The sequence below is a fragment of the Crinia signifera genome, chromosome 1 (genome assembly GCF_055691185.1).
Source record: "Crinia signifera chromosome 1, ASM5569118v1, whole genome shotgun sequence".
Taxonomy (NCBI): Eukaryota; Metazoa; Chordata; class Amphibia; order Anura; family Myobatrachidae; genus Crinia; species Crinia signifera.
The window spans coordinates 290,655,892-290,800,070 of NC_139217.1; the positions used below are offsets into that span (position 1 = coordinate 290,655,892).

The following is a 144,179-nucleotide window of genomic DNA, read 5'->3' on the forward strand; positions in this document are numbered from 1 at the left end:
GAACCAATGGTGACTGCAATGGGACCATAGTGCTGACCATGCTTGATCTGGAGTGATGACACTGTAGTACTGGCCAATTTTGATTCCAGAATTATGACACTGGGGTGCTGACCCAGTTGAATGCCCAATGATGACACTGGAGTGCTCACCCAGTGGGATCCTGAATGATGACATTGGAGTGCTGACCAGGATGGATCCTGAATTATGTCACTGGAAGATCCCTAGGGAATGCAAAGAGTATTGTGGGGAGCAAATAGAGAAACTCAGAGAACACAAATACTGTGCAGTAACTGATTACCTAGAGGAGCGCAGTACCAAAGCTCATACACAAAGCTTTGTGACTTATCGCATTGGCAACCTGACTCTTGAAGTAGGTTGCCAATGCAGTAGATATTATACCCCTGGGGGACACAGGGGTGGCCGGAAGCATCATCAGACACTCAGTCTGCATGAAATTGGTCAGAGACTGGTCAGCTGACCCTAAGCTAGATCCTAACATCCAAAAGTTCTTCAATATGATACTGGTCTCATGTAAATGGGTCAGTTGGTTCCGAAGATATAGCCGGTTAAATGATATAGCTGGTTTAACTCACACCATTAAATGCAGGGACTAGGCTGATGTAAAAGGGGCCAACCCGGGAATGTCCCTGCATGATTGTGGGACCATATTCCCGGGTAAGTCACAGCATTTTCTGGTGTGAAAGGGGTATTATTTCAAATAGCCGGGACCTGCAGTGCTCTGAATACAGCCGAGCAGAAATTCCCCCCCCCCCCCCTCCCATGTTCTCTTGCCGGCTGTCAATGGCTGTGACATCTGCCTGGGATGGCTGTCCCCCAGGTACCGCAAGCATGTATTCCCACTTGGCAGTGAACATGTAATCCCACATGGCAATGAGCATGGAACCCCTGGCAATGATCATGGAACCCTTGGCAATGAGCATGTAGGTAAGCAGCACTTATGTAGCATAATTTTAAATAGGCAAAATAGTGTTTGGCATAATATGTATTGGACATTATGATGTGTGGCTTAACATGTAATGGGCATTATGGTGTAAAATTTTAATGCAAGCCTTTGGCTAGCAATGTCCCTGTTTATGAACCATATTGTGAATTTTGGCTCTATCCGTGTAGCATTATGTACATTTTTGCTCAATCTGTGTGGCATTATATGAATTTTGGCTCAATCCGTGTGGCATTATGTGAATTTTGACTCAATCTATTTGGCATCATGTTTAAGGGGCAAGTATAATGGGGTCTAGTATTTTGATGCATAATGTGTAGAAGTTGTATATGGTGTGGTACACTAAACTCAAGGACACGCCCCTTTTGAGTGGCCACACCCCCTTTTCTGGAGCGTGCCTTCAGCGCTTGCACAACTACATCCTTCACTGTTTTCGCCAAGGTGGGCCCCTGTGTACTTTAAACACCAGGGCCTATTTTGCTCTCTCTGCTCTCCTCACTCTCGCTGCCCTCTTAACATGTTCACTGGCACCACTAACACCCCCCCCCCCCTCCTATCCCCTCTCCTATCATGGTGCCCCCCACTCCTTGTCATTTTCTCCTCGATCCGCCCCTGGTGTATGGTGATTTGGAATAGTTTTGAAATCCAGTAACTTTTGCAGCCTGAATAAAAGAATATTTGATCACAATATAGCTGCAGTATTTTACAAAATCTCTTGTGAATCCATTGATAGGAACCTCAAATAATTCAAATTCTTATATATTATATTAGTTATTTAATTTTACATCAATTGGTCTCTCCTGCTCTTTACTACATGTTTGCTTTATAGTCACTCTGCACTTACTCCATGGAGACACCTTATCCCAGGGGATCTCCAGCTTGATTTTAACTTCATGTCCAAATAGCTTTTCCTTTGCCCTCACACCTTATGCCTCACATGTTCTCATATTCTCTAGATTGGAGACTTGTGTGAACAGAGACTGCTATATCTCTAATGTCAGTGTATATTATTGCTGTGCCATTGGCTTTTACTGCAAATAACAAAACGATAAAGGCACTTTCCTATCTTATAATATACAGTATTATGTTATCTACAAATTGGGTTATGTGACTTCAGTATTTGCTACTAATCCTGTCATCCTACAGCTTTAAGATTGTTACTCCTGACCGGGCCATCTTAACATACTTTATAGGCCTACTAGGCAGCTGCCATGGGGCCCTATGATTTTAGGGGCATTTCAGAAGGGTGGACTGGTGCCTTCAGAGCTTCTTTTGTGAGGCAGTTAGAAAGTGCTGTTCTGCTGCTTTGATTGTGAATGACAGTTAAACCAGGTGGCAGGTGGCATTCCCTACCTACTTCCCAGCCTGCAACCAATAAGTAAATGGTTGTCAGCATACTGATTGGTGGATGGCTGAAGATATAACAGTGATGACAGGCATTCACTATATAGAGCAGGCATTCCCAACCACGGTCCTCAAGGCACACCAACAGTGCAGGTTTTAGTGATATCCAGGTTTCAGCACGGATAATTTAATCAGAATCACCCAGGTACTAATTAAGTCACCTGTGCTCAAGCCTGGATATCACTAAAATCTGCACTGCTGGTGTGCCTTGAGGACCATGGTTGGGAATGCCTGCTAGAGAGGCATGTGGACAGATGACCCTGACTGATAAACAAGCAGTTAAACTCTTTGCTACTTGGTTGCCTTACGTGCGAACTCTACCCCCGTCAACAATGGATACACTCCATAAAGCAGTACAACTAACTGCTTGGTATAACTTGGAAGTTAAAATAAGTAAAAAAATAAAATAAAAAATTGTCACGTTAAAACGTTGGACTCCCGAGAGAAGTCCAATGTTTTAATGTGACAATTTTTGGGGTTTTATTTTTTTAGTTATTTTTTGTGTCACCATATATTTTTTCTACTTCTGTATGGTTCCCTGCTTTGTTTGTTTTTATCATTTACTTATCTCAGGGTTAATATGCAGATGTCTCATTCCACTTTATTGATTTTCACACCACTTTAATTGAAACTTCTCATGTTTGATTATATGTAATGTTTATTTGTATTACGTACGTTTTCTTTTTCTTTTTGTATCTACATTATAAATTCTACAATAAAATATATATTTAAAAAAAGATGGCCCTGACTCCTGGTGTAAACCTGTTATGTTACCATTATAGAGCTGACATTTACAAATTAATCAGCATACAAATTTAATATTTTCACAAGGAGAAGTTAATGAAAATGTTGCAGACAGTTTTAGAGTTATGAGGTGATGGCATAGATATTATAAATAGAATTGTGCAAACAAACTGCCCAGTCTTGGTGTTCTACATACAAAAGCAATTTGTAATCCCTGCATGCAGCACAAATAAACCTTTTGCATTAGTTTCATTGTAACAGAAGGCAACATTTCTATGTGTTTTGTTTCTGACTTTAAATGATTAATTACTAATGTAGTAGTAGCAGCAGTAGTAGTAGTTTTAGCAGTTACTTATATACAGTTAGCACCAGCATAATCAGCTGTACGTTATAACTTGGAACAAAACAGTAACAAAACAAGATTGGGTAATGCTGCTTTCCCATTGCCTAAACGTTTGTGACCCGGTATTTTGAAACGGTATTTAAAACGGTATATTACAGTTTTAAACCCCTTTCACACTGCACATAAATATCGGGTCTCAAGCAGGTTTGCAGTGGGAAAGCAGGACAAACGGTAGTTATAAGACAGTGTAGTGCATATGTAATGAGCTGCTCAATACATATGCACATATGTAATGAGCACAGTGCATACGAATGAGACGCTCATTACATATGCACATATGTAATGATTGGCTCATTATATGCACTGCGCTAATTACATATGCACATATGTAATGAGCGGCTCATTACATATGATCTGTGCTCTCATAGCTACTGTCTGAGTCCTAAATACCAGTTCAGAGCCGTTCACACTGCATAAAAAAAGTCTCTGAACCGTGTTGGACCCGTTTGCAAATACTGGTTATTTGTAACCGGTAATTGCAGACTGGTGCTTTCACACTGCAGCTCTAACCGTTTTAAAAGGCTATATACCGGTTAAGAGCTGCAGTGTGAAAGGGTTATAATTAATAACAGACAGACAGAGAGGTAAGAGGAAATAAAAAACAGGGAGAAAAGGGGTGTACACCGCGCTGGTCTGGTTCTCAAAGTAAATCTCTGAAGTAGATTGCGGCAGGGTACTGGGCGACAGGCTCCCTCTCATTCACCTTTCTCATTCACAGAGGGAGCCTGTCGCCCAGTACCCTGCCGCAATCTACTTCAGAGAGTTACTTTGAGAACCGGACCAGCCTCTTTACCACATTTACTACCAAACACTGTCACAGCTCCCACCCAGCCCTACAGGGTAGGCTTGCAGTTCAACCAAGAGGAACTTATTTCTCACACCTGCTGGGGATTGCTATCCCATATGTGAATTTCCACCTAAGAAAGAGAAGTAATATGTGGTCTTATTGCACTTTCCATTCTATTGGATCCATTTCAAGACCCTCATAAGAGGCATCATAGGAAAGGAGCTCATCATCCTACGAAGGCAGCTACGGTACCGTACGGACCGGCCCTCAATCCCGTTTCCCTCTCAGGCTATGGGGAAAATTTACTAATATGAAATCGTGAAAAATAGGTGTATTCGTAGGCAGAAATACACCTATTTTTTACACATTTGTATTCCTAAAGATGGGACATTCGTATTTGTTTTTACAAATACGAATGTCTACACCATCAATAGAATACGACAGGAATCACCATTTAAAAGAATGGTGGTTCCTGATTTACTAAGCAGCCGTACTGATAATACGGCTGCTAATTGGTGTAAAACAGGCATGAAAATACGACAGGAAAATACACCTTGATTGTCCTGTCGTATTTGCCTTTAGCCTTCACGGATCAGTCAGATCCGTGCAGGCTTTAGTGTAAAAAATATTTTTTTAAAAATCAGCGTGGGGTCCCCCCCACAGCTGTAACCAGCACCAGGCTGAAGGAGCCGGGGCCGGTAATTAAAAATCAGGGAACCCGACAAATAGGGGTTCCCCGATTTTTAACAGCCAGCCCCAGGCTCCAGGTCCGGGGCTGGTTCCCAAAATACGGGAGACAAAATGACTAGGGGTCCCCCGTATTTTAAGAACCAGCCCCAGGCACAACCAGCCAGCAGGGTAATGTCACAGCCGGGGGACACTTATTATATAAGGTCCCGAGGCCAAAACATTAACCCCCTGACCGGTCAGCCTGGCCAGGGGCCCTGGGGGAGTGGGGACCCCCCCAATAAAGGGGTCCCCCCTCCAGGACTTACCTGACCAGGCTGAAGCCTGGTGCTGTCCCCGGTGGCCCTGTGCGGTGGCCACCGGGCTGATTCTGTGTAAAAGAATAGATGAAAACTATAATTTAAAACTGTGGAACTATGAGTCCCAGCAAGCCTCCCCCTTCAAGCTGCTGGCGCTCCCCGCACTCTCCGCATCGCACTGAGGAGAGATGCTGAGATATTTCATACTCTGCGCCTCTTCTCAGAATGATTCTATTGGCCGCCTAGCGGCCAATCAGGAGCCAAGAAAGTCGGCTCCTGATTGGCCGCTAGGCGGCCAATAGAATCATTCTGAGAAGAGGCGCAGATTATGAAATATCTCTGCATCTCTCCTCAGTGCGATGCAGAGAGTGCGGGGAGTGCCGGCAGCTTGAAGATTACCTGGACTATGGCGGACCAAGAGAAGACATCTTCACCACAGGGCCAGGTGAGTAGGATTTCCTTCCACAGCTCCACCATGGATTACTTCTGACCCGGACACCGACATGGACCTGGAGGACGACACGGACCGCCGACATGGACCTGGAGGACGACACAGGACACCGGAAACCAGGACAGAGGGCTACCTACGGGATCAAGATAGGTAAATATCAGTATGTGTGTGTAATGGATGTATTAAAGTTTTATTTTCATTGTGTCAGTGTGTATTTATTTTACTATTTTTATTACTGTGGAACTACAAGTGCCAGCGCTCCCTTTAATGCCCCGCAGGCTGGGACTTGTAGTTCTCCAAGTCCCAGCTTGCGGGGGAGGCTTACTGGGACTCATAGTTCCACAGTTTTAAACAATAGTTTTTCATCTATTGTTTTACACAGAATCAGCCCGGTGGCCACCGCACAGGGCCACCGGGGACAGCACCAGGCTTCAGCCTGGTCAGGTAAGTCCTGGAGGGGGGACCCCTTTATTGGGGGGGGTCCCCACTCCCCCAGGGCCCCTGGCCAGGCTGACCAGTCAGGGGGTTAATGTTATATAATAAGTGTCCCCCGGCTGTGACATTACCCTGCTGGCTGTGCCTGGTTCTTAAAATACGGGGGACCCCTAGTCATTTTGTCCCCCGTATTTTGGGAACCAGCCCCGGACCTGGAGCCTGGGGCTGGTTGTTAAAAATCGGGGAACCCCTATTTGTCGGGTTCCCTGATTTTTAATTACCGGCCCGGCTCCTTCAGCCTGGTGCTGGTTATGGCTGTGGGGGGGACCCCACGCCGTTTTTTTTTATTTATTTTTTCTATTTTTTTTTTACACCTTGCAGCCTGCACGGATCTGATTGATCCGTGCAGACTGCCTGTAGGAATTCGTATTAGCGACCGTATATATGGCCAGCTAATACAAATTACTACAACATCGGAGGGTTACAAAGCAGTCGTATATGACTGCTTTGTAAATCCCCCTCCGGAACATGACTGTGCATACGACTGAAACAGTCGTATGCAGTCGTAGGGAAAATACTAATACGAAAAACTAGGTTTTTCATATTAGTAAATTTCCCCCTATATATCTAGCAGCATCCATTTTTTATTTGTAAATTCATTTTAATTATTGTTATTAATAAATGTGTTTTTATTAATAAACGTTATTGGCACCTCGGTATTATGAGCATATAATTAGTTGAGGTGTACACCCCTTTTCTCCCTGGTTTTTGTTTCTTGTATGGGTGTGACAACCCTTTTAAAGTAAACTGCAGCTTGGCAAAGCAACCTATTTGTCTGCGCCTCTGTTGATAACTTATTATCATCATCTTCTTCATCTTCTCTTGGTGGGTTGTATGATACAGTCACATATCAATGTTGTCCTAGGGACAGGAGGAAAGTGAAGAAAGAAAAATATTTAAAGTTATTACGTGGACTGTATAGAAAGGATGTGATTGGGTAGGAATGCTTATGTAGGTTATGTGGTGGTGCTAGAAAATACTAAATTTTATACAATTTTACATTGTTTATATAGTTTGTGAGGTTGAAAAAAGACAGCTGTCCATTGAGTTCAACCTATATTCAATTTATCACTGACCCATCCCCTTAATGTACATTACCCTGAGGGGTATAACCCTGTGTGGTTTTATAGACAAGAAATTTGTCTAGCCCTCTCTTAAATGTATGTATAGGGGAAAATTTACTAAAGGAAATTTGTAAAAAATAGGTGTATTTGTATCCAGAAATACCCTTATTTTTGACATTTACTATCCCGAAAATACGGCAATTCGTATTCGTATTGATAGCACATCAATACGAATATGAAATGCCGTATTTTCGGGATAGTAAATGTAAAAAATAAGTGTATTTCTGGATACAAATACACCTATAATTTTTACAAATTTCCTTTAGTAAATTTCCCCCATTGAGTCTATCGACACTACTTCTTTTGGCAGAAAATTCCAAACTTTAACTGCCCAGACTGCAAAGATTCCCTTCCATCAAAGGGTACAAAATATCATCTCCTCTAATCTCAACGGGTGCCCGCATGTCCTCTGCATAGTCCAAAATAAACAGAGCTCCTCACAGTTCCCATGATAAATTTCCCCTGATATATTTCTAGTTATTTATCATGTGCCCTCTTAAATGCTTTTCTCCAGCATAAACATACCCAACCTGGCTAACCTTTCCTTGTAGCTCAAGGACTCTACACCCCTGATCAGTTTAGTTACCTTTCTCTGTACCTTTTCCAATTCAATAATATCCTTTTTATGGTGTGGTGCCCAGAATTACACCCTGCATTATAGGGGGGCGGGGGGGGGGGGGGGCTCCCCAATGATTTATATAATAGTAACATTACTGTGTCATCCCTTGCCTCTTTACCTCTTTTTATACAAGCTACAGTATTATCCTATTTGCCTTGCCTGCTGATCCTTGATACTGAGCACAACAGCCATGTCTGCCCAATCCTCAAGTTTGTTTAAGTCCCTCTGTTAGATGGAGGCATTATAATTTGATTTGACAAACCCTGCACAATTTAGTGTCATCCAAAAAAACCCCACTTTACTTAGTAGGCCATCTTCTATATCAAAAGAGCTGAGTTTCACAGAATGCTAGAAGGTTTAGAGACTAGAGGAGAGTGTTATTTTACATTGGAGTGCATTCCACAGAGTTGGTGCAGCCCAATATACGTTGTGTAATTGTGGGAGCATATATGTTGTGTAGATCAGAGACACTGATCTTATACAAAGTGGAGAGATAGAGGTGGAAGCTCTTTTAAGATAAGTGAAGAGATATTGGACCGTATTCTAGTCCACACGTAGCGCTGCAAATTTTGCATCACTGCATGCAGATTTAACGCTGCTTGTACATCCGCCACCTGCCTCGCGCGCCGAGTTCCCCACAGTGCTGCAAATGGATGTTTTGGATGGAATGGATGCATTTGAAATGAATGCATAAACATCTATTCACAGCCTTGGGTGCGGGGTCCAAATCATTTGATGGTCGGTGACCATTGAATGATTTGGAACACCAGAGTGTCTTAGTTTTGCGTGTACGTTCCTGTACGTGAACAGGGCGGGCAGCTGTCATCCGGTGGTGTCCGCTTCCTTCCCCCGGCAGCCACATCACTGCCTAATTTCCATGGGAACGATGCGTTTTCATGAGAAAACCCATGAAAACACTGGGCGTTCCCATGGGCATGTCCCCTCACCGTCGCTGGTGGGTGCGAACGGGGTGACAAACTAGCAGTTCGCCGGTCTAGCTCACACCTAGCATATGTGCATGGGCATTAGCAAAACATCACAAACGCGCGGGGGAGCAAATGAACCAGAATCAGGTCCATACTTTGGTGTAGTTTGGCCTTACGTGTAATCAAAAGGATTCAGAGAATACAGGTAACCCATGCAGGAACTGACAGAGCGGAGCAGCAGTAATAGATGAGGGTCTTATTGCACTATTTATCCAGTATGCCTTTATTTCATGTTCTTGTGCTTGAATAAATGAAATACTTAATTCATTTACTACAACCTTCCAATGGTTGAAGCTCCAGGCAACAATTTGCAATGATGAGATGAAAGGTGAAAGCACATCTAGTACAACATTAACCAAACATGTTTATCTGAAGAAAATTGTATGCTGAATAAAATAAATGTTGATCTGCATAAATCAATAAACTATTTGTGATATAACTATTTACTAGACTAGAGGATTCTGGGATTCTTTGCATTAGTTTTAGGAATATTTAATTTTTATTGTGTATTTCTAAACCAGTAACATAGCAATCACATACACTGAAAAAGTCTATGCCCACACAAGCTTGCAATCTTTTGAAATTGTGAGACATAAGGTGTGACCGCAAAAGATATTTAGGAAAGAGATGTAACAAACTTTCAAGTGAGATAAAGCGAGAAACAATCAAATTCTAGTTCCCCCTGCTCCCCAGGGATAAAATGTATTCACTGAGCAAGAGTAGCAAGAATATAAAAGGAAAACAAGTAAAAAAACAGGTAAAAAAAATAGGTGTATTTGTATCCAGAAATACACTTATTTTTGACATTTACTATCCCGAAAATACGGCAATTCGTATTGATGTGCTATCAATACGAATACGAATTGCCGTATTTTCGGGTTAGTAAATGTCAAAAATAAGTGTATTTCTGGACACAAATACACCTATTTTTTACAAATTTCCTTTAGTAAATTTCCCCCAACGTGTCTGGTTTTTATCACCGGCCAATCAGCTCCTACCTGTTATTTTTCAAACCAAGCTTGTAACTTCAGAGTTATGATCTGGCCGGTGATAAAAACCGGACACTTTATCACTTCACCGAGCTTAATAAATCTTCCCCTAAGAGACTAGCCTGGCTTGTAATTGCTAAAGCTATAGTGTATTGGTGTGTATATTTACACTGAAGAGCATTTGCCTCTTTACTACACTGTTTACACGAGTAATCACACAGGGGGAGATTCTCTAAACTAAAAATGCAGTAAAAACCCTGTTATCTGGGTTTTCACCGCATTTTGGGATGCTCTAAGCATCCCCCGCCTCGTTACCGCGGAGGGGGGCATCACCAGAACAATCTGGTGATGCCCCATAGAAGCCTATGGGCTTCTAATGCAACCCCTCGCCACCCCGCACCGCTCCACCGCCGCCCGCCCCCCCCCCCCCCCCCCTCACCTGTGTCCGGGCAGCACAGAGCTGTGCTGCCCAGACCTGTGACCTCCTCCTCCCTGCACTATGATCCTCTTCCAGGTGCAGGGAGGAGGAGAGCCTGGCACAGCAGCAGCAGCGCCGGGTAAGGGAGGGGTGAGCCGCCGGGTTCCCATGGGACCCGCTGACTCTCACCGCAAAGGACAGCTCTTAACGAAAGAGCTGTCCTTTGCCATAATTATTGCATATGTAAGTGCATATGCAATAATTATGAATGCGGTAGCTGGCGATAGGGGACGGTAGGGGGGCGCGGATGTTAGAGCAGCCACCCCACAATCTGTGTCCTCACAAGCAGTAACAGCTCTGACACCACTGGATCAATCTCTGAATCACCTCCAGTGTCATACAGCAATCAAATACAAAAGCCACAGATGAATCATCTATATATATATATATATATATATATATATATATATATATATATATATGTCTAGTGTCCATGAGTCTCCGAAACACAGCCATCTGCTGACAGAGAGTGAAACTATGGGTGACATTTAATATGATGTGCTTGTTGAATTTGTGCGATTTTTAGGCAACAGAATGGCGTTTTCGCACTTTTTGCCAAAATCGCTTACTTAATAGGGCGCGCTAAGTCACGTAATTTCCACATTTTGTGCGATAACTCGTACTTTCTCACTTGCCGGTTTCAATGTGCATTTTTATCGCATCCAGATGTTTTTGCATAGAAAAGTATACAAATCGCTTATTTAATGGAATGGGCAAAAGGAATTCGCATTTCAAAGGTGTCTAAAAATCACCAATGATGCAGACCAGGTTCTGATCGGCGAATTGACCCAAAAGCAACTTTGGTCAAATGCAGAAATGGTTAATTTTCACACAGGTGTCCTCATTTTTATTCATAAACTCCCCTACATATACCCAAACATCATTAAGGACACCTGTGAGGGTTTGAGAGATGGAGATTGTGCAGAGTGGTGTGGAGCTGGCTGTTTGTGACTGATCGTTTAGAGGAGCTGCGCAGGAGGAGGGAGCAAGCTGCGGGCCAGATCCAGATACCCGGATTACTGCGTGCTTCACGTAGGTATTGTGCTAGGCTGTACCTGGACTTCCTCTCTAAACAACAGGTTGTGGGGATGTTTCGGCTGAACCGCAATAACCTTTTGAACTTACAGATGTAGCGGGATTCATCTTTGCAGGGGATGGCGATGGCGTCGCCATCCCCTGCCCCGCCGCCATATGTATGCCGGAAGGGGACGCGCGCGCACAAGGTGCGCGCGCGTCCCCTTTCGGCGGTGCTGCCCTTGGTCGCCCGGTGCCCATACCGGGCGACCGCACCCCCCCCCCGTAGCCTCCTCGGGTCCTCCCCCGCCCCTCGAGCGGGAGGCGGACAGTAATGCGTCCGCCTCGCCGCCCCGTCGCCCGGATACTGTGACGCGCGTGCGTGGGGGACGCACGCGCTTCACAGTCAGATAGCAGCGCCGTGTTGCTGACGATCCGCCAGCAGCATGCTGCTGGCGGATCACCAGCAAAGACAAGGCATGATTCATCTGTATATGAGCAGGTGAGAGATGATTTGGACCCTTATGGGGTGCCAAATATGCAGTGTCTGGGCTGCAGAAATTAACGTGTGCCCTCTACTTATTGGTCACAGGCTCCACTCAGTCTGTGATCTCATGGTCGTTGGGGCTCACAAGCCACTTTCTCTAAGCATTTCACTCATGTGTTACTTGCTTTCAAGAAGTTGTGGCGCACATATATCAGATTCCCATGTTGTGAGTCCGAGTGGCAGGACCTTAAGGAGGCTTTCTATTGGCCCTCTGCATTACCAAATGTGCTGGGAGCCATAGATTGCAGCCACATTGGGCTTTGGACACCGCACTTGAGGGGACATGTCTACGTCAATTGGCATGGGCGTCACTCTCTGAACGTGCAGGTGGTATGTGATGCCAACCTAAAAATACTCAGTGTGGTTGCAGACTACCCAGGGAACTGCCATGATGCCTATATTCTGTGTCACTCAGCCCTCTGGGACCGATTCCAGGACCACCAAATGCCAGAGGGCTGGCTACTTGGTAAGTACATTTTAATATATAAATGTTTGCCCACTATGTTTCTACAATGTGTACATTTACATACTAAACAATTATTACACTCCCAATAGTGTGTAAACTATACCCTTAAATGTATCTAACCCACAATCACTACAATATGGGTATGCTTGTTTGTAAAACCACTAATTACCAACAGTAACTGTACCTTGTACTATAGTGCATGTTTTTTAAACTCTAAAGTGGCACTTTAGTGTGTAGTCTCTTCAGATATGTCCAATATATAGATGGAATCAGTGCCTCCCCTTGTGATTTAGGGGATTTGGTAAAAAGCACTAAATAAAAAAGAATAAATAATGATATAAAACGTAGTTATTGCGGTGGACTGAATGTACTTGTGTGGTACCTGTAAAAAAAATTGTAGCATTAGTAATGTTTATACCCTTTTGGGGAATAAGTATGTTTAGAAAGAGGCCGGTATCTTTCCCCGTACTAACCCTATTCCGGGAGGTGGTCACTCCGTTGCAGTCGGTGTTGGTTTCGGGCTGCAGTGTCAAAGCTGCCACTCGATGTTATTGTGGCCGTGTTGCCGGAAGTTCAGAGGTTTTCACCGGAAGTAAGCGGCGGCCGTCGGCCGCTGTTTGGGGCAGTAGTTTGGGATGAAGTGCCGGTGTCCTCTGCATGTGGGGGTCCTGTTGTGATGCTTGTCCAGCAGCCTATCAAATACAGGGACTATGGCTCGGACAAGGGCTGCATTCTAGTTGTAGGAAAAATGCACTTTGGGTGCGGCCACTTTCTGCCTCCTCCTCCACCTCCTCTGCGACCATGTCCCCCACCTTAGGCCAGTCGACGTCAGACCTATGGGCCTCCTGCAGCTCCTCCTAGGACTGTGTGCTGAACAGGTCCTCCTGTGTGAGTGGATGAGATGGGGAGGCAAGAGGGTCCTCCACCTCCTCCTGCTGTGCCTGCTTCTCTGGGGTTCTGGCCTGGCCTAGGCCTTGATGTGGCCATGCTTGCTGACAAACTGTTGCCTCTCCCTCTCACACTTCTGGCTCTTAGTGTGCCTCTGTTGCCTCTCCCCCTGGCTCCTCTGGCGCTGCTGCCTGTGACTGGCCCACTGCTTCCTCTGCCACCTACGCTCAGTGCCACTCCTCTCCGAGACATTCCTCCTCTCCTCTACATGCTCCTTACTACTTTTCAAAGGTCAAAATGGCGCCTCTGCCCCTTTATGTAGGGGGTGTGATGCATATTGTAGGGGACTTAGGTGGGCCAATAGGTTAGGGGGTTATTTGGCATACAGAGGCAGTGTTGTAATTCGCATTCCGGTTGGTCAGAAAATCCCACTTGACCAGCGCTAGAAATCGCACATTACATCGCATCTCTTCGCACTTAACTGTACCTTTTGGGCGCATCCCATTAAATAATCGGTTTTGGAGGAAAAAATGTGAATTGAAAAAGTGCGATACAGTGCTGTAAGGTGTGAATTCGAAATGTTACAAAAAATCGCATTCTATTAAATGTCACCCTACATCTCTATCTCACACATGCACAAACACAGAAGGTAGCAGACTAGACTTTCAAAGCTTTTGCTTCGAGCAAAATATATAACCCTTTATCTATATTTATTTTAAGTAGTTATAACTTTGTCATGCAACTGAGGGTTAAATGTACCAACTGAAATGAAACTGCAAAGAAATGTTGCCCTTTGTGCTTCTTCTTGCACATACTGTACACATCAATTTATGTTATATTGCAAACAAAAGCGTTTGCATAATTCCCCCATTGTTTAAATGTAAGTCAGTAAGATTCCCATCTTGTCAAAGTGTCATCAGCTTACAGTATACTGTAGTATGGGAAGCTCCATCATGAGTGCTATGCTCTCTGAGGCATAAGAAACTATTACATGCCCATGCTGGATAGAGAGATAGTCAGCAAGACCAATGCATCTGTTAATTGGAGAAGAGTTACAGCAGCGAGCTGCTTCTGGCTAGACATTGATCATGATATGACATTTAGGCCAAAGGGAATTCTCTGCTGCTGTTGACAATCCAAAGCACCAAAAATGTGATGTCAGTTAATTGGTAATGGAGGATAAGGATTCAAATAAGAAACTAAAATGTGTCTGGCTGATCTTCTTAAGTTTTATCATCTAAGTGTATATTTATACAGTAGCTACAACAAGATTTACAAATATCAGGAGAAATCTTGTATCTATAGTCATGAGAGCTAATTAAGTAACCTTCCAAGAACACACATGAAGTACACTGGATCAGGGCTACAGAATACCTTGCACCACTGCACCGAAATGGTCTGGCCAGCACCATCGTGGGCACTTATAGTATCTACTGCTGACAAATGGATTCATAAACCAGACGTGCGTGACTGAGTTTGGCAGAAAGGGAACAATCTAAGCAGCCCAGTGGGTACCAGTGTAAGTACAGCATCAAATTATAACTACTAACACTTTAAAACAAACCCTAAAGTAAACATTTCTATGTTACTGCTGATCTGAAATAATTGTGCTCTGCTCTGCACATCTACGGATAGTGGTGCACATCTTCCCTAATGATCAAGGATTGCCCTTCCTCCCATCAACCTGTGAAAAAGGAAACACCACATCTCATACCTTTTTGAACATTATACTAATAGCAGCACTATTAGTAGAAGATATGTTGTTCCTGTATGCCTCAGGTTGTAAGATCAAAATTATAAAACCATTTCCAGCAACACCCAGTTATAAACCATGCAGTGCTGTCTAGTTAGTCTTTTGGTGCACTGGGCGAGTTAAGAGAGAAGGCCCATGTGCAGCCTCCTCTGTCCGAACCTTCCCCTCTCTACCAGTAGTGTGGTAAATTATGAGTTCTAGAGAGCACAGACTATAAAACATTGCATGGCAGCCATTTTTCCCAATGATTTATCTAATGTGCCTTCACACTATTTTCCCAGTGCTTTCTGCAGCACTGCTGCCATCACAGCGGGACTCCAGAGGGGTAATAATTCAAGAAATGGGTGTAACTTTTGCTGTATGTGCCCCCCCCCCCCCCCTGGACTTACTCATACTGCACTCTTTATCTCTTTATAAATAGGCCAGTGTGCATATAATACTTATCATAGGGCCTGGTTTAAATGTGTTACCACTGCTAACCAATTGTTATTTAATATTGAAATATAACACATGAGCCATAGGGCGGGCCACAGGGGGGTCAAACCCCCCACCCCACCTAAACACACGCACAGATGATTAAATATTCATTCTGCAATGTAAATGTAATATCAAATCTCTGTTACCCACTCCATCGCTACTCTCTCATCATGCCTAGCCTTACATTTTACAATTACCTCACTGCTATAGCAACCCAGATAATATCATCCACATCTCTCCACAAGATTATCTCCCTGTCTCCTGTGCCATCTGGAATGCCAGATCAGTCTTTAACAAATTGGTCCCCACCAATGACCTCTTCATGTCCAACTCCCTGAATCTCCTAGCCATTACAGAAACCTGGATTTCCCCCACTGACACCACTTCTCCCTCTACTCTCTCTGCTGCCTCCTGGCCTGGGACTCAACAAGGTGATGGTGTTGAGGTTTTTCTGTCCACTGATTACACCTACCAACCAATCGGGCCAGAATCACCCCTTGCAATCTCTACATTTGAGGTCCATGCCATATGCTTGTCCGAACCTGTTCACCTTTAAGTAGCTGTCATTTACCATCCCTCAGGCATTCCCACCAAATTCTTCACTTTGTTTCCTGGCTCACTCACTTCCTTTCTTTAGACATTCCCTACATCATCTTATGTGATTTTAACATCCCAATTGATATCCCCAAAGAATCATCTGGCCACTAAACTCACATCATCACTTGGTCTCTTCCAGTGTACCTTTTCACCATGCCATGTTAGTGGGAACTCACTTGATCTAGTTTTCACTAAACGCTTTGCTATTTCTGACTTCTGTAACTCTCCTTTCCCCCTCTTTGACCATCACCTACTTTCCTTTCACTTATTCCTCTCTGCTTCAACATCTCTACCTCCAAAGACTACAATCACTAAGTGTAACATTGAGGTAATTAACACAGCTTCCTTATCCCCTCTGCTTGACACACTTCTGTGTCCTCTTCTCTCTTCTGTCCAGAACAAGCCATCTATAATACTTCTCTATATAATACCTTCCTTACTTCTGCTCTTTACTCGGTAGCTCCATTGACCACCATTCACTGTCGCAGAGGAACATCGCAACCCTGGTACACCAAATTCGCAGATATTTGCAAAAATGTTCAAATACCAATGAGCGGTAGTGGAGGATATCACGCACTAAAGCAGACTTCCTCCATTTCAAATGTATGCTCTCATCATTTAGTGCTGCCCTTTCCATCTCTAAACAGTCATACTTCAAGAACCACATCCCCGGTGTCTCTTGGCCACCATCAAATCTCTCCTCTGCCCACCCCCACCTCATCTCCCTTCTTCAATATATGCCCTCAGAAACATGTCCCCTCTTTTACCTAACCACCTTTTCCCACCCATTTCACCAACTCTGACCTATTTTCCCCCTGTATCTGGAGATGAAGTAATGGCCCTCATCCAGACCCCCACCACTACCACCACCACCTCCCCATTAGACCCTATCTCCTCCCAACTCATCCACTACCTCTCTCCTGCTATCTGTTCCCACCGTGCACGCCTAATCAATCTCTCCCTCTCACCTGGCACTGTTCCCTCTGCCTTCAAGCATGCCCTTGTCTCCCCTAAAAAAACCTACCCTCAATCCTAAAACTCTCTCCGGCTACCAATTTATCTCTCTCCTATATTTTGCGTCCAAACTGCTTGAGCGCATTGTCTATAACCACCTCATTGCATTTATTTCCTCCCCGCTTGAGCCATTCCAGTCTGGATTCCATCCTCTCCACGCCACTAAAACTGCCCTTACTAAGAAAAAATATATTCTCTATGCTCTTAATTCTCAAATCTACCTCTCCTCTCCTGATCTTTCCCCTCTCTCCTCACTTATATTTCCAACAGTTTCTCCACTATTCTTGTATGTTTCAGCGGTTTCTTAAATTGAACATGTCTGAGACTGAGCTGATCATCTTCTCACCATAACCTCCCCTCCCACAAATTCATTATCAGTTTATGGTACCACGATCTCCTGTAGCTCCCAAGCATGCTGCCTTGGAGTTATTCTTGACTTCTCCCTGTCCTTTAAACAACACATTCAACAAGTATCACAGTCCTGTCACTTTCACCTGAAAGATATTTCCAAGATCAGACCCTTTCTCACCCAGGATGCTACAAAGACCCTCATTTACTCACTAGTCATCTCGAGCTTGGACTACTGTAATCTCCTTTCTGGCCTTCCCAGAGAGATGTCTTAGATCTGCGAGCGCTTGCCAAAGCATTCGATGGTCGCCGACCATCGAATGATTTAGTCTCTGCACACAAGGCGGTGAATGGATGTTTATGCTAAACACCATTTGCATAAGTGCAGAGATATTCGGTGTGCGAGCGGGGGCGGGCGTTCATGCAGGTGGCGGGTGGCGCATTTATGATAAGCATAGCTGCAAATTTCGCAGCTTTGCATGTCAACCATAATCCCCCCTAAGCGCTTACAGGCAGGGACCTCTCTCCATATGTGCTTCTCTTACAATATCTCTGCCACACTAATAATTACTGATGTACTGTAACTATGTTTATTTACCATGTACTAAATTGCCTTGTACTGTAAGTCATTATTTTCTTGTTTTTGCTCATTTATATATTGTTAGGCACTGTGGGCACTTATGGTACAATATAAACAAACAATTATAATAGTTATGGCCCACTATACTCAGCAGTAGTGCAGCACATGTTTATTATATTGCATAGTGGTTATTTTTAAATAATAAAAATTGTTCAATATGCAATGTGATATAAAAAAATCCGCTTCTCATTGCGAACACAGTATACACTGGATCATTGTATAACTGTTGGACATCTCAATTACTATTGATTTACAGCCTCCAAAGCTGTACTTCCAAAGCACTGTCTATAGGTAGGTTTACAGTAACTTCAGGCGTTTCTGTCTTTAACAAATCAAGTAAAGCAAATATTTAAAAAAAAATGACACATATTTGCACAGATAGAAGAGAATAGTCACCTCTGACACACAGTACAAACTACCATTACCATTGTAATACACTCTGACAATATATACGTATATAATATACCGTATATATTGTCAGAGCGTATTACAATATCTGGCTTTCTAATCAGTGGGAGAGATCGGTGCTGGATGGTATATCTCAGACTGTGATTACAACACAATATGTACATGATTTCCTTTTCTCTGTAAAGCAGTTTTAGTACAGTATCTACAGTATATTGAAGCCTAAGTACATTTGCTTATAAAATAGCACATTTTCTATACAATGTTACTATATTTCCAGGAATCTCTTTTGTTTTGTAACAATAAGTATCCTTTATGATGTTACTTTATGCAATGATACTATCAACTCTGCGAACCCTTTTTTGTTGCTTCTAGGATCTATTTAAGATTAGTGATGCAACACTGCCATCTAGTAGCTATTGTGTGAACAACATAATAGCCAATTCTCTGTAAATCTTTGCAGCTAGAAACAGTCAGTGTAAAATAATTGGGATCATTGTCAAATTAGCCATCTGACATTCTTGCCACCAATAAGAAAGGTGTGTAGAAGCAATCACAAAGTTACCAACAAAGATCTTATCAATATAAATATATTAGACATTTGCCCTGTAGACTTCTATTGCTGCAAATTACCAATAAGACAATTTTCCTGGTTCCAGTTAACTGTGACTAGGTCAACAGACATTAACATACTTTTTGGTCGACGAGCGACATGAAAAGAGTTGACATGGACCAGGTCAACATTGAAAAAAGGTGAGCACAAGCAATAGGTAAGCATGAAAAGGTTGATATGAATTTATCATGATTTCTTTTGCATTCAAATGACTTGTTCCTACATTTACATGGACTACAATTGGGAACGGTTGCATGGTGAGCGAAGCGAGGGGACGCATTACACAGATGTTGACATAGACAACAAAAATGTAAAAACCTCATGTCAACCTTTCCCAGTATAAACCATTTTCATAACGACCTATTGCTTGTGTCGACTCTTTATCAATGTCAACATTTTTGCTGTCAACCAATAGTGGTCGACCTAATTACTGTTGAGCTAATCTCAGTCTGACTAATAATCGGCACACATTTTCCCCACCTGTGCAGTAAAACTAAAATGTGCTACATCTGCGTCCATCTCTGAATCAGCCCTATAGAGAAATAAGAGAACATGAAAGTAACACGCCTAGATTTATGAAACAAGAAAAATAAGACAACAGTTTGACAAATAAGCAGAAGGTCATAGTATGTCTAGCAGATAAACCCTGACAAAGCATATGTATGTAGTGTTCATATGGGTTTGATATGTTTCTTCTACATTCCTTATGTCGACAGGAGAATGTCAAAATTGACCATGTTGACATTTGGCATGTAGTCAGTGATGAAATATTGAAAAAAAGTTGGTCCTTGTAGTGAGACTATCGCTTATGTCAGCTCTGGCATTGCATCCATGGGTACTTATGTAATACCCGGGCGCCCAATTAAAATATGTACGCTTGCGGAAGGAAATCACATTGCATGTCCCATTTTAGTGCCATGCGATGCGATCCCAGTACTTTATATGCATACAGTACTGATGTATGCATATAAAGTACCATAGCTATGCTTTGTGAATAAGCTTAAGCTACGTAAATAGCGTAGTCAGTCAGAAGTTGTGTAAGTTTTCCCGGTCACTCACTCTGAGGTGATAAGGTGTCAGAGATGGATGCTACTCAGAGCTCTTCCGCTGTTACAGCGACTGGTGTTCACAGCGCAGGTGAGCAGATGTCATTGAGCAGGTGAGCAGATGTCATTATTCACCCTGCCGACATCAGAGGAGGAGGCTGTGCTCTTTTTACAAGAAAAACATTTGCTGCCTGTTACGCAAACTTGCGTTAACGGGCATCTGATGAGGCTCTCAGTGAAGGAAAGTACGTGGCGCTGCCACATCAAGTCCTGCCGTAAAAAGATCACTGTTCGAGCAGACCTTTGGTACCCTGGATGCCGGCTGCCGTTCCTGACCCTGGTCCGGTTTCTCTACTCCTGGGCACAGGAGCTTACAAGTGTTGTGTACTGCCAGCGGGAGCTAAATATGTCGACGACAGTGCAGTACAACGCCCTCATGAGGGAGGCCTGTACCATGGATCTGCTGTCACAGCCGCAGACCCAAATAGAAGGCCCTGGATTCGTGGTGGAGGTGGATGAGACCCTCTTTGCGAAGAGGAAGTATGACGTCAGGAGGATGCTGCCCCAGCAATGGGTATTTGGTGGCATATGCAGGGAGACAGGGGCCTGCTTCCTCACAACCGTAGAAAGGAGAGACGCCACAACCCCTTATGGTTGCCATCACCAAGAATGCCGCCCCCGGGTCCATTATTCCACTCCATCGTATAAATTATTCAATGGTCAGCGATGGAGAGAGAAATACGTACACATCCCCTCATATGCTAGCGAGGGCATATGAGAGGCGGGGGAAGGGGGTGGGCATTTGGTGGGGTAGTGGCGGCACTTACCTGTTAGCTAGGCTGCATATACTTGCAGTTTTAGCTTTGTGAATAAATGAAAACCTGCAACTCCCAGCGCCAACATGTGGGATAGTTTAGAGCAGTGGTAGCCAACCCTAGCCCTCGAGAGCTACCAACAGTTCACATTTTCCAGACAATCTAGCTGCTGCACAGCTGCACTCATTAATCACTGACACATTTTAAAAGATACACAGATGGAGCTAATTAGCTCACTTGTGATTCTGTGAGGAGACCTGCAAAACATGCACTGTTGGTAGCTCTCGAGGACTAGGGTTGGCTACCCTAGGTTTAGAGCATGGGGGACACTTAGGGTTAGGCTGTGGGGAGGAGGGTTAGGCCACAAGGAAGGAGGATTAGGATTGAATGCTTAGAAGGGGGTTTAGGTAGCGGCAGTGGCGTAACTATAGCCCAGCAGCCCCCGCGGTGGCGGGGAGGCGCTGTGGGCGCCGATCTGCGGGGCAATAGTTACAACTATATATAACCCCCCTTACCCCTCCACATGCCGCCGCCAGCGCCGCCGCATTCAGGGTCCCGGCCGCAGCGCAGATCTTGTCATGGCTCCGTCTCCTCCTGCAGTACTTCTAATGAAAAATAACGGTACTCTTTACCTAGAAGGGCGCCCACGATTTTGATCTTGGGCATCGTAAGGTAAAAAAATTGCGTCGGTCGCATCGCATGCGACCAAAAAATCGCATGCGATGCGACCGACGCGATTACCGCAATTTCCCATAGGGAACAATGTTAAATGTCCCAATTGACCCGATTTTCCATAGGGAACAATGTTAAATGGCCCACAGAGGCCAAATAGGCACCCTGAAGTGTGAAATGGCCCCCCCAATTTTTAACGCCACCCCACGATCAACGTCAACCCGAAGCGTGGCGAGCGCAGCGAGCCCACGAGGGGCGGTGGTACGCGTCCTATGACCTTTTCATACCCCCACTATCCACGTCGGCGTGGAGTTGAGAATAGAAAGTGTGGCGAGCGCAGCGAGCCACCGAGCCCGAAGCGTGGCGAGCGGACGCGGACACCTTCACAGGTATACGCAGGCTTCACAGGTGTCCGCGTGCTCTCGCCACGCTTCGGGCTCGGTGGCTTGCTGCACTCGCCACACTTTCTATTCTCAACTCCACGCCGACGTGGATAGTGGGGTATGAAAAGGTTGTAGGAGGCGTTAACAATTGGGGGGGGGGGAATTTCACACTTCAGGGTGGCTATTTGGCCTCTGTGGGCCTTTTAACATTGTTCCCTATGGAAAATCGGGTCAATTGGGACATTTAACATTGTTCCCTATGGGAAATCACGGTAATCGCGTCGGTCGCATCGCATGCGATTTTTTTGGTACATGCGATGCCCGCGATGGCCGCCCTTCTAGGTAAAGAGTACCAAAATAACTATCAGAAAATGGCTGCCCCCTAACAGCAGACAGTTTTTTGGGATGCTAGAGGAGGCGCGGGCCTCCTCTAGCATCTTTAAAAACTGTCTGCTGTTAGGGGGCAGCCATTTTGTGATGGTCATTATAGAACTGCAGGAGGAGACGGAGCCGGCTGCGGGACCCTGAATGCGGCGGCACGCGGAGGGGTAAGGGGGGTTTTAACTTCACTTGGGAAGGTGGGTGGGAGGGCTAGGGGGAGGGGGGGCGGCGCTGCCAATATCGGCGGGGGGGGGCGCACAAATTCTAGTTACGCCACTCGGTGGCGGGGTATGAGTGGTTAGGGTTAGGTGCCAGAGGGGAGGATTAGGGTTAGGCTGCTAGGAGGGAGAGCTGGGGTTGGGTGGCAGGGGGAAGGTAAAAAACATATCTGACCCATGTTGGGATACTATCCATTAGAATGCTGGCATTGGTATTCTGAACGTCAGCTTCCCCACCACCAGGCATCCCTTATGTATCACCTTAGCATTGCATATTCAATTAATTGTATAAGTATGTGAAATATTTTTGCTCGACATACTGTAAATAACAGATTTTAATTTAAAAAAGTAAACGTATTAGTGTAGCTATGACTTGATACCTTTTTGCATTGACACCAAAATGCACCAATATATTTTTTCCAATAACATTTATATAATTACATAAACATTGCTGTATATTGTCTACCCTATAATACCACTATGTATGCATCATGAGTGGGTTAGCTAGGAATCATGGTGCCACAATTGCATCATCATGGCACCACAGGCTGCTACACAGTGCTGTAAAATTAATGTTGTATAGTGGGGGAAAAGGCTACAATGACCCAATACAACATGCATCATATAATTGGTTCCCTCTTGGTTGGAGCGGTCCACAGGAATGCCCACCTTTTGGAGGGTTGGGAGGGTGATCCAACTTTTGGGAGCCTCATGGCCATTCCAGGAGTGTAGGTAAGTATGATCTTTATGCTATTGAGGGTCATATGTACTAAGCCTTGAAAAGTTAAAAAGTGGAGAGTGATAAAGTACAAGCCAATTAGCTCTCCACTGCCATGATACATTGTTTGGAAAATGACAGGAGCTGGTTGGTAGTTTATCACTCTCCATTTTGTCATTTGTCAAAACTTGATACATCTGTCCCAAAGATGTAACTACTGTGCTAATAGCACACATCACTGATTGACACATGAAAAGGTCAACATGGATTTTTCATATTTTTTTTTGTGTCAATGTTGACACCTGAGCATGTGGACTACCAATTAGTGCACCCTATCCCATCTGTTACAGGTTGAGTATCCCTTATCCAAAATGCTCGGGACCAGGAGAATTTTGGATAACGGATTATTCCGTATTTCGGAATATTTTAATATTTCAATGATGTATCTTGAGGTATCTTGCATTTATGTTGTACATATACATCAAACACATGAAATAAACACAAATATATTTTATTTGTGCATAAAACATGGTTTCAAAACATGAAACAAAGTTTGTGTACAATCTCAGGCACTGAATTTAAATGCCAAGCAATCACTGTCTTGTACATATATAGTGCCAGTTACATATCATTCCCTCAGTAGTGCTGTTACAGATGTCACCAGTAAGTTTTTAGCAAAAAAAATTTTTTTTGATCACTTTCTGAAATGTATGGTTTTCGGAATAATTCAGATAACGGATATTCGGATACGGGATACTCAACCTGTACCACATTTTACAGTTCCCAATTGGATACCATGTGGATGGTAAAGTAGAAAAAAAGTAGAAAAAAGCAAAAAATTGTGATAAACTTATGTTGACCTTTTCATGTGTTGACCTTTTTCCATGTCAACCTTTTGTTAATGTAAACCATCTGCATTTTGACCTATTGACTGTCGACCTAGACATTGACCCTTATTCAGATCTGATTGCAGTTCAAATTTGTTCTTAAAATGGGCAAAACCATGTGCGCTGCAGGTGGGGCAGGTGGGGCAGGTGTAACATGTGCAGAGAGTTAGCTTTGTGTGAGTTATTTTGTTTCTGTGCAGGGTAAATAATACTGGCTGCATTTTTACACTGCAATTTAGATTTCAGTTTCAACACACCCCACCCAAATTTACCTCTCTCTGCACATGTTATTATCTGCCCCACCTTTAGTGCACATAGTTTTGCCCATTTTGAGAACAAATTTGTACTGCGATCAGATCTGAATAAGGGCCATTGTCTGTCAGCCATCCAGATACCCCTAAAGGTGCATACACACTGATCGATATATCAGCCATTCATTTGAAAGGCCGATATATTGATGCACCATTGGCCAGTGTGTACGAGTGATATGGTGTCATTCAGAGATATATTGTGTCAGCTGTGCACCACAGCCAATGCCTTATATATCTAAAGATATATCAGCACTTCATGCTGTGTACCGCACCAGGAGCCTCCGGTGGTTGACAGTACTGCCACCTTCCACTCTGTGCATTTAGCATTGTGCAGAGTGCTGCACAGCACTACAGTATATGCACTTTTATTTGCTCGTCCAAATGAAAAGGCCTAGAGCCTTGAAACATTGACATGACGGTTTAAAATCAATGGATTTATAAATACACCAAACCTTTTTTCTAAGTCCATGGAATGCCGCCTTTTTCTTACACACCCCGTGAGAGGTTTGTGAGGAGTGAGTACTGCAATTACTGAAGGAAGGCACCGCTTCAATTATATGGTCGTCCGGCGTGCCGAACAACCACTTTACCTATGTATATATATCCAGTGATAGGCACTCTGATGCTTGTAACGGCCGGAGGTGCACTTTTCCGAAGCAGGTACCAGCCTGCTTCAAAATAGCCAGGGTAGATGAAAGGCACTCTGCGGACTTATCAATAAGGAGTAAATAACAGACACTAAACGGTCTTTAACTGTGGCAACGTTTCGAGCATTTATTGCTCGTCATCAGGCTCAGAGAAATACATACAAAGGTCTTACCTATTGCTCCAGTCCTGTACTCTATCCCAAAAATGCAAAAAGATGCGATTAATCCCCCAGGGGGACCAATAATATCGGCAAGGGATTCAGTGTACTACAAGGTACAAGGTATCCAAATACCTGGACTCATACTTCCAGCCGGTAATACAGGCTCAAACAACTTACTTAAAGGATACAACTATGCTCATCCAGAAACTACAGGCTTTACCATATCTTCCAGCCAATAGCATAATTTGCACACTAGACGTGGTCAGCCTCTACACCAGCATTCCACAAATGGCTGGAGTGGAGGCTGCCCGTCGACTTCTATCTGCAAGTTCATTATACACAGATCCTGATCTGACTTTCTTTCTGCAACTACTGACACTTACTTTGAATAACAATTATTTTTTGTTTGACAATAAATGGTAAATACAACGCTGGGGCTGCGCAATGGGATCTTGCGTAGCCCCGGCGTTTGCTAATTGTTACATGTTTGATGTTGAGAGGGATTTCTTTCTGGCAGATCCGTTGGTTGCGGCAAATATTTTGTTGTTTACCAGATATATAAATGACCTGTTGGTCATCTGGACAGGCTCTATGGATAAACTTGATAAATTAATGACACTTATCAATGCAGCGAATAGCACCATTCAATTTACCTATGAAGCGAGCATGACATCAGTCCATTATTTGGACGATTGCATACATTTAACAGAGAGTGGGATTAAAACCAGCCTTCATAAAAAAAAAACACTGACCGCAATACAGCCCTGCATTTCGATAGCCAGCATCCTACATCCACCAAGAAAGGGTTACCTTTCTCTCAGTTCAGAATCAGAGAGAGAAATGGATCAAATGATCAACAATTTCCTTGCTAGGGGACACAATAGGCAGGATTTCATTATAGCCAAAAACAAGGCTTTGAAGACCCCTAGGGAAAAAAAGGTACTCTTTACTTATCACGGCGCCCATCGCGGGCATTGAATGCACTAAAAAATCGGGTGCGATCGACCGACGCGATGCCTGCGATTTCCCATAGGGAACAATGTTAAATGTCTCAATTGACCCGATTTTCCTGTTCAATGCCTCAATTGACCCGATTTTTCCATAGGAAACAATGTTAAATGGCCCACAGAGGCCAAATAGGCACCCTGAAGTGTGAAATGGCCCCCACAATTGTTAACGCCACCCCACGATCAAAGTGAACCTGAAGCGTGGCGAGCGCAGCGAGCCCGCGAGGGGCGGCGGTATGCGTCCTACGACCTTTTCATACCCCCACTATCCACGTCGGCGTGGAGTTGAGAATAGAATAGTGTGGCGAGCGCAGCGAGCCACCGAGCCCGAAGCGTGGCGATCATAGCCCCTCTCGATGAATTTGTCTGTCAGTATGGACAGCTCTTTGATCGCTTCATCTTTGTCACTGACTATCCTTTAGGATAGTCAGTGACAAAGATGAAGCGATCAAAGAGCTGTCATACATCGAGAGGGGCTATGATCGCAAAGACCTCTTAAAACAACAACAGAAGGCTATGTTGAAAACACGTGAAGAGCTGCTGAGCTCGGTTAAAGATTCTAAATCCAAATCAGATAAATTTATATGGGTAAATTTATTTACTAATGAATCCCGAGCTAAGTTATATAAAGTTAAAAAACTTTGACCAATAGTCAAATCCGATCCTGAATTAAATCTGGGGAACAAAGCTCTGATGTCGGCCTACAGAAAGGGGAGGAGCTTATGTAATCATCTGGTTAAAACAGATATCACCAATATGGGTAAAACACCGGTCACTACTTTTTTAGGTAAAACAACAAAAAAAGGGTGTTTTAAATGCCCAAACTGCACTTCTTGCAGTTTTATGCAAACTAGGTCTTACATCTCCCACCCGTATTCAGGGAAACGGTTTCCCATCAAGCACTTCCTTACCTGCACAACGAGATACGTTGTTTATATTATATTCTGTCCATGCTCTCTGGCCTACATAGGCAAGACAGAGAGGCAGTTTAAAGAGCGTATGTCCCAACATCGCTTGGCAATTCGAGCAGCAATTAACAAAGGCACTAGTGATCAGCCATTGGCCAGACACTATGCCAAGGCCAGACACCCCTTGTCCTCTGTCAAGTACATGATTCTGGACCATGTGCCTCCATTGGTGAGAGGTGGAGACAGAGGGAGAAAGCTGTTACAGCTGGAGACCCGCTGGATCCACAAATTGGGTACCATGGCCCCCAAAGGTCTCAACGAACAGTTGGGACTTCATTGGTTCTTGTGATGTCCTTTAAGCTGCCCCTAGTAGAAGCAGCATATACACAGCTGATGCTGAGTAAGATAGAAGCTAGGTGCTATTATAACTTTATTGTTCAGCCACCAAATTTATTACGTATATGACAGTAATTGATAGGAACACTTACGTAGTTTCATAAATAGCATATGTTTAATTGATTACTTTCTAAGCATGATATCCCTTCCATGGTTAATTCTTGTTGAAGCAGTTATTGCATTACATTTAATACAGTGATCCGGGCTTACATATCAGATCACTTATCTAATAGCATGACAGGAGTTCAAGTTAGGTTACTTTATTATTATTAATTCATCTATTTCTTATTTAGCTCTCCCACACTGTCACTCATATTATTATATTTTTCAGTAATTTATTCAGTATAATCCGCTGTCACTTTATATTTTGTATTTACAGTTGTTTTACTGTTGGTTTTGTGTTGCAGCACCCGTGTTATAGGCAGTGACAGCGGTCCACATACGCACGCATTTAAAAGCACTTTTTTTCATTTTTTTCTTCAGTTCTTCAACAAAACTTTAACATGTTTTCCCATGAACAGACGCGTTGCTGTGACAACAGTCTCACTGACAGTGACGTCACTCACACTGCGCCTCCGGCGTCCACGAGTGGCTGCGGTCCCTGCTTACAGCACTGATTCTGCACTATATATAGAGGTAAGCGCACCTTATGTATGTATGTAAGCTGTTTTTTGATAAAAGCCTGAAAGGGCTGAAACGTCACTGCTATTGGCTACTAGTCTTTTTTCTTATTGAAGTCCTGAGTGCCGCTGCTATCTCCATTGCATATTTGGGGCATCCACCGGCTGTTCCCCCGCTGAAGGCACCTGGCCCTGAGACATTCTTATAAGAGGAGAAGTGCCGGCCGTCCACACTATATATATATATATATATATATATATATATATATATATATATATGCAGTGTGGGACCGGCACTCCCAGTATCCAGATGCAGCTGCCAGGGTGCTCACTTAGAGTAATATGCAATGGTGCTGGAATAGTGGCACTCCCTCGGACTTGCCCGCAATGGTAATAACAACAAAACACAGTGTTGTGTAAGACAAATGTTTCAGGATGTAACTCCCTTTGCACATTTTTGACTTTGATAAAAGGAGTTACCTAAACGTTAGTCTTACACAAGACTGTGTTTTGTTGTTATTACCATTGCGGGCAAGTCCGAGGGAGTGCCACTATTTCAGCACCATTACATATATATATATTCAGAGTGAAAAAAAGCCTTATTACATACAATTCCTAACATATTACTAGTGTACAATGGCCCTTATTCTGCTTGGAACGGCCGGAGCCGCATATGCGGCTCCGACCGTGCAGGCGAATCCCCGCCTTCCATACGGATCGCCACGGCCGTCCGTACGCGGACATGTGGCGGTCCGCATGAAAATGGCGGGGGATACGCCTCCACCATCTTGGAGCAGCCCCCTGCATTCGATGGTCACCGACCATCGAAGGCAGGGCCGCACGCTCCACCAGCTCCCGCACCCATAGACCTCACGGACACTTGTCCGTGTGAAAGCATGTATGGGGGCGGGCAGCTGACATCCGGCGATGTCAGATGCCCGCCCCCAACACATGCCTCACAGCCTCATTACCATGCGTACGCCCCGCGTTTGCATGGGAACGCCCATGAAACGCGGGGCGTATGCATAGGGAAATGAGGCTAAGTAGCCCCTCACGCCCCTATCCACCCCCTTTGCGGCGTTAAAAAAAATTGTGCGGCGATTTCGCCTGCACATGCGCAGAGTGCCCTCTGCACATGCGCAGAGCAAAAACATCGGCGGAACGGCCGCATGCGGCCGTTACCGCTTAGATCAGAATAAGGGCCAATGTGCAATGAAATTTCTAATTATGAGCATTAGTGATTAGATATATCACCTCAGTTTTGAGCAATCCACTTCAATTTCAATGACAGAAGTAGACATGAATGAAATCCATTCATGGACATTTTTAGTCATAGTGGGTAGTTAATTTTTCTTGTATAGATGTAGTGAATAGGAGATATTCTACCGTGTATTGTACAGCTACCCAGTACTGATACAGTATGTTAGGTTTCATCCTTAGGAGAATTCTGAGAGCCATTTGGAGCTTTGAAAAAAATAATATAAGATGTGTCTATGGTCCATTGAGCATTGTCTCTTCATTGTCCTAAATGGCTTTATGAAAAGCCCTTGCAATCCTTATAGGATATAATTAATTTCTTTTTAAGTTCCTGTCTAAGGGCAGTATGCAATAAGAAAGTTCTCCGTGCATGGAGAGCGTTTTATTTCGCTCTCCATGCACTCTCCGTGTTCCGGAGGGCTCGCTGCCACTCCTGCTCCCTCTATTCAATGTGGTTAAGACTCGCCGCCACTCGCGGCGAGTCTTAACCCCTGCAACGGACGAGCGTCCGCGGCAGGGAGCTTTCAGGGAGCCGGGGGACGGAAGCAGCCAGAGAGATTAAAGTCTCCCTGGCTGCTCCAGAGGAATGTGGAGGGGAGGGGGGCTCTCCGGGACCCAGGCAGCACAGGCTGCCCCCCCTTATAGCCAGCGGGGGACCCAGTATTCACTGCACCCGTTCGTGCATATTAACGATCGGGTGCAGTAAATATATGAATATGTAATGAGCGGCTCGAGCGCTCCGGCCCCCTGCTGGCTGCACTGTGTAAAAGAAATTTTTTTTTTTAAATTAAATATATATTCATGTGCTTTAAGCACATGAATAAAAATAACATGCCCCTTCACAGAAAAAAACAACTGATTTTTTGACACCAAAATTAAGAAAAAAAACCTTTTAGTTTAAAAGTTCACATTCCAGCTCCCCATCAAAAGATGGAGAATTGCTACACGGAGAGACACGGAGAAAATCACTTAGAAAGACAGAGAATATTTCACATTGAATAGGGTTGCTCGCTTTTGGAGAGCAAAATGCTCCGTCCAAGGCGAACAAAGCACAAATTCTCCACAAAACACGGAGAACTTTTCTCATTGAATACTGCCCTAAGTGTCATTCTGCTCTATTCAATGTTAATAGAACAGGACATACAGATCCATTTTGTTACTGATGCAATAGTGTTACTTTTTTAATTAGAAGCTAAGCAAAACAGATATGTGGAAACATACATACATAACAGCGTTTTTGATTAAATAAACATAAAATTCTGTAGATAAGAGTGTTCACTGAATTAATATAGCAGGAAGTGAAGAGCCAGAAAACCATTATGATAAGATAGGAAAAAAGCTCTCCTGGAAATGAGAAGTGGAATCTGAGGTTGTAATGGAAATACCAGGTATACATTCACAGTTGATATTAAATTTGTAATGGAATGATAGTTCAGTTTCAGCATGAACAGACATGTCAGCCTAGCAGATAGTCCTTAAGAAATGTGTGAACAGAATAGTATTTGGTGTCACAAAGGATGATACTTTTGAAAAATGGAGCAAAGTTTACAGTACTGAAGAATGAAGCCATCTGAACACCACAAAAAGGACATTTTTTTTATTGTTTATGTGTTTGTTTTAATAGTGTATTATATTCAATTTGAAGATTTTGTGCAATACAAATTAGAGTAAAAATAATCTTTGTAGCAGCCAAATCGGGATCAGAAAACACGAAAACAGGGGAAACAAATGGTAACATACAACCATGGAAACGAGGGGAAGGAGGGAATAGTAAAAAACAGCTAGTTGTATGCAGGGCCAATGCTAGGGAGTTCGGCATCCCCCCAGAAACTATAAATGTGCACCCACACTTTACAAAGAGAAAGCACGTGCCGAAGGTGCACAATGAAAAAAAAGGTATATAATGCTGTAGCAGCAGTGTTGAAACTAGACATTTTGGCACCCTATGCCAGAAAACTAATTGGTGCCTCCCTCCCACACACAAACCCGCCCGCCAACTGACAAAATGTCTAGCCCGCACCACACGAATCCCTGCATTTGCATGTGAGGGGATGTGTATGCTTACAAATCCTCTCTCATGTGGCCGCATCAAAGGAAAAGTAATTTAATGGCCAGTGATCATGATTTTTTTTCATCGTTTGCAATAAAAGTCAGTCTAAACTGACTGACCGAAAAGGGGGTGGGTGTTGATATGCCTGTGGGGGTACCTCCAGGGTCCTCCGGCGTAGAAAACGTCCTCTTGGTTCCAAGTAGCATCCAGGACTTGGCAAAACAATAAAACGCAAACACCCGATTCATGCCGAACTATCAGGAGGAGACGCAGGATGTTTGTTTACATCCTGCAGCTCCTCCTCACAAATGCCACTATTGGCCACCTAGCTGGCCAATAGCGGCATTCATTGCTTAGTAAATGTTCCCCAAAGTATGCCAATTACTTCTGCAATCATTTATTTATTTGCTACTGGCCCTACACCCAGTTGAAATTAGCCCATGGTAGGCACAAGCACATCCACCATCTGTGGAATGTTTATTTGCTTGAGCTGAACACAATGTGTGACTGACAGCTCTCGGGTTAAACATTGGGCTGTAATCAGTTGAACTGGACACTGGGCCAGAACCAAGTGATCTGGACACTGGGCTGGATAGGGTGGAACTGGACACTAGGTTGGAGCTTGTGGAACTGGGAAGTGTGCTGGAGCTGGTGAGACTTGTCACTAAGATGGAACCAGTGGACAAGGCTGGACACTCTGCCAGAATCAATGGTATGGGTTACTGGGCTGGAACCAATGGTTCTGGATGCTAGCAGGGAGCAGCAGTTCTGCCACTGGAGGTTTTGGACACTAGCTAAGACCAATGGTACTGAACACTGGCTGGGACCAATGGTACCTTGGTTCTGGATGCTGTGCGGAGTACAGTGGTAATGTGGCTCTGGAAGCTATGCAGGGTATAGCAGTACTGTGTCTTTGGACATACCTCCCAACATATCCCTCTCCATGAGGGACACATTGCTCTGTTTCTGGACTTACCTCTTAATGCATGATTACCATCACCTGTTTTGAACAGGTGAATTGATAAGAAAACTGTTTCAACACAGGTGATATCAATCGTTAATTAAAAGGGAAGTCTAGGAATAGAGTATTCTGTCCCTCCTGGAGAGGGTCATGTTGGGAGGTATGTTTGGATATAGCATATCCTCCAACATGACCAATTCCATGGTACAAAATGCTCTGTTCCAGGACTTCGCTCATATTTATATGATTGCCGTCACCTGTGGTGACACAGCTTTCTTATAAATTAACTAGTTCAACAAAGGTGACAGCAATAATAATTTAAGAGGGAAGTCCAGGAACAGTGCATTGTGTACCTAATGGAATGGGTCATGTTGGAGGGTATGATATAGCAGAGTTTGGATAGAAACAAAGAAGTCTCCGGACACTAGAGGAAAAAAGCAGGTACTTGTGTACAATCACGGCTCCCACGATGTCCATCGCATAAAAAAAAATCGCATCGCATGCGATTTTTAACAGAAATGCATCCAAATGCATTGAAATTAGTATCAAACGTGTTCAATGGCCCCCAAATGTCATTTTTTAGGCTGTACCACCCCCACTATCAACGCGAACCCGAAGCATGGCGAGCGCAGCGAGCCCGCGAGGGGCGGCGGTATGCGTCCCACGACCTTTTCATACCCCCACTATCCACGTCGGCGTGGAGTTGAGAATAGAAAGTGTGGCGAGCGCAGCGAGCCCGAAGCGTGGCGAGCGCAGCGAGCCCCGCGCGGGGACACGGATACCTTCACAGGTATATGCGTCCCCTCGCGGGCTTCACAGGTGTCCGCGTCCGCTCGCCACGCTTCGGGCTCGGTGGCTCGCTGTGCTCGCCACACTTTCTATTCTCAACTCCACGCCGACGTGGATAGTGGGGGTATGAAAAGGTCGTAGGACACGTACCGTCGCCCCTCGAGGGCTCGCTACGCTTCGGGTTTGCGTTGATAGTGGGGGTGGTACAGCCTGAAAAATGACATTTGGGGGCCATTGAACATGTTTGATACTAATTTCAATGCATTTGGATGCATTTCTGTTAAAAATCGCATGCGATTTTAAAAAAATGCTTAAAAACTGCAAAAATCGCATCCCATCGCATGTCACTACATATGGCATGCGATGGGAGCCGTGAAAGTACACAAGTACCAAAAAGCATACCCTCCAACATAAGAAAAAGGGAACGGTTGGATGCGCTAGTAAACAGTTATAACATTATAAATTGTATGAAAAGAAAACCTGGTCAGGTGTGAAAAGGGAAATAGACAATTTAATATGCAAAACAGTAAAAAATGGTATAGTACATAATTAATTAAAATTCAATATGGACAGGAGGTCAATAGTCACCCATTTTGTTGTTTGTATGCCAGTCCTTGATAGGAATCCCGGTGGGTACTTTTTTTTTTTTTTTTTTCATATAAAATGTATACATATTTTTCTCTGTATATCTGTATGTCTAATATAGCAGAAAGATTTCTCCCTCATATTGAAAACAACTAGGAATCTATAAGCATTACGTATATGAAGAAACAAAACAATGTGCACGTTTTGAATTTTTTTATATATATATATATATATATATATAAATATCTTGCATAAGTGTCTGATAAGATGCCGAATATGTGGGGGTTAATGACTAGGAAGGGGCAATATGCGCTCCATAAAACGTTAGACTTTCGCTTGCGTTCCATTAGCAAGCGTTCCAAAACACAGGGTAGCCGGGAGAATACATCATTTGAGCCGCACCACGTAGTTTACGTGCGGTCCCACGTCTCTCCGTGCCGTCTGTCATATAGGAGACGCCAGCAGACGCTAATTTACAGCGCCTTAAACAATATCAAGCGCCATAAATATACGTAGACAAGCGGGAAACACACGCTATGTAGCGTGCGTTCCACAGCCCGGAAGTGACGGAATTCGTACACTTCCGGTATACTCGTACATACTCGGCAACTTATTTTCTCAGATTATAAAGTTACTGTCTATATTTTCGATTAGTAACTTTCTATATAAATAGGTCTGTCTCCAATAATTCTTTTTATTAAATTTCATATGTGTTTTATAATGTATTTTAGTTGATTACATGTTAATTACCCTGGTCAGGTGTGTAACATGAGCTATTAGGGAGGATATTTAAACCCCACTATTTATTTGAGCAAGCCACCTTGAAAAAGCTGCTGTAGCCAGCGAAACGCGTAGGTGATTACTTTTAAAAGGACTTATGGTCAACTAAACCCTTACCAGCAAAAACCCTTGCCAGTGTCATTTCCATCCTTGCACCTGATTTATCCAAGGAATCTTACTCCAAAGTGGTTTATTACAAGCTGTACCGGGAGAAAAAATGGACTGGTCCAACTACCACCATCCGTGGCACACAGATTTCTTTGGAGGTACGCCACCTCCTAAAGGCCCGGCAATTCTTTGTGGAAGTACCAGAATATCCCCACTCTTCCTAACCAACTGGATTACAAATCTATTGTGTTCCTTGGACTACCACCAAAAAAGTACCCACCAGGGTTCCTCTCAAGGACTGGCATACAAACAACAAAATGGGTGACTATTGACCTCCTGTCCGTATTGAATTTTAATTAATTATGTACTATACCATTTTTTACTGTTTTGCATATTAAATTGTCTATTTCCCTTTTCACACCTGACCAGGTTTTCTTTTCATACAATTTATAATGTTATAACGGTTTACTAGCGCATCCAACCGTTCCCTTTTTCTTATGTTGGAGGGTATGCTTTTTGGTACTTGTGTACTTTCACGGCTCCCATCGCATGCCATATGTAGTGACTCCTCCTTTTTCTGGATTGCTGCTTCTAGCCAAGCACACCCATACCAAGCGCCTTATCAATATAGTTTATCTATATTTCCTCCTCTTTTGATACCCTCCAACATGACCCATTGCATTCGGTACACAATGCTCTGTTCCTGGACGTCCCTGGTAATGTATAATTGCCATCACCTGTGTTGAAACACCTTTCTTATCAATTACCTAGCTCCACACAGGTGATGGCAATCATACATTACCAGGGAAGTCCAGGAGCAGAGCATTGTGTACCGAATGCAATGGGTCATGTTGGAGGGTATGAAAAAGTATGTGGTACTAGTACTATGGCTAAAAGCAAAACTAATGTTCACATAGAATCATATGCTTGCTTTGCATAGAATCAGAGGTTAATTGCACATTAGGCTTCAGGATCTCTGCAGTAGCAGTGAACCAGCTACTGATTACAAAAAATGTGTTAACAATTAGCAATTAGGAAACTGAAGGCTGGGAACTCAGGTATAACTTACAGGTGAATGATTCGTTTGGAGGGAAACTCAGCAATCTGCAAAGCAGATAATTGTACAAAGACTTACAGTCTTTGTGTGATATAGAAACTTATATGCACAAAAGATCTCAGAAGTATGTGCTGTAGTAGCATACTTGCCTACCTGACCCTCTCCATAAGGGAGAAAACACTCTGTTCCTGGACTTCCCTGGTCATGTATGATTGCCAGCACCTGTGGTGAAACGCCTTTTCTATCCGTTACCTAGCTCACCACAGCTGATGGCAATCATACATTACCAGGGAAGGCCAGGAACAGAGCATTTTCTCCCACATGGAGAGGGTCAGGTAGGCAAGTATGTGTAGTAGAGGTATGTACAAAGCTGTGAGACGTAAACAGGTATGTAACGTGGAAACTGAGACAAGCTGAATGGAACTGTTGAACATGAGGTATTGAAGCTTCAAAGGCAGGGAACTCAGCAATAAACTGTGTAAAATTAAACTGTAGTCTATAATATTCTGGAATACAGAATAGCAATATAGTTTACTGCAAGCAGCAGCCTAGTCAGGATGATGCGTATTGCTCTGGCTCTGAATGAATGACCAGAGATGACTTAGATAGGATTTGCAGATCTCTGATTGGCTGCTAAGATCAGTTGAGGCCAAGAGCACTCTGACTGGATGGAACACGATTAGCTGAAGTCTGTACATTTGTTCGCAAAATATAGACAATCAGAAATTCTGATGAAAAGTCAAATGATTAGTTGCTATAGACAAATCCCCTTGTTTAAATTTTAGAAACTTTTAAAATTTACCCATCCTCTATTTCCATCAGATCTCATACTGCAGAACTGTAAACATTGGAAAATTATAAATAACAAATTTGGTACTCATCGTTAATTCCCTTTCTCTGAGTCAGCAGGGCACACTGCAGTCAGTTACGTAAGGGGGAGTAAGTCAGGCATGTCCAAACTATGGGGGTTATTCTAGTTCACTCTTTCTGACAAGTTCCTTCTTAGATGGACAAAACCATATGCACTGCAGGTGGGGCAGATGTTACTTGTGCAGAGTGAATTAGATTTGGGTGGGGTTTTACTTCAAAGTGAGATCTATATTGCAGTGTAAAAATAAAGCAGCCAGTATTTATCCTGCACAAAAAATAATAACTCACCCAAATCTAATTCTCTCTGCACATTTTACATCTGCCCCCCTGCAGTGCACATGGTTTTCTCCATCTAAGAAGGATTTTGTCAGAAAGAATGAACTAGAATAAGGCCCTATGGCTGTCCAGCTGTTGTGAAACTACACATCCCAGCATGCCTTGCAATAGATTTAGCATTCCCTAATAGCAAAACAAGGCATGGCATGATGGGACTTTTAGTTTCACAATTTTGATGTGGCAGGTTCCCCCCACCTCTCTATCCCCCCCTCCCTGTATCCCCACTCAGATGCCAGTCTAAGAAAACTGTGTTCGAGAGGAGAAGAGAGCTGGGCATCACCAGGAAGGAAGAGGAGGAGAGGAAGATAAAGAAAAAACGGTACTCTTTACTTAGTTGGGCGCCCACGATCTCCATCGCGGGCGTCGTGGGTAAAGAAATCGCGGTGATCGCGGCCAGTACATTAACGGCCGCGACGCGATGCCCGCGATCACCGCGATTTCCCATAGGGTTCAATGTTAAATTTAGTGCTGGCCGCGATTTTACATTCAATGCTTCAATGGCCGCGATTTGGCCATAGGAATCAATGTTAAATGGGCTACAGAGCCCAAATAGCCACAATTAAAACTTAAATGTCCCCCCAAATTTGTTACGCCACCCCACGATCCACGCCAACCCGAAGCGTGGCGAGTTTAGCGAGCCCGCGAGGGGCGGCGGTACGCGTCCTCCGACCTTTTCATACCCCCACTATCCACGTCGGCGTGGAGTTGAGAATAGAATAGTGTGGCGAGCGCAGCGAGCCACCGAGCCCGAAGCGTGGCGAGCGCAGTGAGCCCCGCGAGGGGACGCGGATACCTTCACAGGTAAACGTGGCCCTACGCGGGCTTCACAGGTATCCGCGTCCCCTCGCCACGCTTCGGGCTCGGTGGCTCGCTGCACTCGCCACACTATTCTATTCTCAACTCCACGCCGACGTGGATAGTGGGGGTATGAAAAGGTCGGAGGACGCGTACCGCCGCCCCTCGCGGGCTCGCTGCGCTCGCCACGCTTCGGGTTGGCGTGGATCGTGGGGTGGCGTTACAAATTTGGGGGGAAATTTAAGTGTTAATTGTGCCTATTTGGGCTCTGTAGCCCATTTAACATTGATTCCTATGGCCAAATCGCGGCCATTGAAGCATTGAATGTAAAATCGCGGGCAGCACTAAATTTAACATTGAACCCTATGGGAAATCGCGGTGATCGCGGGCATCGCGTCGCGGCTGTTAATGTACTGCCTGCGATGCCCGCGATCACCGCGATGGGCGCCCAACTAAGTAAAGAGTACCGAAAAAACAGATTAGGTTAGCAACATGCATAACACTGAGAACAGATTCAACCACATACAAACGTATGTAGAATGGCAGAAGGACAAGCGTTGGGAGGGTGTGCAGTGTCCCCTGCTGACTCAGAGAAAGGAAATTAATGGTGAGTACCAAATTCCTTATTTCTCCTTTGTGCAGCACGGGACACTGCAGTCAGTTACCTATAGGGGAACTACCAAAGCATTACTTCCGGGTGGGAGAACGGTGGGACTCCTGCAATACTGCCTTACCAAAAGATGCCACAGAACTGGTGAAAGTGTCAAACTTGTAGAACTTATCAAAAGTGTTTGAGCCCACCCATGTAGTTGCTCGACACAGAGAAAGAGAAGCTCCCCTAGTGACAGTCCAAGAGGTACTAACTGACCTGGTTGAATGGGCCAAAGCAACTTTGTGAATTTGTTTATGAGCATGACGATAAGCTTCATGAATGGTAAGATAGAGCCAGTGAGCTAATGTCTATTTTGACGCAGACCACCCCTATTTCACTGCACCATAAAGGACAAAAAGACTGTCTGACTTTCTTAAGGACTCCGTCCTTGAAACATATACGCACAAAGCACGCACTACATCCAGGGAAGAAGAATTCTCTGCCAAGGCTGGAACCACAATGGATTGGTTTACATGAAATGCGGATACAACTTTGAGAAGGAAACTCCTATAAGTCCGTGCGGTCCCTATGAAACACTAAAAACGGAGATCTACAGGACAAAGCTCCAGAAACATGACCATTTTCCAAGTTAGAAACTTTGGGTGACATTTAATAGAAAGCGATTTTATCGCACTTTATCAATTCACACCATATCGCCGCACATCACACTTTTTAAAATTGCATTTTTCCCGTGTAATTCGCATATTTAATGGGATGCGAATATGCGGCTAAAAAGTACGATAAAGCGCGAAGAGATGCGATGTGGTGCGATATTATAACACATAAAACTGCGATTTGGCCCGCCGGTCATGTGCGAGTTTAGGGCCAACCGGAGTGCGAATTACAACACTGCCTCCGCATGACAAATAACCCCCTAATCTATTGGCCCACCTAAGTCCCCTCCATTATGCATCACACCCCCTATATAAAGGGGCACTGGCGCCATTTTAATCTTTGATAGGGAGTAAGGAGATGGAGAGGAGGTATGTGTAGCAGAGGAAGAGTGGCAGCAAGTGGTGGTGGCAGAGGGAGCAGTGGCCCACTGACAGGCAGCAGCAGCGCCAAAGGAGCCAGGGGGAAAGGCAGCAAAGGAATGCTGCCCAGCACATTCAGAGAGAGAGGCAGCAATGTGGCAGGCAGCATGGCCACAGCAAGGCCAGGCCCAGCCCGGACCCTCGAGGAGCAGGCCCAGCAGGAGGAGGTGGAGGATCCTCTTGCATCCCCATCCCATACCCTAACACAGGACCTGTTCACTACACAGTCCCAGGAGGAGCTGCAGTAGGGCCACATCTCTAACCTCGACTTGCCTGAGGTGGATGAAGATGGAGGTGAGGAGGAGGCTGAGACTGCCCTGGAGGAGGAGGGGGACATGGCCATAGAGAAGCTGGAGGAGGAGGTAGAAAGTGGCCGCACCCAAAGTGTCCGGAAGGTGCGTTTTTTTATATGAAGAAAATGCCACACTAGTCAGAGCAATTATCCCTGTATATGACTGGCTGCTGGGCAAACATAGCAACCAAACCACTGCACAGCGCAAGAGGGCCATGTGGAATGCCATAACAGAGGCAGTCAATGCAGTCAGCAACCATAAACGTATCGTCAGAAATGTGAAGAAACGTTTTAACGATATAAAAAGGCAGCTGAAGACCAAAATGGCCAGTAAGCTGAAGCAGGCTACCCGGACTGGAGGAGGAAGCCCCAAACTTGTCTCATACACCCTCTATGCAGAAACAGGGATTATCTGCAGCGCTGGGTTAATGTGCAATTCTTTATATGGGGTTCGCAGGTTTTCAAAATTAACAGATTGTTCCAGAAGTTTTTTCTTCTTTTACTTAAAAAAACTTTTATTTATGAAGCCAATATATATGCAAAAAAAACTTTTGCCAAAGATATAAGTAAAAAACTTTTCCCAAAGATATGAATAAAAAATTGCAAAAAATACAAAATATAAAACACAGTATACAGTCTCGTTCCTTGCAGAAAAAAAGTTTTAAAATAGGCTCACCGGACCTCTCGGGGGCAGAATCTCCTACCACTTAGATGTTTCTCAGTGGGATTTCTTTAGCAGGATCAAATGCTGCTCCTTCACTGGTACTCTTCCCTTCAGGCACCACACTGCCACTGTGGTGACCCTTCGGGTTTTCCCTGTGTTTGGATAAAGTATTCCCTCGTGTGTAGGAGATAGGGACAGGTAATCCTTAGAGCAAAAAGAACACACAGCCTGCGTTCCTCTCACCAGCCAGCACCTGCCTGCGCTCGCAGTCTGGCAGGGTCACCGATCTTGAGAAAGACCCAAGAGGTTGAAACTAGTAGATGAGCAGCTGGAGATTGGAGCTCACAGAAAAGTAAAAAGCCGCCAGACACAAGGGAGCAGTACCTGGGTATATACAATCGCACCCCGAGAGGCTCACATATATTCAAGTGAAGCCTGGGAGAGGTATCCAGATAACATCGGAGCCCCACAGCATACATTTAAAGATCAGCGTCCCGGTGACCCTGCCAGACTGCGAGCGCAGGCAGGTGCTGGCTGGTGAGAGGAACGCAGGCTGTGTGTTCTTTTTGCTCTAAGGATTACCTGTCCCTATCTCCTACACACGAGGGAATACTTTATCCAAACACAGGGAAAACCCGAAGGGTCACCACAGTGGCAGTGTGGTGCCTGAAGGGAAGAGTATCAGTGAAGGAGCAGCATTTCATCCTGCTAAAGAAATCCCACTGAGAAACATCTAAGTGGTAGGAGGGTACTTATGTAGTATCTGGGCTGCCGATTTTTTGATTGTATGCCTTAAGTTAAGGCATACAATCAGATGCGATGCGATGCGATATCGCATCGCATCGCATACGACCATGCGATGCGATGCGATGACCCGATTTTTCCATAGGATTCAATGTTAAAATGGACTGAGTCCATTTTAACATGGAATTCAATGGGAAAAAGGGGTCCTTTTCATACCCCTACTATCCAAGTGGGCATGGAGTTGGATATAAACCTGTGGCGAGCGTAGCGAGCCACCGAGCCCGAAGCGTGGCGAGCGAAGCGAGCCCCGCGAGGGGACGGTATTCTGTGTCCCCTCGCGGGGCTCGCTACGCTCGCCACGCTTCGGGCTCGGTGGCTCGCTACGCTCGCCACAGGTTTATATCCAACTCCATGCCCACTTGGATAGTAGGGGTATGAAAAGGACCCCTTTTCCCATTGAATTCTATGTTAAAATGGACTCAGTCCATTTTAACATTGAATCCTATGGAAAAATCGGGTCCATCGCATCGCATCGCATCGCATCGCATCGCATGCGATATGGTCGGGTGCGATGCGATGGACCCGATTTCAAAATCGGCAGCCCAGTTACTACATAAGTACCGGTAGGAGATTCTGCCCCCGAGAGGTCCGGTGAGCCTATTTTAAAACTTTTTTTCTGCAAGGAACGAGACTGTATACTGTGTTTTATATTTTGTATTTTTTGCAATTTTTTATTCATATCTTTGGGAAAAGTTTTTTACTTATATCTTTGGCAAAAGTTTTTTTTGCATATATATTGGCTTCATAAATAAAAGTTTTTTTAAGTAAAAGAAGAAAAAACTTCTGGAACAATCTGTTAATTTTGAAAACCTGCGAACCCCATATAAAGAATAGCACATTAACCCAGCGCTGCAGATAATCCCTGTTTCTGCATAGAGATTGTCCATTGAAATAATCATTGATTGAATATTTTCACCTGGGATTCAGCAGCTGCAGGGGGAGAGCGCTTGAGACTGTGTGGACTGACTTTTTTAAAGAGAACCTTTGTCTCATACACCTCCTATGAGAGAAAGTTAAAGAGGATCATCCCACCAGAGGTCTTTCCTGGCCTCCATGTGGCCGATACAGATAGGCCAGCAACGCCACCCAGAACTGGTATGTGTGCCCACATTTTATCTACAACATACATTGCAATGTTTTATAACTGTAATGCTCTCTTGTAATGTTAGCATAACAATAGTGCTGCTGTGGAACTGCATATCCCAGCAAGGTCATTCTACATTAATTGAATGCTCATAGATAGAATTTGGTTATGATGCTGGGCCATATAGTTCCACGACTGCTGGTTTTGGACAAAAGTTTAGCAGTGTTTGTTACAGGTTAACATGCCTGTGGGCCCAAACATAGGTGTCATGTTAGTATAGCTTAAACGCCTACATACAGCAGAGTTGCGGCCAGTTTACAGTCAAAATAAATATTTATTGTATCAGTCAGTTATATTTAAAAAAATGTATTGCAATAAAAGGGGAAAAAATTTGTGTTGCCCATCACCCATGTAAGTATTTGTTGTTATTTGTAACATAAATAAACATGCTGTTAATAAATGCTGTCCATGCAAAGGTGTATAACGGCTGTCCATCATTTCTTTTGCAGATTATCCATCCTGAAGTGCTACCGCACCACAGCGCAACAGACCAATTGACGGCGATCCAGAGGCTGCAGGTAATGAAATAAAAAGGACACCATTACACATACAGCACACACACCCATGTCACATTCACAATATCCTACATTACATTAATCTGCTGCTGCTACATACCAACAGAAATGAATGTATCCAGACCCAGCCATCACACTTAGTAGCAATTTCAACTTTACATTAAGTCACGGGGTACATGTGTAAGTACATACTGTAATACCCATTGTTATGTGACATAACCCTCAAAACGGGATGCGGTTAATTTCCCGGCGGTCGGGATCCCGGCGGTCGGAATCCCGACACTGGAATCCCGACCGCCGAAATCCCGAAACTTTCTCCCTCCGTGGGTGTCCACGACACCCATAGAGGGAGAATAAAATAGCGTGCCGAGCGTAGCGAGGCACCGGGCCCGCTGCGTGGCGAGCGCAGCGAGCCCGCAAGGGGGGGCGATCCATGTCCCCCCCTTGTCGGGATTTCGGCGGTCGGGATTCCGACCGCCGGGATCCCGACCGCCGGGAAATCATATCGGATCCCTCAAAACACCTTAGTAACATCTAACTGCACACATACTGCACTAGTATGCTTCATTACTTACCAATTTATCTGTATCCACAGGAACATCACAATTCTTTCACCTGAAGAAATCATGACACAATCACCCCACACACCAACTACCGCTGCCGAATTAGCTAACTCTTTGCATAATTTTAAAAGTAAGCAGATAGAGTTTATGGCCATGCAAAGCCATCAAATTGGCAACATACAAGGGTACATCCGAAACTTGTTTCAGCAAGTGAAAAAATTGACCACCAGTGTACGTGTTGCTGTGGGCACACAAGTCCGGATGGCTACTACCCTGGACACCCGTATGGCAGACATTAGTATCAAATATACACACATAAAATTCTTTAGTGTTAAGTTTCCGCCTGGTATTAGTAATATGTTTAGGCAATTGGTCAATTAGAGACCCTTATTTTAGTATAAAACTCAGTGGTCCACTTTATGTTAACATCCACACTGTGGGTTGGTCCACACCTGTGATTTAAAGTCCAAAAAGTCTCTTGTAATGGGTGTGTGGCAAAATAGCAAGGATCAGTTATTAATTGATGGCTCACTTACGTTTGCAGATTTGTGCCTCCCTTGTATTTGCGGATGGCTTGATGTCCAAGGCTTGTTGGATTGCCGCTTAGGTGGAAAAGCCGGCTGGCACACTGAGGTTGAGTGAGCGATATCCACATATGCTCCGTGACTTGCTCAGCGTCTCCCCTCTGAGCCGCCGGGATAGGTAACCGGGTAAAGCTGCTTTGGCGTGATGGGGAGAATGGTCTAAGGTGCACCGAGCAGGAGGCTACTTGATATCGTGTGGAAGCCAAATTAGCAGCGCCTGCCGTTGTCTGCGTGCGCCGGTGCGAGTGTCTCCGTGCTGGGGGTTTAATTTTGTGCAATGTGCATGGTTGGTCAGTTCCCCCTGGATAGCTGCTTGTTAGGACAGGAGCTTGTGGTTCCTTAAAAGACGCGTTTCGCCGCACACTGGGCGGCTTTATCAATTGGGATGACTGACAGCCTGTCTTTGCTCTTATTTATGTCCATTCTGATTTATTTCAGGTGTTTATAATTAGGCTGGAGCCAATCGTGAGCTTTCAGATTTAGCATTGCCTTTATACGTATAATACAACATTTGTATTTTATTTTACCCTTATAAACAGTGCATTTGTAACTGAATTCATACATATTTATTGTTTATTATTTACACTGACAGGTATTATAATTTATAATGCAAAGGAGATTGGAACATGAAGACATAGTACTTTAATATTAAAGTACTATAGAAATAGTACTTTAATATTGTATTATAGGAGGAGAATAAACAGAAATAATATTAATGACAACATATTGGAGAATTTATCTAACGGTTCACATATATCATAGGAAGCCATATAGATTATATACTCTTTTGAGGTTTGCTTGTAAATGGAATAGGTCAACAATAGTGGTGTCAAACTCATGGCCCTCCAGTTGTTGTGGTAGTAAACATTCCACCATGCTCTGACACTAATTTGATAGAATGTATTGCTTAAAGTGTGTCAGGGCATGCTGGGACGTGTATTTCCACAACACCTGGAGACCCATGATTTTTACACCACTGGTATATAAGATGTGAATAATGTACTTACCAGCATGAACTCAGCAAGGGATAGCTCAGCTTCACCTGTAGGCCTCGGACTACTCCCCTAAATATTGTAGAAAATATATGGTATTTGGTATATTGTATATGAGGACACTTACAGCAAAGGTACATGTTAGTATAAAGTACACGTGTCATTACCTGAGAAGTAGCGCCTGATGATCTCTCTACGCATCAGATTCCCCCTCTGCATACTACCATAGGTGTGGTAGTTTCTGCTTCCTGCACGACTGCTGCATTGTAATCCTCCACATAGGATGGTTGGGACAGGGCTATGTTGTGTAACATGCAGCAAACCTGGATGATCATCACTACTTTTGCAGGGTGGTAAAGCAATATTCCTGATGACCTGTCCAAACACCTGAAATTACTTTTCAGCACTCCAAAGGTGTGTTCCACAACATTGTGAGTGGCAATGTGTGCTTCGTTATAGCGGTGCTGTGCAGGGCCTTCTGGGGATCGCAGAGGTGTCATGAGCCACGGTCATGTGTATGCGAGCCGCATGCAAGGGGATGGGTTCGCATACACATCCCCTCAGGCTCTGGGGACGGGGGCTGTTATTTTGGCCGGGTGGCATTTACCTGTTCACTAGGCTACAATTACAAGCAACCTAGTGAACAGGCCTGAATCAGGCCCAAGGTAATGAAGTTAATTGTGTTTGATTTAAACAATTTGACTGAATGTCTTTGTGCTTTTACCTGGGTTTGTGAGCAAACTGCTGATTGTCGTTTGCTCTCATCTAGTACCAGATTTTCAGTCCAACCAACTAGTTGATTGAAAGTTGGTCTAGTGCAGTGGTTCCCAGGGGTGCCTCAAGACACTTGCAGGGTTGTCCAGGACCAGTACAAATTATTTATGGTCAATTTAATAGGCTAATCCAGTGGCAACCAATCTTGTCCCTCACCTCATACTTGAAATTAAGGCTGATATAAACACAATTTAGTTAAAAAAATATTTTGAAATGTCACAATAAGAAACTTTGGCCTAGGGGCAGGGCTGGATTAAGGTTTGTGGGGATCAGGGCAACAAACTTGTGGAGGCTCCTATCAAATATAACCGATATGTCTGACGGGACACAGCTCAAAGCCTGCTGCCAGTCAGTCACACACTGCCAGCGCCACTGAGGAAGGAGCTGACGCCTCACTCTCAGCTCCTGGACATCACAGGAATCCCATGGGCCAAGGTGGTGAAATGGTAGAGACTAGGGGGGAAATTTAGTAAAGGAAATTTGTAAAAAAAATAGGTGTATTTGTATCCAGAAATACACTTTTTTTTTGACATTTACTATCCCGAAAATACGGAAATTCGTAGTCGTATTGATGTGCTATCAATATGAATTGCCGTATTTTCGGGATAGTAAATGTCAAAAAGAAGTGTATTTCTGGATACAAATACACCTATTTTTTTACAAATTTCCTTTAGTAAATTTCCCCCTAGATCCCCTTCAGTTTTGATTATAGGATGTGATATTCAGTGAGGGCGGAAGTTGTTAGATGCCCTCACAACGTTTTTTATTTTATCTGTAATGCACATACTGTAGGTGTAGGTAATTTTGCTTTATTTTAGCTGCATTGTACACTCGCACGCTTCGGGCACGGTGGCTCGCTTCGCTCGCCACAGATTTATATTCCCCCTCCAGGTATACGTGGACCCAGGGCATGATGGGAAAATTGTCAAAACCGAAGGGGATCTAGACACCACTGTGGTGAAATCCCGTGAGAGGCTGACAGTGACTTCACCAGCACCTTGGTGGGTGGTGCCACCAACAGCTGCGTAGCGATGAAATCAGAGACACGGCTGTATCATGCTGTGCTCCGATAGCACTAGCAGCTTATGCGATTCTGTGAATCTGAAAAAGTGTGTTTGCACCCCGGGACACCACCATTGTCCCCCTCCTTAGCTCCAGCCATGCCTAGGGGTGCCATAAAAAAAGATTCTGCTACTCTTGTGCATGGCTAGCATTTGACAAGTGCATACAGGCAGCATGGTAATACTGATGGACCCCCTGACAGATCACGGGTGAATAAAACACCACAATTTGGAGCAACAGAAAAAAAATAAACATTGAAATGTCTCCACAAGGTGATACGGACGTCAACAAGGCCAGAGACAACACTGGCTTGGTGCTGCCATGTCCCCGGTCCCAGCGCCGGAGCAGAGCCGCCAGGCAGCAGCAGCTTTCTTTTCATTGTGGCAGAGGGCGGGCGCTGGAGCCGGGCCGCACCACTTCCGCGGAATAGGGGACCGTGCACAGGCCAGCAGATGTCGCAGTCACGTTCCCGGCTTCCCGCTAACATACGTGTTCCCTTAGCAGCTGCGGCGGCGCCGTTTCCGCTCCCGGAGCCTGTCGCTGGCCGTGGGTGTGCGGGGTTAGGAGGACGGGGCTTTTGGCGGGATTTGTATCAGCGACCGCTTCCCCTGTGCGGCTGCTGCTGCTGGGAGTCAGCCTGAGGAGGAGGGAGGCTGATTGCAGGAGGGAGAGGAATCAGTGGGCTGGGGGTGTATAGTCTGCTGCTGCTGCTGCTGCTGCTGCTGAGAGATAATAACACCACCAGGTAAGAGCCTGTGGCATGGCACTGTATAAGCCGCATCGGGCACAGCGACCACCCTTGTCACACACACGCTGCACTCTTCACTGTGACCGGTGTACGCACTTTTCTGTCATTGTTTGTTTGTGTTCTATTTAGAGAATAGCCATCATGTGTGGATGAGTAACGTGCGCTTGCAGAACATGCGCCGCCTCTGCAGCCTGTGCTCTGTGACTGTGCAGCAGCAGAAGGGGGAGTGGGAGACATACATTGCACATCAGGCTGGTCGCAGCGTGTGGCAGGGGGATTTGGAAACATTGCATTTTCATGATCTGTGCAAACCCCTTGCCCACATTAATCCACCCACCGCACTCACTCTCCTAGATCTGAGATGCAGTATGGTATGTCCCCATATTGTTGAAATAAAAAAATCATAAGAGCTCTGCACTGATCATCATTCACCATATTAAATACAGGTCTATGTATATTTTATGTGTTGCACTAGTTATAGGCTGCACTACAAGGCACAGGCAGCCTGTCACTGGGGTTGCATGCTACAAACGTGCACAAGTTAGCAGTGGCTCCATGCCAGCTTTGTCTTCTGAGTGTGTGTGTATGTGTTTTTTGTGTGTGTCATTTTAATTTATTTGTAGTGTTGTCCTCTAGGGGATTTAGAAATCCTCCTTAACCTTTACAGTTAACTCCTGTAGGTACTTATGTAGTAGCCGGGCGCCCAATTTGCATACGTACGCACCGTAGTGAAATCGCAGCGCATTGCATGCGCTTTTTTGCATGCGATCGCATGTGATGAGATTTTCCTATGCAATTTATTCACTGCTCTCTGGCCTTGGGCAGTGTGATGAGATTGCATCGCACCTCGCGCAAAATCGCATTTGATCGCATGCTATTTTATAGGGTGCGATGCCACTTAATGTACTATACACTTGTATGACATCCAATGGGACTTAGGCACCCCCCCACTATCCACGCCACCCCTAAGCGTGGTGAGCACAGCGGAACGCGTCCTCCCGACCTTTTCATACCCTCCCAACCAAAAGGTCAGGAGGACGTGTTCCGCAGCCCCTCGCGGGGCTCGCGGCGCTTGCCACGCTTCGGGGTTGCATGGATAGTGGGGGGGGTGCACGTTCACGTATCGCAAGCAGAAAGTCTTGGCTGCCTTGACTATATAGTGCAGATCTACACTATATAGTCAAAGTTGTATGCAGATCGCATGCATGCCATGCAATGTGATCAGATCGCATCAGGATCTCTTCGCATGGTACTCGCACCATGTATACACAGCATTACTTTCACTTTGTTTTACATCTGGCAAGTTAGGTTTATTTTATTTTTATACAGCACTGAAAGGTGTATGCACTGAAAAAAATAATTGAAGCTGCACATTTATTGTCATACGTCTCAGCTAGGATAACCATTTTTTTCTACTTGATTATCCCCATTATGTACTAAATGTGTTTTGCCAGAATAGCATGAACAGCTGTCCCTGCAAGAAATCTGTGTACAGACTCGGTATACATATTGAGTGATGTTAATGAAGGATGGAACGATTGCTGTTTTTCGTTAGCATGTTTTAGGATGCTAGCGAAATCATCTGGTTTGATGTGCAGTACATCAAACCTGATGGCATAGCTAGTGACCATGCGCACGTGCATATTGGGCATACACTCTTTCCGATATGCACCAAATTGATCTTTGGTCTGCAGTGGTGGTTAGCCTTTTTTAGGAGATTTCTATGAAGAAAAAAAATGTTATTAGGCTGTTGATAAAATAATGCAGAAACTGCAGTTGTCTAATGAGAAAACCATTTACTGAAGCTTTAATACACTACAGTGCACTTATAGTAGTGCCATCTTGCGCACAATGGCTGCATAATTGGGCAGTAGAGCAACCCTTTAGTTAAGTATGTTTGTTGGCATATGGGTACAAGTTGCAGTGGAAATGGCAGTCCCAGAAACTGGAACTCCCCCAACATACCCTGCTGATGAAAGCCCCCTGTCACCACCCAGGAACACCTGCAGAAACCATTGGGACACGTGTAGATTTAAAACAACGGCACTTGTACCTGATGATTTAAATGCATCTACTTCTGAATCAGGCCCATTATGCCACTGATCCAATAATCCTTTTCTAATTTGAAGGCCATCCTTACTTTGTAAAATTGTAACCAAATAAAAAGATAACATTATTAATATCGTTTTCTACCTTAATCGTTACCATTTTAATTTTAAGACCACTATAGTCAAAATAATAAAATGTAATGTTAAAATTGGGGGTGACTTCTGGTGCCCACACATGTTAAGATTACTTTTAATTATAAGGCCATTTCCAACCATTCGTAAAGACCAATGTGTGGACATAATGGCGATCGGATGCAGGAGCCAATAGGTCGTTCATCGAGCCTGCTGATCCGTTCAGCAGGTGGAAAGATGAACAACCCATCTTGCATGGCCACATGGTTCCTTGCATGATGAAAAATGTGGCCATGTCCCAGCACCGGCATCTCCCATGCCCCTGCTGCTGGCAGCCAGAGAGAGAGGCTGGCCATGGGCAGGAAATTTCGTAACTCATATTCAAACAAATAGAGTGGCCGCTGACTGGCTGAGAGAGTTCCCTCAGCCAATCAGCAGCCAACCCTATTATTTATTTATTAAAAGTTATTTATATCGTGCACACATATTCCTCAGCACTTTACAGAGAATATTTGAGTGGAGCTTACAATCTATATTCCCTACCACATGTACACGCACACCCAGACATTCTAGGGTTAATTTAGTTGGGAGCCAATTAACCTACCAGTATATTTTTAGAATGTGGGAGAAAACCGGAGTACCCAGAGGAAATCCACACAAGCATGGGAAAAATATACAAACTCCGTACAGTTAGGGCTATGGTGGGAATCAATCCCATGACCTCAGTGCTGTGAGGCTGTAATGCTAACCATTACATCATCCGTTCTGCCCCGCCAAAGGAATAGGAGTTTCTTCTTCAGGGTTCCTGGGGCCCACAAGGTTACCATCGGTGTTGTAGGCGGGCACCAATTCTCCAAAGCTTTAGGCTTCCCATCATGGCTGGCCTCCCCTATAACTCTACAGTACCTCCATGCTAGGTCACTCAGTTTTTTGTTGGTGCTTGCAGGAAGCATGAACACTAGTTTTTTTTTTTCTCCTAGGATTGCCTGGAGCAATCCCAAACTTTTTCTGTTTTTTACTTTTTCCACTGTGCGGATAGTTCTGGAAGTCATAGTGACTCCAGTGCTATGGCTCCATCACCCCCGCTGGGGTCCATCACCTTCTGGCACCCCCAGGGGTGCACACAGGCAGAGTGGACGGGAGAGGAGCCCAGCGCAGCACCACCGGGTACCATTTACTTCCAAAACAGTGTGGCCGGATCTTGGGGCTCCCTCAGAGGCTCTGGCAGCCAACTACTCATCGCTGTACAGACTCGAGGAAAGCTGGGCACTGTCTCTCCTGTAAAACCATTGCCTGCTGACAGATTTTTACTGCACTCACTGTCCTACCCTGCTACTGGCATATGGTGTAGTTGACAGAGTGAAATTTACAGTAGCTTGTACTTTATGTTGTACTGTTATATCTACTGTGTGTGTGACTGCTTGTGCTGACTTACTGTACTGCATTTCTCCTGTGTATATTTATTTATTAACAGTTTCTTATATAGCACAGCAGATTCTATTGCGTTTTACAATTGTAAACAGAGATAAAACAAACTGGGTAAGAGGGCCTTGTTGCAAGCTTATAATCTATAGGGACTCCTATCATTGTGTTCACCTGAGACCAGGTGTATTCAGGGTTCGCAAATACGCGCTATAGCGCGTATTTTACCCCAAATCATCAAGCATCTCTCCTTCCCCTTCCTATGTCACTGTGACTGGGCTCTCAGCTAATCATTGCTTGTGGGCCGCCAGCCAATCAGGAGCCAGCCCGCAAGGTATGATTGCCTGGCGGCCCGGACACATATTGGTGGAGCGGTTAAACTTAGTCACACTAATCTTGGGTCACTGTCAAGGCATAGAACCTCACGGATGGCCAGTTCCTCTGTTGTTTCTGACATGTCTAGTAAACAGGAACACCAACAAGCAGATTTCCCACTACTGCGTTAGTGTACTTAATGCGCAGCGGGACTATATGATCAGGACATTGGGCCTTATACTGGTTCACTCTTTCTGACAAAATCCTTCTTAGATGGACAAAACCATGTGCACTGCAGGGGGGCAGATGTAACATGTGCAGAGAGAATTAGATTTGTTGAGTTATTTTGTTTCTGTGCAGGGAAATGACTTTATTTTTACACTGCAATATAGATCTCACTTTGAAGTAAAACCCCACCCAAATCTAATTCTCTCTGCACAAGTAACATCTGCCCCACCTGCAGTGCACATGGTTTTGTCCATCTAAGAAGGATTTTGTCAGAGTGAACTAGAATAAGGCCCATTGTGCATGATGGCCTCAGTGCTAATTGTCATATTCCTGCAGGCCCCTCTGACCCTGTAGAAGCCTCTATGGACTGCCTTTACTCAGTTATTGGGTACATTGGTGGACTGTCTGACACCCATCGCAGGTCCTGCCCCCCCCCCATCCAATTGCGCAAATTACTCCACTGTGGGTGGATTCATTGTCTAATACAATGCAATCATTGACTCAGTCCCTGGCTTCTCAAAAGATACCCACCTATAAAAAATTGCACATTGTACTAGAATTACACCAAAGCATGCATCTAGCCATTGTCATGCTCTGCTATGCCCATTACATATTCTTTTGTGATGACAATTACACATTATACCACACACCATAATGCCCATTACACATGATGGCATACACCATAATACCCATTACACATGATGGCATACACGGAAAGTTCTCAGTGGCATGTCAATGCGATGGGGGGCAGCATAAGGGCGCTCAGTGCCACACACACATAAAGGGCAGGGTGCATTAAGAGGTTTTAAAAAAGGGAAGGGTGCGGCACCCTGCAAAAGAAGCTTATAGGGAACACTACTCACCTACTGTGCAGGGTTCCAAATGGCCTAAGAAGACATTGTCCCCTCAGTCAACTTTATTGGCGGATACTGCTGAGTCATCTGGGGCAGAGGACAGAGGAGAATAGATCTACTGTGGCAAATGTTACTGTACTTATAACCGCAATACTGAAAAAGACAAGCCAGCGCCAGTAGCAAAGAAAGTGGATGTGTTTAAGTCACATAAAGTGGGTAGATCTGAGTTTCCACGCTCTGATAACCTTATGGGGGTGAGAATAGAAATCAAACTCCGTGGAACAAATTCCCAGTGCCTAAAAGGGTAATCTCCCAGTATCCTCTCACAGGGTAGGATTGCAAGCTATGGGAGAATCTACCTCCGGTGGACTCAAGTGTGACCATCCTGGTTAAACCCTCTGTTTTACCTGTCACTTCAACAGCTTCTCTTAAGGATGTGACTGACCAACTCTTGGAACAGTGTCTTAAGTCAGTGCTTAGCCTAACCGTTGTGGTTAACAGGCCTACTATTGCTGCGTTTTTGGCAGCAAGAGCCGTACAGGATTGGGTTAAGGTTATTGAGGCTGAACTGCTGGAGGATGTGTTAGAGGAATGCAATATGTGTTTGTTTCACATTAAAGAGGCTGTGCCATACATCATTGAGGCCTTGATGGATGCTGGTAAATTAATTGCCAACTACTCAGCGGTCTCGGTTCTGGCTAGATGCATGCTTTGGTTGCATTCGTGAACATAGAATCCAAGCGTGCTTTAGAGGTGTTACCCTTCTCGGGGGAAGTGCTAAATAAGATTGTAGCCTCTCTGGCAGCGGCCAAGACAGCTTGTCTTTTTGTCTGCTACTTTTCCTCACCAGGCAAAAAGTACTACTTTTTGTCCCTCTGGAAAAAGCAAGGGACAGGTGTTTGGCAGACAAGCTGGGCCGGCACAGTCAGCCAAGCCTAAGTCTAGACAACCCTCGGCAGCTAGACAGGCCACTCCTAAGCCTGACAAACACTGCCTCATGGGGTGGGCTTCCCTCTGGGGGACCGCAGGGTGGGAGGCCGAGTTCTCTTCTATGCACAGGAATGGCTCAGGACTATGTCTGATGCTTGAGTGAGAGAAGTTGTGACCCATGGGTACGTTGTGTCTCATCAGTTCTTCCCAATAAAGCAAGTAGTCGAATCCTTACTACAGTCCAGGGTGATGATACCAGCGCCCCTGCACCAGTGAGGATAGGGGTATTATTTGACCCTATTCTTGGTGCCCAAACCAAATGGGTCATGCAGACCCATACTGAACTTGAAATCTCTAAACAAATTTGTAAAGGTGTCAAATTTCCGTATGGAAACATTGAGATCCATAATCCTGCCAATGGAACTAGGGGATTATATGGTATCCTTAGATGTCCAAGATGCATATCTGTATGTCCCCATTGCTCAGTCACATCAGCAGTTCCTTCGCTTTGCCATTCTGTCTCAGCATTACCAGTTTCAGGCCCTCCCAATCGGGTTGGCCACGGCACTGAGGGTCTAAATTGGAAGAAATGTGCTCTGGTTCTGTCCAGGCTCTTTTCGGTTCCGCAGTGGGTTCTCCTAACCACAGACGCAAGTCTGCAGGGTTGGCGAGCCGTAGTGGAGTTCCAGTCCTTGGAAGGCAAGTTGTCTCTGGCCAAATCCAAATTATCAATTAACATACTAGAACTGAGAGTTGTCTTCAACGCACTACAGTTGTCAAAGGCTCTACTGCAGGGAAGGCCGGTTCAGGTTCAATCAGACAACACCACCATGGTGGTGTACATAAATCACTAGGGCGGTACAAAGATTGTAAAAGCCATGAAGGAAGTCTCCAAGATACTTCAGTGGGCTTAGCTGGTGTTCATTCTAGCACCCGCCAACTTTGAAAACCCATGTAGTTCCTCTTCCCTGCCTGGGGTGTCGCTGTCTGCTGTGGTGGTTCTAGCACAGGTCTGGTTTGCATATCAGTGCTGATATACAGACCACACTGTGCTAGAAGCACTACAGCAGACAGCGACACTCCAGGCAGGGAAGAGGAAATACATGGGTTTTCAAAGTTGGCGGGTGCTAGAATGAACACTATTAGCGTTATGCACCAGCCATCTCAGCAGTATTTCTCCCAGGGATTCTAAATTGGGAGACTGACTTCTTAAGTTGCCAAGATGTGCACTCGGGAGAGTGGTCTCTTCACCCAGAGGTGCTTCTGCTAATAACCGAGAGATGGGGCACGCCAGACGTGGATCTCAAGGCATCTCGCTGCAACCACATGGTGCCGCTGTTCGGGGCCAGGGATTATTGAGCCGTGTTCACGGATGCTCTGTCAATACCATGGAATTTCCATATTCCTTATGCCTTTCCACCAGTGTCACTTCTTTGTGTGCTCAGGAAACTTAAATAAGAAGGGGGAAGCTTAATCCTATCATCCCCAGCGTGGCCCAGGAGACACCGGTTTGTAGATCTTCTTCATCTACCCGTAGTGCCACCATTTTGGCTGCCTCCATGTCGGGATCTGCTCAGTCAAGGCCCTTGCTTATATCCGGACGTGAATCGCTTAACTTTGATGGTGCAGAGCTTGAGACTAGGAGTAAGGGTTTCTCCGACAAGGTAGCTAAGACTATGATTCAGACTCGTAAGCCGGCTTCAGTGTGCAATCTTCTATCGGGTGTGGCACACCTATTTCTCTTGGTTTTGGAGCTAAAGGCTTCGATACCAAGCAGTTGTTTTTGAGAATGTTGGCCTTACAGAGCGGCCTAGATAAGGGCTTGCGTCTGGGGGTTTCAGAGACAACGTGCATCATTGCCAGATGTGCGTACTTTCTTTCAGGGGTACTAAGGATCTAAACCACCGTACTCTCCTCCAGTTGCTCCTTGGGATCTTTCGTGGTCCTTAAGGCACTGTCTGAACCACCGTTTGAGCCTTTGTCCTTGGTTGTGTTGAAATGGCTTACATCTAAGGTGGTGTTTTTGATGGCTATAGCCTCAGCTAGGAGGGTGTAAGTTTTGGGGGCTTTATCCTGTCGCTCCTCATTCTTGGTGTTCCATCAGTACAGGGCTATCCTGCGGACAAAGCCATCACATTTACCTAAAGTAGTCTCACAATTTAATGTTAATCAGGAGATTTGTGGTACTGTCATTTTGCTCTTCGAAACTGACTACCAAAGAGAAGTCTTTGGATGTGGCATGGGCTCTTAAAATCTATGGGAGTTGCAACGAATCTATCAGACAATCATATTCACGGTTTGTGTTGTATGGTTTCCACAAAAGAGGATGGCCAGCTCACAAGCAAACTTTGGCTCGCTGGATTAGACTGGTCAAGGCTCATGCATATGAGAAGGCTGACCTATCCTTGCCTACTTCGATTTCAGCATACTCCACCAGGTCTGTTGGTCCATCATGGGCTGCACATCGTGGCTTTTCTGCTGAAAAGCAACGTGGTCCTTGGTCCATATGTTTCTGAGGTTCTGTGCCTTTGATACATTTGCTTCCCAAGATGCTGCATTTGGGTGTCAGGTACTTATGATCCCCCAGGTGTCTTCCCACCCTTAAATTGTACGGCTTTGGGACAACCCTAATGTTAACCCTGTGGGCCCCAGGAACCCTGAAGAAGAAAATGGAAGTTATGGTAAACCTACCTTCAGTTAACTCCTTCTTCAAGGTTCCTGGGCCCACAGGGTGTCCACCCTGAACGCGCCTGTTGTAAATTTTGCGACCTTGGTCATCCTTCCCTTTCCTCTATATATGAGTGAATGTATACCATGTATATAATCTGTATTCTGTCCTTCTGCTTCATGCTACGACTTTTAACTAAACTGAGTGACCTAGCTTGTAGACGGGGTTATAGGGGAGAGGAGCCAGACATGATGGAAAGCCTAAAGCTTTGGAGAATTGGTGCCCAGTCCTCTGGATCCGCCTACAACCCTGATGTTAACCCTGTGGGGCTCAGGAAACTCGAAGAAAGCGAGTTAACCGAAGGTAGGTTTACCATGACTCCCATTTTTTAAATCTCCTCCCTGCCACTGGCATCTCTCACTTCTGCCAGCGGCTGGGGTGCAGTGGCGCGGGAAGCCCAAACTCCCCTGATCATGGCCACACAGAACGATTGAGTAAATCCTCTAACTGTGTGGCCATGATCAGGGTTGTTCTGGATTTCAAGGGAAATTGTATAGATATCTGATGGTTCCCACACACAAATAGATATTGGATCCAAACACTGTTAAACCAAGACTTATGTTTAGAAGAAATGTATTTTTAGAATAAGTCCTGTCTAATATTTTACTGTAAATTTGGTGTTGCTATTACAAAATTCCTACAAGTAGTCTGCAGCAAATAAAATTTTAATTGGTAATAAAACATTGAAGGACAAGTGTGGTGGCAATACGCTATTAGATCAGTTGCCATCAGACAAACAGATATTTTACTTGACATTGCCTGTTCTGTACGCATTTGGGATTTTTTGAAATGCCTAACAGATCAATAATTGTTGATTATCCGGATCAGCAGAAAAACAACTGATTGGGGATGTAATTGCTCACTGAGCACTTTAACAATTTTGTTGTGCATTTGGCCCTATATGATCACATATTTTTGTATTATATATTGTGTTTCTACTTTTTGTGGGTCTAACCAAAAAGTCTGTTAAAGCTATAGAAGGAAAAATTATTCATTCAGGCTTTCTATTTCCCTAATGTAGATAAAAGGTCCAGACTTGTTGGGAGTATTGTGGTGTTTATCCTCCATTACTTTTACTTATTTATCAAAAAATGACTCGTGATTACAAACCAGGGGATTTGATCTTTGCCAAGATGAAAGGGTATCCTCACTGGCCTGCTAGGGTAAGTTGATTTATTTATACGCTTACCTGCAGCTGATGTCAATATTTATTCTTTAGCCATTTAGAAAACTTCACTTCATTGTTTTAGGTAGGAGCCACAACATGGGACACATTTCTCTATTTCAGAAACTTCAGTGCTTTAGTGTATTAATATATTATATTTTAGATTCCAAAAAGCCTTAATAACCCTTTCATGCATAAAGGTCACTACAGTGGACAGCTGTTAAGTAATTATTTCCTTTCGAGATCTTTTGACTTCATCAGTGCATGATGCCCTTTTCTTTGAACCTCTACCAAAATTAGAACCAATGCTACCTAGTGGCAATTCCAAAGAAATTGAAATTCATGACATGATATTGTACAGTCAATATTTTTCTCAAATACACAGTATGTAATATCGTACTGTATGTCCACCATACTTCGTTCTAGACGTATCCTGAAATATTACTTAAATATTTTTCTCACTAAATATCCATATATGTCAGTTTTGCCAGCCTTTGTGGGGAATTCAATTGTTGAGCGCCTGTCCTGTCTCTTTCGTCGGGCGCACACCCATCTTTTCAGCTCACTACACCCAGGGGTAAAAGAGTCAAGGAGAAGGTCACATGTTTAAGCGCCCAAATGAGACTCTTATCATCATACACATTAGTTGGGTTGGGTTTAGGCGCTTTGCATGCCTAAACAACCATAATGCGCATTAAATGTGTGATCTCCCGTAACTGGAAAAGTGTCTGCAGAGACCATCTGGCTCAGGAACAGTGTGTCAGGGCAATGGACAACCAACGCAGTCCTTGATGGTGAAAGTTATTTCTCTGGGTTCCATATATACAGTTCGTAGTGTGCATGCGAAGGCCAATCAGCAACAAAAAAACAATGATTAATCTAATAGCAATCCCCTCGCAGTTTTAGGAGTGGTGATCTGCCATTTTATGGGAGTGTCAGAAAAAATGTCACGATCCAGGTAACTAAACACTTATTCTCACCAGTGTCTCTCCAGACTGTCACTGCTCCAGGCCTGGATATCATCAGTGGTGTTTGCATGTAGTCTACAGCACAGCTTCCCCACAGTCTCACCTGATGCTGCTGATACTGTAGCAATGCAGCATATCCCTGCAGTCTTCTCTGATGCCATTCCCAGCTCACTGCGGCTTTCCTCAGCTTTGCCATTGCAGTAGGCCGCAGCCATGCTGCAAACAAACACACTTTCCCTCCATAGGCAAACATTGGCGGGACCATCTTTGCCAGTGTCACCTGAACTTTCCAGCCAATACCCAACAGCCAGCTTTTTGGATATTGGCCAGCTAATCCTTTTTAACCTGCAGGTACAAGAATGGTGGCAAAACTCCTGCACTCATTCAGTGCTTCCATTGCCTAACCTCCTGTTGGATGTCTCTATCTTCAGTGGTTGTTTGCAAGACTCCAGGATTCCAGCACCTGTGACTGCATTACTCCTTAAAAAGACCTGCACCTATTTTCTACCTGAGGTGCCGCCTGACCTCTTCTGAAGTCTCAGCATCACCCACAGCTTCAAGTGCATTGATTCTGCAGCTTCATCATCGATTGTTCGCCCAACATCAATTCTTCATTGCTTTGCCATCTATTGTTCGTCCAACATTGATTATTCAGTACTTCAGCATATATTCCTTAGCTCCACAGTTTCAGCATCAATAGTTCCTCTAACATCGATGTTCTATTGTCATCTCCTATTGTCAACATCCACTCTACACACTCCCATCAGTACAACTACGATCACTTAGTGCAATTCTCTGAACTGTCACATCAATGTTCTAATCATCATTGGCGCCATCTCCACTCCTGAGTGTTGAGTCATCTGTTTGAGAGTACTGCTTGTTATTTGTGTGGATATATATATATATATATATATATTTCTACCCAATAGTGGTATGGTGCCTGATTTTAGAATATTAATGTCCAAATACAGTTTAAAAGGTCCACATCCAATGAAGCGACAAGATGATATCTTCCGATATTTGTTTATTAGTCTTCACAGGATTATCGAGAATAAAAAAACCGCATGTAGAGAAATCCCAACGCGTTTCGTCTCACAGAGACTTCATCAGGGGAATATAACAGTCTACAAGTATAAAAATTGTTTCAATATACATTACATGATAAAAGATTTATTTTTCTAGACGTCAGAGAATTATATTTTGAAAAAAAGTTAAGAAGAAAAAAAGCAAAAAAGAAGATAAGAACGAGAACAAGATGGTGAATCTGTGGTGGCTGAGATGAAGAAAAAAAAAATATATATATAAAAAAAATAGAATTTGACGGCAGATAAGAACCATTTGACCCATCTAGTCTGCCCCTTTTTTTACCCTTCAGGTAAACTCAACCCTTTTTAATCCTTATTTCTTTGTAAGGATATTCATATGCCTATCCCAAGCATGTTTAAATTGTTCTACTGTCTTGGCCTCTACCACCTCTGATGGGAGGCTATTCCACTTATCCACTACCCTTTCTGTGAAGTAATTATTTCTAACATTTCCCCTGAATATATATATATATATATATATATATATATATATATATATATATATATATAAATTTAGAATGTCTATCATAAGCTGCTGCTATCATCTCATCTTGCGTGCTCAGGCGTGACAAAATGCAGGCGTGCCCAGTTGTTTTAAGGGAGGGTGTGTGATGGCCTCGATCAGCCTGATTCTGACGCACAGTTGTGGAAGGATCAGAGTAACCCACACTTGCAAAGACTGGGAGAATCATTCGATGGTGAGTGAGTTGTTAATGGATTGTCAGATGGCATGCGATCAGTAATTTGTGGACTTGCACAGGGCAGGATTTCACTTTCTCTGGGCGGCAGCTATCTGATTGAAGTTCTCTGCAAATTCACACAACAATGATCAGGTCGGAATTAGGACCTTTATTGTTAGCAATGTGTGCTCCTGTGGGTTATTAGCGGTGTACTCTAGCTGTACATGCAGCTCAATCTGAGGAGATCATCAACAGCAGCATACTGGATGTGGCCACTGACCTATAGTTATCCTTCTAGGATCAGGGCATGGGGAAAACAGGTAGCATAAGTGCGACAGTCACTGTTTGGGGCCGGGCCGGCACCTATGGTGGTGCAGGGCTTCCCCAAGCTCTTTGTATCAGCGAAAACCACGTGGGTCAGTGAAAAAACGTCTGTGATTAAATGCTGATCGGCGAATTGTCAACAATTTTTTGCCTGGCCAGGTAATTCGGCCTGGATTGAGTAGAGTAATGTTTTCTAAACCAGTGCAGTTAGGGAAGATTGAATCTATTTCTTAAAAATAACATACATATACTCATATGTTCAATTGCATATACAGGTTGATGAACTTCCTGATGGGGCTGTGAAACCTCCCACAAATAAAATGCCCATCTTCTTTTTTGGCACCCATGAAACGTAAGTGGCTATATTTTTTATTTATTTTTTGTTCCAGTTATATTTTATTTGGTTTTGTTTTATTTTGATGAAGCACATCTAAAGTAAAAAAAAAAAAAATTCTTTTCCGCTAGCCTAAATATCCAGGGGTTTTGCACGGGAGCGCGCAAAACCCGGGATTTTAGGTATGTGGAAACGCTCCTTGTAGAAATAACCCAGGTTGTGAGACCTGGCATTTCTACCCAGGTAGCAACCAGGGTTTAACACTGGTTCAACCTGGGTCATTGTGTAGTGTAAATGGGTAACCAGGGCCGATGCGACCCGGGTCCCGTTTACTACAGTGCAAAAGCCAGCGCTGGGAGATGAAAGCATCTCCCAGCGCTTCCCCGACCTCACCTCCCAATGACTATTTACTGGTGTTAAATTGGTACTGCTTACCTACTGCTAAAATGTTCTGTATATTTCAGCTCCTTAAGCTGTGTACACACTGTGCAATATATTGCTCAGTGTCCAGTTTTCATCAGCGACCAGAGATGGTCTCTGATAAACAGGAGACTCTGGGGTAGATTTATTAACAAACGATCAGGGGAATCTGCGCTATCCCCGTGCCTTATGGCAGGGGATAACGCTTCTTCTGATCTATGACACCCGCTGAGCGGGTGTCTAGCGTGTGGGGCAGGAGGCATAGCGCAGCTACGATATTTCATAGTGCGCTCCTACCTAATTTATGAACGGTCAGCATCGCTGACCGTTCCGCCGCCTGCAGCTATCGACTTCGACAGCTGCAGATGGCGATGCCCTATGCCTACAGCAGGGACTGCGCTGTCCCTGCTGCTGGCTCTGAGCTGCGCTGGGGATCTCGCGTGAGTAGCGAGATCCCGCACATGCACAGTCCAGCCAACTGGGGAGAAGCAGACAGCGCGTCAGTGTTAACTGACACGCTGTCAGCTGGAGGAGGTATCGCCGGAGGGGGGAGTTAACGCTCCCCCGCTTCGGTAGCAAGATCTTAGTAGATCTTGTCGGTGTCCCCTCCTGCTTCGCCTCGCTACTGAGGCGAAGCAAGAACTGTTATAGCGCCGCTATAATAAATCTACCCCTCTGCTGGGGGAGCCACAGAGGGAAACAGCTACGGCCCAACGACCATTAAGGGGCTGAACACGGGAGCGTGCACCCGGTGATTTATCAGCGACCATATTGCCAGCGATATTGCACCGTGTGTACACAGCTTTAGTTATGCCCATTGACAACTATATTTTCCAGGGTTGATTAGTTTAAACCAAAGGTGTTTTTTTTTTTTTTTTTGTTTTTTTTTTTGTTTTTTTAAATGAACACTTAAAGAACTTTTTGTACCCAAAAAACAACTAGTGTTTTTATTTAAAATGTTTAATGCCAGTGGCATGCCTGGTGCTAATGCTTAACTCCTACGTGTGTGTGTGTGTGTGTGTGTGTGTGTGTGTGTGTGTGTGTGTGTGTGTGTGTGTGTGTGTGTTTTCTTTCTCTGAAAAGTGCTTTTGTATTACTGTTCAGACATAATAAGTAGGACTAATGCTTAACATTAACTTGATGCTGGTTTTTAATTTCATCTGTCTGAGTGTACTTTGTATGTATTAATATGTAGTCTATCTACATCTATTCAGATGTAATAATCTATAAAAAAGGACTTTATTAAATGATAAATATATGATTAATATTAGAAAGCATTAAAACATGGTTGATCAAAGTTTCTAATACACCATTGATTGTGTTTTTCACATTAAAAAATAATGCAAAAAATATATAAAATAACTGGTTTAAACAAAAAAAAAAAGCATTTTCCAACCCTGATATTTTCTATTTTACTTTAAGTAATTGCAGCTTCGGAAATCAGTGTAATAAATGTAATACAGGTTGAGTATCTCTCGGGACCAGGAGCATTATGTATAAGGGATTACTCAGAATTTCTGAATATTTTTATATTCACCTGGTTCAGAGGTGTCCTCTGGCATCCACAGGCTCCCCCGACGTCCATACTGCCCCCCAGCGTCCATCTCATGAGCATTCCCAGACCCAATGAAGCATTGTGCAGGTGGGGCATACAATGCTTTACTGGGACCATGAATACCGGGGCATCGACGCTGAAGTAAGGGATGGGCGGCGCTTGTGGGAAGAGCAATCAGGTAATCGGTGCTTGTGGGTGGTGTTTGCAGGCGATTAGGTGGGCAGGAAAAATAAATGCAATCCAAAAATGACAGTTTGTGGAATATTTTGTATAAGGCAAATACTGCTAAGGGATACTCAACCTGTGTAGCATTAAAAAGTAAGTGCCACAAACTATGCTGTTTTAGATCCAGACTGTTGTCATGGGAAAATGCAGAATAGTAATGCATAAATTAAAAAAGGTTCTTTGGTAAACTTTGTGTGTGTGTGTGTGTGTGCGAACAGTACTCATAAGAAACCCTAATTATAGATGTAGAGACTACAGCATGGAGTCCACCTTCAAAAACAACAATACACAAGAACCTAAAGGTGCCCATACACGGAGTGTTTTCTCCAAAAACGGGATATAGCAGATAGATCTGCTAATAAAAGAGAAGCGCTGCTAAATCAAACACAATCAACATTAATATATCTTTGGGAATAATTTCCTTTTAATGTTTCCTCCATAAAAACTCAAAACACAATCACAGTATCATTAAAAAGAATGCTTGTCATTGACTTAACAATCTACAAATGTACTGTATATAACTTCTTATGAGGCAATATGTATTCTCACGTCTATATGACGCGAGAAAAGAATAGCTTCTGAGGCAAGGAGTTCATTTTTAGGTATTGCAAATGCAGTCATATGTCCCCACTCAATTGGTAGGAATAATTACCCAATATTATAGAAAGGGTATCTCAGTTGTTGTCATTGCACTGATATCCACAATATAGATGCAGTTTGTACTAGGGGTATCCCATTAGCATGCAGTGTATTACCATCTGGCCTGTTATGTATGACACTGCTGAGCGATCAGAGTAATGTAGATCGCTCAGCAAGTTCATATGACTGCAATTGCATTTGTGCTGTCTTTCAAAAAAGGAACTCCTTGCATTAGTGGCCATTCTATTCTTGCCTCCCATAGAAGTTAGAAAATATATTGCCTTATAAAAAGTTATATGTATTTGTAGATTGTAATGACAAGGACATGCATGCTTTTTAATGATAATTGAGTCTTATGGAGGAAAAATGTAAAGGAAATTATTCCCAAAGATATATTGATGTTCATTGTGTTTTGATATAGCAGCGCTTCACTTCCATTAGCAGATCTGTCATAGCCAGTTTATTTTTTCACCTTAATAAAAAAAAAAATGGCCACAAATCTTTCCTATAAAAATGAAGTGCTTATGGTGCCCATACACAGAGCGACGTTCTCTGTACTTTTTGTACTAGATCCCATTGGTGGTTTTACAAAGTCTCTTTATTCCACTCCTAAGACCTAGGCATATTTTATTTTTGTTCTGTAATAGTCCCATGTTTGTTCCCTTGCATCTGTTATAACCAGGCTTATGCCCATTTTCCTATCCTGAAAGCAAAGGCATGTCAACGTTTACGCTACCCACAACAGGACATTTTGCTTAAAATTGCAGCTCAACTAGCAGCAGATTGTGCATCCCAACATTTAGTCTGTTTTTCTCATTTTGCAGGATGGACTCCTTACTGTTTAATTCCTTGCATTAGTGATAACCATTTCTGGATTTAAGTTCTATTTTTACATTTTGGGGAAGTAAATTAATTTTATTTTTATTAATCTCACTCCTCATAATGCAATTCCTGATCACTGGAGTTTTTGAAAGCAGCCGTCTCAAGATTCACTCTTAATTTGATTTGTTTGCAAATATTTATATACTTTTTTTTTTTCTTTTTTTTTGGTAACTAAGAGCATTCTTGGGACCAAAGGACATGTTTCCATATGATGAAAACAAGGAGAAGTATGGCAAACCTAATAAGAGAAAGGGATTCAATGAGGGTTTATGGGAAATTGACAATAATCCTAGAGTTAAATTCTCCAATCCACAGGTAAGTGAAATATTCATGAAAAATAACACTTGCTGTGTTTTTCAATTTTTTATGTGTGGACTAATTTGAAATGCATATAAAGTATATCTGAAAAGTTACAGTACATGTACAATACTGAAACTGCAGTAGCAGTCTGTTTTATGCATTCGTTAACTGTTGGACTGATTTGGACTAAACCAATTCAAAGTTGCTTGATTAGGTTCATGACCTCTAAGACCCCCAATTCTGACCCAGTGAGGGTCCCGCCTCTACACAAAGTAGGTCAGGGAAGCAAGATATGGCAAAGTTGCGTAACATAGAGGTGGTAGAATACATGGGGTTTAAGAGGAAAAAGTGTCTCTTGGAGTGGCCGTGACCTCTGTCTGATGTCAAGTTGGTGTACGCCAGCCAGACCTTTGACCTGGGGAGTATGTTCTGGGCGTTCCACTAGATGGTTTTCAATGTAAATGTCACAGACTGTTGACAAATGGTCTGGGATGCCTAACTAAGTGCTTGGGTTCCTGGTGTGACTTCTCCCCAAAAAGTTTACAGAATGAAAATTAATACCAAAAATATTGAAATTACCAAAAATAATTATAAGAATCAAACTCATCTACAAATCTAACTCATCTACAACTCGACAGCCAGAATTCAATGTTCCAGCTGGCAAGTGTCGGAAAGTGAACTTGTCGGCGAAAACGGACGCGGATTGTCGGAAGTATGTAAATTCAACAATCCACGGGCATTTTCGTCAAAACCGATTTGACTTGTTTTACAGTTGGATCTGTTTTATCCGAATCCGCCTTCAATGCTGTCAAAAAGGCAATATTGAATAGGCGGCATTTCCCCTGGCGGAAATAGCAGCCAATATTGAATGCTGCCCTAAATGGTCATTCTTGAGTAAATATATATAGCTCTTGGGTTTTTCAATGTTTCTAGAGTGGAGGCCTCTGAAATTGAGACCAAGCAAGTTCCAGAGCTTTGGAGCCGCACCGCTTAAAAGCTCAACTCCAAAATTAAATGAGAGATTCTAGGCTAGGTACAAGTAATAGTCCTTTATTTGCAGGTGCAAGTAAGAAATCAGAAGTTGCTTTGGGTACCCTGGTTATGCAGTAGTTTGAAAGTAAATGAGACAATCTTGAAATACAGGCAGGGCAAGGGGAATCGATAATAAGCTGTCTTTCTAATAAACTGTCTAGGATACTAGGAACCTGGGTAAGCTGGACCAGGCTTCTACCATAGAAAACTCTCCTGTTCTTGTATTGTTCCCATATGGTCCTTTCTCAGTCTGACTAATAAGTTTCTTCATGGCAATTGGCCAATTCTTACTGTAGAATATACTTATATACCAGTGCCTGTACTATGGAAACCAGACAGAGTGCTGCAGCGATGCCCAAATCCCATTGCCGATGTCATTGGTTAAAAAAATCTAGTATATTAGACTTCTGGGTCGAGACAATATTAAAGTACAGGTCAGCCTCTTTTCATCCATCCACTAATTGTGACCGAATCCCTCCCATGCAACTTGTAGTTCACATGCCACTCACATCTGCGCCAGCCAAAAAGAAGGCAAACCATCAAATGGAAGCACATTAAACTGCAGTTAGTAATGAATGAAAGCCCAACCCCTTATCAATAGAAAAAAGGCGATGTGTGTGCAAAGAAGCTGCAAAACAGTCCTATGTATCTTCATGAATAAACCCCCAAGTCTTTATAAAGTAGAGTTTTGCTATAAATATGGCAACCCTGTGAGCTTGTTTCAAAGCAAATTGAGGAGTAAATTTGTCTTGGGCAAAGGTAGAAGTCATACAGGTTATCAGACGATGCTTGGCAGTGGTAGATCACATTCATTAGCCTGTCACCTTTTTATACAACATTGAATCCACACAAATATTCTCACGACTGATCTGACCATCAATATTAACTAATATCAGCTAATAGGCAAGACAATTAAAAAAATCCATGGACTAAAGAAGCATTATCGTCCAACGTAATCTGCATTTCCTTCTGCTCAATGCAGTTTTTCATTTTATACTGGTGCAGCAAGTTCAAATCAATGAGCAGCATGATCAGGGACTCTGTACATTTTTGGAGTTTGTAATCGCTCATAACAGAGGCGCATAGCGCAGAGCCATAGCACCCAGAGCAAAGTCACTTCCCCCTCCCCCCACACACACGCATCCCCACACAGACACACACGCATTAAGGACTCTACTAAAGCAAGGAGGGAGCTAGGGTCAGGCAGTTGAGGGGGTAGGCTAAGGGTAGATAGCAGCTGGGGTCAAGGAAGACAGTAAGGTTAGATAGCAGCTGGGATGAAGAAGTTTTCTCTTTCAATGGTCCTGGTGACACAGCTCAACATTGGGATGTAGGAGGGTCCGTAGGAGCCAGTCACCTATCCTAAAGCTTTAGAGGGTAGGCTCCTCCCTTCTGCATCCCAGACTCTTCAGTTCGTGTTAGGTGCCCACTGGAGTGGGTGCTATTCTAAAGGGCTGCGGGAGCAGCCGAAGGATTAGAGTTAGTTAGGGTTTTTTATTATTTTCTTAACTTTTTACTCTAGCTAGGTAGGCACAGTGTGAGGATTCTTATTAGTGACTCACACTGCTAGCGCAGCAGGAGCTGACAGAAGCGCGTCCTGTCAGCTCGCTGTGCACAGGGGAGACGCTGTCTGGCCTCCCTGTGCAGCGCTTACAGCTTCTTTTAAGAAGCTGCCTGGGCTCCGGAGCGCTCTGAAACCGGCTTCACGCTAGGTGGGGATCATGGGGGACAGGCGCTCCGTGATGGCGGCGGCCATTTTCTGCGGAGCTTACACACTGAGCTCCTATATGAGAGGACAGCAGTGTGTTACAGGCATGTTCCAAGTGGTCCCCAGCTGAGGGGGAGATACTGGAACTAGGAGATCCTGCTAAGGGAGCGGCTGGCTGGGGGTGGTTGGCGCCAAAAGTCACGGACCCCGCAGCAGCAGGGACTTGGTCTCTTCCCTCACTCTGTTTTGGCGCCATTCGGAACGCTTGCAGCGGAGCTGAGCTGGCTGACAGATCCTGACAGAGTGTTTGGATTTCCTGGGCATCGTTTCCCCACATCTGAAACCAACAGACAGAAAAGTGGCTGGGTGCATTGACTCTGTGTAAACGCATTTGTACATTGAATGCACTGTGATTGTTACTTTACATCATGTCTGAGCAACAGGCTGTGGTTTTGGGGGAGGGAGCCCTTAATACATTGAGCGCTTGCAGTGTCTGTACACTGAAATTTGTCCCTGAGCAGATGGCCAAGGGGGGCTTGTGTATTACCTGCGCTGCTGTGAGACCCATGGGGAGTGAACCCCAGAGGGTAGAGCAATTGGAACCTGCATGGGCCAGTGCCCTGGGCAGGTCTGTAAATGCTTTAGTGCAATTGCTGGACAGACAGAGTGATGTCTTGGTAGATTCTCAGAGACCTATGTCATCATCTCAGCAGTCCTCTGGCTCCTTGCCTCTGACCCAGGCAGATCCTGGTTTCCTTCAGGTGATGCAGGATACTGCAAAGGGGATTAACAGGTTTAGTGAATTGCTAGACAAGAATGATGTTGATGCTGTGGGGACCCCTAAAAGGTCTTACTCAGTGCCTTTATTGGTTGATGAAGAGGATGGAGCATATGCAGACATTCCCTGGGAGCAGGGTGATGATTCTGAGGATTCCTCAGCCGCAGGGGTGGAGGATTTGATTACTGCTGTAAAACAGGCTTTGAACTTGTCTGTGGAGGATAAAACTCCTGCAAAAGGTGTATTTAAACGGCAGCGTAAGGAAGCTGTTACCTTCCCTTCAGATGAAGGTTTACAGGATTTATTGGAAGGGGCTTGGAAAATGCCCGATAAAAGGCTACAGATGCCAAAGAGATTCTTAAGTTTATACCCCATGCCTGAGGCTCACGCAGACCTCTGGGAGAAAGTTCCAGTGGTAAATGCTTCTGTGGCACGTTTGTCAAAAGCCACCGTGCTACCAGTGCAAGGGGGAGCAGCTTTTAAGGACCCCGTGGACAAAAAGCTGGAGGGTAACCTCAAGGCAATATTTGAAGGGGTGGGATACACCCTACGTCCTCTGATTGCTTCAGCCTGGGTCTCTAAGGCCATGATTGTGTGGGTCAATGATTTGTGCACTATTTTACACGCTGACCCTTGTGTGTTGTTGCTTGCGGAGAAGCTTAAAGCAGCTGCAGAGTATGTGCTGGAGGCTGAGGAGGAAGCTCTCAAAATGGCTGCCAGAGTTTCCACTGTGTCTGTCAATGCCAGGAGAGTGCTCTGGCTTAAGGCTTGGGAGGCAGATAACGAGTCTAAGAAGGCCTTAGAGGCATTAGCTTTTAAAGGAAAGCTGTTATTTGGTTCTGAACTGGAAGAGATTATTAAGCAGGCCACAGGCGGCAAAAGTACTTTCCTGCCTGCCCCTGCAGCCAAGCAGACATCAAGGTTTTCTGCTTTCAGGCCGTCCTTTCGGCCCTCCCCTAGAGGAGGTGCGTCCTTTCGAGGACAGTCTTTTAGGGGAAAGTTTCAGTCCTCCAGAGGTAAGGCCCCAAAGTCAAAATTTAGTTCCTTTCATAAGAAACCAAACACCAAAGGAGAGGACAAACCCTCTGCATGACTGCCAGGGGATTTGCCCGGCGGTGGTCAAGGTGGGGGGGGGCGTCTGTCACAGTTCAGGGACACATGGGCATTGTTAGACCAGGATTCCTGGGTATTAGACATTATATCCCAGGGTTACAGAATTCCCTTCAAAGGTGGTCTTCCGAGAAGATTCATTCCCACACCACTACCAAAGGAGGCTCGGCTCCGTACAGCTCTCTTGGGAGCAGCTCACTCTCTTTTAGAGAAGGGTGTGGTGATCCCGGTCCCCGGAGCGAAGTGGAAAAAAGGCTTTTATTCCACTCTGTTTCTGGTGCCCAAACCAGACGGGTCTTTCAGACCGATTCTCAATTTAAAGTCATTGAATACCCATTTGTGGGTAGTCCATTTCAAAATGGAGTCTCTACGGTCAGTGCTGCTAAGCCTGGACCAGGGAGAATTTTTGGCGTCAATGGATGTTCAGGACGCGTACCTTCATGTTCCTATCCACCCAGAACATCAGGCTCTATTGAGGTTTGCGATAGGAGACCTGCACTTGCAATTCCAGGCGTTGCCCTTCGGCCTGGCCACAGCGCCAAGGGTATTCACCAAGATAATGTCTGTGATGGCGGCTGTGCTTCGACTGAGGGGAATCACGGTGATTCCATATTTGGACGACCTGCTGTTCAAAGCGGAGTCAGCAGACATGTTGAAGAGTCACTTGGCAGAAGCCATCGGGTTTTTGCAGGCTCACGACTTGCTTTTAAATTTACAAAAGTCTCAGTTGGTGCAGTCACAGAGACTCCAATTCCTGGGAGTTGTTCTGGATACCCACCTACATCGGGTATTTCTACCAGAGGCAAAGGCCAGGGATCTGGCTGCCTTGGTCCAGGAGATCCTCGGGTCTCAGAGCACATCAGTATTGCTGGGGAAGATGGTGGCGTCTTTCGAGACGTTGCAGTTCGCCAGGTTCCACTCTCGAGTGTTCCAGTGGAACATTCTGACAACTTGGTCAGGAAATACTCAGACCATGAAGTCAGAACAAATAGTGTTGTCTTCAGAAACTCGATCCTCCCTGAAATGGTGGACGGAGGTGGATTCCCTGCAGTCCTGGAGCTGGCTGGTAGTCACTACCGACGCCAGTCTCGGGCTGGGGGGCAGTAGTCTTGGACCTGCGTCTGCAAGGCTTGTGGACCTCAGAGGAGTCTGCCTTACCGATCAACATCTTGGAACTGAGGGCTGTGTGGAAGGTGATTTCTCCTGCGGGAGAGATTACAGAGGCTTCCTTTAAGGATTCAGACCGACAACGCCACAGCTGTGGCATATCTGAATCACCAGGGAGGCACACGCAGCAAGCTGGCTATGTGGGAGGTGTCCCGGATCTTCTTGTGGGTGGAACAGAATGTTCCAGCATTATCAGCAATATTCATACCAGGAGTGGAGAATATAGAGGCCGACTTCCTGAGCAGGGAGGAGCTGATGGAAGGGGAATGGAGCCTGAACCCACAAGTATTTCACCAGATTACACTGAGGTGGGGAACTCCGGATGTGGACCTGATGGCATCCAGGTTCAACCATCAGGTACCCAGGTTTTATGCCAGGATGAGGGATCCACTGGCAGAAGCAGTGGATGCCATGACCATCCCCTGGGAGGGGAATCTACTTTATGTTTTTCCGCCAGTTCCAATGCTGGCAAGAGTGTTGAAAAAGATACAGGCCCAGGCAATCCCAGTGATTTTAGTTGCCCCAGATTGGCCAAGGAGGTCCTGGTACTCGACGCTTCAGAGATTGTCTGTGGACTCGTGGCGTCTACCTCTGAGGTCAGACCTAAAACAAGGACCGTTCAACCATCTGGATTCAGCTCGATTAATTTTGACGGCCTGGCTGTCGAAACCGCCATTTTGAGGAATAAAGGTTTCTCGGAAGGGGTTGTTAACACTATGATTAAAGCCAGAAAGTCAGTGTCTTCTGCAAATTATTATAGGGTCTGGAAGACCTATATTCGATGGTGTGAAAGACAGAAGTCGCACATGTCGCGCTTTAAATTGGCTAAATTGTTGGAGTTTTTGCAGGATGGCTTTTCCTCCGGGTTAAGCCTTCAGTCACTCAAAGTACAGATCTCGGCCTTGTCAATTTATTTCCAAAGAAGGATTGCATTATTACCAGAAGTACAGACCTTCCTGCAGGGGGTGTCCCGATTGAAACCTCCCTACAAGCAACCAGTAGCACCATGGGATTTATCTCTGGTTCTGGAGTGTCTTCAAAAGTCACCTTTTGAACCATTAAGGTCGGCTGACCTTAAATTCCTTACATGGAAACTGGTATTTTTGTTGGCAGTGGCGTCTGCAAAAAGAGTATCGGAGTTGGGAGCATTGTCATGCAAGTCTCCCTTCCTTATATTTCATGATGATAGGGCTGTCCTTCGGACAGTACCCCAATTTTTACCAAAAGTAGTCTCTGCTTTTCATCTAAATCAGGAGATAGTTCTGCCTGTGTTTCAACCCCCAGAGGGTTCAAGGAAAAGGGACAAATTGAGGAATTTGGATGTTGTGCGCGCCTTGCGCGTTTATGTGGACAGAGTTAAGAGTGTCAGAAAGACTGATACTTTGCTTGTTTTGTATGACATACACAAAATTGGTTGGCCTGCTTCTAAGCAGACCATTGCTAGGTGGTTGCGCTCTGTTATAGCGTTTGCATATACTAAAGTTGGTAGGCCTGTGCCGGTCAGGATTAATGCGCATACCACCAGGTTGGTTGCCACCTCTTGGGCGGTTCGACATGGGGCAACAGCTGAGCAGGTTTGCAGGGCTGCCACTTGGTCATCTGTTCATACCTTTGCCAAATTCTATAGGTTCCATGAGTTCTCGTCGAGGACGCATCATTTGGGCGAGCAGTGATGAGAGCTGCAGACCTGAGCGTACCCACACAAAGGACCGGCTCTGGAACGTCCCAATGTTGAGCTGTGTCACCAGGACCATTGAAAGAGAAAAAGGGATTTTTGTAAGAACTTACCGTTCGAATCCCTTTCTCTGATATGGTCCTGGGGACCAGCGATCCCTCCCTTACGCTCAGTAAGTATGCCAGGTTCATGATGTTTCATGTTATATGGTTAAAAGTTATTTTTGAAAAATGTGCATGTAATGTGTGCAGGCGTTTGTACTGAGGGGAAGCGGTCATCTATTAGAATGAACTTAGGTCTACAGTCATTAGGTCGACCCCACTAGGTCGACTGGCAGGAAGGTCGACCTGACTTAAGGTCGACATGGGCCAAGGTCGCCATGACTTAAGGTCGAATTTGCATAAAGGTCGACATGAGGAAGGTCGACTGGTCATAAGGTCGACATGGGGTTTTTCACTGTTTTTTGAGCCGACATGTGCCGACAGGCGGTATTTCATGCTCTACTATCCACTAGGGCGTGGAGGAGGTTATTAAAGCGGTGGCGAGCGAAGCGAGCCACCGTGCCCGAAGCATTGCGAGCGATGCGAGGGTCCGATTCTCATTGCCAACTGTGTCCAAGTCGACTGTGTCGACATTCGGATAAAAAAAACAGTGAAAAACCCATGTCGACCTTATGACCAGTCGACCTTCCTCATGTCGACCTTTATGCAAATTCAACCTTAAGTCATGTCGACCTTGGCCCATGTCGACCTTAAATCAGGTCGACCTTCCAGCCAGTCGACCTAATGGGGTCGACCTAATGACTGTAGACCTAAGTTCATTCTGACAGATGTACCGATTCCGTACTGAGTTAATGTATTCCAGTGGCTTTGAAAGATTGAACTGAAGAGTCTGGGATGCAGAAGGGAGGAGCCTACCCTCTAAAGCTTTATGCTAGGTACACACCAGGACGACTAGGGCCCGATCAGCACAATCTAGATCCAATTCCGATCAATCGGATGTAGATTGTGTGCTGATTGGGCCCTTTTCTGACCTGGTGTGGAGCGATTCCGATCCGATGCGCGGTCCCGCGGGTCGGTCGGTCGTTATTGAGATCCTACCTGCTGCAGGTAGGATCTCAATGACGACCATAGAACCGGGTGCGGGTCGCCATCGGATCGGACCCGCTCACGGTGCACATCGTGAGCGGGTCGTGCCCTCCCGCGTCATCGTGAGCGGGTCGGACGAGACACTGACGACCCGCTCACGATGTGCATCGTGAGCGGGTCGTCCTGGTGTGTACCCCGCATTAGGATAGGTGCCTGGCTCCTACGGACCCTCCTACATCCCAATGTTGAGCTGTGTCACCAGGACCATATCAGAGAAAGGGATTCGAACTGTAAGTTCTTTCAAAAATCCCTTTTATTATTTAGGTATTGCTGGGGGTAGAGAAGGTGTAATGTTAGCTGCTGATTTAGCAGATTAAGGGGGTTATTCTGATTCACTCGGAAAGGCACAATCACTCTCTAATAGACAAAACCATGTGCACTGCAGGTGGGGCTGATGTAACATGTGCAGAGAGAGTTAGATTTGGTTACATTTGGGTGGGGTTTGTACTTCAAACTGTTATCTATATTGCAGTGTAAAAATAAAGCAGCCAGTGTTTACCCTGCACAGAAACAATAAAACACCCAAATCTAACTCTCTGCACATTTTACATCAGCCCTTGGAGAACTCCACCTTTTTCTCCCTGTCCAGGCTCCTAAACACTGTCCTGCAGGCGACTTTCCCACTCTCTTTCTCTGTCAGCTGTTAGGGCAAACCATATGAAATGGAACCAAAAATCTTGAGGTTACCTGCATTGGAGGAACTGGAACTGGCATGAGTTAACCCAGATAAAAAAACTTCAGGGGCCTAGGTGGTTTTTCCTCGCTGTACCCTTTTCCAGCAGAGAATAGAAAGCGATGGGAGACCCCTCCAATCATGTTTCCAGACTCGTTACAAAGACAGACCTCTCTGTACCGGGTGCGACTTTCTTAAGACTTTGGAAGGAAGTTAGAGGGTACCCTTAAATCTGTTAATAAAGCAGCATTAGTGGGCAGTTATCAATCGGCCTTCAGGATGGTCAGGGCTAAATTGGTGTTCTTGCCGAACACGTCAGGGAGGTGGAAAATTATCTTGGAGATGCTTCCAGGGATGTGAAGCTAATATCTTCCAAGATTTCAGCCATGGCAGTTTCGGATCAGTGTGCACTTTGGCTTTACCAATGGCAGGCAGATGAGGAGTCAAAATGTGGGGTGGAGGCCCTGGATTTTAATAGTGATGCTCTTTTTTTGGGCCAGAATTAGATCAATGGATCTCACAGGTGACAGGTGGTAAGTCTACGTTTCTGCCAGCCGCAGCTCCTCCTCCTGGTAGAGGAACTTATGTGGACACCATTCAATTTTTTGGAAAGGCCAGGGGTGCCAGAGGTTGTAACTGTTCTTCAATCCAGCCTCCTATTTGATGTGGGAGCACGACACAAAGACTTTTGGGAAGCTTGGACCCTCACTTGTCAAGATGCTTGGGTCGGGAATGTGATCGCTCATGGATATGAGCGCAAATTTTTTTTTTCAGATTCGATTTCCCAGCTTTACCAGACAGCCAGGCAGCCTTACAGGAGGCAGTTCAAACGTTTACAAATGAGTGTGTTGTAATTCCGGTACCTCCAGCTCATTGGAACAAAGGTGTCACGCCTGGGGTCTGAGTCAATGTGACGAAGGCCTCAGTTGTAGGCTCGGACTAGTGTACAAATTGGAGAGGCTTGATCAGACCTTTGTACATAAACAGCACCGTAGTGCACCCAGAGGCAGTAAACCAGCAGAGGTAAAAGTACAACCCGCTTTATTATGGAAGCTGGAAACCCTGAGGGTCCTGAGGAAGCTTTTTTGCGAAAGCGTACGCTCGACTAACTACACACCTAGTGTGTCTAATACCCCACTTTCCCCTCCCCACTTACAAACTGTATATATATTTGTTGTTGGCTACATTGGGGTTTCCGTTGGACACGGTCCCCAATCAGTACACTGACACGGTCTCTGGCGCCAGAGCCGTGTGTGTCCCTGCCTGTTCTAGATCCACATGAGCGAGGGAGTGCACACAGGCACACCTCAGACTCAGCTCTGCGGTTGGAACGCAGGTTGTGGAACTACTGGCTCCAGCAAGCCTAACAGCAGCGCTGAAACGGCATCACATCCGTGTTCAAGCGCGTGCTGGTGGCTGCACTAAGTGAGCCTCAGGACTATTGTGATACATTGTATATGATAAAGTTACAAACCTGACTTATCCACATTACATGACTTTGGTAATATAAACAAGTCTTCCGTGCCACACCATATCTATTATAAATAATAACGGTGATAACGGGTAGTGGGGTCCCGCTAGGTGAGGATTCTTATCCTTTTTAAAAATCACTATTTGTTGTCTTACGTGTTGTCCAGTCCTTTTTATATCTTCGCAACTATTTTAAATGAACTCAATAAAAGTGATGTTTTACTAAGTATTATTTCTCTAGGTGCACCAAGAAAAGGCACTCTTTTCTGTCCTCCTTAAAAAATGGTAACGAATACAGTTGGTAACAGGTAATGACAATAATGGAAGCAAGATGACCATTGCAGTGTAAAGCACTGATGAAGTCCATAACGTCTATGAGCCAATAACCACAGAATGGTAACGTGGAGTTGCTTGAACTGTGAAATACTTGGAATGCTGGTTATAATATGGAACGATGGTAGAACATCGACTGGAATGCGGAACAATGCTGGAACATCGACAGGAGCTAGGCTGCGGACTGCTGAGGGGAGTATCCCTTGCTGCACTCAGGAACACAAAAGCTGGAATACCTGGAACTTGAACACACACAGCAGCCGCAAAGACAGAACTGAATCACAGGAGACAATTGAAGCACTAGCAATGTGTCTTGGATTTCCCAGCATACATATACCCACTGAGAAGCCAGGATTGGCTGGGCAATTATGACCGGAAACCAGACTACACATGATTGGCAGCAGAACATCTCACACAGAGCTAGGACTACCACAGGTGCTAATTACTAGCAATCATAGTCTCTCTACTGATTGCAGTCTAATTGCAGCTGGCTGGAATACACAGAAGTGAATAGCAGAATGACAGGCCAGCTGCACAAGCTTCAGACAGGATTGTGACAAAAGGTTTCTTTTCAAATCTGTTTGTGGTTCCCAAACCAGACAGGTCAGTCCGCCCCATATTGACATTGAAATCCTGAGGGTTTTTAGGTTCAAAATGGAGTCCCTTCAATCTGTGGTAGCGGGGCTCGAACAGGGAGAATTTTTGGTACCACTGGATATCAAAAAATGTCTACATGCATATACCCATCTGGAAGCGATCCAGGCTGCGCCTTTCATACTATGCACTGCACCTCAAGTCTTTACAAAGGTGATGATGGTAATGATGTCACTTCGCTCACAGGTGGTGAACATCATACCGTACCTAGACGACTTGTTGATCAAGGTTCCTTCCAGTCCACTACTGCTTCACAATAGTTCTTAATTCAGCACGGCTGGATTCTCAACTTTCCAAAGTCCCGTTTGCAGCCAACTCAACACATTCAGTCTCTGCATGATTTTGGACACCTACAAACAAAGGGTGTTTCTCCCGTTAGGCAAGTTTCAGGACCTTCAGAATCTTGTCAGACTGGTTCTCCATCCACAGTGGGTTTTCCTCTTAGGGAAGATGGTGGCAGCTTTCAAGGCCTTCTATACGGACGCTTCGACACACAAATATTTCAGGTGGACCCTCTTTAAAAATGGATGGGGTCCCACCTGCTTTACCATTAGTTGGTTTGTCTTTCCCTTTGGGTGAGGATTTCTCTCCTCTGGTAGTTGCGGGAAGATTACCTCCTAGAGGGTCATCCATTTGGCAGAACATAACCGTGGCCTATGTCGGCAAACAAGGCAGGACCCGCAGCCATGTGGCAATGCGAGAGGTGGTTACCATTCTTCAATAGGCGGAAAGGTACACTGGTAATTTCAGTCGTCTATATCCCAGAAGCTGACAACTGCGAAGTAGATTATCTCAGTCGCCGGAATTTCCATCCCGGGGAATGGGCTCTGCACCCTCAGGTGTTTCAGCTGCTTGTGGAAAGCTGGGGTCTTTTCAGCATGGATCTCATGGCATTTAGACACAATATAAAGCCTCCTTTATGTCTCAAGAACATGGGATCCAGGAGCTTCTGTTGCTTCTCTCCCACGACACGTTGCCACTGCCTCACGGTCTGGACCTACTTCAGCAAGGCCCTTTTTGCTATTCAGACTTATGGCACCCGATTTGATAGGTCGTGACTGTTGAGAGGGCAGTCCTATGCCAGCAGGGCATCCGCTCAATAGTGATTCCCACTATGCTGAACGCTCGTAAGTCTGTGACTTCCAAGCCTTACCATCGCATATGGAAATCGTAAGTTGCTTGGGGCGAACGGAAGAATGATCAATTATAGTCTTTGTTGGCCCGTATTCTTCAGGGGGGCCTTGATGCTGGTTTATGGCTAGGCTTGTTAAAGTTGCAGGTCTCTGCCCTTTCCATGTTTTTTTCAGTACCGGCTTGCGTTGCTACCCCAATATCAGATGTTCCTTCAGGGGGTTTTTAGGTCTCCAGCCACCTTTGATTTCTCCTGTGGCACTCTCGGATTGGACTCTGGTATTGAGATTCTTGCAGTCTTCTCGTTTCAAGCTGTTAGAATCCACAGATTTAAAGTTTGTCCTTGAAGACTGTTATGATGTTAGACTTGGCTTCTTCACTGAGAATCTCTGGTATTTGGTGGAAGCATCCTCAGATGTTTGCATGTTGGCTGCGCGCATATCTGCTCTCTCTTTCAGCTCGCAGAACCCTCTGGCTACGCCAATGGAACGCAGACGCTGAGTCCAACGGGGCAGTAGAGGCCTTACCCTTTGCAGGTGACGTCCTGTTCGGTCCAGAACTTGTCAAGATCATATCACAGGCTACTGGAGGTAAATCTCAATTTCTCCCTACCACAGCTCCACCTCCTCGTAGGAGCTTCCCTAGTGCATCGGGAAGCCTATCCTTTCGGTCCTTTCGCCTAACTCCAAAGTTTAGGGGCAGAGGCCAGTTTCTGTTGAAAAGAGCACAGCGTTACAATTGGCCATCAAGAGGCTCCAGGACATGGGTGTAGTAATACCAGTCCCGGAATCGGAGAGGGGGGAAGGGTTTCTACTCGAGTCTCTTCCTAGTTCCCAAGCCGGACGGCTCAGTCAGGCCAATCCTAAACCTGAAACACCTCAATTCATATCTTCAAAATGGAATCCCTGCAATCAGTGATTGTGGGACTGGAACCAGGAGAGTTCTTGGTATCCATCGATATCAAGGACGCCTACCTGCACATACCCATTTTGCCCCCTTATCAGGCCTATTTGCAGGTTTTGCAAGAAGGCACTGCTATCTTCAGTTTCAGGCCCTACCCCTCGGTCTGTCTTCAGCACCCTGTGTCTTTACAAAAGTCATGGCGGTCATGATGGAGATTCTGAGACAGCAGGGAGATACTCTTCTACCCTACCTAGACGATCTCTTACTAAAGGCCGTGTCAACTCCTTCGCAACATCAAATTAACTCAGGAGACGTTAGTGTCGCACAGCTGGATGCTCAACCTCCAAAAATCCCAACTCACACCTTCCCAGAGGTTGTTATTTCTGGGAATGACGCTCAACACTACTGGGTCGGGTATTCCTCCCTCCAGACAAGATACAATCTCTGCAGGAGTCGGTGCGACTGGTGCTGCAACACCGAAAGGTATCAGTTCTGCTCTGCACAAAGATGCTAGGAAAGATTGTGTCCACATTCGAAGCAGTGCAATACGGCCGTTTTCGGTCTCGGCCATTTCAGCTTGCCTGCTGCGACAGTGGTCAGGTTCTCATCTTTTTTTCTTCATCAATGAATATCTCTCTCCCCAAAAGCTTGAGCATCCCTGGCATGGTGGCTCAACTCCAAGAATCTGCAGCAAGGCAGGAGATTCCCCATACACGACTGCACCTTGCTAACCACGGATGCCAGTCTTCAGGGCTGGGGGGCAGTGATTCTGGGTCTCTGGACACTGGAGGAATCACAGCTGTCAATAATTGAGCTGGAGCTCAGAGCAGTCTACTATGCTCTGCTGCAGGCGGAAGTGGTCCTCACTTCCATAACATCAGGGTTCAGTCAGACAATGCCACAGCGGTTGCGTATATCAACAAGCAGGGGGGCACTCGCAGCTGCACGGCCATGAAGGTCAGTCAAATTCTCCTTTGGGTGCAAATACACGCAGGAGCCGTGTCCGCCATTTTCATTCCAGGTGTGGAAAATTGGGAGGCCGACTACCTCAGCCGACAAGATGTCCATCACGGGGAGTGGTATCTTCATCCTCAAATCTTTCAGACTTTGATACATCGGTGGGGATGCTCTCAGATAGACATGATTGCATCTCTGCACAACCATCAGCCGCCTCTGTACTGCACTCGGACGAAGGACCCGCAAGCGTTGTCAGTGGATGCTCTCATGGCACCCTGGGACTATCATTTCCTATACCTCTTCCCTCTGTTTCCACTCATACCTCGGATTCCACATAGAATCCGCAGGGAACAGGTGACGGTCCTTTTGATAGCACCAGACTGGCCTCGCTGGTCCTGGTACACCATGCTCACAGATCTGCTAATAGACGCTCCTTGGCCTCTTCTGCTCAGAGAGGATCTGCTGTCACGAACTTAAGGAAGCTACATTTGATGTCCTGGCTGTTGAGAAGTCCATCTTAAAAAAAGCAGGCATCCCGCCTGCCATCATTCCTACTATGCTAAGATACAGAAAACATGTTACATCTGTCCATTACTATCGCATATGAAGAGTTTACGTGGCTTGGTGTGAGAGACGGTGGGTTTCTGCGGTTCGGTTCAAGATAGCTCGTTTTCTACTTTTCCTGCAAAGTAGTCTATCTTCAGGACTCCGGCTGGGAACCTTGAAGGTTCAAATATCGTCTCTCTCAAATTTTTTTCCAAAGGAAACTAGTTCTTCTTCCTCAGCCCCCACTGGTAGTGGGAATCTGGACTTCGTTTTGGTGTTCCTCCAATCCTCCTTATTTGAGCCATTGGAGGAGGTGGAATTAAAATACCTCACCTGGAAGACAGTGCTTCTTCTGGCATTATTGGCCCTTTGCGAGGAGAGTATCATAACTAGGTGCCTTATCCTGTCGACCACCGTTCCTGGTGTTTCATGAGGACAGAGCGGAGCTCCGTACTAGTGGGATCTTTCTCTCAAAGGTGGTAACGGCTTTTCATATCAACCAGCCGATTGTGGTCCCGGCCTTTAGTTAGGATTCGGAGGATTCCAGATCCTTGGATATCGTCAGGGCCTTACGCATTTATGTGTCCAGGACAAGATCCATTTGCAAGTCAGATGCTCTACGTCCTTTATGATTCTGCACTGCCAGGTTGGCCTGCTAAAAACAGGCCTTGGCCAGATGGATTCGCCAGACTATTCATCAGGCTTATTTGGCGAATTCCGAAGCGCCGCCATCTTCCATTTCAGCACACTCTACACATTCAGTTGGTACTTCCTGGGCATCTGCGCGGGGAGTATCCATCCAACAATTATGTCGTGCAGCCAGTTGGTCTGGTTGTAGGACCTTTGTGAGGTTCTACCGCTGTGAGACCTTTGCGACCTCTGCTTCGCAGTTCGGACACTCCATGCTCAGGGGTTCTCAGCACCTTCCCACCCGTGTAACTCTCCAGTGTCACCTAGTGGAGAAAAGAGAAAAGGGGATTTTGTACTTACCGTTAAATCCTTTTCTCAGACTCCAGAGGTGACACTGGACGCCCTCCCTGCGCTGTTTAACCCTCTTGATAAAATGTTACCTTCAGTTCTGAAGTTATTGAGTAAGGGTTCAGGGGTAGATTTATTAAGCTCGGTGAAGTGATAAACTGTCTGGTTTTTATCACCGTCCAATCAGCTCCTACCTGTCATTTTTAAAACCAAGCCTGTATCTTCACAGGTAGGAGCTTATTGGCCGGTGATAAAAACCAGACAGTTTATCACTTCACCGAGCTTAATAAATCTACCCCTCAGTCGGTAGGTACTGATCTATTCACTTTAAATGTATGTTTGAAAGTTCTATATGCTCTCTCATGTTTCTGTCTATACTGTTTTTCAGTCTAAATATATATCTATATGTTTACAAAAGGTATGTTTGACTTATGTTTAACCTCCTCTACAGAAGTGTGTTTGTTCTTCCAGCTCCCTCCGTGCACAATTACTACAAGTAGAAGGGGAGGAGTTAGTCACTGTTAATTATTCTAAAGTGCCCATGCTCCCTGTGGTTGTACTTTTATTCCCCTCTGTAGCTCTCCAGTGTCACCTATGGAGATTGAGAAAATGATTTAACAGTACAAAATCCCCTTTTAATGTAAATGCTGCTGGGTGGTGGTGGGCTCCCTCATCGTCGATAGTCTTGGCCCGCCACCATGTTGTACAGTAATTATGCCAAGTAGACGCTCATTAACCCCAGGGACTTGGTGGAAAAATATATGCCAAGCTTCGCCCACTCTTATGGAGCTAAGCTCAACATACATTTCCCCACAGAGTCTCTGAATGAATGTCTCTGTAGCAGAATTATTGTACAACATGGTGACTGGCCAAGACTATCGACCACAAGTGAACCCACCTTTATGGCGCTACCGTAAGCTCTGTATACTGTACACAGATTAAGTGGAAGCAAAGGCGGACAGTAAATGGCAATGGCTCTTAACATATCCATCCGCGACCCTGTACTGTAGTTTTCATTATTGGATCACCACACAGCTGCAAAGCTGTGTAATTACATTCTTTTGCATTATTTTGCCACAGTACGCCTTAGTGCGCCATAATGGGACATTTCTCTTGGGCCGATAATGAAGTCGGGATGGTGGGCCAATAGGATAGACAACTGTGGTTACATCTGTAGTGAGGCAAAACAGAGTGTAAACTCATAATAAAATAAGCGATAAACTTTTTAATTTCAAGCTACCATACAGTCATGTTTTATATTTCATTTATTTTTTAATACATTTGGTACTGTATATTATGTTGTTGCTTTAGAACTACCTGTCAATTGCCAATGCTAGTGAGCAAGAAGCAGAAGAAGGGCAAATGGAAGAAGACTTAGAGGAAAATGAAGATAAGATGCCACATAAAAAAAGGCGAAGCACAGCATCAAAGGTAAATGTAATATTGTGTGGGAGTTAATTTGAGAATGGGCATAGTTTTGAAGCAGCAATCATTTACACGGCAAAACTAACCTGTTTTTACCTTGTAAATGATTGACACTTTAAAAAATATAGCCATTAAATCTCTCATACTCTTTACTGAAATACACCTGGCAATTGTACTACCTTTGGCGTTCCAGTGGCAACAGTCTTAAATCTCATACGGACTGACTGATTTATCTTTTTAAATGACTACTGTTCCAACTCCAATTTGGAACAGATCAGTGTCCCTTCAAAAATTGCTTTCAATTTGGTCCTTCGAGTGGCCTCTGAGTGGCCTCTGAGGGGAGGCGTAGTTAGCCTTGCACACACTCACAATCTCAAATAGAACGCTGACACCTGTGAGAGACTGCTACCAGCAAAAAAAAAAAGGGTTTAGAAGCTGTATTGGCTTAACATTCATTCTTTACATTGACTTGATCCAAGACTGACAAAAGCAGTTTCACATGTACTGTACTTGTGCTTATGTAGGAGGAATGGTATGTCAATTTAAGCTTTATGTGTTTTTTTTTTTTCAACTTATTGATTGTTTTAGTAATTGAACATATTGTCTTAATTATGAGGCACTTTGGGGATCAATTCAATCCGCTATGATTTACTAGTCGGTGTGAGTAAGTGCAGCTATATTTCACACTGAATTTGAATCATGGATGAGATAGGGGGAAAGTTCCAATACTATTAGGTTAACCCTAATCTTAGTGTGTGTGTGGACACTTTCAAAGTTAATAAATTTGCCCACATTCTGGTTGGCTTCAGGTTGTAGTCTAGGGATGATCATCCTTAATGATAGCGGTTACCTTGTGAAAAGATATTTCCTTCCCCTTCATGTTCCTGCCTCTGTGTATATGAAATAGCCATTTAGGATATTCAGATACCAGATTTGAATGTGCTTTTATTGGTATGGTGTTTTGGTTTTGTTGGTTGTCATACATTATTGTGTTCTGCTATTTTCTGGTAGACAGGCAAATAAATTTGTGTTCCACTGGCACTTAGGTAGTTTAAATAAAACAGGGTTCAGACAACAAATTTAGTTTGAAACTGGTTCCAAGTTCTTATTTCTTGAAAAAAAGATTGCTAGATAGTGCAGTATAGATGACTTATTTGGTGGGTCTAAGGTGAAGACCCTGTGTGACCGCAGGCAGCATGGGTGGTGTGTCTGCGCAATACTTTGAACAACTTTTTTCTACACTGATTGCTGGTAGGGCATGCTGTTGCTGCTGTCAATTGCGCCTGCCAGTCTAGTGTCCTGTGTCACCATTGCCAAGTAAGAAACTAGCTTTTGGCAAGATCCATGGGGTATTCCACTGCTCAGCTCTTTTTTAACTGTTTTTTTTTTTAGCACTCATGGGTTTTACCTTCCTCCAGCACTTTGGAAGAGTCTTCTAGGTCTTTTTCTTGCCTTTCAAGTTTGATTGTCCAGAATGCTTTATATTCCTTGGTAACCACTGTGGCATGATGGTACTCCAGGATTGGAGTGAGTCTGAGAATGACATTTCATGCCTTGAGCAAAGCAGAGTGGTCTGCTAATTTAGACTTCAATGTTTGATGCCAATTTGAGGATGATGCATCAGGTCAACTGGATCTTAATATTTTACTACAACAACAAGAGAAATCTCACGTGCGCTTATAGGTATAGTCCTGTATTTTTATGAGTAGGTAATTCACAGGGTTCAGATCCGTCTCAGGTATTCCATGAACATGTGAAAAAAACAGGAAAAAAGACGATATTGAAACTCCAGAAAACAGTCTATTTCCCCTTTAGGTGAAAACAGGATTAAAGGAAAAGGTGTCCCCGGACAGCTTCCAAACGATCCCAGGGTGAATTCGGTGGGTCACCTCACACGTGCATATATATGTGAATGCTCACATGTATGCTTACATATGACAGATGTTGTGTACTCCCATAAAGGTATCTTTTCCTTTGAGATATGACTTCAGATGGCCAAGGTAAAATCACAATACTTTATTCTTTAGAATGACAACGGAGCCAGAACACGGTATTTCACAGCTTTCATACCACATCAGATGTTACCCGGGTGCTTAATGATGGTACCAAAAGACTGTCACCACTATGTTCCACAATCAGTTTATTAAAAAACTCCAGACACTTGGATCTACGCGTTTCGGCACGCTGCGGTGCCTTTTTCAAGAAAAATGTGTCTGTAATCAATAAATTCATTGACTAAAAATTGCATAATGGTGGTATACAATATAAAAAATTCATAAGAATTCAGCCAAAATGTATATATAAAAAAATCCAAAGAATTATAGAATAATAATGCCATCAGATGCTGCAGAGACATAAGAATAAAAACAGGCTTACCCAATGTGCAGAGACTCCTGATCGACAAGACGCCAGGACCTGCTCTCACCAGGGTCCTCCACGTGTAGGATCGGGTCTGAGCAACGCCGGCGTTTGTTTAGCCGGAAATAAGAAGCCGGTGGGCGCATGACGTCATGTCCGCTTGGACGGACGTTTGTGCGTTTGAAACCAGTCCCCTCACAAAAAACGCTGTGTGTATAAGGTTCCTATTAGTAACATAAGATCGGCGGCCATTTTACATAAGGGCTCTGCCCATATTTTGTGCAGGTATGATGAAAAATGTTGCGGGCGCCATTTTGCTTATGGGCAAAAATAAGGGCAAGTACGTGGTTAGGTGGAAAATATACATAGGATCATGCCTATGCTTTCTAGGTATTTATCCTTAAGCACCCCATCACATCTAATTTACAATAGGACATATACAATGACATGAATAAGTGAACAGAACAAATATATATATATGAAAAAAAATATCATTTTACATATAAAAATCTGAAATTATAAAAACCATCTCAACTCAAAATCACAATTCAAACCAGCAGGGGAAAGTGTTTTGAGGTCATAAATGTACCTCATTTCCGTTTGGGCAAGACGAATATCTCTATTCCTCACACGCCAGTTGTCTTTAACCCATGCAATAGCTGCAAACATTTTAATCCCAGTGGTTTTGCACTGATGTTTTTCTTTAAAATGCATGGAGAATGGGTGATTGGGATTTCCATTCACAATATTCCGTATGTGTTCCGCCCACCTTACTTTCACCTGCCGTTTTGTTTTTCCTATATATGCGAGATCACATCCACATACAATAATATAAATTGCATAATTAGTATGACATGTAATGAAGTCCTTAATGCTGACCACAATACCATTAACTTCTACATTTGTGTATTTAGTTGTGGTGCTTTTACATGTCCTACACATCTTACAGTCTCCACACCGGTAAAATCCCTTGTTTCTGGGTAAGAAACGTTTACCGTCCATATGTAAAGCACTTGTTACTAGCTTATCTTTAATAGTTGGAGCTTTTCTATATATGAACACCGGCTTGGGTGGTAGGGATTCCTTCAAAATTTCATCTTTGAGTAAAATACTCCAATTTTTTCTAATTATACCTTCAATTTGTTTGTGCCTTTTATGATAGTTGGTATTAAAAGCTATGGTATAATTGTTTTTTTGAGGGGTTTTAGCGGTCTCAGTCAAAAGGATACTTCTATCGATTTGTCCCACTTGTTCTGCAATACTGGTTAAACTTTCTTGGGGATAACCTTTTTTAACGAATTTTTTAACCATTCCTTTGGCTTGCTCATCATACTTGTTCTGAGTTGAACAATTACGTCGGAGTCTGGTGAATTGCCCTTTTGGGACATTATCTAACCAGACTGGTAAATGGCTACTAGATTTGTGTATGTATGTGTTGCAGTCAGTGGGTTTATTGAAGGTACAGGTTTCTATATTCCCTTCAATGATATCAATTTTTAAATCCAAAAATTTGGCTGACTCTTTACTTATTTCAAAGGTCAGAACAATATTAGCTTCATTATTATTCAGATAAGTACAGAAATTCTGAAGTTCCTCCTCGCTCCCCTGCCAAACAAAAATAATATCATCAATGTACCGCCACCAATGCACCAGGTTTGCAACCCAGCCATGTCCTGCCCAGACGTGAGTCTCCTCCCATCTGGACATAAACAAGTTGGCATAGCTGGGTGCAAACCTGGTGCCCATGGCGGTACCTACCATTTGTTTGTAAAAGGACCCGTCAAAATTAAAATAATTATTTTCCAAAATGAAGGTAATCCCTTCTATAAGAAAGTTACACATCCTCTCATCTAATTCTGTTCTAGTTAGGGTGTTTTTAATGGCTTCAATTCCCAAATTGTGCGAAATGATTGTATACAGCGAGGATACATCTGCTGTTATTATGTAATAGTTATCGCCCCACTGTATGTCTGATAGGCGATTTAGAACATCCTTTGTGTCCTTCAAGTGAGATCTTTCGCCAATAACTAAAGGTTGCAACTGATGATCGATATATGCCGAAAGATTGGCAGTTATGGAGTTGGTTGCTGCCACAATAGGCCTACCAGGGGGGTTGTCAACATTTTTATGTATCTTCGGTAAAAGATAATCTTTAACATCTTTATTAAAGGTTCCTGCTTCATGATGGCATACAATCAGATCTTGATACAATTTAAAAATGTTATTGGATGGGTCATTCTTCAATTTCTTATAAGTGACTCCATCATTGAGCTGACGCATCCCTTCCTTCCTATACAGGGCTAAATCCATAACAACAATGCTCCCCCCTTTGTCAGCCGGTTTTATTATTATGTCCTTGTTCTTCTCCAAGGACATCAATGCTTCACGTTCTTTTCTTGTGAGATTGTTTTTACGGCTAGGGGGCAGCATTCTTATTTTATTTAGGTCTTCCAAAACACTTTTCTGGGATGTTTCAACACAACAACCTTTTGCATGGGTGGGGTTAAAGAGGGATTTCTTTTTAAAAGGATTCATAATGATGTTCTCCTCACTGGTCTCCCCAAAGAATCTTTTGATGGACAGTTTACGTATAAATTTCTGTACGTCAATGTAGAGATCAAAATGGTCAACATCATTAGTCGGGCAAAATTTCATACCTTTTTGTAGGACCTTTTGTTCTATTTCATTGAGGACGTATGAACTTAAGTTAAATATTTTCACGCCCTCCTCTTTATAGATTTCAGAATCTGAAATTTCCTGATCAATTATGGAAACCTTCCTACCTCTCGAGCTTTTAACTCTCTTTTTGCCCCCTCTTTTTCCCCTTTTTGTTTTGGATTTTTGTTCTTTCCTGTTTGCATGTTTCTCTATATGTTTGGATGTTGTTAATTGTACCGCCTCCTGAAATTCCCCTTCTCTAAAAAAGACTCTCTATTGATGGGAGTATTGGTGTTTTCATCTCTCCAGCTATTTAGGCTCTCAAATCTATTTTGTGTTTCAAAAGAAGTTCTAGGCTTCCATTCTCTGTGGGGCCTTGGAGGATAGGATCTCTGGTATCTATGTGATCTATTTTCATGTGTACCTGTCCGCCAACTGGACCGTTGGTTCGGAGGTGGCACATCATGATGATACTTATTGTAATAACTATTATCATAGTTATTTTCAAAATTCCTCCTCATTTGAGGTTTTTTATGCAGGGGTCTATTCCTCGGAGTGGGTGGTTTTACTCTTCCATTTTGTTTGAAATTCCTTTTTTTATTATTATAAAAATTACTGGACTTAGGTTGGTAAGGAGTATTGGTGGGAGGTGTATCCACCTGTTGTACTACGGTTTCGGCTGGTTTCTCTTGGATATTAAGGACATCCCTTTTAAATTTCTTTGATTTTTTAAACATCAAATCCCTCTCATTCTTTTTAATTTTTTGGATAGTCCTATTTTCCAGTTTTTTGTAGTCCTCCATATCTACAAAAGGTCCCACCAATCTTTCATATTCTTGTATTTGTTTTTCAAGCTCTTTGAGCTCTTCCTTACGTTCCCCCAAAATCAAGTCTATAAGAGCAAATGAACAATTAGTGACAATGCTCTCCCACTTGGTCTTAAACAAAATGGACCCATTATCAAAAGATGCCTTTTTGTCTATTCTTAGGCCCTTAGGTATAATTTTGGCCGCCATGTACTTTTCAAGGCTGGCAATTTCCCACCATGTCTTATTCTCTTTTCTGAGGACATTCTCTAGTCTGTTCATAAGGCCCTCTAGAGTATCATCCAACATATCTACATGGTTTAAATCATTGTTACACAAAAAAGCATCCTTAATGAGATTATTACGTTCTGATCTGTGTTTAAACATGCTGCTGCCTAGGTGAAAAAAGAGGGTGAAAAGACAAATCTAAAAAGAAAGATATTCCACCACAGGCGCTGCAAACCTTAAAGCTGCATATGATACTTCAAAAGTGGTCACCGGACCACCAAACATACACTACAACAACAAGAGAAATCTCACGTGCGCTTATAGGTATAGTCCTGTATTTTTATGAGTAGGTAATTCACAGGGTTCAGATCCGTCTCAGGTATTCCATGAACATGTGAAAAAAACAGGAAAAAAGACGATATTGAAACTCCAGAAAACAGTCTATTTCCCCTTTAGGTGAAAACAGGATTAAAGGAAAAGGTGTCCCCGGACAGCTTCCAAACGATCCCAGGGTGAATTAGGTGGGTCACCTCACACGTGCATATATATGTGAATGCTCACATGTATGCTTACATATGACAGATGTTGTGTACTCCCATAAAGGTATCTTTTCCTTTGAGATATGACTTCAGATGGCCAAGGTAAAATCACAATACTTTATTCTTTAGAATGACAACGGAGCCAGAACACGGTATTTCACAGCTTTCATACCACATCAGATGTTACCCGGGTGCTTAATGATGGTACCAAAAGACTGTAACCACTATGCTCCACAATCAGTTTATTAAAAAACTCCAGACACTTGGATCTACGCGTTTCAAGAAAAATGTGTCTGTAATCAATAAATTCATTGACTAAAAATTGCATAATGGTGGTATACAATATTAAAAATTCATAAGAATTCAGCCAAAATGTATATATAAAAAAATCCAAAGAATTATAGAATAATAATGCCATCAGATGCTGCAGAGACATAAGAATAAAAACAGGCTTACCCAATGTGCAGAGACTCCTGATCGACAAGACGCCAGGACCTGCTCTCACCAGGGTCCTCCACGTGTAGGATCGGGTCTGAGCAACGCCGGCGTTTGTTTAGCCGGAAATAAGAAGGCGGTGGGCGCATGACGTCATGTCCGCTTGGACGGACGTTTGTGCGTTTAAAACCAGTCCCCTCACAAAAAACGCTGTGTGTATAAGGTTCCTATTAGTAACATAAGATCGGCGGCCATTTTACATAAGGGCTCTGCCCATATTTTGTGCAGGTATGATGAAAAATGTTGCGGGCGCCATTTTGCTTATGGGCAAAAATAAGGGCAAGTACGTGGTTAGGTGGAAAATATACATAGGATCATGCCTATGCTTTTTAGGTATTTATCCTTAAGCACCCCATCACATCTAATTTACAATAGGACATATACAATGACATTAATAAGTGAACAGAACAAATATATATATAATAAAAAATATCATTTTACATATAAAAATCTGAAATTATAAAAACCATCTCAACTCAAAATCACAATTCAAACCAGCAGGGGAAAGTGTTTTGAGGTCATAAATGTACCTCATTTCCGTTTGGGCAAGACGAATATCTCTATTCCTCACACGCCAGTTGTCTTTAACCCATGCAATAGCTGCAAACATTTTAATCCCAGTGGTTTTGCACTGATGTTTTTCTTTAAAATGCATGGAGATTATTTTAGTTTGGGTCAGGGTTGGTTAAAAAAATGGGGGGGGGGGGGTTGTTTAAACCAGGGCTCGACAAATACCGGGTGCCAGGTCGCCATGGCGACCAGATTCTGCTTCCTGGCGACCAGATTTTTTTGCATGGAGGGAGGAAGCAGAATCTGGTCGTCGGCAGCCCAACCACCCATCTCTTCCTCCCTGTCAGGCCAGCAGCAGCGCAGTCCCTGACCCCCCTGGCCAGCCTGTCAGGCACAGTCTGGTATAAGATGTGCTCTCCCTGCTGCCTGTGTCTAAATGTTTAGGTGCGGCGGCCGCGGGCCCCATCAGGGAGAGACTGCTTCCCGCCGGCAGCTCCGTCTCAGCCCGGCTGCCGGAGTTACGCCCCCCCATCCACCCCGCTGTGGGAGCTCCATGGCTGATCCCCCCCCCCCCCTTGCAAGACGCTGGAGCTCCATCCCCATTCCGCGTTGTTGCAGGAGCTCCATGACAGCCCCCCCCCTCCGCCCGGCAATGTGAGCTCTGTGAGAGCCCCCTCCGCCTCGCCATGTGAGCTCCATGAGAGCCCCCCTCAACCCGGCCATGTGAGCTCCATTACAGCCCCCCCCCTCCGCCCAGCCATGTGAGCTCCGTGACAGCCACCCTCCACCTGGCCATGTAAGCTCCATGACATCCCTCCCCTCTGACCAGCCACTGGTGCTCCGTCCCCCCTTTGCCCGAACACCACAGAGGACATTATGGATGTGTCACTACTGGGAGGGAGGGGGGGTCGCAGGAGGCATTGGGGATGTGGTACTGTGGAGGGGCATTACCTGGGGAATGTGTGTGGCCAGGGGAGGTAGAGGTGCTGGTTGTCTTATTAGGAGGAGGGAGAGTTTGGCTTTAACTTGAGTTTTCACCAGCTGTACCTGCCTACTATCCCTGGCAAAGGGCATTTTGACCCCTGGCATCAAGCATGCAACCCCTGGCAATGAGCATGTAGGTAAGCGGCACTTATGTGACATATGTACTAAGCATTACAGCGTGTGGTATTATATGTAATGGGCATTACAGTGTGGCTTAATGTGTAATGGGCATGCCATTGGTTTGTAGAATGTGTAATGGGCATTACAGTGTGTGGCATAACGTGTAATGGGCATTATGGCATCATGTAATGGGTGTGTGACATATGTAATAGGCATTGCGTTGTAAAAAATTTCCACGCCTTTGGTGCGCACTGCCCCTATTTTTAGTTTGTCTGGCTCCTAGATTTTGAAAAGATTTGTCAAGCCCTGGTTTAAACCAATTTTCTTTGCATTGAAATTTTATTGAAAAATAAAATGTAACCCTTTTTCAATAATACAGAGCTTTCTAACATTAACAATCCAATGTTTTAGGCTTTGATATGATTTATTTGAAATATTTCCATAAAATCAATTGTACACTAAAAATAATTAAAAATGCAAAAGTGCTTTTTCTGAGAAGCGCACAACACAACAAAAGGAGTTAATCATTAGCACTGTATATGTCACTGGAATTGAACATTTAGAATAAAAATACTAGTTTAGATTGCCTTTTTCGTTCCTAGTCTGTTTCGAAGCTTGAATGAACTAAATCAAAAGAAGAAGAAAATTCTTTCTACAATAGCAAATAGCAATAGATGATTGAGCAGTCAGAAGTTGTTCATTAGTGGGAAATTCATTGGAATTAATGAAAAGCTTGATGCTAGGCAGACTTGGCACCTCTTAAGAATGTGGAATGACCCCAGGGATTCCCTTAGAATACTAGTCCTGCTATACAATTCAACCTATGTCACACAGCTCTCTCCTAGATAGCGTTGCATCATGTTCAATACACATGCGATACGCTAAAGCAGGGTGCATTTAGAACTAGATGCAACGCAAACTAGTCCAAAAAGTACATGCAGCACATTGCAATCCCAAAACGCACCATGTGGACACCATTAGCCTATGTTCTGTTATGATAAAGCCTTGAAAGTGTTATTATTTTATAAAATAAAAAAAACTGTTTATCAAAATGTTTACTTAGCTTATATTAAAATGTGAATATACATACTTTAATCCTCACTGTACATACAAACTGCCTTTAACATCCTTTTTGTTAAATATCAGATTTCAAGCAAACATTCAGATACATCTTCTAGTGGACTTGGATCTCCAGAAAAAGATCTGAATATCTCAAAAGAGGACATCAGTGACCATCCTGGCAGTGAAGTGAGTCTTACATTGTACCAAGTATGTGTGTGTGTATATATATATATATATATATATAATTAATATTAAACATTGGATCGGTGTAGAAAAATGCCTCGGTGTTGACAATGCACCCCTAAACATAGCAATAAACAGTTGTTACCTTCCACAAAGCCCTGGAGTGCCGGTGGTTTGTCTATACTGAGCCATCATATGCTTATTCTACAAGGGCACCCAGGACGTTCATTACACTAGAAGGAGTGCTACTACAAAAATATATATGATATTACTATAGATAGAGCTAATTGAATTAAGACTTTGCAACATCATGGTCCTAATCAGTCTGTATTTTCCATTATTAACACAACATTTCCCACATCTGAGCGTCAGACTCTACTCCCAGAGAACATACTGTGGAAAATAAATGCAGGTTACAGTCAAGGAGATTGTCAGGGAAAGTAAGGCCCACAAAAAAATACACTGACATCTCATCTGGTCCAAGGGCTGGTAGGACAACATTGTAGAACACAATGTATTGGGATACATTCTGCTTTTTGAATAATGTCCAGTAACCTTGATTTAACCTTCTGAGTGCCAACGTCTCTTGAAGACATGTTCCAAATATCCACATGTTCACAATATCCAAAAATGCCAGGGTCGCTCATATTTGTTTATATAATTAAAATTAAAAAAAAGTGTAAAAAGAAAAAAAAATGGTTCCTATATAAGGTAAACTTTACAGGTCAATATGATGAATAAAATGTTTGTTTGCCAATTTTCACACCTATTTTGACAAATTTACTTGGCACTGAAGGGTAATAAAAATCCATAATTATTTTATGGATCCTATGAGACTGGTTCAGTATACTATCTGCCAACCAAATTATAAAATTTAATTATCGTAAAAGTGTTTTAGAATGTCACATTAATGTCTCCTTTAGCCGAATGAGGACACAGACATTACGAATGGGATGTAAGCATGAGCCATTTGATGAATGGTACTTGAAGCAATAAAAAAAGCTCTTCTCTTAAGCTTGCATCCAAGAGCAGGGTCAGTTGTAGTGCCCTAAACAAATAAAAAAATAGTGGTTTGTGACATGCCTAGTGGACCAACCTCTCCTTTTACTGTCTAAGCATGTTGTAGGATTCTGTTCCTTAAGTGGCAACCGCTTGAAGCACATGGCTGTCTGGAACTGTAGTAGATATCGCTAAAATTGCACATAGGTTGTCCCAACAATGTCATGTACTGTTAAAGCCCAGGAAGCTCTCTATAACACAAAGCATATTATAGATTGATTTGATTGTTGTATGGGAATATTGCAGTATGTGCATACTGTCCCTATCTTCCAATATTGCTGTGCACTTGTCAAAGCTTGAAGACCTTTTCCCACTTACTACATTTCCAAGATCCACAGGAGATTTTTTGCTCACTTCCCCACCCACCTGCCTAGTACTAGTGCCTCCTCCGATTCAGCTGCTTTGTGACACCTGAAACATGCTGTTGTGTTTTTACAGTCCGTGTGTTGCATACTCAAGCACATAGGTTATAACCCAGTCAATTACTAGCACTCCTCGATCATGGTCTTTTAGTTTTCACTGTTGAACATAACTTCAGATGTTTTCTTTTTAATTAAGCCAAGTCTTTTCTTGTTCCAGTGCACTAGTCTCATCTATGGGGTATCTTGCTGCTGAACATTGATAAATCTTTATGGCCAAACTCGTTCATTATGATTGTTTTCTGTTATAGAAAGACTCTTACATTAGGAGGCTTTGGTTTCTTTGCCATCTTCATGGGGACAGATTAATATGTCCTCCAGTGTCTCCAGAGCATCAGATGTATGCTAGATTTGCTGGTTGGACACAATGGCAGCTATCATTAGTTTTTTTTCTCCAGAAATCCTTTGGCATTGTTCCTTTTGCATAAGATTTCTTGTGTTCCCTTGCTGGAAATTGTTATAGAATTCAGTTGTTTTTAATACTCTTCTCCACTAGATGGGTAACATAGTTTCACCCAGTTTTGCAACAAGGGCATCATCTTTAATACTGTATTTACCTGTTTTTTTCCATTTCCCATCGGGCCTGGAAATAGTCTAGAATCGGCATCGTCGTGCATATGTAACTCCCTTAAGGAGCCCATACACGGTCCGTTGTGTATGGCTCCGTTCTGTACTATGCGATGCGCGCTCCCGCGCATCACATAGTACGGTACAAAAAGTATGTGCTGCACATACTTTTTGTACTAGGTACACATCGGATCGGATCGCAGTGCATGCACTAGGGATGCGATCCGATGTGTGCTAATTAAGTCCCAAATGGATCCGTTAAACGAACCGTGTATGGGCTGCATAAGGTCAACAAAGATGAGAAAATTGTCCATTGGCACCAACCCTATCTGGTTATCTCTGATATATTATGTGATTCATGAGCTTTGTGCTGTTTGATTGCCATTCTCTATGTAGAGATTTGAAACTAAATGAGTGTAAAGAAAGCTCTATCTAGACAAGTTTATTCTATTCATGTTTGTAACTGTTTGCTCCAGTTACTGAATCCAATTTATTTTTGTAGACATAGGGCGGTATTCAATGAGCCTGATTCGCCAGGTTTTTATGGCGAATTTGTGCTGTTTGGCGAATTTCTGTCAAAAACGGTGAATCACCCTATTCAATGACCACATGGCGAATACATTTCTAGGTTTTTTTCACCATGATTCACCGAGTAGCAATCGCTATCTTTTTATGGTGAAGTGGAATGTGAACTTTTAAAATAAAGTGTTTTGTTTTTTACATTTGGTGTCAAAAAATCAGGAATTTTATTCTGAGGAGGGGCATGCTATTTTTATTCATGTGCTGTAAGCACATGAATATATATTTAATTTTAAAAATAATATTTTTTTTTTTTATTTTTTTTTACACAGCAGCCAGCAGGTGGCGCCAGAGCGGAGCCGCTCATTACATATTCATATATTCACTGCACGATCATTACGATCCTGTGTAGTGAATATACGCTCGCCTGCTGGGACCCCCGGGGGGGCAGCCTGTGCTGCCTGGCACCCGGGGAGCACACCTAACCCCCCACAAAGGTCTGGGCTAGGCAGAGAGACTACCATCTCTCTGCCTGGCACCGTCCTGAGGCTCCCTGCGGCAATCGCCGCAGGAGCTCATATTCGCCTGTCAGGGGCAGCGAGCCCCTGACACGTTGAATACCGGAGCCCGCTGGCTCCGGAACGTGGCGAATGTGCAGCGAATCCTAAAAAGGATTCGCTGCACCTCGCAGGTATTCACATTGAATACCGCCCCTAGAGTTTGGTGAATATCACAGCATGAGACATGCATCTTCTTTTCATTTAATTCAGTGAAACAAAACCATTTTGCATTATCTAATTGTTGCAGTAAAATCTGCTCTTATTGGCATGTGCCCAATTCCCCCCCCCCCCCCCCCCTCCCTATTATAATGAGGCACCTGATACCTGCATAGTGTCATCTGTGTTGCCTAGAGATTTAAGTGTAGCATTAGGGATGAATAAAGTGACACCCTACTGTCTCCGTTCTTCCATACTGTCTCTTGGCAGACAGACTAACCATTTTCATACCTGCTTATCATCGCAGTGTGTCTAGTTACGATATATCATGTTCCAATCAGTCGATTAACACTGCTTATTCTTAATTAGGGCCTTCAGGGCTCAAGTAACCAGAGTCTTTGTCGGTTTTCTGGTTATCTTCATTATGCAGAACACCTTCCTTGTCCTTAGAGGATGTGTCCCTATTCTTATATAGGGTGTGTCTCTTATTCTCCGAACACCTGTCCTGTCTTCACAGAGTATGCCCTGCCTCCTGCGGGAGGAGCTTAACCCCATCAGTGATGTCTGTGTCCCACGTTCGACTACAGAGAGAATTTAATGGTAAGTGTTAGAGAACATTAAAAACCAAGGAAAAGTGTTAGAGAACATTAAAAACCAAGGAAAATTAGCCCAACAAAACCCATTGTCTTAGTATGGCACTATCATCTCTTGACCTTACTCAATAATGTGGAGATCCAATGTTGTGACCCGGAACAGCTCCTCCACAATTTTTGGCAAGACAATTCTTAAACAAAGCATTTGTCGTGAATAGTTCTTGCCCTGCAATATATTTTAATGATTGTGCTTTCCACATCCTACAGTTGGAGATGCTTCAGGTTGGTTTTCTCTACATGCCTGGGTACTATAGAGCATGTATAAGAGTTTTAGTGTTGGGCGCTTAATGAGCATCCAAGCATGCAGCACAGAGATTTGCAAGTAGGTGGCAAGAACTAGTACAGTATTTCTGAAAATTGTTTAGATTAGGTTTATTTTACAGATGTGACCTCCATACATTTTTGCTACTGTCACGCATTGCGTATTGGGGATAGATGTATGAGGACACATCATTAGTGTGTGGATATATCCTGTATGGGCATGATGTAGACACAGACAAGGGAAAAAAAAAACAAAGGTGCAACGCTGATAGATTTTTTAAAAAAATTAGAAAAATTGGATGATCTTGACATAATAATTTTAATAAACAAATAAAATCACACAAGTATAAGACCATGGTAGGAAAAGTAAAAACAAGACAAGTGCCTACTTCCACAATTTAGCAGCAAAATAGGAAAGTCCGTTCCTATTAATGCCCAAACAGTATAGCATTTATAAGAGGGATAGTTACCGCACCTGGTTGCATAGGCTGTCGGATAGGTCCATACAGAGTCCAAGTGGCCTGCCCAAATGTTAGCAAAAATCACCAGTCCCATTGGATGGATGTTTGAAGGATGATGGAATGGTATATCCTTAATTTCCCAATCTGTATAATGTCTGGGGAGCGGTAGCCTCTGTTATCCGAATTCTATTAACTTCAGGCATTTTGCTTCTTGCTAGGATGCCACTGCTCCGAGTGATCCTCCTGTTGTAGTTAAAGGTAGAAGAGGAAGAAAGAGAAAGGTAAAATTCTACGTGCAGTAAATTCACTCTAATCTAATGCTGTTAGTTACTCTTTAGTGCTTAAAAATAGTATTCTTTTTTTGACAAATTTGTACTGGTTAACATGACGTATGACTTTCTAACTCTTGCCGCTGATAATTTTCTCTTCCCCTACCTAAACTTATGTTGGCACTTTTTGAGATGGTCGCATTCCAAATTCAATATCTTGAGAACAAGGCGAATACAATTTTCATTAAATGGTCTAAAAATTGTTTGTTTTTGTTTTTTATACGTTTTTACTGAAATTGCAATAGAATTAAATGAAAATGTGTGTATTTAATATACTTTTTCTAGTATTGCAAAAAGCAGGTTTCTATACAGAGGTTTTCTTACTAAAGTTATAATAAAATCTGCATTCAAAAGTCCAAGGCATGTGTGTGCGTATATGTTTTCTGTACTTTACAGGCATGGTGCTAATCACTGTGGAAGGCACAATTTAATTTTCAGCAGAAAATGGAAGTTTGTTTGGCTAGAGTTGTGTGGCTTAGTGCATGTTGTGTGATGATCATTAACCCCTTCAGTGGGGGGGGGGGGGGTTGGGAGCGTTCCGCACTGGGTGAGTTTTTTTATGGGTTGCGCTGCCTTAAAAAACCCCATCCTTGTCCCTGGCAGCCGGCTTGTCATAAGCCGGCGCCGGGGACTTCAATAGAAAAGCTGGAGGGGAGGGGGGAGGAGGAGGCGTGGCAGAGGGGAGGGAGCCGGGCAGCGCTGAAGCAGCCTGAGTTCAGTGATTGAACTCAGCAGCGCTGCTCGGCTCTAAACAGTGACAATCCCGAGAATTTTCTCGGGATTGCCACTGAAGGGGTTAATCAATAACTACTTAGGGGCCATACCATCTGTTGCGGGCATGTGCATGTTAAAAAGTAACACTAACCGGTATTTTATACTGGATTGTTTTATTTATTTAAAAAATATATATATTTACTATACAATTTTTCTGAAGCTGTTGTGATTTCTTATGATGCTCATTTATTTTTCTTCACCAGGTGGATATTATGGCAGAGGCTGAGCAAGATATAGTTGCTGCTTCACTGACGCAACCAAAGCAAAGTCCTAAGATTGGAAGGCCAGGTAACCACTACATGTGACATTTTTAGCAGTTTAGAAAAGTATGGGGTTAGATGTGTATGCAGGACCTTTAGGCAGTTTACGAAACTGTCAATCAAGTTGGTGCTCTTCCGTCTCTAAGTCCCCTAGCTTGGATTACTTTGGTACTACGGTTTTTAATAAATCTTTCAATGTTCTCTTTTTCCATTCATCTCACTCTGGAGTATTGAAAACTCCTTTCCTACTTTTGTAGAGATACAGTAGAGAGGATTTATGCTTAACCGGGATTCTGGTGCACTTAAACAGATGTTCATTTTTGTGCATATCACATTTATTCTCTTCTGTTAGACCAGACAAGTGGTACAGCTCTGCTCTAGTCTAATCATTGGAGTTTCTAGCTCTAATATTTCATATCGGGAAGAACGTGAGGTTGTGGATGATTCAGCCACAGAGAAATCTGCATGTGGTTTTCTGTAAAAGACCAGGAATTAATGGCTTGGTGAGGGATTCAAGAGAGACATTATTCTTTGTGTCATAAAGCCTTTTTGTTTAAATGGGGAAAAAAATGTTTGGTCTTCCATTAAAGTATGCAAGATGTTAGACAACCCTCAAAGATGGTTCAGTGTTAAATGTTTCAGTTTCACTGTTTGCTTTAATTTCATAACTTGCCAGTAGAAGATAATAAAAATGTTGTTCTCCCCCTATAGCAATGTCACTTTCTTCATTAATAAATTGGTCTTCCTTTTTTCAGGATAACCTGTTTGCAGTTTTTTTAACGTGTTAAATGTGGCTCAGTAGTGTAGTTTTCTATTCCTATGCACTAGAAAATCAATTTTAACTCCTAGCATTTCCATTCCTTTGATTAGCTGACCAATCAACTGTCACATGTCTAACTATATCTTACAGACACTTTATTAGGAATCAAATTGCTACTTGTTAATCCAAAGTGTGCTTTCCTTGCTAAACAAGTTGTTCACAAAGTGTAGTAAATAGCATTGAATCCATCCAGAACTTATTTCTGATGTGATATAAATAGTATTTATAATAAATAGTATTATTGGCATATATATATATGTATATATGCGCCAATAATACTATTTATTTATCAATAAGCTTATTTATTAATAAGCCACCCTGATAACTGCTTCAGTGCCCTGTCATCTTTAGTTACCATGTACTTGTCCCAAATGGTCTTGTACTGTAATTTGTTCTTTGCTTTTTTTGCTCAATAATGTATTTTTAGACGCCACTGAACCCTTGTGGCACCAAATAAATAAACAACAATAAAAAAATATATATGTGTGTGTGTGTGTGTGTGTGTGTGTGTGTGTGGAAAAAGAAGAAAGGAGCGCACAAATGGGCACAGTATTCACAATTTTACTAAAAAAAGGTGTAGGCTCACATACATTTCAGATAAAATGAATCAGCTTAGGTGGTAATCACCGCTCACTCCTAGAGCTCGTTGCACGGAAACTAGATCATGTCCAGCAGACCCGGCACAGAAACTCGGCGGCAAAGTACACAGATCCAATGCGTCGGGAGACCATGCCCCAACGCGTTTCGTCACACGACGAAGTGGATTACGCCGCTGCTGCCGCTGAGTTTCTGTGCCGGGTCTGCTGGACATGATCTAGTGTCCGTGCATCGAGCTCTCGGAGTGAGCGGTGATTATTACCTAAGCCGATTCATTTTATCTGAAATGTGTGTGAGCCTACACCTTTTTTAGTAAAATTGTGAATACTGTGCTCATTTGTGCGCTCCTTTCTTCTTTTTCCACATGTCCATTTATCTGAGGTCGTGACAAAAACCTCATGAGTGAGCTGCACCATTTACATCTGAGACAGAGTTGATTTTAAAGTCTGACTTTGCGCAGATTCGTATCTTGTGTGTGTGTGTGTGTGTGTGTGTACATTGTAAAAGGGATGGTCAGATGGACAGGAGTGACACCGAAGGGGTAGAAGTGAGCATAAATAGTAGGTCAAGATGAGAAATGGCTGGGTTTTATGCAGGAGGGTGTAAAGTTGATCAGCTCAGCCTCAGACATTTTAAGTCTTAAGAAAGCACTGGGTCATCCAAGAATAAATAGCAGAGTCATTTGGAAATATGAGCAAGGATAGAGGGAGCGAGATCAGGAAAGGATAGGTCGATTTGAGTATTATTGGCATAGACATGATATTGGAAGTCAATTGAGCAAATTCGCGCACTCAGAGAGGACAGAGAGAGAAGAGGACCAAGAACAGAATCTTGGAGGGCATCTTCTGTCAGTGAAAGTACAGGAGAGGTCCTTAGAGGTATAGCTGTGCATTTTCAAAACTGACAGTGCAAATACAAGCATTAACGGTAATAGAACAAGATAATTGAATAGTGGGTAGTGTGAAAATAAATATGTGAGACTTGTCTAACTCTTAGATGCCACAGAAGTCAAAGTTCCTAAGCCTAGAGGAAGACCGAGGATCATAAGGGCACCTCCCTCTCCACACCATGAGATGTAAGTATTATCTTTGTTTGCTATTTTATAGAAGCAACTTTCTTGAAATTCCACCTCTTTCAAATGAAATTGTATATTGCATTGTTTATTTTTATTTGTAAAGTAGTTTTGCCTGTAAAAAGTCGATAAAATTAAAAACAAATATGCGTCTAACCCAATTTCTAATACATCTAATATTTTGAGTAGATTTTATAGGGACTTTTAATAGTCATTATGGCCGCATCCATCCCTTCACCTACCCAATTCAACCAATAATTTTTTTCCTTCTTAAAGCATGATGGTAAACCCATACTTGTAAGTTTTGTTGAATTCATGAATATTTAGTCAACTTTGTAATGTCACATAATGGATGCACATAAAGCCTGAACTATTAGAGTGCCTTGAAGACCCATGTTTGGGAACCTATGGCGACGGGATGTAGGAAGACTCCCATCTAAATTCTAGAGTTTGAGTTTATTGCGCTAATCAAAATCAGAACCCCCTACTTTTGCTTCCATAGAAAGTAGTTTTAGAATGTTTTGCAAATTTAGAGCAAAATTGATTTTTGCACTGGAGGAAAGTTCATTTCTTTGCATCCTTTGGCGACAATACACTCCCCTACCTTTTTAATAGTGTGGGGTTTCGGTTTGTAATTCTGTTGATCTTGATCATTTTTATATATACAGTAGGTTAACATCTTGTAAATTATTTTTTTTTTTTTTTACTCCTTATAATTTCCCTTCTTTAACACTTAGGGGGGTATTCAATCTGGGGGTCACGGCTGTCAAGCTTGCTCGACAGCCATGACTCTGTCCCATTCTCGGTCTGCTCGACCGAGAACACGCAGCCGGGAATCAATGTCCCGCCTGCAGTGAGACGAGACGGGGGTGTGGCCGCGAGTTGCAGCCTGGAAGAGGCGAGCTGCAGTTGGCAGCTCGTCACTTCCCAGCCGTTCTCGACAGAACAAGCCCAACTGCTTGTGAAGTCGGGCTCATTCTGCCAAGCTCCCCTGTTCAATGCTGTCGGGGAAGACAGCATTGAATAGGGCCCAACGGCCATCTCCCCCTCAGGAGATGGTCGCCGGTGATTGAATACCCCCCTTAATTTATTTGAGCGTTCCTGATTGGAGGATAAGTAGAACTTTTGAATTTTTCTTGTATAGAATTCAAATAAGGTGCCTAACTCTCTTAGATTGCCCTGTATAACACATGGATTTAGAGGAATGGATTTACGGGAAGTGCAAAATTACTGTTATATCAATGTGTAATTATTAAAACAATTGAGTACACTTTAAAGTGGGTACAGCTAGCAAATGCAACAAAGCAAATTTTGTTCTATATACTTATTGATGACTAGTACACACTAGACCGTTTGATCCACAAGCAATATCATCCATGATTTTCACAGAACTCGTGAGCAAACGATATAGTGCATAAACATTGACTTGCAGATTTGTCACCCTGACACAAGTCACAAGACTATAAAGGCAAGCATTAATACATTAACATCATAGGGGTGACCCCTTGCCAGATGTCCCCTCTATCTTCCCTTTGGGCCATCTTGCACACCAATATATACATCGTACAAAATGAGAGGCCATAGTAAAAGAAAATGAGACATTGGTATTTGGGAAGCATGTTTTTCTAACTAAGTAACTAATTATGTTGATTGATATACAAGTGAGGAGGATCAGAGCAAGAAAAAAGTCCCAGAAAATAAACCGCAAAAGCAACCTGTTAGAAAGGATGACGAGTTCACAAAAGAGGAGGAGGAAAAGCAGAGAAGAGACGCCAACAAAAAAGAAGCTGAAACTAAAAAGAAAATGACAAACAAAGTTGACTCTCCTTCTGACTCTGAAGATGAGGAACAGGAAGATGGAAAGGTATGACTGTCAAGCCAGTTGTATAAAATCTTGGAGAGAAATAAGTGGATTCATATTTGTTATAGATACAGTTTCTTAATCCATTTTTTTTTTTATTTTATGGATTTTGTTCTAATAGAAGGACAAAACTGGAAAACCTTCACAGACTGCTCAGAAGCGTGGTTTAAAGACCGTACAGGAAAAAGAAGTTGATAAAAAACGAAAACCAGAAGATACCATTGAAGTGGAAAGGTAAAATTTGAATAGTTTGTGAACGTGTTATTGTCAAAAGGCAAGCTCATACTTTTGCTACGGTAATTTGAGAATACTCAATAAAGATACAGACCAGCTCATTGTACCACACCCCACCGACTCAGTTTGCTTGTAATGGATATATATCCTCCCATTTTCTGATTCAGAAGGGGACCAGACAGGGGGGCCCCTTGTCACCCCTATTATTCGAGCAACTGGCCATCACGATACTCTCCCATCCATCATACAAGGGTATTACAGTGCGTAACACTGACCTAAGAATAAGTTTATTTGCCGATGATATGTTGCTGTTCGTGTCAGACTTAGTCCTCCATCCCCATAGTTTTAAAACTCTTGCAGGATTTTGGATCATTTGCGGGTTATAAAATTAATTTCCAGAAATCAGAAGTCCTCATGGTGCCACCACCTTCTGAAGCCGTATCCTCCTTGTCACTTCTTTCGCAATTTAAAGTTACTACCCAATCAATTAAGTATTTAGGGATTAATGTACCTGGTAAACTGTCCCAGCTGTATAAGGTTAATTTTGATGGCATCATTGCAGGAGTCTTAAGACAGCTTGAAACATGGAAATCTCTCCCACTGTCCCTGATGGGCAGAGCAGCGGTACTACAGTCCATTGTGTTCCCAAAGCTTTCCTGTTGTATTCACATGATACCTGTTAAGTTGTCCATAACGGATATTAAGAGGATCACTGCTGCTTTCTTTAAATTTTTATGGTCGGGGAAAAAAACACGCATATCCAGATATAAGCTTTACTCTAAAAGGGCGGAGGGGGGATCACAGTTTTTGACATGGAGAGATAGGGGAATATCGGCCATAAAGGATGTGTTTGACCCGGGGGGGGGGGTGGCATGCTCACATTCCAGGACCTGATATCTAAGTTCTCGGTTACCAACAAGGAATTCTATATGTATTTGCAGGCCAGACACTATACACAGCGTATGCCTTCACCAATGATTGAAGACAATGTACAAGATCCCTTTAAAGGTTATTTTTCTGCTTAGTGCCTCCGGGCCTTATAGACTACGTTATATGTACTCAAGCCTCCTCCCAATGACTCCTGAGGCTATTTGGGCAGGGACAGTTGAGAGGTGAAAGTTGGATATCCCAGCGATTGCCTCTCACAAGACTTTGTCTAAGCACCTAGTGAAAATAATGAAAACTTTGCAATCGGCTATGTTACAAGAAGTGCAAGACCCTCCACCGAGCATATATTTTGCAGGCGCAGCGCAAGCACTTTGTGCCTGGGGAATTGGGACTATGTTTGAAGTGTAAAAGTACTCAATCAACATTTTACCATAGTATGTGGGAGTGTGGAAAAGTGCAAAAATTCTGGGACAAGGTAATGGGCTTTATAAATGGAATAAGTAAATTACAACTAACTAAAAATCCATTAGCCATGTTGCTGGCCAATTTCTCCACTTGGGATTTCAAGGTCAGAAAGAGAGAATTGATCCCATTTCTAACGATAGTAGTAACAGTGACTAAGAAAGTCATATTGCGGTCATGGACCTCGCCTTCTCCACCATTCTTGACCTCGGTCAAGGCGGAATTAATGAAGATGCCTTACTTCGATGGAAGAGCTACTTTGCCAGATATCGAGAATGGGATCAAAAGGTTTCATAAGAAGTGGGGAGTATATATTGAATCATTGGATGGGGTGACCAGAACCCATATTTTTAAAATGTTTGAAGGAACTACTTGGTACCTATTGCGATCTATAACCTAAGGATGACTGGTTAGAACTCTTGCTAGGGGAGGGGAGGAAAGGAGAGGGAGGGGGGAGTTCTTTATATGTATACTAATAGTGAATTTGATGCTATCTGTTAGGAAAGGATAAAGCAATAAGTTATTTTGGTACTTGTTTCCTAGCACGGCCACACCGATTTACATCGGGGTGGTCGTGTCGGAAAAATCGGGTCGATCGCATCGCATGCGATTTGGTCGCATGCGATGCGATCGACGCGACCGACCGATTTTCGACCCGATTTTTTGATTGAATGAAATGTAAATCGGGTCCCTGGGACCCGATTTTACATTGGATTCAATGTAAAATATTCCCAACCCCCCCAAATTTAACGGCGTACACCCCACCCCACGATAGACGCCAACCCGAAGCGTGGCGAGCGCAGCGAGCCCGCGAGGGTCGGCGGTGCGCGTCCTCCGACCTTTTCATTCCCCTACTATCCACGTCGGCGTGGAGTTGAGAATAGAATAGTGTGGCGAGCGCAGCGAGCCACCGAGCCCGAAGCGTGGCGAGCGGACGCGTATACCTGTGAAGTTATAAGCGTCCCCTCGCGGGGCTCGCTTCGCTCGCCACGCTTCGGGCTCGGTGGCTCGCTGCGCTCGCCACACTATTCTATTCTCAACTCCACGCCGACGTGGATAGTAGGGGAATGAAAAGGTCGGAGGACGCGCACCGCCGCCCCTCGCGGGCTCGCTGCGCTCGCCACGCTTCGGGTTGGTGTCTATCGTGGGGTGACGACGGGGACATCTATAATGTGAAATGGGTCATATTGGCCCATTTCACATTTTCTCACGATTTCAATGTTAAAAAATATTTTAACATTGAAGCCTATGGAAATATCGGGGGCATCGCGTCGGGACCAATGTTAATGGTCCCGACCAACGCGATGCCCCCGATATTTTACCTTTCCCGACACGATTTCAATGTTAAAATATTTTTTAACATTGAAGCCTATGGAAATATCGGGGGCATCGCGTCGGTCGCGTCGGGACCAATGTTAATGGTCCCGACCGACGCGATGCCCCCGATATTGTGTCCTAGCCGGCAAAATGGACCTGATTTCAAAGGAAATCTGGTCCATCGTATGGATCGTGTACCTTAACTTAAAGGTACACGATCCATAAGATTGTGGCCGTGCTAGGAAACAAGTACCGTTATTTTTATGCCAGATAGCAGGATATTTGTATAATGTTACAGATGAAAATGTAAAATTGGTAATGTGTGGGAAAATGTTTTCCTTTTAGCTGGACTTAAAGTTGTACCCTAGAGCTTGTTGCACTGGGTAACTTAATATATTATTGTCACTTATGTGTGACCACAATTGCCTAATAAAAATTGTTTTGAAAAAAAAAAAAAAAAGATACAGACTAGTTAATCATTGCAGATTTCCTATTACTAAAATGCAACTGCAGAAAAGGAGGAAAAATTGGCTGCACTAAAAGACCAAGATAAAAGTCTTTTAATAACAGATATGGCATAAAAAAAATATATGTATACAGATAATGTTTAAAAAATGAGTGTGATAACTAATTGATCATATACATGATTAGATGGCAGCTTTTTTTATGGCAGTTGTTTTTACAGTGTAAAATTATTCACTGTTATAATGTAAATATACTGGTATCATCAGATTATTAGATTATCAACATACCAGCTGTAGTTTCAACGTATGGTATGAACAACAATAATATAATAAGCCCCTACTTACTGACCACTACACCCGCTTATGTACCATGCCCTACTTACTGACCACTACACCCGCTTATGTACCATGCATAGAGAACAGGTGAAGTTGTTCTGGCTGTTGTGAGAAATCTTGGACTATTTGTAGTCAAGGTGTAGGTTATCTAGCACCATGACTGACGATACTTTCATTATCCTAAAATAAAACTGCATGCAAATTTTACCACCCCTGGTTAAATCACATATTTTAGTGAATCTGTAAATTTAAAAAATTTTCAATAAAGTTTATTGGTACAGACCTGAATGTGACAATGCACAACTATTTGCTCAATATAATAGCTTAAATAAAACCTGCAAAAGGAACATTTTTAAAAGCTTTACATTTTGTCTTTGATCAACTGCTTGGTCAGACTTTGCACATTTGTTAATTCTGTGTTAGGGGGAAACGTTTGCAGTACAGTAATGGTGATAACAAAAGAAAATGCACTTTCTGAAAATGTAATTCTATTATTTTTTTGGACTTTCTTTAAGCCTGTTACAGAGGATATTAGATATATGTTACTAATCATGTTTGTTGTTTTTTTCAGTCACAATAAGGATGAGATGAAAAAAGCAGAGGTCAAGAAATTTGACAGAAAAAAAGGTTTGCTTGTTTTGTACATGTTTTTTTAAATCAAAGAAGGTACTTGTTTCCTAGCATGGCGCCCCCGATTTTGATCGTAGTACATCTTATACAATTCGATTTTTAATTGTACAAGCACCCTGATGGGTGCTTACAATGTTAAATGCACCCCCATTGTCAACGCCACCCCCACTATCAACGCCAACCCGAAGCGTGGCTAGGGGCGGCGGTACGTGTCATCTGACTTTTTCATACCCCCACTATCCATGTCGGCTTGGAGTTGTTTTTAGATAGTGTGGTGAGCCACCGAGCCCGAAGCTTTGCGAGCGGACACGGATTATTTTACATGTATTCCACATCCCCACATGGGGCTCGCTGCGCTCGCCATGTTTCGGGCTCGTATTCTGCGTCCCCTAGCGGGGCTCGCTGCGCTTGCCACATTTCAGGCTCGGTGGCTTGCTCCGTTCGCCACACTATCAACTCCACGCCGACGTGGATAGTGGGGGTATGAAAAGGTCGAAGGACGCGTACCGCTGCGCTTGCCACGCTTCAGGTTGTCGTTGATAGTGGGGTTGGCATTGACAATGGGGGTGCATTTAACATTGTAAGCACCCATCAGGGTGCTTGTACAATTAAAAATCGCATCACATGCCATTTGCTGGCATGCAATGCTATACAAGCACTCCTGTTAATTTAACGGGAATATCGCATTGCACACCACTAAGTACGGTATGCAAAGGGCGCCGTGCTAGGAAACAAGTACCTCAAAGAATTTAAAATGAAGTGGTGTTATTTTCACGCCAGCTTCTTCCAATAATACAACTGTTGATTTAAAGTAAGATTTTAATTAAATGTATCTTACAGTTTTTTTTATAGTTTATTATTTTTTTTATTTTTCATTATTTTAAATCTTTTACAGAAACATCCACAGATGCCAGACTTCAAAGGATACATGCAGAAATTAAGAACTCTTTAAAGATTGACCACCAGGTACTGTATGTTTTGTCTAGGATCAGTTACAATCAGGATTTTGCAAAACCAACCCAAAGGACTCGCTATCATCTGGGTTGACTAAGTTGGTTTGTACTTTCTGTTTTTAGTCCTTCTCGTTCAGACGCATAGGTAATTATTTACAGTTGTGACCACAATACCCACACTTATCTATAAACTGGGTGCGAATCGCACATTCTCCCAGTGGATTAAGGGGGGTATTCAATGTCAGGGGCACGGCTGTCGAGCTAGCGCGACAGCCGTGCCCCTGTCCCGTTCTCGGTTAGCTCGCCTGGAGCTCGGCAGTCGGGATTCAATGTCCCGAGCGGCGAGAAGGGGGCGTGGCCGCGAGTTGATGACGGAAATAGACGAGCTCCGGCCGGGAGCTCGCCTATTTCCGGCTTTTCTCGGCAGAACGAGCCGGACAGCTTGTGATGTCGGGCTCGTTCTGCGCAAAACCCCTGTTCAATGCTGTCGGGGAAGACAGCATTGAATAGGGCCCCGCAGCCATCTCCCCCGTCGGGAGATGGCTGCGGGAGCTCGAAAGACATTGCATACCCCCCTAATCCTTTGAGTGGCATCTGCAAACCTTTCGCTGACTTTCCACAACTTTATTTTTTAAATCTATTTATAAATTTGATGGTGGATTCAAATACGTATATCTCAAATTTTCATACATTAAATATTTTATTTGTAGTGGGAAAAAAGGAGACTACAGTTAAATGGATAGGATAGAAGGGGAGGCAGAAGGTGAAGTGGGGGAGCAGATGCGTATCATACTAAACTTCAAATCGATAATAACACAAAGCATAGATTACAACAGCGAATGCAAAGAGTTAGATGTGGAGAACTCGAGGACAGCGTGCAGTCTCTAGTTAGGGTTGCAGATCATATGAAGTAACCAGGTACTGCAGATACCTAACCTTTTTTCACTGGTTAAGTCTTGGAAAAAGCCAACAAATCAGAGTGATTTACACAAATTAAAGAGGTGGTCTCGTCTATTTTTTTTAGACATTACACCAGGCTACGAAGATTCAGCCCAGCTCTGTCAGATAAGGTTGCTAAAGGGTTTTATTCAGTGGACAAAAGTAAGAAAGTTCTCAAACTGTTAGAAGTGGTTTCTTTCACAATAGGCTTATTTCCTTGGGTATGATGGTATATGAGCAGTCATTGGCTAGAACTGTTAGCCCTCTGGATTATTAGCACAGCGCGTACATGCTTTACATATGTAATCTACGTTATCAGCATAGCGCTGGGCAGCAGCAGCGCGCACTGCCCAGCGCTGACAGGTCACTGTGGTACTTGTAGTTCCACAGTGAAATAGACAGTCCTGCACACCGCTGACAACGGGGGCATGTAAACCGGACACCCAGGCACACCGCTAACGTACGGGGCTTCTAAACTAGACACCGTCGAAATCGTCTAAATCCCGACTCCCTGCACCCCAGCACACGCTAAAATTTAGATGCTAAAGCGTCTAAATCCAGACTCCCTGCACCCCGGCACACGCTAAAATTTAGACGCTAAAGCGTCTAAATCCAGACTTCCTGGAGACCGCTAAGAAGGGGGCATCTAAATTTAGATGCTTAAGCATCTGAATTTAGTTGTATCTAGGGTTACATAGGGGTGCACTGTGCAAAACTCTCTTAAACCTGTTCACAATGACACTAGTCGACGTAACAGCTGTCGACCTTGTTAATTCCACTATCCACGCCACCCCGAAGCGGTACGCGTCCGACCGACCTTTTCATACCCCCACTATCCACGTCGGCGTGGAGTTGATTTTATAAAGTGTGGCGAGCGGACGCGGATTACTTCACAGGTATACGCGCCCCCTTGCGGGGCTCGCTGCGCTCGCCACACTTTACAAGATCAACTTCATGCCGACGTGGATAGTGGGGGTATGAAAAGGTCGGTCGGACGCGTACAGCGTCCCCTCGCGGGGCTCGCTACGCTTCGCCAAGTTTCAAACACAAACTGTGCGCACGGTGGTGCCGTCAAACTACACAATTACCGATATATTTTTACCCGCTGATTCTGGGGTATGTAGGTTCGACTGGGGTTCCCAGGCAGTATAACAAAATCCCCAAAAGCGGACACATTTTCCATCGAAAACAGGGCTGCCGCAGATGAAAATATAAGTTTCTTCTCTATGAAACAAATTCCATGGACAGATTGGGTGGATGCATTATCAGTCTCATAAAGGTTTCACCTATCTTATGTCACTGCATCCCCTCTTCTGTCTCTGAAAGTAAAAGCCATAGCCGTTACTTCATCTTGGCCATCGTGTTCTTGGCTCCTAGTGACTTGGAAGATGCTTTAAGAGATACCAGTGGCCTCTACCTTCACCTCCTGTTCTGTTGTTTAGTTGCCCAATCTTTCACTCAAATATGTAACCAATAAATGTAAGGACATGGGAATTGATTGGATAGTATTTAGCGATAAAGTAGAATAATATCCTGTAATCCATACAAGGTAGACATCTTCTTTAGTGGATTTCAGAGTTCGAGTCGGCATTTTTTAACACATAAAGGCAACCTCTTCTTACCTTTTTCATTTTACAGTATATTAATGCTGTTACTAACTGCATAGTCACCCTTGTATTCTTCCCATAGTGATTTACTTTTAAAAGAGGCACACTGTGTATTTTGTTCATGTTTGAGAATCCTTTGACAATATAACAACTTCAAGTGTTTGGCATATAACCACTATGTGTAGACTGATATATTTGGTGATGCAATATAACGACATTTGAGGACATTTCCAAAGAGACAAAAAATACCCTTTTAATGAGCATAGAAATCCACAGATGTGCTTGAATATTTCTAATCATTTGTCATTGTGAGTCCTTCCCCCTCCTCAGCCCAAAAATATCTCAAGGTTGTGAGTAGCTTCAGTGGTCTATATGCATGTATCTGTCTTATCTCATACAGCTATGGGCTTTTTTTCACAGTATTCATGTGTTTTTGTGCAGGATGTTAACAGATGTATTAGTGCACTGGATGAGCTGGCTTCTCTCCAGGTCAGCATGCAGCATGCACAGAAACACACAGATATGATCACTACCCTGAAAAAAGTAAGCTACTTAACCAAATCTTGCTTTCTGTTAATTTTTGACAGTGTCCTACATTCATTGTTTAATAAAAACGATAAATAAAAAGTTTTTTTTTTTTTTTGGTGTCACTTTGTGGTGTACATAGAAACGCTATGAGCCCTAATTATTATCTTTCATTTGGTGACACCTTTTTCTCAATCTATTCAACTTACCCTCATGGCATACCACTAAGTGGTGTTGCATCAGTAACGGCACTGGTCTTTCATGTTCACTGGTTTTCCACCACTCACAATATTTAAACAGCCCATGAGCTTTCCCAAGAATGAAGCATTCATAACAGGCAGTGGGTATTTGGTGTTTTTACTGCCTCACTTATACTGTATATTACAGGCAAAAAACAATGTTATCTTTAGAAATAGTGATATTTGCATGGAAAATATTAAGGTTTATCTTTTGATATGTCTCTTTATGTAACATTGTTGTAGATACGTCGGTTTAAAGCTAGCCAGGTGGTAATGGATAAAGCCACCATGCTTTACAACAAGTTCAAAAATATGTTTCTGGTTGGAGAAGGAGACTCCATAATAACTCAGGTTCTTAACAAGTCTCTAGCAGAACAGAAGCAGCAAGAAGAAGCGAATAAAAATAAGGAGCCAGGAAAGCGGGGACCTCACAAGAAGATTGAAAAAGACCAGAGCTCAGGTACATCTGTTTTAGAATTGTGAGATACAGCCACATTTAGACTTGCAGGTGACACATACAGTAGGGGTGTATTCAATGCTGGGAGAAAGCTGTGACAACTCACAGAGTTAGCATTTAACTGACCCCCTGCATACGCTGTTTGCCCCTCTCTCCGTTTTTGGAGCAAGGGGGAAATGGCATATGTGGTTGCTGAAACATCGAAACTCGTGGCTAAATGCAACGGGCTCCCTGCATTAGCCGTGATCCTCTCTGTTTGGAGGTATTTTCGCTGTTGAGGATTTCCCTGCGGCGTTGAATACGGTGAGCGGCCAGCTTGCATGTGACACATAGGGGTGTATTCAATGCTGGGAGCAAGCTGTGACAGCTTGCAGGGTCACATCCCAGCATGCCTTGCCAGAGTCTTAGCATTCCCTAATAGCAAAACTGTGGCAAGGCATGATGGGCCTTGTAGTTTCACAACAGCTGGAGGGCCATAGTTTGGAAATGCCTGGTCTAAGCCATTAAAGATAAATCAACAATGGACTTTATCTCATATGTAAAGATGAATTCATATTTATCCGGTGTCTCCAGAAAAATGGAAGTAAGCCCTGTTTACTGATACAAAGTTTCTATTTTTCCCATCTTTTTTTCTGTTCCTATTTCAAAATAGTCATCTTACAACGCCTCAGAAATATTTAAAAAAATTACCACTCTAAATTAAAAATTGCTTCCATGTGAAGCCGGAATGGGTTGCTAGTCTGTTATACAGTGTGAGGCATAAAACCGAGAAGCCTAGGGTGATCCAAGGAACATCCGTATTCCCAAAGTATAGGTGAAATACATACTGTCATTTGTTGTACAGTTGATACTTAAATACTTTCTGTCTAATAGAATAAATTGTACTTTTATTCAGAAATGTAAATGTTTAAACATTCCCACTAATTAAATTAGTTTGAAACATTACATTGTGCAGATACAAAGGCGGTTAATGGTGGACGGGAAATGCAAGATCAAGCACAACAGAATGGGGACAGTAGTGAGGAAAATGAAGAGAAAGAAGACCAGACTCGAAAATGGTAAGAGATCATCTAGAAAGTATTTTAGTTTTTTATCAAAATAATAAAATTAGCATCATGGTGTTAAAGAAATTTCTCACTTACAACTGTTATGTCATGTAAATTGAGAATATTTCTTATGAAAGGTCACTTGCACTTCTCTTCCTTGTTTGTGAGTCTTCTTTCTATTCAGGAAATCATTTTAGTTGCAATAACTACGTCATAATAAGGCCAATGGCTTTAGCCTGAATTTAAAAAAGTTTCCCTTGGTCTTAAACAGCACCTCTCACTTAGAAATCATTGTGGCTGTTATCAGGCAGGCAGGGCTTAAAATTGATCGCTGGAGCAACATAGGGGTTACTGTATATTTAGTAAATAAAATTTTTAGAATTATCAGCAAATTTGGTTTTCAAGCAGGATTGCATTCCACTGATTTTATAAATGTCCGAATCACCACCACAATTCCACTGATGATCTAGAATTTAGAGCGTGTGTTACATGGCCAAGAATGATGCTTGGAGCAAACACGTTACACACTATTGATTGGCCAATATGGCGTACATGGAAAATGGAAATACTGGCAGCATAAATACCGTGCTGTATACACCAGCTTTTATGAGGAAGCAACTTACTGTTGATAATTACTCACTTCAAGTATTGTCCAACAAAGAATGGTAATAACACTAACACAGATACTAACCATCCAAGAAAATGTCTATGTTCTGAATGAATAACAACTTGACAAGTAGAGTTGTCTGACAGATTCATACTTCTGTGTAAATAGTCTTTTGTACCAAACTGGCATATATATATATATATATATATATATATATATATATATATATATATATATTATATATATATATATATATAGTATTAAGTATATATTGATTCATTCTTCCTCCTGCGCAGTTTTTATTCTTTTATAAAAACAGTAGTAAGAGATGGAAATTCTCTGTATTTAAGTTAATATCTGATCAAGTGCCTGAATATTCAAACTCGTTCTATATATCGCTTTTCCATATTGATTGTTCACTGTATAAAATAAACTTAAAAGCAGAATTATTATTTTACGCTTACTTGTTACTTTTCTTTTTAAAACCCTTAGTGGTTCAAAAGATACAGAGCAAGACAAACATGCCAGCGATGATTCCGCCTCAGATGACTAGGAGAGTACGACCGGCCTATCTGGAAGAGTTATCAGCAGTTGCAATACTGCCCTAAGTATTTTAAAGAATTTTTATATCTGCAGTATTTTAGATTTGGCATGAAGGACAGTTTGACTCAGACAAGACACTCTTTTATTTGGGAAAAGAGTTTTTCTTTCAACATTGTGTATATTGCTGTTCTACATGCTCCGCTGTTGTGTTTCAGATCAGCTAAAAACTTTTGTAGTTGAGCTAACCTTCTAGAATTTTGTGTTTACAGAGTTATTGTGTGAAATATGTACATTATTCCTTAATATTACACTGCAATCAGTTGTCCCTAATATGGCTGCTGTAAACATGCACTGAACTTTTTCCCCTTCAGATTTGTTTAGACACATAGGAGACTACAATTCAGTTCACAGCTTTTTTTATACAGGTATAGTTTCTAAGAGTAACATATAAAAAGACAAACCATGCTGACAGCCAGTGTTTAATAAAATTAAATGCAAATTAAATTGGTGGTTATGGTTTCTTAGTACTGCAAAGGGGAGCAATAACAAACATGAAGCTTGCAGTCAATAACCATGTACCCTATTTCAGCAGATTAATTAATGCTGGGAGTGCTCTATACAGTCAGGAAGGAGATTTCCATTTGATATCAGTTTTTGTGAGCAAGTACAGGCTTGCAGTATTGTCCTATTTGGCCACACGATAATGGCAGTAACATTATAAGATTAAATACCTAGACTTATGCTAAGAAAGTATCATTTTGTTTTTCTCCTTTGCATTAACATTTGTAATAGTTGTAAGGTCTTTTGTCTCCAAAGAGCAATACAATGATATGGATTCGGCATGAAAAGCCGGCGTTCAAAATCCCGACGCCGGAATCCCGAACGCCAAAATCCCGACAAGAGGGGGACGTGGATCGCCCCCCCTTGCGGGCTCGCTGCGCTCGCAACACAGCGGGCCCGGTGCCTCGCTACGCTCAGCACACTAATTTATTCTCCCTCCGAGGGTGTCGTGGACACCCACGGGGGGAGAAAGTGTCGGGATTTCGACGTTCGGGATTCCGGCGTCAGGATTTTGAACGCCGGGATCCCAACCGCCGGGATTTAAACTGCATCCCAATGATATAGTCCATTTAATATATAATGTTATGAATGGTGTCTAGAGGCTTGTGATATCTCTTCTATAACACTGGGTGTCAGTGTTCACCAGGCAAACCAGTATTTCTACACATACAAATGTGAAAGCTCAACACAACAATATATGATTAATTTGAAGTATGCAGTAAAGGTTTTCACCTTTTCCTTTTAAAACCTGTTTCTGCGCCTCTGTCCTCTTTTAGTCTACTAGATACTGCTTTTCTCTTAGAAAGCTCTTCTAGAGGAGCTCTGCCATACACTATATTACTAGTAATAGTATGTGTTCTCTGTTAATTCCATGTGGTATTTTTGCGGATAATTAAGAAAAGTTTGGTATATTTTTTTATATAGCAGTTTAAATGTTAGGTAAGTACACCTGAAATGATTTTTTTATGCATATTGTTCTAAATGGTTATATGGTCATACTGTGCAAAGTATTTCTGTTATGTAAATATTATGCAGTGTCAGTTATTTTGTTGTGCATTTGTATTGAAGGCTCAAATAAACCATGGAAAAACCATTGAGACTATTGTTGTTGCTCCTGTTCTTTTGACTTTCCAACCTTTAAATAGTTCAAATTTAAAGGAATAATTGTAAACTATGAATTTCTTTCAAATGTTATTTCATCAGCAATGACTATTAGTGAAATAAACATTTTAAAGTAAACCACCCTATAACCATATCTGATCAATAAGTGTCACGTTATATGTGACCTCTTCAGACTGTTTCTGGGTGCTGACATTTAAAGTCCTATCACCAATTATTTTTACTTTAATAGAATCGTTTCCAAACTCTGTCCTTAAGTCAGCCTAATGGTCTAGGTCCTTGATGGCTAACATTGACACTCCAGATGTTGTTGAGCTACACATCTCATCATGCTCTGCTACATTTTTGCTATTTGGCCATGTTAAAACTGATGCAGGGCATGCTGGGATGTGTAGTTCAACAGCTGGAATGTCAAGGTTATCCAACACTGGTCTAGGCTTTAAAGGTATGCATGCCTTTAGCACAGATGGCTAAATCAAATTGACTGAGGTACTAATTATGTTACCTGAAGTCAAGGGGATGCAGTTGAAATCCTGGCACTTTGTCCCTCTGTGGGTGTACACAACCTATAGAGAGAGAATAAATTAATGTGGCGAGGGGGGGTGATCCACGTCCCCACCTTGACGGTATTTCGGGATTCTGACCGCCGGGATTTCAAACCAATATCAAGTCAAGCATGGATATACGGTAGATGCTAAATTGTAGTGGGCTAAAGGACCTTCCACGCCCAGAGGGAGGAGCAAGGCTGGGGGGCTTGCTCCTTCACTATCCACGCCACCACCGGTTGCCTTTAGTAACCAGGTGGTGAGCGAAGCGAGCCACCGTGCCAGAGAGGGTCTATTTGGGACCCTTCTTCTGAGCTTGCTCCTCCGCTCTCCATCCCCTCTCCTCCCCTGTGACATCAGGAGGTCCTTTAGCTTGTTTCAGTTTAGACCTAACCATGAATATACTATACCTGGATTGTTCGTGTGCCTTGATGGCCAATGAGTATCTCTGCTTTAACCCTTTTAGTGCCAAGTGAATTTGTCAAAATAGGTGTCAAAATTGCCAAGCAAACCTTTTTATTCATCGTAATGACCTATGTTTACCTTTTTATATAGGAAATATAATCTTTTATTTCAATTTATATAACAAATGTGAGCGATGCTGGGATTTTTTGTGGATGTTTTGCACATCTCTCACAGAGATGTTGGCACTCAAATGGGTTAATAAACACTTAGAAAAAAAAAAAAAAACGGCGCGCCCCCACAAAAAGGCGGGCGTCGCTATACTAGTGTCTGCTAATTGTTCTTTTAATATTTCTTCACAGTACGCCGACCCAGAGGTTAGATTCTTAATTTTAGTGGGCCACTTAGAAGGCGTTGAAACCACTTTGGTCTCCTGCTACGCCCCTAACACTAGACAGATTACATTTATTAGGATACTCCTCTCTACTGTGCAGAAATATGCGAAGGGTGCACTACTGTTGTTATTAGGAGATTTCAACATGGTTCCAGACCCAATTATGGATAGATCTCACCCTCCAGGTTATAGAATATCCCAACCCCCTGACCACTCCAGGAAATTTAAACAGCTTATTAGAGAATTTGACCTTTATGATGTATGGCGTGCCCTGGTATGAGGGATTACTCCTTTTTCTCACATCCCCACCGGTCGTACTCGAGAAAAGATCTTGCTTTGTCCGACAAATGGACCTTGGCCTCCATTCGTAAAGCTGGCATACTACCTATCACCTGGTCCGATCATTCCCCGGTACGACTGTTGTGGGATCTAGTCTCATTTAAGACCCCCCCCCCGGGCCCATGGCGGTTAGGTGGCACTGCCCTGACTCAAATTGACTCTAAGAATTCTATCCGTGACTCCCTCTCCATGTATATCACTACTAATAATCCAGATGATACCGGGATATTTACACACTGGTGTGCCCTGAAGGCTGTTGTGAGAGGTGCTGCAATACAGGCTGCAGCTAGAGCAAAGAAAGCGGAGGTAAAAAAATGTTGGAGGCTGAGAAAGAACTAGCTAGACTAGAAGTAGCTCACAAGGATAACCCCTCTGATGAGACCATTTATGCAGCGCTTGCGCAGGTTAAGGATAAGATCAATGCATCATCATTTCGGGAGGTGCAAAAAAACATCTCCAAATTAAATCAACGTTTCTACCTTTTTGGTAACAAAGCGGGTAGACTGCTTGCCAGATAGCTGAGAGGCAGAAGAGCTAAGGCAAGAGTTGACCTTTTAATAAATTCTAAGGGCGCTAGGGTTACTGACACCTTCCAAGTAGCAGACACTTTCGCGGACTATTATGCTAAATTGTATAATCTAAGATTAGATCCACACACTCCTCAGCCGTCGGAGGCTGGCATTACTTCCTTCCTAGACGATATTAACCTACCCGTGTTGCAGTCCGAAGCCTGTCGAGCCCTCAATGCCCCCTGGTCCTTGTCTGAGGTGGAGACTGCGATTGAAGGACTGCCAAACAACAAGGCCCCTGGTCCTGATAGGTACCCATCTAACTTCTATAAATGTTTTAAGACAGAGTTAAGTCCGATTTTATTGCAAGTTTTTATTGCAAGCCTTGACGCGGCTTGGGGGCATAGCATACACCTGCGCAGGTATATGTAACCAATATCTCTGAATTCTATTATCATGTAGTCTTCAAGAATGGTTACTAACATTACTCAGTGTGCTGAGGGAAAAAATGTCTTGTTTTACTTACCCAGTATTAACCCCTCCCTCATGCACCTGGGTAATGTTACTGAACTAATTGAGCATCTACCACTATCTGTATGTAAGTTTTTAACAAGGCCTCCCAGGCCAGGGAATTCCCTAGTGAAATGCTTGAGGCTAGGATAGTAACTATTCCTAAGCCTGGGAAGCCTACTGCAGCGGTCCAGAATTATAGACCCATTGCTTTATTAAATACTGATTTGAAACTATATGCCAAATTGATAGCCAATAGGCTGACCCCTCTACTCCCCTCCCTGGTTAATGTCGACCAGGTAGGTTTCGTGCCGGGCAGGCAGGCTCCGGACAACACACGTAGAGTCTTCAATGTTGTGGAAGTGTGTGAACGCGCTCGCTCTCCGTTGTTATTGCTTTCGCTAGACGCGGAGAAGGCATTTGACAGGCTTCATTGGGGGTACCTGAGAGAGGTGCTTGTGCGTTTTGGATTTCAAGGGAGAATGTTGGACTCTATTTTTGCCCTATATTCTCACCCATCCACGAGAGTGTTTGTGAACGGCTGTCTCTCTAATAGCTTCCAGATAACAAATGGAACTAGGCAGGGATGTCCCTTATCCCCGCTTATATTTGTATTAGCTATAGAACCCCTTGCGGAGAAGATCAGGTCTGATAATCGGATAGCTGGGCCAGTCATAGGAAAAATCTTACATAAAATTTGTCTGTTTGCTGATGATGTCCTCCTTTGCCTTCAAAAGTTGGACTCGCCCTTGCCCGCTCTTCATGAAGTACTAGAAGCGTATTCCTCTGTTTCTTACTATAAACTTAACACTACCAAGAAGGAGGCCCTCCCACTGAACATCCCTGACGCAGAGGTGGCATGACTGAAGGACCAGTATCGCTACGCATGGCAAGGGAGAGCAATTAAATACTTGGGAGTGTTGGGAACTAAAGATATTCACTTGATGGTGTAACTTCTTGCCGCTCGTCAGCTCTTTCCAAAAACTAATAACAGAATGGTCCCTGCATGAAATTTCTTGGATGGGCAGGCTGGCGGCATCTAAAATGATCCTCCTCCCTAAACTCCTCTATCTTTTCCGGGCAATCCCCAGAAAACCTTCCAAGTACTTAATGTGCAAAATTAATACTAATTTTACTAAATATATCTGGAAGGGCTCACAACTCCATTTGTCCAAAAAATTTCTGGCTCTACCAAAGGTTCTGGGGGAAGGGGGTTTCCATGACATGGAGAAATATCAAACTGCGTGCCTATTAAGCCAAGCCAGGGATTGGTATGACTCCAAGACCCCGAAGCCGTGGGTGGTCCTTGAGCGTTCATTAGCTTTAAATGTCCCGCTGGTGGATCTGCTCTGGGTTCCATTACGGGCTATCCCGAACAGATCAGAGCTGAGCTCAGCAACGAAGACGACATTGGAGGTGTGGTCTGGGGTGCTCGACAGTATACGCTTGCCGAGTACGGAGATTAAGCAGTTAAGCTTGCCGAGTACGGAGATTTCTCTGGTTGCCATCTCTAAATTTATTCCCAACCTAAATTTGGATTTGTGGATTGGCGCGGGGATCTCCACTTTGGGACAATTAGTGCAGGAGGGCTCTTTACAGCAGTTTTCCGATCTTCGAGAGAAGTTTGGGTTGTCTAAGAACGAGTTTTACGAGTATTTACAAATCCGCCACTGGCTTATGGCTAACCGAGAAGGACCGGCTTCCGTGCTGCCCGCCCCCAGCTACCTCACCTCCAAATTAAACAATAAGACGCACAAGGGAGGTATCTCACGATGGTACAACTATCTTATTTCCGTAACAAAACAGGGAAAGTTGCCTGCTCAGATCAAGTGGGAAGCAGACCTTAATGTATCCTTTAGTGAGGAAATATGGGACGCTATCTTTTATTCAGGCTTTGGAATGTCTAAATGCATTCAACACGCTGAAATGTTTTTCAAACTCTGCCATAGAACATACTTTACCCCAAATAGACTACATGCCATCTGGCCGAATGTCTCCCATTTGTGCTGGAGAAAATGCGGCGGTATAGGCACAATACTACACATATTCTGGCAATGCCCGCTACTTGCTCCCTTTTGGTCAGATGTTTCCTCCCTTATCAATGCTGTACTTAGACTCCAGATACATCTAAACCCAGTAGTTGCACTACTTTACTACACCGAAATATTCTCGGGAGGGGATTTGTACATTCTGAGGCACATTCTGGTAGCTGCCAAAGCAGTTATAGGACGTCTTTGGAAGTGGACAGAGATACCTTTGATTAGCCAAGTTATTAGTAAAGTACATAATCACTTCCTCTATGAGACGACGAATGCTAGGTTCACCTCGTCAGCGTCTTTGATCCATTTGAAATGGTTCAAATGGGCAGAGTATAGAGAAGCTCAGGGCCTCACCCTGTCTAGAGTTGATATATGGGATATGGCTTATCCATGCCATAGGGGACACAAGACCAGGCTCCTACTCCCCCTATACCAGCCTTAAGTCAACCAGTTTCATTTTGGTGATTTGGCAGATGTGGGCACTGTTACAACAGGGCTGCTTTTGAAGCAGCCTAAACTTTTTTTTTTTTTTCTGTAATCAATAGGACGATGTTGAAACTATAGGCCCATACAGACACTACGATGTGTCACATCTTAACTACCATCGTTCATTTTCACCCTTGAAGTGAAAATGAAAGACCTCAGCATTGCAGTGATCGCTGGTGCACGACAGATGAGAAACGACCACAAACGATGCAGGTCCTTTTTCTATTGAAAAAACAAACATTGTTAACGACCATAGCCAAATTGACCTGCATGCATGGACGATGGCTATGGTCTTTAACGACCCACGGGTACGCGCATCGTTTGTAGTCGTCCATCATTCACAGCATAAACACTAGACGATGTTGAAAGATTCACCTCCTGAACGACCCTGAACGAAGTCGTTCTGAGTTGTTCAGGAGGTGATTTATAATGGGGTCGTTCATCATCATAAGGAATCATCGTAGTGTCTGTATGGGCCTTATGGGTATTGTGGAGCTCTGGAGCCAGCATCAATGGAATTAACTTCTTTTCAGCTGCAGCACGGGCTCCTCCTCCTCAATATCCCACCTCCTGCCTGAAAGACAGTTATTTTCCTTTGGTGCTCAAGGAGCTGGGCTCCTTTTTTTTAGTGCTGCTTTTTAGCAGCCTGGAGTAACTTTTTTTTCTATTTCTCTGAAAAGTACAGTCCGCAATTAGTGAGTTACTTGCTACTGCTGATGGCTTAGTCACGCTATTATGGCCAGGTTAGAGTCATTGGCCACCTCCTTCCCAGGCAGAGTAGCATAAGCAGACGGATCTATGAGCATCTAAGTGACTTCCCATGCTTAAGGGGAGCCAGCATCAGTTGTTTTTGCGCTACCACTGGACCACCAGGGATGGCCCTGGAAACAGCGGTACCATTACAGGTGGCAGGTCCCTGGAGTCACCAGATGGGGAGACATCTCTGTTCTCTCCTTCCAAAGGGACAGGCCCGATAGGAACACAGTGTGTGGTAACTTCTTCCAAAACATCAATAGATCGGGGGCATCGCGTCGGTCGCGTCGGGGCCAATGGTAATGGTCCTGACCGACGCGATGCCCCCGATTTTCCCTTGCCGGCAAAATGGACCTGATTTCAAAGGAAATCGGGTCCATCGCGGCCATTGTGTACCTTAACTTAAAGGTACACGATCGCCGCGATTGTGGCCGTTCTAGGAAACAAGTACCAAAATTGTTTTGTAGGATGAAAGATATGCCATTCAGAATGAATTCCTGAAGGTCCTGTGGTTTATCTGATAAAGATAAGAAATGTTTTGAACTTTGAATACCTACATCATGTTGTATAATGGTATATAGGTAACCTACATCTGCAGTAACCAACAGATATTCTTTTTCCATGTAATGGACTCAATTAATTTCAAGAAATCTTCTGTGTCTTTCTGGTGAAATTTGTAAAGGGACAAAGGGGTTGAAGATGATGGTCTATAAACATAGATAAATTACTCGTGATGGAGTCTACCCCAGAAATTATTGGTCTTCCGGGGGGATCTATTCGACTTTTATGTATTTTTGGTAAAATATATATGACTGGGGTGGTTGTTTTTTAATTTAGGAGAAATTTTGCTTCTCCTGGGGTTATTACATTTTTAGCCAGTGCTATTTTCAAAAATTCTTCCAATCTTTCGGTCTCCTCTTAATTTTTTGTAAGTTATTTTGTCCTCAAGTTGTCGCTTTACTTCTGCTTCATATTTGACTTTGTCTAGAAGCACAAACACCCCCCCCCCACCTTTATCCGCCGGCTTCACTATGATCTTTTTGTTTTCCTTCAGATTTTTCATGGACGTTTTTTCTTTGGAGGTTAGATTAGATGTTCTTTTATCTATTTTTATGGATTTTATGTCCTGAAAAACTAGTGGGTACTTGTGGATTATCACGGCTCCCATCGCATGCCATATATAGTGGCATGCGATGGGATGCGATTTTTGCTGTTTTCACCGGGTTTTTTTACAAAATCGCATGCGTTTTTTTTTTTTAACAGAAAAGCATCCAAATGCATTGAAATTAGTATGAAACATGTTCAATGGCCCCCAAATGTAATTTTTGAGGCTGTACCACCCCCACTATCAACGCGAACCCGAAGCGTGGCGAGCGGTGGCGGTACGCGTCCTACGACCTTTTCATACCCCCACTTTCCACGTCGGCGTGGAGTTGAGAATAGAAAGTGTGGCTAGCGCAGCGGACACCTGTGAAGCCCGTGAGGGGATGCGGATACCTGTGAAGGTATCCGTGTCCCCTCGCTGGGCTCACTGCGCTCGCCACGCTTCGGGCTCGGTGGCTCACTGCGCTCGCCACACTTTCTATTCTCAACTCCACGCCGACGTGGATAGTGGGGGTATGAAAAGGTCGTAGGATGCGATTTGTGTCATCTTGAGATAAGATATGAGAACTGAGGTTAGAGATCTTAGTTGCTGCTTTTATTGGGCCTTCCTTCTCATTATCTGGCCTTATATTATTCTTTAGAGTTTTTTTCTTCTTTTTCTTTTATATGGTTTTGATTTTTTTTTAATTGTTCTCTCCTCTCTCCCCCCCCCCCCCCCCCTTTTTTTTCTTTACCTCTGCATTTATATGAATATTCTAGCTTTTTGGAGATGAGGTACGACTCATCTATAAAAAAGGGGAGTGGCATAGATCTTGATCTTCTATCAGGGAATTTTCTTGAAGTAGGGGACTATACATATTTTGAAGCTTGTACTTTATTGGAGTATCTTGTTGTTCCCTATTTGTCCTTCTTATATGTCCTTCTTCCTCAACTGATACTCTAGAAAATGGTAAAAGCTGCATGAAAATCTGTTCAGCGGCGGCATCCTAACTGCCCCCTCACGACTGGTGCTTGAACTCGGAATTCATCAGGATCCCGACAGCAATGATCCCAATTGGTAAGTATGTTGGGCTAACAAGCTGGAGCGCAGGGAAGGGGGGGGTGGAGGGGGGTTAGGTTCACCCAGCAGGTTGTGAGGATTAGGGTTAGCTACTAGCAGAGTGTGGGTACTGTTAGGGTTATGCTGATAGAATGTAGAGTTTAGGATACCTAATGAACCCCTATCAGCATTTTCATCATCAGGATACTGGGGTTGTTATTATGACCGTGGTATCCTAAACACCAGAATGCCATAATAAATAAATTTGTGGATAAGCGCCATTTGTGGGAGACCACCAGGGCCCTAGGTAAAAATGGTTATTGTAGATACTCCCACTAGGTATTGGGTGTAAGCTAACCTAAGTAGTAAGTGATTGTAATTTACTTTAAAATGGATAAAAAAAGGGGTGATTAGAGGTGTAAAAGTAACAAATAATATATTAATCTAAACATAGTTAAATATATATAAGAATGAGTATAGACCACAGCTTCTCAAATTCAGTCCTCAGGACCCCACACAGTGCATGTTTTTCTATCACACCTATGATGGCCACTGGGACAGTGGGGTTTGAGTGCACCCAGTGAGCACCCAATCTTTGAGTGCACCCAGGCTCCTCCTTTATGCCCCTACAGGCTTCAGTTTTTTCTTGGTGCCTCAAGGCATTTTTTTTATTACTTTCAATTTTACAAAGTATATGGAGACAGCCAGCCTTGCACAGTTCTGCTTCCAAGTGGCCTGGTTCACGGTGCTCTGGCCTCCATGGTCAGACCCGTCATCCGCCTCCCAGCACACGGAGGACACTGCCCCCCAGCCACAGGTAAGTGGGTTCCTCACTCGGCGCGGGGATCGGGAGGTTCGCGGCGTGGGGGGCGGTACCAATCCCCAGTGTTGGGTGCAGCCCCAGTGACCCTGGCAGCGGCATCCGATTGTCTCCACTCAACTGCTAGACCACCAGTGAGCCGTTCTGTGGAGCGCCATTTTGGTGCAGGGCACTGATGGTTTCAGGGGAGACTGATTGAGCCACAGCATCCCGCCTCCATACTCAGAGCAGATACCTGCCTGTTTTCCCGCCTGAGCCCTGCTTCTCCCTGCCCCTGCAGAGTTCAGGCGCCATTATCAGGCAGACCTCGCTGAGGGGAGAAGTGCACCAAGATACCTGCTTCTCTTCACCTGTACAGGACCAGGTTTTTCCGCATTCCTCTGCACCACACTAGATTGATGTTGGTCAGCGAGTATCTGTGTTTTCCTTCTTTACCTGTTTTTCTCTTTCCTCCACTAGGTGACACTGGAGAGTTAGAGAGGGGAATAGAATGGAGACCACAGGGAGCATGGGCACTTTATAATAATAGTGACTAACTCCTCCCCTTCTACTTCCTCTCCTAGCCAGTCTTAGCATGAGCTCTGCGGGAGCTGGGTGCATTTTTGCTCACTTCTTTTATTTTTAGACTATCTGTAATCAGCAGAGAGGACAGGCAGGTAGTTCCTGTCCCTACCTGCAAGGATGGTGCTTTTGGCGGGTCCGGTCGCAGCTGCATGCAGCTTACCTCCGGTACCTGGCTGCTGGAACCACCGTTCCTGAGGTCCGGTTGCCGTAGCACGCCTTGCTAAACATTAAGCCTAGCCACGTCCAACAGCACAGGCAGGGGTAAGTATGTCCTGGTTTCCCATTAGCGGGGGTCCAGGTATTTTTATAATAAGCGGCACAGCACTTTGAAAAGAAAGGCGCCAAACGGGGCAGAGCTTAGCGCGTTACGCACTAATGACGGCTGTCGGGGACTTCTGCTTCCTCCTCCTTTTCACTGCTGAGTACACGAGGTGGCAGCCATTCTGAGAGCAGCGCAGATCTCCCTCCCAGGCGTAAAGTTCAGTGACTCTTCTCAAACTCTGAGTTCACAGTGGGACATAGAGCGGTCAGCGTTGGATTGTGTCCAAAAACCTGATAGCCAGGCACCATATATCTATATAAGCGCGGTAGCTGGCTTGTGACAGACTCTGTCTTTACTACTCCTCTCCTGTCCCGCATTTCCCCCTTTATACTGAGCGTGTGGTGTGTGGATGAAGATGGCTGGGGTACTTCCAAGAAAACCTGCAAAAAATGCGGCTCTAAATTTACCCCCCATGCTGAGGGCACCCTTTTATGTACAGCAGGCAGGACCCTTGTACAGCAGGCCCTCCAGTGTCACCTCCTCAGGAGATACCAGTATGGGCTTCTCAATTATCCACTGTCATATCTCAGCCTCTGAGTTGTCTGCCTCTAGGCAGGACAGAGATGCAGCTAGGGGTCAGCAGGCTGAATTGGCTTCTGCAGTGGAGGGTTTATCAAAAGCTTTAAACCCGGGGACCCCTGCACCCCCTCCTCCTACCCTGGCTCCTGCTAATAGGATTTTTCCTCAGATTCCTCAAATAGATGACACTGATGAGGATATGCCGGATTTAAAGGAGGGCGAATTTGATGAGTCAGAGGCCCAACTTCTGCCAGACCCAGAGGTTACTTCTCAAGGTTTGGAGGATTTAATCCAAGCAGTCTGTTTAACCCTTAATGTTACAGATGAGGAGCGGCCTGCTGCGCGCCCCTCTGATTTTGCAAAGAAGCAGAAACCATTGGCTGTTTTCCCAACTTCAGAGGAGTTGGATGACCATTTAAAGAAGGCGTAGTTACACCCTGACAAAAAAATTTAGGTTTCCCGGAGGTTTTTTACCACCTACCCCTTTCCTAAGGATAGTAGGAAATCATGTTAAACGCTTACTGCTGTTGATCCCTCAGTATCACGGCTGTCAAAAAAGACAGTCCTTCCCATCCTGGGGGCTTCTGCTCCCAGGGATGTCTCTGACAGGCGCTTGGAGAGCACTCTTTAAAATATTTACACCTCTGCGGGCCTTCTACAATGCCCAGCACAAGTAGGGTGTTCGGTCAATAGGGCCATGGAGGCTTGGGCCAGGTGTTCTCTACCTTAGGGAGTGACCCCGGTTTAGGTGAACTGCTACTTTTAGTAGAACACATACGTGAGGCTGCAGGCTACCTAGTTGAGGCATCATCAGATGTCTGTCTGCTGGCAGCTCATATTTCTGCTCTTTCAATTTCAGCTTGTACCCTCTAGTTGCAACAGTGGCATGCTGGCGCAGACTCCAAAAAGGTGGTGGAGGCATTACCCTTCTCAGGAGATGCCCTTTTTGGTCCAGAACTGGACAAGATTATCTCACAAGCTATGGGGGTTAAGTTTCAATTTCTCCCCACAGCAGCCCCTCCTCCTCGCAGGACTTTTCCTACCACATCGAGAAACCAGTCCTTTCGTTCCTTTTGTCCTACACCCAAGTTTAAAGGTAGATCAAGAGGAGGTGCAGTCAGTTCTCTGTGATTCCGAGGAAGGGGCAGAGGTGCCTCCACCACACCCATGCTGGATGCAAAGGCTACCTCCAAGCCCTGTCACAGGGGATCACAGTGTGGGAGGCCGCCTGTTGTTTTATCATCAGGGTGGGACCCTTTCCTGTCAGGACGCCTGGGTAAAGGGCCTAATTGCCGTAGGGTACAAGACAGGTTTCTTGTTCTCCAGTAAAGTTCAAACTAGCACGTTGTCTTCCCTTTTTCAAAAAAGGTCTTTCTTCAGGGCTCCGGCCGGGGTCCCTGAAGGTACAGGTTTCCGCTCTGTCAATATTTTTCCAAAGGAAACTGTCTCTTCCTCAGGTTGAGACTTTTTTTCCAGGGTATGCTGCGAATTCAGCCTTACTTCAAACCTCCTTTGTGGGACTTGGTTTTAACTTTTCTTCAGTCCTTGTTTGAACCAATGGAGTTAAAATAAGTAACTTGGAAGACAGTCCGGTACTTGTGTAGTTTCACGGCGCCAGCATGCTACTTCCGGGTGTATGCTCGCCACAAAATATGTCCAAAAAAGTAACTTAACTCCATGCCAACATGGATAGTTCATACCTCCACTATCCATGTTGGCATGGAGTTGATTTTAAATAGCGTAGCGAGCCACCGAGCCCGCAGCGTGGGCGAGCGAAGCGAGCACTGCAAGGGGACTCAGACGCACGGCGCCATGAAACTACACAAGTACCGACGGTCCTTCTGGCATTGGCCTCAGCTAGAAGGGTGTAAGCCGCCCTTCTTAAGGTTTCCTGAAGACAGAGCGGAACTACGCACTTCTGGTGCTTTTCTCCCGAAGGTTGTGTCGGCGTTCCACATTAATCAGCCGTTTGTGGTCCCGGCCTTCAGGGAGGAGTCGGAAGATTCTAGAGCTTTGGACGTTGACTGGGCCTTACGCATATATGTATCCAGAACAGCGACTATGTGTAAGTCGGATGCTCTTTTTGTTCTTTATGACTCCCTTCGTTACAGCTGGCCTGCCTAAGCAGACCTTGGCCCGGTGGATCCATCTGACCATTCGTCAGGCTTATGTGGCGGCCTCCAGAGTGCCGCCATCTTTTATTTCAGCTCACTCTACACGTTCAGCGGCTTCCCGTGGAGTTTCCATTCAACAGTTATGTAGGGCGGCAACTTGGTCTGGCCGTGGGACCGTTGTACGCTTTTACAAGTTTGACACTTTTGCGGTAACTGCTTCGCAGTTTGGTCATTCTGTGTTAGGGGGTTCGGTACATGTATCCTAGCACGGCCACACCGATTTGCATCTGGGTAATCGTGTCGGAAAAATCGCGTCGGTCGCATCGCATGCGACCAAATCGCATGCGATGCGATCGACCCGATTTTTACATTATATCAAATGTGAATAGGGTCCCTGGGACCCTATTTTACATTGGATTCAATGTAAAGTATTCCCCAGACCCTCAATTTTACCCCCTCAACGCCACCCCACGATTGACGCCAACCCGAAGCGTGGCGATCGGCGGCGGTGCGCGTCCTCCGACCTTTTCATACCCATACTATCCACGTCGGCGTGGAGTTGAGAATATAAAGTGTGGCGAGCCACCGAGCCCGAAGCGTGGCGAGCGGACGCGTATAACTTCACAGGTATACCCCCGATTTTGCCTTTACCGGCAAAATGGACCTGATTTCAAAGTAAATCGGGTCCATCGCGGGCATCGTGTACCTTAACTTAAAGGTACACGATGCCCGCGATTGTGGCCGTGCTAGGAAACAAGTACAGGGGGTTCTCAGCATTATCCCACCTGTGTTGGGAGCTCTTGGATGTCCCCACTGTAACTCTCCAGTATCACCTAGTGGAGGAAATAGAAAGGGGGATTAGTACTTACTGTTAAATCCTTTTCTCAGACTCCATAGGTGACATTGGACGCCCACCCGACGCTGTTTCACTTTTATTCTGCTTAAGGTTTGGTCAGTTGCCAACAGTTTCTCAGTTGTTCTAGCTTAGACACTGCTCTAAGCACTTCTCAGCAATGTTTGTTATGCTCATTCTGTTATGAATGCTATGTTTCATTCTATGTTGGTGTGTGTGACTTGTGTTATGTTTAACCTCCTCTTGGAAGTGTGTTTTGTTTCTTCCAGCTCCCTCCGGGCACATTTCTGCAAGACTGCCTAGGAGAGGAAGTAGAAGGGGAGGAGTTAGTCACTATTAATTATTCTTAAGTGCCCATGCTCCCTGTGGTTGCCCTTCTATTCCCCTCTAACTATCCAGTGTCACCTATGGAGTCTGAGAAAAGGATTTAACATTAAGTACAAAATTCCCTTTTTTTTCCACTCTTTTTTTTTTTTACTTCTGCCTACTTTACAATCCACATGGACTACAACTGAAAATAGTAAAGTGGTCCAAATGCAGTGGTAGCAAAGTAATGTACCTAGCAGAAGCATGGTGAGTGAATGTGGTACACTAATGGTTGACTAAACCTTTTCATGTGTCAACCATTTCCATGTAGACCTTTTGCTCATGTTGACCTTTTGGGATGTACCTAAATACTGTTGATCTAATTACTATAGACCATATGATCCATACCCACCAAATTCAAGCCTCTGGAGCAGTGCCCTGTCTTGGCACACTAGTGTGCCTTGAGCTGTTCTCAAGTGTGCCCCCAGATCTAGAGATGCCCAAACCAGTTTACAGCCACCACCAGTTCAACTGTTATTTACTGGTCTCTTTTTTTCATGTAAAGGGCCAATGCATTTAATTTTGTTACCTGCGGGGACCAATGTGATTGTTTTTTTATATGGGAGCCAATAGGTTTTTTTGTTTTTTTCCTGTAGGGAACAGTGTGTTTTGCCCTGTGGGGATCTCATGGTGTGCCTTAGCAATTTTAAAAGTTTATTTAGTGCGCCGCAAGGTAAAAAGGTTGAATATCATTGCTCTGGAGAAACATCCAGAGATTTTCACTGCGCTATGCAAAACAATCCTCTCCCCTCCGTTGGCGCTGGGCAGGGGAAAGCTGCTCAGTGTGTATGCACTGAGTGGCTTTCCCCCCCTGCGATGAATGCTATCATCGCAGTCCATACACGCTGGGCATAGTCACCCAGTGTGTATGGACCTTAAGAGTGAAAAGTCAAATCCAAAATGTCTAATCAGTCATTTCTTATGCCTGCAGGAGGTAGAACTAAACAATCTGCACACATATGGTAACATTCTCTCAAAGATCAATGGGTTATAGAAGAATGGATACAATCCAATACTCTGTTAAATTTATAGTAAATCACAGTCTACAAGCTTTAATCAAAGCAGTTGAATACATGTATTCCTCAGGAGAGTTCTGCACTATCTACAAACAGAGAAAACTTAACAAGTTTGGCAAGGTCAGACAACTTTATATAGGAATCAGTGAATTTGAGCCTCTTAACTGCCAATAAAGGGAGTTTTTATGCAAAATGATGAATTTCATATTGCAGGATCAGTTCAGCTATATAAGTTCTGCAGGTTCTGGATAATGAGACAATATATAAAATCCAATAGTCTATTTTTCAGCCTGGGAACATCTTCAAGAAGTCTTATCTTCACTTCACCTACAATTTCTAGGCTTATATTGAATAGAACAAAGTTACTCTTTTAGAGCAATAGCCTCTCAAAACAGCACATGCCATCAAGTCAAGATTTCTTCTGCACTGGTCATCATTGAGAATCGGTCTCTTATACTAGTGTTTTTCCAATTCAAGCCCCTCATATCATAGATGTATCGAGGCAATGGTCCAATCCTCCAACAGAAGGGTCGTGCAAATATTAATCAAGTTGAAAAATCCACATTCCCTGATCATGATCTTTTCAATCAGGATCATGGAATCTGGTGTTTTTAATTTTACGGATTATTGATCATCACTGACTGTAAATCAGTGGTGCCGGCTGGTCAGGCAATAGTGGCTAATATAGGGGCCTGTAAATCCTCATGGACCCTAACAGCATGTGCTGTCAAGGTATCTTCAGCAATAATTAGTATCATCATGCAGTTGGGGTTCCATGAGAATCTTGTTTGGGAAACACTGTCCTATACAACAGAAATAGTTCCCTGGGCAATATATATATATTTAGTCACCAGCAAGATAATTTGGTGGAATAAGGTAGTCTTCTCTAGATTAAAAAATAAATATCAGCCAGTCTAACACGAATAGGAAATTTACAGACACATAAGAATGTCACTCTTATAGTCAGTATAAATAATAATATTGACAGATTTCTGTAATTCAACAGAGTCTTTAGCAGTTATCAGAGTAGCAATACCTTTAATCCTCAAACACTTGAACTTGTGGCATTCATAAATTACCATGGAGACCCAGATGCACAGCCATGATGATGTATTCCTTCTGTAGGAACCTAGAGTCTTTCAGGATACTGTGTCACAGGCAAAGATAATACACTGGGTGATTACCTAACCACAGGAAAGTGGTTCCAGAACATTTTGACTTTATAATAAACCAGAATATCAATGTATCAAGGTGTTTCATAGTGCCGATTACAGAAAGGGTTGACTATCCGATGAAAGTTTCAAAACTTTTCTTATATGCTCATTTCTTATATGCTAAGAAAGAACAAACACAAATCAATTATAGAAATTCTATAATTCTGGTCAGAAGCCATGGTTCCCACTGGCTTGGAAGAAGGCTTCAGGAGAACCATTGCCTCTTCAACTAGATGTGGTAATTAAACATCCATTATTTCACCTAATTGTTCAGCAGCTAAAATAAATGTCATGAAAATGGAGCATAAATCACTCAGAGAATCCATAGTCTACAGCAAACCATTGATTTGTAGGGTTAGGGGCCAGTTGGAGGTTGCGCCTGCCTTTATAATACCGCTTCCAATCTGCATCCATAACTTAGTATATTTCCGATTTTGATGCATGTGAACCGGGGTCTAGCTGCAGTGTAAAAGCGCCACAGTGAATCTACCGGGTCAAAATAGATCAAGTTGATCAAAACCTGGTATTTTGAACTGTTTAAAAAGAAGGATCCAACACGGTTCTGAGACGATTCATTTAGCAGTGTGAAAGCATCAGATCCAGTATTTTAAACCCAGGACTCTGCAAAAGGAGGTAATAGGCTCTCTCCCTGCATGATGTCACCAGCCAGATCAGGAAACAACAGAAAGCACATTGGAAGGAGTGGAGAAGTGTTTATATACAGCATACTTTACAGTGCATTACAATTATGGCAACCTGGAGTGATGAGGTGATGAGGGAGTTGCTGAGGATCAGAGGGGAGGTTGCCAGACAAATAACTGGAACGGTCAATCTTTAAAAACATCGCAAAGATTGCTGCACTGCTCAGAGCACTCCCCAGTCCACCTTTTTAGTGTATAATGTCATATGTGAACCAGAAAACTTAATTTAGATTAACATTACACTGTTTTCTATGGGTGCACCAGGTTCATTGCGAAAGGCACCAACCTGGTAATAAACCGGCTTCAACATTTGATGTGAAAGGGGTTTAGCTTGCTCAGACCTGATTCGGAAAAGTTTTCAAATACCGTGTCAGAACAGTGTTTGCAAAGTGAAAGCAGTATTCACTTTTCATTTTGTTTAAAAAGGTACAAAATTATATTTTATTTATAATTATTCTATATACTATAATTAACCCATATTTATTTTCCCATAATTAACTATACATTTTCCCCTATAGCTCATACAGACAAAATGCTAGTAATCATTCTAAGAGGCTACCACTTGTTATCAAAAAGTGTATTTAGTTTTGTGGGATAAACAATATTCATTCAAAATACAATACTAATTGTGCAGACATCCGCTTTCATATCAGCAACAGCCAAAACTAGTAAATACATATAAAACATGATGCAAAACAAAAATAGCTCTTAATACAAACTTAACAAGACTGTGTGCTGCTATCATTAAATAAAGTAATCCCTTGGGGGGTAAACAATTACGATTGGTGTAAATCCTAATTAAACATTAACATTTTCTTTTAGTTCAACTATAATTTTATAATGCTAGAAAAAAAATACATAAGAGATTGCAGTGACTGATCTGGCCATAGGTGTGTACACACGGGGGCGATATTGGCTGAAATCGCTGGAAATATGGGTCGCTGAACGACCATATTGCCAGTGATTTGGAGTGCTGCTGGCGATAAATCGCCAGCTGCGCGCTCCCCTGTGCACTCCCTAATGGTCGCTGGTCGCAGGAGCATGCTCCTGCGACCAGCGACTTCCCCCGGCGCTGAGCAGGAGGTCCGCGGAGATCAGCGGCAGGATTCCCTTCTGCTGCTGCTCCCTCCTCCGTTCGGGTCTCTCTCGTCCCCGCCGCGTGATAGCAGCAGCAGACGCTGCTGCTCCCCCCCGCCCCCTGACAGTAGCAGTGTCTCCTTTTCATCGCTGATGAAAAGGAGACACTGAGCAATATGATTGCTGCCAATATATTGCTAGCAATATATCGCTAGCAATCATATTGCACCGTGTGTACTCAGCACATCATAGTCAACACATGAATTCTGCTCATGCTGTAAATTACTAGGGTAAAGTGGAAACAAGTTTATTTTGAATTCTCCCACAGACACACAAATAAATCTAGATGAGCCCTACCCTATGATAATACTTTCCATCTTTTGCAGACCAGTCAACAAACATGACTAACACTGCTCTATATAAATTGCACATAGGTAGTTTAAGTGCCTACACCTTTTTAAAGAAACCTATATGTACATAACAGCAGACTATATAATCTGTACACTCTGTTCTTACAAATTTTAAGAAACAGAGTTTCTTCTATCAGAAGATTTAAGCATAATTCCTACATCATCAAACATTCATTCCTTCTGCTTGGAATGTATCACTATGACCTTTGATATGTAGAAATGGTTAATTTTCCTGAACAGTCTTATACTTTAATTAAATGTTCCTGGGTCAACATAAGCATATGCATGAAAGTCCCCAAGTTTATTGCCCTGTGTGTCATAATGCAGCATCTTGAAGCAAACATCACAGAAGAAGCAAGGGTCATCTGGCGCAAGACTGTCGTTGTTTGTCACCCATCTAAAATAGAAAAAAGATAACATTAGAAGGTCTAGCAGAAACATAACGTAGACACTGTACTTTGCATCAGTCTTTTTCCCAAGATGCTGTGCATATGGTGAATGAGCATGCACTAAGGGCACAAATCCAGTGTCTGATAAGTTGGTCACTAATTTGCGCTTAGAAGGAATGTAACTAACCACAGTCTTGGTGAGCACTCCCTATAATGTGTGTGTATGTTCCACGATAACTCTCAGAAGCTTTAACGAATTTCTTCAAACTTTGCACACTACCTTATCATCGTAAGGGACAATTTAAGTTGGAAGATGGAATTGGATGACTCCTTATCAGCTAAAGGGGAATGGTGGTGTGCCGGTGGTTCACCGCTGGAGGCACCACTGGCGCACTCTTTGATTATAGTGGCATGCCCAGACATTTCTTGGGAGAGGGGTTAAAGGCCTATAAGGGTCCATTAAATGAAAAACATTTTCACTTTACAAAACTTTTGAGAATTGCATAAGCATATATTTAAGACTTGTAATCTTATGGACAGATTGCAGAGAAGAACATACCAATTTAGGTTTGTTTCTCTGTACATTTCTCTCGTACAGTGCTGCATGTGTAAGTCTACACAGAGACTGATGATATAACAAATTATAACCAGCAAGAATCGGTAACACACATTTACAGTACAAATTTTTTTTCCCACTAAATCACAAAACATATAAAAATACAACTAGATGTGGTAAGTTGACAGTAAATATATCACAAAAAAAGAACATGTATAAATTGGCAATATTAGTATGACACTTCAGACATATGGACATGGAAGGAAGGTTCATAACACATCTACGATGAGGAGAGAAGTTTGATGAAAGACGTTAAGGAAATGCTCACCCTCAGCATCCTATAGTCAATCATAAATGCTCTACAAATGTTTGTTAAAGAAGTGATATTGGACAGCCAGCAGGCCTCCCAAGTGCTACCCGCCTAATGCTCAAATACTTCCCTGGGGAAAGTATAATGATATAGAATTGCCTGTTTCTGCGGAATGGGTTGTGTACAGAGGTAGTTAAAAAGATTTTGTCACTCAGCCTCAGATGTTTGATTAACGGAACTAAAGTAATATTGGACATGTAAAAATGCAAGTGTATAAGCCTTTATAATATCAATCTTTTGAAGTTAAGTGGTTTAGGATTCTGGTCATTTACCAGTGACTAGGGGGGATGGTGATATGCCATTCTGAAATTCAAGGTTTTGTAACAGTGGAAGCTGGAGGGATTTGTGGGCTTCTCAAATTCAAATTATGATGGAGTATATGTCAAACAATCTGATTATTTTGCAGTTCTGTGGAAACCTCTTGGGCATGTAAATGGCAAAAACTAATCAAGTTATCATAATAATAATAATGTTATTTATATAGCACTTTTTCCTAATAGGACTCAAAATGCTTGCATTACCCTTTTACAGCACAAAATACAAAACAAATTTAACAAGGGACATTACTGAGATGTTTGGGTGAACAGGAAAGCCTTAAATATTTTTGAATTGATATCATCAATAATGGATATCGATTCCAGGGAAGTAACAGCTTAAATCTCTGTAATACCCATCCGATCCCTACAGTTGAGCAAATTACTACATGACTGGGTGTATCTGTGTTTATTAAATTTACCCTGTCCAAATAGGATAATACAAGATGAATCCCAGCTCTTAAGTTAATCAGACATATTTATAACAGTTGGAGTAGCAGTTAGTCAATAAAAAGGTCAACAGAGTTCTTTAGCAGTTGGATACCCAGATAAGTAAAACATAGTGCCATTGGAGGGAAATAAAACTCAACATGGAACAGAACAGAACAGAGTTACTGTACATTAAGTAACATTGCTATAAACCTACTAGGGTGATTATAAAATCCAGAATTCCGGCCAAACAAATGTAAGATGTGAGCCAGAGCGAGGAGAAAAACAAAATGCCTAATTAGGGCTATTTCACATGCTCCGGCTCCTGCCGGGCGGCGAAACTCTGTACAACCAAAAGCCGTGCTGCACACAGTAGTCAATAATGGACACGATTGTGTCCATTCACACGGGACGGCCACGGCCCGGTCGCCTGGTTGCAGCCGGATCCCACCACTGGAAAGGGCAGCTGCCGGGCTGTGGCCATCTCTGTAGTAAACTTCTGAGTCGGAGCGTGTGAAACAGCCCTTAATCTAAAAAATACACTGTCAAACTCCGAAGCTTTGAGCTTGACATATAGGTTGGACCAACGTACACACTCAATAGAAATGGCTTCCTTATAGGGATCCTAGGTCTATCAGGACTACCTTTTTCTAGTGTACTGTAATCTGCCGAATGAATAGACATTCATACAATGTATGTAAAATAAACATTAAACCATTCTAGGCACACAGAATGAGCCAAGCTCAGACTAACTGAAACAAAAAAAAAAACCTTTACAGTAACCAATAATAATCTTACTAGTAAAAAGAGGGTTAAGACCTTTCTCTAGCTCTTTCTTTGGAAGGTGAGACCTCTTTGCTTAGTTGTGATTACTAGATAAAGCACATAGGCCCTTATTCTGATCGGTGCGGCCGGATCCGATTATGCTGCCAGGACCGTGCGTGCGAAACCCCGCCTTCCATACGGATCGCCAACTCCGTCCATACGCGGTAAGAAGCTGGCCGAACGGACCGCACGTGTATTTTTCACGGAATACGCCTCCTCCATCTAAGGGAACCTCCCCCATCATTCGATGGTCGCAGACCATCGAATGCAGGACCGAGTGCTCCACCAGCTCCCGCAACCTAAGACCACACGGACATTTTTCTGTGCAAAAGCAGGGATCTGGGCGGGCAGCTGACATCCGGCGATGTCATATGTAAATAAATAAAATAAATAAATAAATAAATAAATAAAATGAAATCATCATCACTTACTTCGCAATATACAATTTACACACAGCGCACTTTCTTGTCCAAAACCAGTGCTTTCTGATATGCAGAGGATAGAGGCTTCTATCTAAGCAGTCTTCATGGTGTATTAGCCTTTCCAAAGAGAAGGAGAATTGCTAAAGTAAATCTCTATGGTCTTTTATTGAGCTAAAATACCAAATGTAAGGGTAAAATCCTCAATTATGTGAAAAAAATATGCAAATGGTATTTCCTGCAAATTTCTCTACAGGATGTCTGCTGAATAAGAATCTGAACAAGCGAGAATGATAAGCGTCTGCCCTATTTAAGCACTTACACAAGCAAATATTATAAATAAGTAACAGTGTGAATATAAATAGATATAAGGCAGTAGCGGTAAAGGCAATACAAATAAAATTGAGACGCTAATGAGGGGGATGAATGCATTATGTAAGTATAGTATTGTACAAGTTAATCAAATCTGTTAAATGAATATTTTGTAGTGATCAGACAACGGATTGATGTCAATATAATTATATTAAATGACTTCATTAAATTGACCCATATTGAATAGGTAATAGGTTTTGCTAGAAAAGTAAATGGTAAGACGATTCATATGGTCAGATGATCAGTAGGGAAAAAAAAAAACCAGCAACACTGGGTGCAATAGCTAGATAATAATACATCAGCGTAAACTACCAAAATAAGTTGCCTACCTTATATCTGTGATGGTAACAATGTGCTCACAGTCTCCTTGATGGCAGTACAGGTAAGGGAAACCTAATTTTATATGTAGGTCGTTTAGTGTAAAATCTTCCATCTTTGCCATTTGAAATTTCCCATGGCCTCTATCACGAGACTCAGCCCACTCCACTATAGTTCTGCAAGACAGTGTAAACAACAATATCAGCAGGGTGGTGGCATTTGTACAAGTAATAGGTTTTCAACAAAGAATTGATTCTGCAATTACCTTTATGGCTTCATATTAGGATGACCACATTGGACAACATCTGATTGTATGACACTCGTGGTTTTTAAATAATCGGGCTTCTTGGCACAAGTTGGATCCATGATATTTGTTTAGATGATATTGACATATAGTTACTATTTATAATGCTGTTTCCTCCTTTCTATTTTCCGTTGTAAAAAGTGCTTATGCCCAATTGGCTGTAGATTACATCAGGATAAATAGATGCAATTTGGCACACACATATATTCTATATACAAATATAGCCACGCTCATAGTATCCATGCCCATCGCCACATCCAAAATCTGAGGCAACGGGTTTAGTCCCGTCGCCACGCTCATGCATCTAACTACCATGGTTCATAGTAATGTGGTGATGTTGCAGCATAGCAATTCCACAAAACGGGTGTGACTTTGGTGAGCCAAATTGCCACAAGCGACCATATCACGGCTAGGATGGCCAATCCCGGTATTGGGATCGGCAGGTTCCCGAGATTTGGTCCCAAAAATGCCGGGATTTGAATCCCGGGACTGGACCTTCCAATCCCGGGATTCCGGGATTAACTGCGCATGCGCAAATCTATTGCCAGGCAGCATCTGAGCGCCCGCTCAGGCGCTGCCCCTGTGTTCCTGATCCCTGGACTGCAGCCTGGAGCAGGTATGGGCAGTGCTGCCTGCGCAACATGACCTCTGACCATCACGATGCACAGGTCGCACCACCCATATTCGCTCCAGAGTCAATCATTGCACACCTCTGAGTCCTGCAGCCACTGCTGTCTGCCCGCTCATGTAAATAAATGAGCAGGGAGGCCGGAGTGGGGGGGTGCCCCTGCTCACCGTGTCTGTGCCGCATACAGATGTCGATACCGGGATTAAGCATTTTTCAATCCTGATTCCCCGGGATTGAAAAAATGCCCTGGGATTGGCATCCCTAATCACAGCAACATCTGTACAATGACATTACAATTTATATCCAACATGAACTCATAGACTAAAGTTAATTTTTTATCAAAAACCAAGAATGTTCAAGTTTAGCAAATTGGTCAGCATGCCTTCAAAAAACACGTGGGTGGACATAACAAGGGAGCACTGTACCTGCTTATCTCTCTGCACTCAGGATATCTCATATCATTATAAAAAACGCCTTCAAAATAAAAGAAGGCAGATTTGAAGAGATCCTGTAATAAATAAGAAATTGAAAAAAAAAAAAAATATTTAAACTGTGTGATTGCTGACAATATTTTATCATCCCCACACTGAATATTTTCAGATGGTAAGTTATATATATTGCCACTACCCTGAAAGATCCAAACAACAAACTAATTAAAATGATGCATCTCTGGAACATAGAATGTGTTGCATTGTGAGAAAGCTGTCTATTATACTGCACCAAGGACTACCTTTATGTACCCACATAGGGAAGTATTCAATGTGTGCAGATATTTCAGACAGCCGGAAATGTGGGCACTTTTTGTCAAGAATAGGTCGAATTTACATTCGACCTATTCAATTTATCCAACTGTCAAAAACCACTTGGCTCGGCGAATCCACTTTTTTTGTCAACAATGGCTGCAGATTTGACAATTTAGTGGCCATTTTAACAAAGCCGAATCTGCATAAATAAAATGTTGGCTGCATTGAATAGGTATGTGCTGATATTTCCGACTGTCGGGAATATCAGAACACATTGATTATGCCCCATAGTACTGTATGCCATTCTGGCAGCCTGGTCTAACTTCTAGCCCTGTCGTAAACGATTTCTGTTTTTTTCTGACAGTGAGGCAGATCTATGGCTATCCTATCAGATCTATGGCTATCTATCCTAAGTCTATTGGATTTGCCACCAGTCATCTTCTGGATCAGACTCCATCGAACATAAGTGCCACCAGGCTGTTTTTGATATGTGCATCTGGTTTCCAAACACGCAGCCACTGGCCCCTTCTGGCTATCACTCAAGAGGTCATTGACATTGTAGATAAAAGATACCACATATAGAAAGGCTTCATCTAAGTAGTACACGACACTCGGTGCAAATTTCAACGCAAATACTGTATAGTAATATTTTCATCAATGTCAATATAAACTGCAGTACCCCACTGCCTTAGGGCCATGGAGACGGATGCCATGCTTGCTGTGAGTGAGAATGCTGAGGAAATATGTAATTTTTCATAAGCTAAATTTCAATTTTTTTGTATTTTATAATTGAAAGAGGTTCCAACTGCCAATGGGATGGAGATAAATTCTGCATTTACCCTAGGAACTGTACACAAGGACATAATTTGGGTTCATTCGTTCAAGCCTAGATAATCCAATTGCTTTATGGCAAGAAAAACTATTCCTTATTTCCTGTGATCTTCTAGTAGCAGCTCATGCTCTACTCTTTGCTCTGATACATCCCTGTAATTCATGGTTTTACAGATGTTTATTTTAAACAAAAACTCCCCTATATCCAGACTTTGGTTCTTCCCGAACCTTGTCTGATCATTAGGATCATTAAGTTAGTCATCCAGATGTGTTTCAGAGAAGGTGGAACCACTTTCCATATCAAGGCTTGTCTGAGACCTAGATCTGTTAAAACCTTGCAATGCTAGAAATTATTTGGAAACAAAGATTATTTTCATCCAGTTTGCAACGGATTTCAGAGCTGAACTGGATTAACCACAGGCTTGGAACAATCGTTATAAATCATACTATCCTGATCAGCAGGCAGAATTTGTCACAGGCTTCTTACAGGGGTTTTTCTCCTTCCAAGTTTACAAGCAACAGCATGTAAGGCATAAAAAGCCATATCCGAATCTATACTCTTTAAGCTAAACCAAAATGCAGCAACCCTTAACAAGGACTTACATTGCAAGGGTGCTGACTGGCTGTTAGGGAGAAGGCTAAAGGTCCATAGAAGTATTTCACAAGGTGCAGGCAGCAAGAAATTCATAGGGCAGAATGCAGCACTATTCACAGTGTGTGGGGTGTCAATCATTATGACCCACGACCGGCATAAAGTGCGGATGCATTCAGCATGGCACAAACCTTCATACATTTGTATATATTATATAGAATAAGAAACAGGGTATGCACTAAGTCTTTAACTAGCAGCCCATAAGAGCCAAAACAATGATACCCAAAGGATAAATCAGCTTTTTCACCAAGTGTGTGTGTTTTACATATGATGCGTTTGTTCAGTTAATTTGCTCTAAAAATCTTTCTTATTACCATGCTTAGTTGTGATTTCTATAGAAGTATTTTCTACAGTATTTGTAATTTAACAAATTTTTTTTAAAGTATACGGTTTGAGCAGCAGTATTGAAAACTTGGGCGCAAATTATATTTTCTAATCAAAGTTACACAATTTCAGCACTTTCTACCAGACACATATTACTAGATTTATACCTTACAATAAAGGTTTATGAAGAAAAGCACTGTTTCAGGAATTTCCATTCTTTTTACCTTACAAATGTTTTCAGGAGCCATGTCTGGGTTGTTACTGAACTCTCCGCCAATCTGAAGATCGCTCACACACTTAATGGCATCACGTAGTTCTGTCAGTTTCTGACTGCCAAGCACCAAAATAGTCTCATGTGGTTTGTATTCTTTGTGCTGAAAAATCCATATACGAAAAAACGACTAATTATTTGAGAAAAGTTAATATTTCTGGATTAGAAAAATAAACAATTCCACCACAGATTCAGATAGGCAAAGTGTAAAGTATGCTCCCAGTGCTCTACTAATTAGTTAAACCAGAGGGTAAAAAAGTACCTTTTACACTATGTCAAAATAGTTCTAGAAAATTATTAAACCAGAAATAAAAGAAAAAATAAATGTTAGGATAAAATGCATGTGGAGATTATTACAACCTTTGTGTGCCACATCCCTGAGCAATAAAACATACAGGTTGAGTATCCCTTATCGAAAATGCTTGGGACCAGAAGAATTTTGGATAACAGATTATTCCGTATTCTGAATATTTTTATATTTCAATGTGGTATCTTAAGGTATATATATTAAGGTATCTTAAGGTATATATATATATATATATATATATATATATATATATACACACACACATACACACATTTCAATGTGGTATCTTAAGGTATATACATTTATGTTGTATAAACACATCAAACACATGAAATACACACACATATTATATTTGTGCATGAAAAAAGGTTGCAAAACATGAAACAAAGGTTGTGTACAATATCAGGCACTGAATTTGAATGCCAAGCAATCATTTTCTTGCACATATTTAGTGCCAGGTACATATCATGTCCTCAGTAGTGCTGGTACAGATGTCCCCAGTAGTGCCAGGTACATATCATGTCCTCAGTAGTGCTGGTACAGATGTCCCCAGTAGTGCCAGGTACATATCATGTCCTCAGTAATGCTGGTACAGATGTCCCCAGTAGTGCCAGGTACATATCATGTCCTCAGTAGTGCTGTTACAGATGTCCCCAGTAGTGCCAGTTACATATCATGTCCCCAGTAGTGCTGTTACAGATGTCCCCAGTAGTGCCAGTTACATATCATGTCCTCAGTAGTGCTGGTACAGATGTCCCCAGTAGTGCCAGGTACATATCATGTCCTCAGTAGTGCTGGTACAGATGTCCCCAGTAGTGCCAGGTACATATAATGTCCTCAGTAGTGCTGTTACAGATGTCCCCAGTAGTGCCAGTTACATATCATGTCCTCAGTAGTGCTGTTACAGATGTCCCCAGTAGTGCCAGTTACATATCATGTCCTCAGTAGTGCTGTTACAGATGTCCCCAGTAGTGCCAGTTACATATCATGTCCTCAGTAGTGCTGTTACAGATGTCCCCAGTAGTGCCAGTTACATATCATGTCCTCAGTAGTGCTGTTACAGATGTCCCCAGTAGTGCCAGTTACATATCATGTCCTCAGTAGTGCTGTTACAGATGTCCCCAGTAGTGCCAGTTACATATCATGTCCTCAGTAGTGCTGTTACAGATGTCCCCAGTAGTGCCAGTTACATATCATGTCCTCAGTAGTGCTGTTACAGATGTCCCCAGTAGTGCCAGTTACATATCATGTCCTCAGTAGTGCTTATAGAAACAACAACAAAAAGTATATTCCAGAAACTATGGTTTTCGGAATAACTTGGATAACAGATATTTGTATAAGGGATACTCAACCTGTATATAGTTCCAGAGAAATGATACATTATCATCCTGGTGCATGCATGCTGAGTAATTTCTGTGCACAGAAAGCACCTGCCATTGTCAAGTGCAAGTGTACGGTAAATGCATAAAGAAGTAAAAACCTGTTTGGCACAATGGGGCAGATGTATTAAGCCTTAACAAGAGATAAATTAAAGTGTGATAAGGAGAGATAAACTTCCAGCCAATCAGCTCCTTACTGACTTTTTTCAAACACAGCCTGTAACATGGCAGTTAGCAGGTGATTGGCTGGACGTTTATCTCTCCTTATCACCCTTGCATTTATCTCTTGTTATGGCTTAATACAACTGCCCCAATGTATCTGGATGTACCCTTTGCACTGCAAACAGCCCCACTTCCACCACTCAAACAGAGCTCCCCTGTGGTGAATATATTTAGTTAATCCCATTTGGATCCTGCTTAATCAGATTTAATTCTGGATAGTGGTAGATGCTCAAATAGTTTAGTAATACCACTCAAGTGCATGAGAGGAAGGGGTTAATGCTGAGTGAGTAAAAAGACAGCTCAATGAATGGTATTAGCAACCAATCTTGAACACTACATGATAATAGAATTCAGAGATATTGGTTACATATACTTGCACAACTATATGATATGCCCCCAAGCCATTGTCAAGGCTTCTCTGTACAGTATATTGGGGTCCCTAGCGCTATATCGAGGTGCAGGGTGCAGCACCCCAAAAAAAACATTTATCATTCT

At 43.4% G+C, this 144,179-nt stretch overlaps 2 protein-coding genes and 1 long non-coding RNA gene across 4 annotated transcripts in view; 1 reads left to right on the top strand and 2 right to left on the bottom strand.

The window, feature by feature from the left end:
• Window positions 1–42,396: 42,396 nt before the first annotated feature.
• LOC146028676 (uncharacterized) lies at window positions 42,397–46,478 on the bottom strand. Its single transcript, XR_014455252.1, has 3 exons — window positions 45,359–46,478; window positions 45,207–45,263; window positions 42,397–43,049 (listed from the first exon to the last, which is right to left on the bottom strand). It is a non-coding gene; the product is annotated as an uncharacterized LOC146028676 (long non-coding RNA).
• Window positions 46,479–47,474: 996 nt separating this feature from the next.
• On the top strand, window positions 47,475–115,913 carry PSIP1 (PC4 and SRSF1 interacting protein 1). The gene is made up of 17 exons (XM_083185766.1): window positions 47,475–47,772; window positions 57,454–57,595; window positions 60,930–61,006; window positions 64,886–65,024; window positions 82,584–82,703; window positions 92,542–92,643; window positions 97,514–97,576; window positions 98,602–98,686; window positions 101,072–101,150; window positions 102,810–103,011; window positions 103,130–103,242; window positions 107,281–107,336; window positions 108,235–108,305; window positions 111,280–111,381; window positions 111,846–112,062; window positions 113,015–113,117; window positions 114,205–115,913. The coding sequence occupies exons 2-17, from the start codon at window positions 57,524–57,526 to the stop codon at window positions 114,263–114,265; spliced, it is 1,662 nt and encodes a 553-aa protein (XP_083041892.1). The 5' UTR covers window positions 47,475–47,772; window positions 57,454–57,523; the 3' UTR covers window positions 114,266–115,913.
• Window positions 115,914–133,106: 17,193 nt separating this feature from the next.
• Window positions 133,107–144,179, bottom strand: part of SNAPC3 (small nuclear RNA activating complex polypeptide 3) — a 29,951-nt gene continuing 18,878 nt past the window's right edge. For both annotated transcript variants that reach the window (XM_083185788.1, XM_083185780.1), the window contains 5 exons: window positions 141,730–141,879; window positions 139,381–139,463; window positions 138,035–138,199; window positions 137,346–137,453; window positions 133,107–134,428 (listed from right to left, as the gene is read on the bottom strand). In XM_083185788.1, coding sequence (XP_083041914.1) covers window positions 134,281–134,428; window positions 137,346–137,453; window positions 138,035–138,199; window positions 139,381–139,463; window positions 141,730–141,879 — 654 coding nt within the window. In that variant the 3' untranslated portion in view covers window positions 133,107–134,280. The remainder of the gene's footprint in view (window positions 134,429–137,345; window positions 137,454–138,034; window positions 138,200–139,380; window positions 139,464–141,729; window positions 141,880–144,179) is intronic.

Coding starts and splice junctions, on each gene's coding strand:
- PSIP1 (XM_083185766.1), top strand. CDS start 57,524: ATGACTCGTGATTACAAACCAGGGGATTTGATCTTTGCCAAGATGAAA. Junction 61,007..64,885: donor TTTTTTGGCACCCATGAAAC/GTAAGTGGCTAT, acceptor TTGGTAACTAAG/AGCATTCTTGGGACCAAAGG. Junction 97,577..98,601: donor GAAGAGGAAGAAAGAGAAAG/GTAAAATTCTAC, acceptor TTTCTTCACCAG/GTGGATATTATGGCAGAGGC.